General features: G+C 38.6%; 4 protein-coding genes and 1 long non-coding RNA gene across 10 annotated transcripts; 3 read left to right on the top strand and 2 right to left on the bottom strand.

The window, feature by feature from the left end:
* Positions 1–12,502: 12,502 nt before the first annotated feature.
* On the bottom strand, positions 12,503–46,866 carry jak1 (Janus kinase 1). The gene is made up of 25 exons (XM_041041184.1): positions 46,631–46,866; positions 38,666–38,877; positions 37,966–38,089; positions 34,291–34,444; positions 33,396–33,553; positions 32,171–32,439; positions 31,176–31,291; positions 30,618–30,800; positions 29,809–29,966; positions 29,291–29,405; positions 28,021–28,219; positions 25,654–25,763; positions 25,303–25,455; positions 25,040–25,127; positions 24,814–24,941; positions 24,513–24,651; positions 22,404–22,555; positions 22,049–22,199; positions 21,164–21,252; positions 20,488–20,680; positions 19,862–19,986; positions 19,132–19,304; positions 18,209–18,326; positions 17,542–17,652; positions 12,503–16,119 (listed from the first exon to the last, which is right to left on the bottom strand). Exons 2-25 carry the CDS (start codon positions 38,868–38,870, stop codon positions 16,009–16,011), a joined length of 3,522 nt encoding a protein of 1,173 aa, XP_040897118.1. The 5' UTR covers positions 38,871–38,877; positions 46,631–46,866; the 3' UTR covers positions 12,503–16,008.
* Positions 46,867–51,634: 4,768 nt separating this feature from the next.
* Positions 51,635–54,607, bottom strand: LOC121183892. Its single transcript, XR_005894237.1, has 2 exons — positions 54,145–54,607; positions 51,635–53,579 (listed from the first exon to the last, which is right to left on the bottom strand). It is a non-coding gene; the product is annotated as an uncharacterized LOC121183892 (long non-coding RNA).
* A 731-nt stretch (positions 54,608–55,338) lies between these two features.
* On the top strand, positions 55,339–62,851 carry ak4 (adenylate kinase 4). The gene is made up of 5 exons (XM_041040659.1): positions 55,339–55,862; positions 56,836–56,955; positions 58,872–59,044; positions 59,741–59,859; positions 60,649–62,851. The coding sequence occupies exons 1-5, from the start codon at positions 55,721–55,723 to the stop codon at positions 60,773–60,775; spliced, it is 681 nt and encodes a 226-aa protein (XP_040896593.1). The 5' UTR covers positions 55,339–55,720; the 3' UTR covers positions 60,776–62,851.
* Positions 62,852–68,429: 5,578 nt separating this feature from the next.
* dnajc6 (DnaJ (Hsp40) homolog, subfamily C, member 6) lies at positions 68,430–95,111 on the top strand. Of its 4 annotated transcripts, none has more exons than XM_041041243.1 (18): positions 68,430–68,637; positions 73,475–73,610; positions 79,155–79,204; positions 79,572–79,720; positions 80,782–80,904; positions 82,120–82,253; positions 83,276–83,470; positions 83,730–83,847; positions 84,367–84,446; positions 84,610–84,803; positions 86,739–87,116; positions 87,673–87,741; positions 88,731–88,832; positions 88,991–89,125; positions 89,207–89,542; positions 89,699–89,847; positions 90,290–90,466; positions 92,167–95,111. In XM_041041243.1, the coding sequence occupies exons 1-18, from the start codon at positions 68,430–68,432 to the stop codon at positions 92,266–92,268; spliced, it is 2,835 nt and encodes a 944-aa protein (XP_040897177.1). In that variant the 3' UTR covers positions 92,269–95,111. The 4 variants fall into 4 exon arrangements, with proteins under 4 accessions (XP_040897177.1, XP_040897176.1, XP_040897175.1 ...); XM_041041242.1 differs by having other exon boundaries at positions 88,988–89,125; XM_041041241.1 differs by having other exon boundaries at positions 87,673–87,816.
* Positions 95,112–100,165: 5,054 nt separating this feature from the next.
* Positions 100,166–140,393, top strand: lepr (leptin receptor). 3 transcript variants are annotated; one of them, XM_041039960.1, is made up of 21 exons: positions 100,166–100,283; positions 120,112–120,169; positions 121,080–121,132; positions 122,703–122,930; positions 124,756–124,885; positions 125,449–125,633; positions 127,950–128,098; positions 129,100–129,241; positions 131,525–131,685; positions 131,829–131,928; positions 132,263–132,362; positions 132,979–133,193; positions 133,605–133,759; positions 134,410–134,563; positions 134,752–134,834; positions 135,040–135,253; positions 136,914–137,120; positions 137,206–137,289; positions 137,396–137,489; positions 137,869–137,944; positions 138,254–140,393. In XM_041039960.1, the coding sequence occupies exons 2-21, from the start codon at positions 120,156–120,158 to the stop codon at positions 139,196–139,198; spliced, it is 3,489 nt and encodes a 1,162-aa protein (XP_040895894.1). In that variant the 5' UTR covers positions 100,166–100,283; positions 120,112–120,155; the 3' UTR covers positions 139,199–140,393. The 3 variants fall into 3 exon arrangements, with proteins under 3 accessions (XP_040895894.1, XP_040895895.1, XP_040895893.1); XM_041039961.1 differs by lacking the exon at positions 100,166–100,283 and adding an exon at positions 116,276–116,522 and having other exon boundaries at positions 122,703–122,927; XM_041039959.1 differs by lacking the exon at positions 100,166–100,283 and adding an exon at positions 116,276–116,522.
* The last annotated feature ends 2,290 nt before the right edge of the window (positions 140,394–142,683 follow it).

Raw genomic sequence — 142,683 nt, 5'->3', positions numbered from 1 at the left:
GGCCGAAAAAAACGCCTTACTATACTATGACGTTTTTTATGACATTTTGAGGTCAAAAAAATTTTTGACTTTTTTTGGCCGAAAAAAACGCCTTACTATACTATGACGTTTTTTATGACATTTTGAGGTCAAAAAAAATTTTGACTTTTTTTGGCCGAAAAAAACGCCTTACTATACTATGACGTTTTTTATGACATTTTGAGGTCAAAAAAAATTTTGACTTTTTTTGGCCCATTTTGACGCCTTACTATACTATGACGTTTTTTATGACATTTTGAGGTCAAAAAAAATTTTGACTTTTTTTGGCCGAAAAAAACGCCTTACTATACTATGACGTTTTTTATGACATTTTGAGGTCAAAAAAAATTTTGACTTTTTTTGGCCGAAAAAAACGCCTTACTATACTATGACGTTTTTTATGACATTTTAAGGTCAAAAAAAATTTTGACTTTTTTTGCCTGATTTTGAAGCCTTACTATACTATGACGTTTTTTATGACATTTTGAGGTCAAAAAAAATTTTGACTTTTTTTGGCCCATTTTGACGCCTTACTATACTATGACGTTTTTTATGACATTTTTTATGACATTTTGAGGTCAAAAAAAATTTTGACTTTTTTTGGCCGAAAAAAACGCCTTACTATACTATGACGTTTTTTATGACATTTTGAGGTCAAAAAAAATTTTGACTTTTTTTGGCCGAAAAAAACGCCTTACTATACTATGACGTTTTTTATGACATTTTGAGGTCAAAAAAAATTTTGACTTTTTTTGGCCGAAAAAAACGCCTTACTATACTATGACGTTTTTTATGACATTTTGAGGTCAAAAAAAATTTTGACTTTTTTTGGCCCATTTTGACGCCTTACTATACTATGACGTTTTTTATGACATTTTGAGGTCAAAAAAAATTTTGACTTTTTTTGGCCGAAAAAAACGCCTTACTATACTATGACGTTTTTTATATTTTGAGGTCAAAAAAAATTTTGACTTTTTTTGGCCGAAAAAAACGCCTTACTATACTATGACGTTTTTTATGACATTTTGAGGTCAAAAAAAATTTTGACTTTTTTTGGCCGAAAAAAAAGCCTTACTATACTATGACGTTTTTTATGACATTTTTTATGACAATTTGAGGTCAAAAAATTTTTTGACTTTTTTTGGCCGAAAAAAACGCCTTACTATACTATGACGTTTTTTATGACATTTTGAGGTCAAAAAAAATTTTGACTTTTTTTGGCCGAAAAAAACGCCTTACTATACTATGACGTTTTTTATGACATTTTGAGGTCAAAAAAAATTTTGACTTTTTTTGGCCCATTTTGACGCCTTACTATACTATGACGTTTTTTATGACATTTTGAGGTCAAAAAAATTTTTGACTTTTTTTGGTCGAAAAAAACGCCTTACTATACTATGACGTTTTTTATGACATTTTGAGGTCAAAAAAAATGTTGACTTTTTTTGGCCGAAAAAAACGCCTTACTATACGATGACGTTTTTTATGACATTTTGAGGTCAAAAAAAATGTTGACTTTTTTTGGCCGAAAAAAACGCCTTACTATACTATGACGTTTTTTATGACATTTTGAGGTCAAAAAAATTTTTTGACTTTTTTTGGCCCATTTTGACGCCTTACTATACTATGACGTTTTTTATGACATTTTGAGATCAAAAAATTTTTTGAATTTTTTTGGCTGAAAAAAACGCCTTACTATACTATGACGTTTTTTATGACATTTTGAGGTCAAAAAATTTTTTGACTTTTTTTGGCCGAAAAAAACGCCTTACTATACTATGACGTTTTTTATGACATTTTGAGGTCAAAAAAATTTTTGACTTTTTTTGGCTGATTTTGAAGCCTTACTATACTATGACGTTTTTTATGACATTTTGAGGTCAAAAAATTTTTTGACTTTTTTTGGCCCATTTTGACGCCTTACTATACTATGACGTTTTTTATGACATTTTGAGGTCAAAAAAAATTTTGACTTTTTTTGGCCGAAAAAAACACCTTACTATACTATGACGTTTTTTATGACATTTTGAGGTCAAAAAATTTTTTGAATTTTTTTGGCCGAAAAAAACGCCTTACTATACTATGACGTTTTTTATGACATTTTGAGGTCAAAAATTTTTTTGACTTATTTTGGCCCATTTTGATGCCTTACTATACTATGACGTTTTTTATGACATTTTGAGGTCAAAAAAAATGTTGACTTTTTTTGGCCGAAAAAAACGCCTTACTATACTATGACGTTTTTTATGACATTTTGAGGTCAAAAAAAATTGTGACTTTTTTTGGCCGAAAAAAACGCCTTACTATACTATGACGTTTTTTATGACATTTTGAGGTCAAAAAAAATTGTGACTTTTTTTGGCCGAAAAAAACGCCTTACTATACTATGACGTTTTTTATGACATTTTGAGGTCAAAAATTTTTTTGACTTTTTTTGACCGAAAAAAACGCCTTACTATACTATGACGTTTTTTATGACATTTTGAGGTAAAAAAAAATGTTGACTTTTTTTGGCCCATTTTGACGCCTTACTATACTATGACGTTTTTTATGACATTTTGAGGTCAAAAATTTTTTTGACTTTTTTTGGCCGAAAAAAACGCCTTACTATACTATGACGTTTTTTATGACATTTTGAGGTCAAAAAAAATTTTGACTTTTTTTGGCTGATTTTGACGCCTTACTATACTATGACGTTTTTTATGACATTTTGAGGTCAAAAAAAATTTTTGACTTTTTTTGGCCGAAAAAAACGCCTTACTATACTATGACGTTTTTTATGACATTTTGAGGTAAAAAAAAAATGTTGACTTTTTTTGGCCCATTTTGACGCCTTACTATACTATGACGTTTTTTATGACATTTTGAGATCAAAAAATTTTTTGAATTTTTTTGGTCGAAAAAAACGCCTTACTATACTATGACGTTTTTTATGACATTTTGAGGTAAAAAAAAAATGTTGACTTTTTTTGGCCCATTTTGACGCCTTACTATACTATGACGTTTTTTATGACATTTTGAGATCAAAAAATTTTTTGAATTTTTTTGGTCGAAAAAAACGCCTTACTATACTATGACGTTTTTTATGACATTTTGAGGTCAAAAAATTTTTTGACTTTTTTTGGCTGATTTTGAAGCCTTACTATACTATGACGTTTTTTATGACATTTTGAGGTCAAAAAAATTTTTGACTTTTTTTGGTCGAAAAAAACGCCTTACTATACTATGACGTTTTTTATGACATTTTGAGGTAAAAAAAAATGTTGACTTTTTTTGGCCGAAAAAAACGCCTTACTATACTATGACGTTTTTTATGACATTTTGAGGTCAAAAAAAATGTTGACTTTTTTTGGCCGAAAAAAACGCCTTACTATACTATGACGTTTTTTATGACATTTTGAGGTCAAAAAAATTTTTTGACTTTTTTTGGCTGATTTTGACGCCTTACTATACTATGACGTTTTTTATGACATTTTGAGGTCAAAAAAATTTTTGACTTTTTTTGGCCGAAAAAAACGCCTTACTATACTATGACGGTTTTTATGACATTTTGAGGTCAAAAAAATTTTTGACTTTTTTTGGCTGATTTTGACGCCTTACTATACTATGACGTTTTTTATGACATTTTGAGGTCAAAATTTTTTTTGACTTTTTTTGGCCCATTTTGACGCCTTACTATACTATGACGTTTTTTATGACATTTTGAGATCAAAAAATTTTTTGAATTTTTTTGGCCGAAAAAAACGCCTTACTATACTATGACGTTTTTTATGACATTTTGAGGTCAAAAAATTTTTTGACTTTTTTTGGCCGAAAAAAACGCCTTACTATACTATGACGTTTTTTATGACTTTTTGAGGTCAAAAATTTTTTTGACTTTTTTTGGCTGATTTTGAAGCCTTACTATACTATGACGTTTTTTATGACATTTTGAGGTCAAAAAAATTTTTGACTTTTTTTGGCCCATTTTGACGCCTTACTATACTATGACGTTTTTTATGACATTTTGAGGTCAAAAAAAATTTTGACTTTTTTTGGCCGAAAAAAACACCTTACTATACTATGACGTTTTTTATGACATTTTGAGGTCAAAAATTTTTTTGAATTTTTTTGGCCGAAAAAAACGCCTTACTATACTATGACGTTTTTTATGACATTTTGAGGTCAAAAATTTTTTTGACTTTTTTTGGCCGAAAAAAACGCCTTACTATACTATGACGTTTTTTATGACATTTTGAGGTCAAAAAAAATTTTGACTTTTTTTGGCTGATTTTGACGCCTTACTATACTATGACGTTTTTTATGACATTTTGAGGTCAAAAAAAATTTTGACTTTTTTTGGCCGAAAAAAACGCCTTACTATACTATGACGTTTTTTATGACATTTTGAGGTCAAAAAAAATTTTGACTTTTTTTGGCCCATTTTGACGCCTTACTATACTATGACGTTTTTTATGACATTTAGAGATCAAAAAAGTTTTTGAATTTTTTTGGCCGAAAAAAACGCCTTACTATACTATGACGTTTTTTATGACATTTTGAGGTCAAAAAATTTTTTTGACTTTTTTTGGCCGAAAAAAACGCCTTACTATACTATGACGTTTTTTATGACATTTTGAGGTCAAAAAAATTTTTGACTTTTTTTGGCTGATTTTGAAGCCTTACTATACTATGACGTTTTTTATGACATTTTGAGGTCAAAAAAATGTTTGACTTTTTTTGGCCCATTTTGACGCCTTACTATACTATGACGTTTTTTATGACATTTTGAGGTCAAAAAAAATTTTGACTTTTTTTGGCCGAAAAAAACGCCTTACTATACTATGACGTTTTTTATGACATTTTGAGGTCAAAAAATTTTTTGACTTTTTTTTGGCCGAAAAAAACGCCTTACTATACTATGACGTTTTTTATGACATTTTGAGGTCAAAAAAAATTTTGACTTTTTTTGGCCGAAAAAAACGCCTTACTATACTATGACGTTTTTTATGACATTTTGAGGTAAAAAATTTTTTTGACTTTTTTTGGATGATTTTGACGCCTTACTATACTATGACGTTTTTTATGACATTTTGAGGTCAAAAAAAATTTTGACTTTTTTTTGCTGATTTTGACGCCTTACTATACTATGACGTTTTTTATGACATTTTGAGGTAAAAAAAATTTTTGACTTTTTTTAGCTGATTTTGACGCCTTACTATACTATGACGTTTTTTATGACATTTTGAGGTCAAAAAAAATTTTGACTTTTTTTGGCCCATTTTGACGCCTTACTATACTTTGACGTTTTTTATGACATTTTTTATGACATTTTGAGGTCAAAAAAATTTTTGACTTTTTTTGGCCGAAAAAAACGCCTTACTATACTATGACGTTTTTTATGACATTCTGAGGTCAAAAAAATTTTTGACTTTTTTTGGCCGAAAAAAACGCCTTACTATACTATGACGTTTTTTATGACATTTTGAGGTCAAAAAAAATTTTGACTTTTTTTGGCCCATTTTGACGCCTTACTATACTATGACGTTTTTTATGACATTTTGAGGTCAAAAAAAATTTTGACTTTTTTTGGCCGAAAAAAACGCCTTACTATACTATGACGTTTTTTATGACATTTTGAGGTAAAAAAAAATGTTGACTTTTTTTGGCCGAAAAAAACGCCTTACTATACTATGACGTTTTTTATGACATTTTGAGGTCAAAAAAATTTTTGACTTTTTTTGGCCCATTTTGACACCTTACTATACTATGACGTTTTTTATGACATTTTGAGGTCAAAAAAAAATTTTGACTTTTTTTGGCTGATTTTGACGCCTTACTATACTATGACGTTTTTTATGACATTTTGAGGTCAAAAAAAATTTTGACTTTTTTTGGCCGAAAAAAACGCCTTACTATACTATGACGTTTTTTATGACATTTTGAGGTCAAAAAAAATTTTGACTTTTTTTGGCTGATTTTGACGCCTTACTATACTATGACGTTTTTTATGACATTTTGAGGTCAAAAATTTTTTTGACTTATTTTGGCCCATTTTGACGCCTTACTATACTATGACGTTTTTTATGACATTTTGAGGTCAAAAAAAATGTTGACTTTTTTTGGCCGAAAAAAACGCCTTACTATACTATGACGTTTTTTATGACATTTTGAGGTCAAAAAAAATTTTGACTTTTTTTGGCCGAAAAAAACGCCTTACTATACTATGACGTTTTTTATGACATTTTGAGGTCAAAAATTTTTTTGAATTTTTTTGACCGAAAAAAACGCCTTACTATACTATGACGTTTTTTATGACATTCTGAGGTCAAAAAAATTTTTGACTTTTGTTGGCCCATTTTGACGCCTTACTATACTATGACGTTTTTTATGACATTTTTTATCACATTTTGAGGTCAAAAAATTTTTTGATTTTTTTTGGCCGAAAAAAACGCCTTACTATACTATGACGTTTTTTATGACATTCTGAGGTCAAAAAAAATTTTGACTTTTGTTGGCCCATTTTGACGCCTTACTATACTATGACGTTTTTTATGACATTTTGAGGTCAAAAAAAATGTTGACTTTTTTTGGCCGAAAAAAACGCCTTACTATACTATGACGTTTTTTATGACATTTTGAGGTCAAAAAAAATTTTGACTTTTTTTGGCCGAAAAAAACGCCTTACTATACTATGACGTTTTTTATGACATTTTGAGGTCAAAAATTTTTTTGAATTTTTTTGACCGAAAAAAACGCCTTACTATACTATGACGTTTTTTATGACATTTTGAGGTCAAAAAAAATGTTGACTTTTTTTGGCCGAAAAAAACGCCTTACTATACTATGATGTTTTTATGACATTTTGAGGTCAAAAAATTTTTTGACTTTTTTTGGCCCATTTTGACGCCTTACTATACTATGACGTTTTTTATGACATTTTGAGGTCAAAAAAAATTTTGACTTTTTTTGGATGATTTTGACGCCTTACTATACTATGATGTTTTTTATGACATTTTGAGGTCAAAAAAAATTTTGACTTTTTTTGGCCGAAAAAAACGCCTTACTATACTATGACGTTTTTTATGACATTTTGAGGTAAAAAAATTTTTTGACTTTTTTTGGATGATTTTGACGCCTTACTATACTATGACGTTTTTTATGACATTTTGAGGTCAAAAAAAATTTTGACTTTTTTTGGCTGATTTTGACGCCTTACTATACTATGACGTTTTTTATGACATTTTGAGGTAAAAAAAATTTTTTGACTTTTTTTGGCTGATTTTGACGCCTTACTATACTATGACGTTTTTTATGACATTTTGAGGTCAAAAAAAATTTTGACTTTTTTTGGCCCATTTTGACGCCTTACTATACTTTGACGTTTTTTATGACATTTTTTATGACATTTTGAGGTCAAAAAAAATGTTGACTTTTTTTGGCCGAAAAAAACGCCTTACTATACTATGACGTTTTTTATGACATTTTGAGGTCAAAAAAAATTTTGACTTTTTTTGGCCCATTTTGACGCCTTACTATACTATGACGTTTTTTATGACATTTTGAGGTCAAAAAAAAATTTTGACTTTTTTTGGCTGATTTTGACGCCTTACTATACTATGACGTTTTTTATGACATTTTGAGGTCAAAAAAAATTTTGACTTTTTTTGGCCGAAAAAAACGCCTTACTATACTATGACGTTTTTTATGACATTTTGAGGTCAAAAAAAATTTTGACTTTTTTTGGCTGATTTTGACGCCTTACTATACTATGACGTTTTTTATGACATTTTGAGGTCAAAAAATTTTTTGACTTATTTTGGCCCATTTTGACGCCTTACTATACTATGACGTTTTTTATGACATTTTGAGGTCAAAAAAAATGTTGACTTTTTTTGGCCGAAAAAAACGCCTTACTATACTATGATGTTTTTTATGACATTTTGAGGTCAAAAAAAATTTTGACTTTTTTTGGCCGAAAAAAAAACGCCTTACTATACTATGACGTTTTTTATGACATTTTGAGGTCAAAAAAATTTTTGACTTTTTTTGGCTGATTTTGAAGCCTTACTATACTATGACGTTTTTTATGACATTTTGAGGTCAAAAATTTTTTTGACTTTTTTTGGCCCATTTTGACGCCTTACTATACTATGACGTTTTTTATGACATTTTTTATGACATTTTGAGGTCAAAAAAAGTTTTGACTTTTTTTGGCCGAAAAAAACGCCTTACTATACTATGACGTTTTTTAAGACATTCTGAGGTCAAAAAAAATTTTGACTTTTGTTGGCCCATTTTGACGCCTTACTATACTATGACGTTTTTTATGACATTTTGAAGTCAAAAAAAATTTTGACTTTTTTTGGCCGAAAAAAACTCCTTACTATACTATGATGTTTTTTAAGACATTTTGAGGTCAAAAAAAATTTTGACTTTTTTTGGCCGAAAAAAACGCCTTACTATACTATGACGTTTTTTATGACATTTTGAGGTCAAAAAAAATGTTGACTTTTTTTGGCCCATTTTGACGCCTTACTATACTATGACGTTTTTTATGACATTTTGAGGTCAAAAAAATTTTGACTTTTTTTGGCCGAAAAAAACGCCTTACTATACTATGACGTTTTTTATGACATTTTGAGGTCAAAAAAAATTTTGACTTTTTTTGGCCGAAAAAAACGCCTTACTATACTATGACGTTTTTTATGACATTTTGAGGTCAAAAAATTTTTTGACTTTTTTTGGCCGAAAAAAACGCCTTACTATACTATGACGTTTTTTATGACATTCTGAGGCCAAAAAATTTTTTGACTTTTTTTGGCCCATTTTGACGCCTTACTATACTATGACGTTTTTTATGACATTTTGAGGTCAAAAAAAATTTTGACTTTTTTTGGCCCATTTTGACGCCTTACTTTACTATGACGTTTTTTATGACATTTTGAGGTCAAAAAAAATTTTGACTTTTTTTGGCCGAAAAAAACGCCTTACTATACTATAACGTTTTTTATGACATTTTGAGGTCAAAAAATTTTTTGACTTTTTTTGGCCCATTTTGACGCCTTAGTATACTATGACGTTTTTTATGACATTTTCAGGTCAAAAAAAATTTTGACTTTTTTTGGCCGAAAAAAACGCCTTACTATACTATGACGTTTTTTATGACATTTTGAGGTCAAAAAATTTTTTGACTTTTTTTGGCCGAAAAAAACGCCTTACTATACTATGACGTTTTTAATGACATTTTGAGGCCAAAAATTTTTTTGACTTTTTTTGGCCGAAAAAAACGCCTTACTATACTATGACGTTTTTTTATGACATTTTGAGGTCAAAAAAAATTTTGACTTTTTTTGGCCGAATAAAACGCCTTACTATACTATGACGTTTTTTATGACATTTTGAGGTCAAAAAATTTTTTTACTTTTTTTGGCCGAAAAAAACGGCTTACTATACTATGACGTTTTTTAATGACATTTTGAGGTCAAAAAAATGTTGACTTTTTTTGGCCCATTTTGACGCCTTACTATACTATGACGTTTTTTATGACATTTTGAGGTCAAAAAAAATTTTGACTTTTTTTGGCCCATTTTGACGCCTTACTATACTATGACGTTTTTTATGACATTTTGAGGTCATACTAAAATTTGACTTTTTTTGCCGATTTTGACGCCTTACTATGACGTTTTGTTGACCTTTTTAGGTCATACTAAAATAAAAAATTTTTTGGCTGATTTTGACGCCTTACGGCCGTATGACATTTTTTATGACATTTTGAGGTCATACTAAAATGACTTTTTTTTGACATGTTTTATGACATTTTGAGGTCTTACTAAAAAATCACTTTTTTCCATATCTTGACACCTTAGTATACTATGACATGTTTTATGACATTTTGAGATCTTACTAAAAAATCACTTTTTTTGGCACATTGATCTTATGTTTGGTTGAACATGAAGAAGCTGCTCTGTCATATTTTCAATTCAGGTTGTTAAAAGCTCATCTTGCTCTCTATGCGATTACCTTCACTCTGCATTATCACCTCTTGTGATAATGCAGAGTGACAACAGCCACGGGTAGTTGTAGTTGTTCACGTCCATACTGTCCTGCAGCCTGGATTTCTGAAGAAAAGTATTTGATGTTTTGATTTACTTATGCAAGATGCATTTCTAAATCAAGTTTCCTGTGCCTTGCACTTTTAGAAAGGCATGACAGCCAGATATTGTGTGTACATGTCCTGCTGAAGCCAGAAATTGTTGATAAGCACATTTTTACATTCTCCCTGTAAGTGTTCAGACTCTGCCAAACAGTTGTAAATGTGCGTTTGCACAAAATAAGAAATTTCTGCTCAAAACATGTTTCACACTTTCAAATTGGACCCTGTCCACTCTCACACCTTGACCCGCTGATTGATTAAAGTTTATTGTTGTCACTGAATAGTTTTATTGTTTCTGAACTTTACTGAATTGCAAATAATGAGAGCTGAACTGGTGTTTACTTCTGGTGCTGGTGCTGTGTGTGCAGGAACCAGTAATTGTACCTCTGTGTGTGTGTGTTTCTGTGGGTGCAGCTCTCTAAAAATGTGCTCCTGGCAGGTAATGTGGGTAAGGAGAGACAGGGTGAAAGAAAGAGGAATGGAAAAACAACTCCAGCTGCCTTCAGCTGCTCAGCCTGCAGGCATTTTTATTTTTTATTTTTTGCCTTTCTGCTCGCTGTGTGTTGGTTATGTGTGCCAGACTTCTGCATGTTGCACGTAACTGTAGAGATGTCACACACAATCCAGCTCCAGCTGCATTATTGGAAATATCTCTCCTCTGCTCTGGTATAAGTATTAGATGGACTCTCGCAGACCATTTCACCCCTCTGTTCTCCACTGCTCTCCTAGGGTGATACAAATCTATATGAATATCTTAATAAGCTCATGTTTTCATGCGTAATATTGTCGCCTCCTCTTCAGTATCAACAGAAAAACCAATCAAAGTATGTACTTGTACCGCAGGCCAACTGACAAACACCATTCGTCCCCCACTGGTGAAGAGATCTGACAGCAGTCTAACTGTAGACGCTCAGATACAAACACGTAAGGTCACAGCTGGCAACGAGCCTGCAAACCTGTCAGTCATGGCATGTGCAAATGTGGCTTTGTTTGGAATAATCCCACTAAGTCTGCATCAATAATATTTCAAGGACAGTGTTGATAGTATTGTATATTTTTATTGTCAACAAATCCCTTCAAAAGACTGAATCCAGCACTGAGTTAGTCTGTCTTTTCTGACTAACAAAACTTTCTTTCCTTCTGAACGTATACATTTTAAAAAAACACCTCAAGATTATATCATTCCATTTTTACAAAAGGCTAAATAATCTCTTAACCAAAGCTGGGCACCATAATTTTCTAGCAAAGGTAACTCAAACAGGAGGAAATAGAGCACTATTTTCAGCTGCAGATTAATCTAAATTTGGTGTTAGTGAGTATTTACAACACCAGAACAATGTTTGTGGACTTGGCTTGAAATAAACTACAATGCCCAATGTTCAGATAAGGAAGAAGCATGTCCACCAGTGCAACAACATGGCTCACTGAGGTGTTTTTAATGGTTTTTGAACTAGAGAGCTTTATGGCACAGAGAAATGAGACATATCAGCCTTTGAATGCACAGCCAATATTTATCAGAATGAATTCATTATTGGTTTTGATCTTTTTGTTGTCTCTAAGAGAAATTTATATTGTCACTATTTTTTGCTTCTATCCTGTGTCTCTGGGTTACATGAATGGCACTTGAAATCTAGTTTATTATTATTATTATTATTATTATTAATAATAATAATAATAACTCTACCCTTTAATTAAATGAGATGACAATGTGGCCTTAACATGTGCCAGTCAGTCACACATCAGTATACACTGATTAAGTTTCTGTGATTGTAAACATTGGCTGTGTCCTTGTTCAGAGGCTGCTTCTTGTGAGGTCTGTAGTAACATGGAAAAGGCACAGTGGGATGGGAGAATCCCACAGTGCCCAGAAAAATGGGATTTCCTTTTACTTGAATTTGTAAGAAATAACGAGCATGTCTTTAGTGGCCCTCTGTATCCCCAAAACCACTGCACACTGAATTGTAACTGTATCTGTCCTTCTTCTCAAAATAATGCCATGAATAATCATCACTAATTAATTTATCACAGAAATCAACACCCACCCTTTCAACCACCCTTTAAAACATCACCAGATCTCCTTGGTACACTTGTGTGCAGTTTTCCAAGGTATTTTGCAGGAAGGTTGTTCCAAGCATCTTGGATATGTGATGAAAGTCACACTGACACTTTTTTTTCCTTGCAATTTTTTTTTTCTCTCATGGACAGCTGGTGCCATCCAGTCAGATTTTGTTTGTAAATACCTTGTTTTCACAGGTCATTCTGTACCTGTATCTGCGTTGCACTTCCCAAATGATCAGCTTTTCTTAAAGTTTTCTGCGTTGGGCAACATTTTTCATTGTGCATCTTTCTATGTCTGCTTCTGCTCTGCAAAGGACTACTTCGCCTACCCACAATACTGATGTGTTTCCTGAAAGCATCAATTTTATGTCATTCATCATTTTAAAAGTTCAATTTTTTTTTTTTTAAATGATGGATACATCATTTTGGAGTTGAACTGATGTTGCAATATTATCTTTAAAACTGCCTCCCACAGTTTGAGTATGATAGTATAAAATACAAGTAATTCTACGACTGTAGAAGAAATCATTTTTGATGTCTGTGAGTAGTTACCTACAGTCAAAGTATTCAAAGCCCTTCATTTTTTCCACATTTTGTAATGTTGCAGCCTTACGCTAAAATTGTTGAAATTAATTTTAATGGATCTGAATACTTTCTGAATGTACTGTTTGTAGAATCTCAGGCCCTTTTGTTCTACTTGGGAATGTTTAGTTGGACCTATGGAGAAATGGTTGCATCTCTGTTGCCACAAAGACGCAACGTCCTCATTGTGATTGTACACAAAGGGGACCCATTTCCCTGAAAACAACATTGCAAGAAGCCGGCATAGTCACACAAGCTGAGGGATGTCCTCGAATCTCTGAATCTCCCACAATGTTCAGGTGACCAAGATATCAAGATAAATTCTGTTGCTGAGTAAAGTGCAGCTTATTTTTCGGTCTTAGGTTTTTAATGGAACTCTGATATTGCCATGAAAATGCAGTCAGTTTTATTTTTACAGAACCTTTGTTTATATCAGAACAGAAACCCTTATTTGTACTCTGGTGTAGTTTAGTTGTGATTTTTTTGTTTTTGTTTGTAGGAATAACACAAACGTGGCTGAATCAAGGTTAAAATCCAGATTTTTCTGTTCTTATGTAAACAAAGCCTCCTGTAAGCGTCAGTGTGCTGCCATTAGACCAGTATGAATATTACTTATTTCAAAAGGTCGCTGGTGAGGCGGGACTTTGCAATAGTGAATGACAAGTCACACATGGTGTGTGTGGGTGTGTGTGTGTGTGTTGATCACAAAGCTTTGCAATACTGAAGTATATCTGATTTTCTGACACACTTTAATTTGCTGTGTTTACAGTTTTTGCTTTTAAAGTACGTGGATTTTTTTCTGACCTGACATATACTGTAGATTTAAAAATTTTATATCAGACTGACGTTGATATTGTTTTACTGTGAATAAGGTATTTCTAGAGCAATTTTAGCATGCCTACTTACAACTGTAATATATAGAACAAATTGTTGATAATAATGATATTGCATTTAGACTGACACAGACGGAACATGACAAACATTGATTTTATTTATTTTTTCATTGTGTATTTATGTATACTTTTACCTTCCATAATTCATACTTTTGTCTTATATTTTGAAAAATATATATATATATTTCTTTTCTCTTATTTTGAGCAGATGGAATTGTCTTTTACATTCCTAAATAAAATGTGGACTGAAGCACAACTTAGTCTCCACTGACGGTCCTTTAGTTTAGTTTTGGTTTTTTTCCGACATTCTGCCAACATTCACAGTAAGAGCCATTGAGTTGCATTAAACTGAATTGGATCATTTCCGAAGTTGTGATATGTGACTGAACAAGATTTCACAGCTACGCACTAATGAATTTGAAACAAAAAAACAAAAAACCCACTGCTAAAACCTTATGACACATACATAGATAAAATAGTTTTATAAATTTCCTGACATACTGGAGAATTAAAAAGGAAATTTTACAAACAAAATGCAGAAATATAACTGAATGACAGTAAAAGGAATATATTTTTCAGAAACAAATGCCATGTAAATAATCAGCAAAAAAAAAAAATCACTGATTAATCCCTCACTTCAAACCCTGTGAACCCCCGAGGTTCTTACACACACACACACACACACACACACACACACGCGCGCGCGAGCGCACACACACACACTTAAATGTGTATTTGTGGTCCTTACATATTTGAACAGAGATGTAATACTACAGAACAAATGTACTACTGTTTTACTGCCCTCTAGTGACTCTCACAGGTACTTCTCTTAATCTCTCCTTATCTACACAAGTGCTATATATAGGTGATTTAAGCATGATTCAAGATGCATAAAGGACTTTTTTCTTTTTAAATGTATGCCCACTTCACAGAGATTGAAAATATTAACCAAACGTCTTCAAACATTCGGTCTCCTAAATGTCAAGATTGGACATTGCATAATGTCCGAAAGATGTACTTTTCCCCTCTTTCTGAAAAATCTAATCTAGCTCTGGTGGATTGAAGAGGAAGAAACTATTAACAGCATAAACATCCAGTCATAAACTGTAAAAGAAAAACTAGATTTTCTGTTCTGGTACAAATGCAGCTACACAGAGAAAATATTCTTATTGTCTTGTCAGATTCATTTGTGGAATAATTTCTCAATATTGTTTACTAAATGTCCAAAAATGGTTAAAAATGCCTTAAAACTTAAGGTCTTCAAATTTTGTTAAACCAAGAGTCCAAACCCCAACAATACTCAAGTTACAAAGACACAGAATATAGAACCAATAAACGAAAGACTAAAATGACTTCAACCGATTATTAAAATAGTTTGATTAATTTTCAGTTGATTGACTAATTGACTGTTTAGACTGACGACAACAATATAGTGACAGGGACATTGCTGACTGATTGCTGGCTCTAATTTAATGCCAGTTCTCAATGACCACATCTGTATATCCTGAACAGAAAATCTAAACCTTTATCACAGATCACTGCATGGCTCTAAAAACTAAAAGAAAGAAAACCAGGTGATTTTCTCCCAAACAGAGGAGTCCATGAAACAAACAGCATGGCATATATCACTGAAAATCACATCTTCAGTATCTGTGTTAATGCCTGTGTCCCCGTTCATTCAAGCTCTTCTCAACCCCCCCCCCCCCCCCCAAATTCATCAGTAATTCACTCGATATCCATCACAAAGACCGTCACATGATTATTTACCTGTGTAAAAGTGTGTGTTAAAACAGTTCCTTTCTCTGCTTCCATCTTACCAGCCTCCATCAGTGAAAGAGATATTAGCCTTGAGTCCAAACAGCTATAAGGCCTCTGGAGCATATTACAATAAACAAGCAACAGGTGGACATGAGTTTCACACTTCCCGAACTGCAGACAGTTAGATGAGTGAGATACACTTGGAAGTCCTTTTGGAAGAGATAAGGTCACATTTAGCATTGGTTAATCCACAATACTCATAAAGTAACTGAGTGACAAATATCAAACCATCAAATACAAAATAAAAAATATGGCTGACTAAAATGATAGTTGATTAGGATTATATCATGTCATATCAGTCTTTATATCATGGTTGTGTAAGGGCTATATGTGAAGAAGCGTGGCTTTGTGTGAAGCTCTGACCCTTCAGGACCGTCTCTCAGTAAAATGAAGCTGCACAAGCAGATGCTGATCTGTGGCCCATTCTGCCGTTTACGTCTGTCTTCAAGTCTGCATGCACAGTTAACTGTACTCCCAGAGCCTCAAACAGCTGGAAGTTTTGTTTTATGAGTTGTTGTTTTGTTGTTGCTGCACGGTCAGCTCCTCGATCAGGCGCTTAAAGGTGATTCTCCTTTCAGGCAGCTGTTCCCAGCACTTGCGCATCAGCTCGTACACCTGGGAAACATGGATTATATTAGATCACAAGATTCTTTTCCTATAGGTGGCACATAGTAATGCTCAAACTTTTAAAGTAGGGATACGCGGATACCAGTATTCACGTTTTTTTCTCCGAAATTTAAAATCCATCTGTGGAATTCACATTTTTCCATACAGGTAACTTGAAGCCGAAGATTATTGTGGCTAAAAATTTGGCAGCATGACATGTAACTGACAGCAGAAGTGCTGAATTTTTCAACTTTTATAAAGAAACTAAAGTGGAAAATCAGGTTTGGCTGGTACCTGATCTGCTTATTAAGGTCAATGCAGGTACCAACATCCCTACTTTAAGTATAGTTCAAGCACATGAGATAAATGTTCTCAAATACTGTAAAACCACCGTACTATTGCCAGTATTACCAGCGATATTTAAAGTGCACTTCACCACGATTATCAGCATGACAAATGTGTGTTACAGTCAGATTTCTCCAGAAAGATGATTTCTTAAATGTCATGTAAACGAGAAACCTGGTTTCCGTGTTCAGAGTAGGGGATTAAGGGAAGTGAACATCACCAGCTAGATTTCTTCGGAAGAACTGTCACATGTAAAATTTTATAAAGAGCTTTTTACAAGGCAAAGTAACTGCTTTGCCTTGTTACCTTGTAGATCAAAGTGAGATAACTACATGTATCAATATGTTCTCATATTTAAAAGGATTCCAACCCAAGGCCGACTGAAACTGAAACTAACACAGAGTAGCCTCTAGAGGTCTAAGTAACTTCCACTGCTGCACATGTGACCATTTCATAAATTCAGACACAATTTACGCTGTCTTCTCACTGCTCCAACACACACCAAAAAAAAAAAAAAAAACCCATAAGTGAGGGAGCAGCACCTTCTATCCCTAAAACAATTCAAAACAGCCTCTAGAAGTAATAAGTCTGTTTCTGCCACTGAATATTTGACTGTATTACTGTATTTTAACATGTCCCTACTGAAACCATTGATGATGGTGACTGATGACCTTTAAAAAGCACGGTTACCAGACATCACCTTTAAGGCCTCAGATTTTGACAGCTGGTGAGGTAAACCCCATTAAGGCCAGGTTCACTGCCACAACAGAGTTTACCTCTCCACTGAACGCCGGTCAAAAAGTTTGCCAGTCAAATATTAAACTGGAAAACAATACACAGTGGATATGAAATGAGGAACATGAAGTAAACAAGCTTGAGTGACATTTAAATCGATTTTTTTCTTTGGCGCTGCTCAGGACAAATTTGACAAATTTGGCTTGTACAGCTTTCATTTCCTTGTGTTTTGCTTTGCTTTCATTTTGTAAATAAAGACAATTGTAAAGAACACATCTATTAAACAAACCCTGTGTCCATGTCATTTTGCTGTATTCAGTTTATGCTGGTTATAAGAAGACAGTTTCTTACATTCTCTGGACAGCCATCAGGACGTGGCAACCTCTTCCCTTCTTGCAACACCTTCACCAATCGAATGATGGTCATCTGACCATGAGATTTACCAATCATACCGAAGAAGAGCTGTGTGGGTGAGGAGAAGGACAGGTTATACAAGAAACAACATGTGACACTATTCAACACTGGTTCTATTTTTAAATATATGAGCGAAACTCCAGTGAAAATTATCTAAAGATTTTAATAAAGACACAACATAAACACAAAGTAATTCAGTGTTTGTGATCCAGCTGTAGCTTTCGTAACTTGCTGCCTTCCAGTTATGGTTACAGGTTAATCAGCATAACAGTGGCAGTTAAAAGCCTGATGTAAATGAAAGATCTTCGTGATAAACTAAGCTCTTAGTGTTGGCACAGGCTGTAGTTTGGACTCGGCTGCTGGTGGAGTCTGTCATCTGTCGCTCTGGCCAAAGACCGACACCATCTGCCACATACAAATGACTGCGTGCGTGCGTGTGTGTGTGTGTGTGTGCAATGCCGTGATAAATTCACTTCTCTATTCCTGCGAGACTAGTGCAGTATGTGTTATATGTGTTTTAATGTGTAATCAGTATCCAAGCTCCTACAATGCAGTAGGAATTAGAAGTATTCCTTGATTGCCTATGAGAGGCCTGCATACTGACCGTCATCGGGCTCTTGGAGGAGTCACAATAGGTGATGAGTTCGTACATCGTCACCCCAAAGGACCAAACATCTGAGGCAAGGTAGAACTTACAGAAAGTCAGACACTCTGGAGCATACCTGAAAAACAAAAACAGTAACTATAAGAGCAGGAACTCTTGCACATTCACATAACAATTTCCCTCTGAGGGATGAATAAAGTATCTATCTATCTATCTATCTATCTATCTACATTCTAAGCATTTGTGTCAATGTGACCTTGCTTTCCCTGTTTTTCTGTTAATATCTCATACAGTATACTAAATTTTTATTAGTAAGTTTAATATCTCATACAGTATATTAAACTTATATTAATAAGTTCAATTTAATAAACTTAAAATGACAGCTTTTATGCTTTTTTATTGATTTTTCATTTGTGGTTTAAGTTATCCATGTAGAATAAACTAAGAAATTGAGACCAAAGAGTGTATTTCCTTGTTTCTTACGATATGGGTACCTCAACTTTGTGGTAATATGCTGCCCACTATTTTTTTGGAGTATGAATTTGACAGTTACAGTTACAGCTCTTACACAAGGGGTCTTTAATGAAAAAATGATGGTCAAATTTTACTAAACACAAATTTTCTAAAAACAAGAAAATACTTGCATCATGGAAAACTCTCTCCAAACCAGTCAGTGAACCAAAGTTACAGTTTATTCTAAATATTTACTTTAAACTGTAATTTAAATAGAATAATTCATTTACTATCTGTCCGCAGTTAGTTGCTGTCTGATCCCTCCAATTTCAATTAGTAAGCCCTCCCCTTTTTATTCTCGTTTTCCTTTTACAAAGTCTCTCTTTGAACAATAAGATCTCAATGATCATGGTCAAATCTGAGACATTAAAATTTACATTTTTTTTTAACTCCCTTCCCCCTAGACTCACCAGAAAACTGGACTGTCATGGTCATCCTTGACAGTATAATATCCCTCGTTGTCCTTGATGCTCTTGGTGAGGCCGAAGTCTCCGATCTTCACTGTACCCTCGTTCTCCACCAGCACATTTCGGGCAGCCAGGTCTCGGTGGATGTAATTCCGAGATCCCAAATATTCCATTCCCTAAAAGAAAACAAATCAAAAGGGTCACTATCCACCTGATGCATCATCTGTCAATTAAAACACTCGCTACACATGCTGGTTCAGTGTTTGCTGATACTGTTCCCTGATACCTATAGTATTTGTTGAAATGCAAAACTTTTACATCAACAACACTCCCTCATAATTAAGTTTGATTTTTAAATGAGCTGTTTACCGAACATATTTACCAGATCATTTAGAGTTCAGTCCTCTTTTCTGAGGCGTTTGTAGCCAGTAAGCTATGAAACCAAACACACCATAAACTCACAACATCCATCTGAAGGTTCCTGTTCAATTTTATCTGCTCATACTGTTATCAAATCACGTGACCACTGTTTTGGAATGCAGCTCACCACCAGTATCTACACAGGACGTGTTGGAACTGTTCAAAACAGTTAGTGCTTGGGTTATTATTAACTGTAGCTACACATTAGTCAGGTGTTAAATGCTAAAGGTTGGCAGCTGGTGTTAAATGTCATTATAAGAAGCAGAAATGCCAGCAGGTCTGAGGAAACAGCTCTGAAGACAAACTGTGTTACCTTGCATATCTGGAGAGAGTAGCTAAGCAAGGTGCTGAGGCTGGTTTTGTTTTTGTTTCTGGGAAGATACTCCTTCAAACTGCCCAGTGGAAGATACTCCATAATCAGCTTAATGGCCTGACCACCTATAAACACACATTTGTACACAAGAGAGGTCAGCAACAGACAGTTAATCATGAGCAGAAATAGTGCTTTAATATATATATAGAGAAAATGTGTGTGTGTGTGTGTGTGTGTGTGTGCAAGCTTGTACAGCACAAATGAAAATGACAGTAAAAACTGGTTAATATTTTACTTGTAATTTACAAACACTGCAATAAAAAATGTCATTTCCAGCTTCCAGCTTCTTGGATCCCTGGAAAAATACACGTCAGTCACTGCAGTGTCTTCTTGGACACTTAAGAACTTTAGAAAACTACATTCCCCATAAAGTGACATCTACCCTTAAGCTACTCTAAAAGGAACATTCAAAATTTGTATGTGCAATAGAAATCAACAGTGTGTGTGAAACAGCGAAATAAAAAATACAGAACCTGCACTACATCTATGGAAATTTGTCTGCAATTGAATATATGTTAATGTCAATTTTTGTGTGCAATTCTGCTTGCACGCACTCTCGAGCTTACCTTCCTCTTGGCAGATGCCCTTGTATTTGACAATGTTGGCATGGTAGAGTGCCTTCAGGATGTCGATCTCACTTGAGAGGTTGTTGCTCTGCTCCTCCCGGTTCTCGGGCTTCAGTGACTTCACTGCCACCAGTTCGCCAGTTTTATCTCCCCGAGGATCATAGCGACACAGCTCCACCTTACCAAAATGGCCCTGCATGAGGAACATGAGAAATTTAGGTTTCTTGGACAATCATGAATGAGTTCTGCTCCATTTGTGGCACTTCTGTGTGGCACCAGCTGTTTCTTATCATTGCCTAAAGTCATTTGGTTTTGCGTCTGCTCTTTCTTATATTGGTTCTGTAGACAATACTGTCCACAGTATTCCCTACAGGTGGTTTTGAGACTTGAATCACAACAAGAATGCTAATACCCCTGGTTCTTTAAACTAGTAAGTTGAAGTGAACCATAAAATAAGTACCCATAATCACCAAAGTACTCCACAGTACAAAATGCACTAAAGGAAATTACAGATTTAATACAAACATTTACTAATGCATCTTAACTAAATGGCCAAGAAGTTTTATTTGTGCATTTGCAAATTGCCAGTTTGTTCATTCTTACAAAAGGTAATATCTGCTATCCAGAGATTTACACAGGAGTAATAAAAGAAGCACACACAGCAGGAGCAGTTTACCTCTCCCAGGTCTCTGATCTTCTTCAGGAATCTCTTTTCAAACACAGTTGGGTCCACTTCTGGTGTAGGCTGGGGTTGGATGGATGGGTCTGAGAAATTAAAAAAAGAAAAATACATAAACCTGCTTCAACATAAGCACGTTTGCATCATAGGAAGTCTATTGTGGTTGACAGTGTCAAAGTTTCCACCAGAAATTTCTGTGGTTATGTAACTGTTCTCTTGCTCTGGTTTTCACAGAAATGGCTACTTTTAGTATCACAACTCATTATTCAAGTAAAACTCATTCTGTATCACCATTATCAGTAATTAAAAAATATTTTATCTAATCATTTTGGTCACAACTTGTAAAAGACTGATTTTAATTAAGGTGATTTTGTACCGGTCCTTTTAATATAGGACAGTCAAGGGGGCTTTAGCTTTTGTGAGATTAACTGAAATATTCAATTCTCGCCAGCAGGTGGAAGAACAGAGTCTATTAAGTTGCCATGGGGCCCAGATGAGGGGCAGATCACTGATAATGAACCCAGTGAACTTCCTCATGAGCATCTGAGTTGAGAAAACAACTCTCTCTCTCTCTTTGCACTGCTTATGAGGCTGCTGCAAGGTGAGATACAAAACATGCAAAACATTCAGCTCATATTCCAACAGAAAACAACTGCCCTGAATTTCTGAACCTGTACCTGAACCTTGTTCTGCAGCATGCATTCGGTGATTGTTCAGTGGTATCTTAATGTCTTAAATTTCTGGATGTTGACACAATGGCAATAAAACTGCTGAAACTGCAGAGACAAGATGCTGCCACAGGTTTCCTTTCACATGTGCACTCCACCCAATTATATGTAAATACTGTACATGTATAGCACACACATTCCCATTCACACTTACTTTTTTCTTCTAGCTCTTCAATTTCTCTGACAATAGCCCTGAAGAAAGGTCTTTTCTTGGGGTCGTAGTTCATGCAGTCCGTCATCAGTTTAGCCAGCTCTACGCAGTCAGGGGTAGCCAGCTGGCACTCTGTTTCATAAAACCGCTCCTTCTGCTCAGCACAGAAACATATATATGAATGAGGAGGTGCATGCAAACAGAGTTTATGTGATCACTGATGTGTAATGTTATATAAATAAACAGTAAATAAACAGTAATGTTTAGGATCGGTAAATTTGAAACCAAAAGTGGGAATTAGTACAGATGTATGAATAATTCTATACAGTCACGTTTTGAGTTTCTGTGTGCCCCATACCTCTGTGAGTTTCTTGTCTTTGAGGGGGACTTCTCCATCATAGCAGATCTCCCACAGAGTGGTACCAAAACCCCACTTGTCAGCTGCGATACTCAGGGCAGACAAGCTCTTCACACACTCCGGAGCAATCCATGGGATACGATGTACACACTCTGGAAAGACCGAAAAAAGTCAACTTTAGCAAAAGAAGATCAATAAAGTACAGATGTGTTACAGTCCTGTAACATAAAAATAAAGTCTAAGGTGTTGTGAATTGTAATGATGTTTGACAGTACAAATGTTAAGATAAGTGATGACACACTCAAAGACTAATCTCGCCCTTTAAGATGTGATAACAGGAAAATTTCCACTGATATTGCCCTGTGTGTAATACTGTTTTAACCTTTTTAACAAGCGAACAAAAGTAGTAGACAAGTACTTGCTGACTTTCTTACACACAAATGGCAATTTGTGTAAGAGGCAAATTCAACAAACTCAAATACCACAATAACCCAAAAACACACTCAAGAGCCAGATATTTCTTTCAGGAGTTGGTGCAGACCAAAAAGAGAGCTAAAAGAGAGTGAACACTGGAATGACATTCATCATGTGGGTACAGACATAACTCTAAATGAATGATCATGTTGCTCTGTAACTTCTGAATGCTTAAAAAATACGCCACTGTCGTTTGTACACTTTGTTTCAGCTGCCCTCAAGTGGCCAAAAAAAAAACTGTAACTCCAAGTTTGAAAATAACAGTTCTTTGTTTGCTAATTTACTTTAAAGGGAAAAATATCAATTTGATCGCTTCTACCACATGCTGACAAAATCTCCATGCAAAACGCGCACGTAAAAGGGTGTGGCTGCATGGATTTCAGCCAACATGCCATTACCATGATCCACACACCAGGAACCGTAAAACACAGTGCAGATCTGACTGGGTGGCTGGGCGGGTATTTGGCTGAAAATGTTGACTGACAACCTCCAGTGCATCTAAAAAGCCCTGGCATCTGCTGGCTGATATAGATCACTGACTGTTAGAAAAGCTAACATCCACGGTTGGCTTTTTGTCTCCACAAATCCATAATATCACATTACGGGTGTACATTTTCAAGTGCGTGCAGCTCAAGATGGAACACAGCATGACTGACTGGGGGGAGGCAGGACAAGGAGCAAAGAGGGGAAGAGGCAGTGAAGAGGCTGAAAAGTGACAAAAATGGGAGTGGGAAAGGAGATAATTGAGTCTAAGGAGGGAAAAAGAGAGACAAAAAAAGAACAAAAAGAAAGAAAGTGATGAATAGATATGAAGGTTTGAGTAAAGCCATCAGAGATTGCTGGGAAGAAAGGAAAAGTGCTCCCAGTGGAGTTCTGAGCACTTTATTCACTACGTGTTCAATCAAATTTATGTAAGAGGACATCGATCTGTAACTGGAAGACTGGTTGATCAGCAAAGTAATGGAGACAGAGGAAGAAATGTTAAAGAGTTCTGGGAACCAAGAGCGAGGGAGGAGTATTCCCAAGAGTGCACAGAAATGGACATTTGCACAGAAACATTTCCAGTCTGTCCTGTGGTTTGCCGATGTATCTGAACAGCCACACTGCGTTATATCACAATACTTGTGGCTCCAATGGACTAACAGAAACATGACATGGCCATTTGAGGGGAACTGTGCAATCTGAGACATGTCCTTGTTGTGTTGTCTTCCCTGAACTTAGATCTAGCTTTTAAAAACCAAACTACAGTCTGAGAGGGAAATGTGCCCAGTGCAGTGTTATTGATCTTGTGACAAATATCACTTCTACCACTGGCGATCTGCGTGATCGGAAATGAGGGCACAGCGCGTTACCTTGAGGCAAAGTTTTCAATTATTTTTAATTGACCAATTTTGCATCTTTGGACATCAGGTTAGCTTTCAAAATCAATATGAATTTACTAACTAATCAGTTGTTTAAATTATTTCAGTTTAACTTCATTATATATATTGGGTGTGCTCTCATTTTAGTTTTACTTTCATTTACAGTTAAAGTTATTGTGTAATTTTCCATTGTAGCTCTTTTGCAACCATTTGGTTTCACTTTTAGAAACAGTGTGTGTGTCTGAGTGTGTGTGTACGTGTCTGTGTCAGTCACCCTCTCTGGTGAGCACTGTGATTGGTATTCCTGGGTCGCTGAGCTTGATGAAAGGTCCTGGTCCTCCTTTTTCCACTCCGTCTCTGGCCAGCAGGATGTTCTTAGCACACACAAAGCCATGGACCAGCTTTTTGTCCTCCTACAGACACACACAACAAAAAATGTCTTATTCCAAAATCAAAGGGCATATTTTCAGATTACGCTGAGGAAGTGGACCTAACATTTAACATTCTGGCTGCACACAGGACATAGTCAATTACATTCCTGTAATTTGTTTGTATGTATGAGTTTTCTCTCTTACCAAGTAGCTGAGAGCTGAGGCCAGCTGTTTGGCCACCTGGAACTTCCATGGTGTGTCGAGCTGACTCTGCTGCCTTCTCATAAACAGGTCCAGTGGTCCTAGTTGGACAAACTCCTCCACCATGATATCTTGTGACACAAAGACACACAAGAGTGTCAAAAAATTGAGACACAGTACCACATTCTCGTATATTTGTGCACATACACTCTTCTTAACATGTACTTACTCTCCAGGTGGCGGACACACACTCCATACAGAAGCACTATGTGTTTATGGGACACTTGTCGCATCATGCTGGCTGTTTCAAAGAAGGCCTGTGAACAGAAACGCAAAGATGACTCAACACATAGCACACTGCAAAAACTGTGGCAGAACTTAACAGAATTTAGGTTTTTGAAGAAGCTTCCTGCAAGCATCAGCCTAAAGTATAGATAGAAGATACAGAATGGATGTTTTCAAAGTCCTCATAGGATCAGGTGTGCGTCTTACCAAGGAGATGTCCCTGTGTCCAGAACCCAACACCTTCAGGACAACCTTGACCTCCTGGAAGGATGAGTAACCTGCATCTTCATCTTCCTCACTCTTCATCCTCAGTGTGCCCGAGTAGATGTTGGTTCTTGTTCCTCGGCCAAGGTGTTCCTCCTGGTTAACACAACATTGAGCAAGGAAAAGAGAGTTTTACATGCAGAATTCAAACTATGGCAACTATAAGAGTATCTACAGGATTTCTGCAGCCAAATTAAAAAGTTTTTACAACACACAGACACACACACGCCATTATCATAACTGTACTGCTATTATCATAACATTGCAGACAGACATGAAGTTGAGAAGGTGTACCTGTTCAATCTCCTCCTTGAGAATGCGATGGAAGCTGAGCTGACTCTCCTGCATGGGTGTCTGAGGGGCCGGAGCTCTATCTTTGGTGACCACGAGCAGGTTAGAAATCTCTGCAGGACAAACACAAACACACACTTTTAAAAGGCCCATAGTAGGGTTTTTATATGAACCTGTCCATACTGCAAAGTATATATTTACCATACTGCCGGTGATTTTCAAAAATAAGACACTGTTTTAGATTTGTCTCTGTCAACTTTTAGTCTGCAGAGACTAAAATACTGTTTTCGGTAGGCAATCCCTCACAGAGGATGTCACATCTGGTTGTATTGTTGTCAAGGTTGTGTTATTGCAACACTGTCAAAAGTTTCGAGTGATTTGAAAAGTCTGCGCCACATTCACACAACAATGAGCTCTGACAACAAGACAAGCAGAAATGATGTTCACAGTAAGGTAAACTTGTTGAGTGGAAGAATGCCATAAATGTATAGAAGCTCATATATTCAGCATGAAAGCAAAACTGTGTTTACATGTGGTAAAATAAGCACTCAACCATTACGTCAATGTGGCAATGATGTGAACAGCTATTCAAGTTGGGTTACCATACTGATTCAGTTTATTTTTTGTATATACAGAGCAATGTGTGGGAGGATAAAGCTAAAATATGTGTGTGCCTGTGACCGTACTATATGTGCATGTGGATCTGTGAGTGTGTGTTTGTCGGTGTCTAACGTTGTAACAAAACCAGCGCTCTGTGGTTTCAGGGGAAGAAAAAAAAAAATCTGCACGCCATCAATCTCACCTTACATTCACCATCAAAGAGTGTTAAGAGCACCGTTTCGTGACATGAAATCTGTGTTTTCATGCAAAAACCAAATACAACCTGCACCCACACCTACAATCGAATATTACATACTACTCTGCACCCACCTAATCCAGACCTTTATTATGTAGTCTGAGTTTAAGACTGGCCACCATGATCTTATTCAAACTTTGCTTATGTTAAAAACCCAAATTATAGAAACACAAGCACACAGACCGACCAGCCCTTAAACCATGCAGTCCTTCTTTCATTCATTTGCCATTATGTACTTAATATCATTTTCACAAGAGTTAAAAATCACACATAGACCCAAAACAACACTAGTAAAAGCACACTGCTTCTATCTCATTCTGGGGATCTGGACATACTGGTTATTATGTGTTATTGTTATAGCATAGATGTTGCATAACATCATGAATATTTTAACAGGGACAATAACACAGCATTCTTTTATCTTCCTCTAAAGCAGATATAGCCCAAACCATAAACCAAAACAGCCCTGTATATTATAATCAACACCACACAACCTCAAGCAAACAAAAACAGCACAACACATCCATGCAAGCATGCATTCATGGCTCCACCTTTCCCTGAGTTAAGTAAACATAAGAGTGCTAGTTTGGCTCCGGAAACCAACATTTACAACTCTCTTCCTCCCTGACACCATTTCACACAGATACACAGACACCCACATGTTGTTCCTTCCAGCACTACTTCAAATGCCCTCAGCCAGTGAGAGACACATATACACTCAAAGAGCACCTACACACTATGGTTTGTATATAGGGACAGCTTTGTTTCGCTGACCTCTATGAGTTCAAAGGTTCAAGTCAGTTGAACTTCTGACCCAACCCAACATCACAGCTAGGTGTGGTCTGCTGTACTTGTTATCATACCAAGCTGTGATGTAGCTTTGCACAAAGGAGTGCATAGTGAAGAGCTGTACTGCACAGAGTCAAGAAAGAGGATAAAAAGACTGCTAGATTTCAGAGCAAGCAAAATTTTACTGCTTGTTACTGTCATGATAGCTTTCACTTGAAGTGAATTTGTGTGCGGCATGGGTCCTTCTGTTTACAAATCTTTTTTCTAAGTGTTTTTTAAGATCTGTGCTTAGAAAATTTGTAGTACTATGTGCTTCTCTTCATTTGAGTAAGGCAAGGCAAGGCAAGGTTTATTTATATAGCACCATTCGCACACAAGGTAATTCATAGTGCTTTACAGATTACATTAAAATCATAGAATAAAAGCAAATCATATTACATTAAAATCATAAATAATAGAATAAAAGAAATATATTAAAACATTGGAGCAGAAAAAATAGAAAACAGTAAAATAATTAAATAAGAAGAGTGCAGTTAAGACAATTTAAGAGAATGCTTCAGTAAAAAGGTGTGTTTTCAGGCCTGACTTAAATAAGCTGAGTGTTTGGGCTGAATACCTTAGGTATTCCGGAAAGTACTGGACGAGTACTGGACGTTACTGTCTGTGCCTTTGAGTAGATCACCATGCCTCTCACTTTTCCTTGTCTGTGGCTGCATTTAGCTTACCTCTGGGTTGTGGGGGACAGCAGCGGAGCAGCTGGAACTGCAGGTTGTCGGTGCGAAGATTCTGGCCCTCCAGATGGTCCAGCAGCTCCCTGAGAGTGGACCGCAATGTGTCAGTGCCGTGCAGACAATAGCCTTCAGGGGCCACCTCAATCTGGAAGTTCTTATACTGGCGCACAGAACGAGAATCTCTCAGGTCAATCTGGTTGGAGAAAGAGAGAGACAGGGAGTAATGATAGAGGAGTTCAACAAAATGAAACAAAAAAACACTCATATACACAGGGGGAGATCAAAGGTGAAACTCAAGTGAAGAGAGCAGTTTAAGTTTAGGAGAGACACATGAGAAGATAGAAAAGTGGAAAATATAAAGATAAGAAAGTTGAGAAGAACAGAGTGAGAGCATGAAAATAAAAGTGAAACAGTGGCTATTTAGCTAACACCCACTGGGTCAGCTTTATGAATGTGAATGTTTATGTGAGTGTTTCCTCTCATGCTGACTCATAAAGCTGTAATGACTGTAGAGGTGTGTCTTAGTCTAAGAATCCTGTACTACATGTGTGATAAAACATACAGTTTGGTAATGACAGACTTTTTTCAGAATAGTTGCTCATTTTCTCAGTTCAAGCAATGCTGTTATGATGTATTTGTGTATTTGTGTATTGCTTTAAAACAGGTGGACATTAAATTTTCTTGAATGGCTTTTTGCAAACAGTCTGTAGATGATTGGCACTGAATTTCAGAGGAATCTGATAACCAGTCTCAGACTAGTTGATAAAACTAGGTATTTCAAACAGTATGAAAAGGCAGGAAGACTAACTTCCAAAAAGTCAAACTGATGATGCAAACTGATAAAAGCGTATCATAGGAAGAAGGACAAAATGGAATTGTGAATTTAGGAAGTAATCTCTGAGAAACAGGCTTAACAGTACAAGTCTTTTAATTTGGTGGTGAACATCTAATCCGCAACGTACTTGTATTAAACTTAGGGATCATCCACTGAATGTGGATCCATCCATGTTCAGTTTCACGAAAATCAGACAATGCACTGGTGAGACATAACATCTGACATTTTGATGAAGATTCATTGTCTGATCGAATTGAATCGATGTATTAAAATTTCTTTAAACAAATTAAAATCAGAGAATTCCTTATCAGTTTTGGGTTTCCTCCAGTTACTGAAATAATACGCAATTTGATTTTTTCAATTTAATGTTTGGTTTAGTGACCAGTGGTAATATTTCTATTTGTATGTACTCTGAAAACAACACACTACCTCAGTGCAGACCACAGTGATGATGATGTTGTGGTACTCAGTGCAGCTCCAGCGCAGGATGTAGGCTCCCTCCTCATTGCCGTCTTGACGCAGCTTGTGGATGGCATACTCCGTACTGGAGAAGGAAAGACACAATAAATGGGGGCAATAGAAGTAGCATCAAAAGTGGACAGAGAGGCCTTAAAAAATCTTCAATGGAAGATGACATGTTTGTTAATACTACTATTGCATTTTGGTGTCCAAATAAGGTTAAATAAGATTAAAAAAAAAAGGTGACAATAGCCTTTATCACAAAACCTTAATTTAGACTGACTTTAAAAAACAGTGTGTGATCTCTGTGTAGGGGGGAGGCAGGAGTCAGGCAGGGTGAAAGCAAATACAAATTAAGGTCAGTAACAGATGGTTTATGATGCGTGTGTCTAAAAAGACTGCTTGTGTTAAGCAACATAGTGTTTTTGTGAGGAAACAGAGACATGTTCAAACACACACATCCCACCAATTAAGCAGTTAGTACGAACCAGATGGGTCCGTGGCAGCCATTGCTGATGTTGTGCACCACTGAAGCAGGGGCCACCTCCTTGCACAGGTAGTGGTGGGCATCCACTGTAAGCCTGAAGTACCCATCCACAAGGGCTGCAAATGACAAAGCCTCAGCCCGAGAAGCCATTTGCAGCTCCTGAGAAGAGAAAAGACAGGGAAAGACAGCTTAAGAGATGGAGGGAGACAAGCTGTGATCAGAGTAACAACTATTATAAAGCCACAATACTCCAGAGGCCTTTCTGAAAGAGCAGTGATGTATTACAAAACTAAAATCCATTTTCAGATGAATCATGATATCATCATTAGTCATGGCTAATGGCATGTAGCAAGACACAGCTTTGCTTCAACATTATAAAGCCAAACAAATGCTCCCAATGGTCACATTAACTTGGAAAATAAGAAGAGGCAGTTGTAGGACTTGCTAAAACCAGGTATAAAGCGTGATCATATAATGACTGTGCTAAGACACATTACAATGGTATTTACTGCAGGTGACAACTAGGTTTTAGGCCACTGTAACAAAAAAAAAATCAAAACATTTAGAAAATGTTTGTGGAAGAATGATTGCAAATTCAGAAGAATTTGAATGAATGAATGAAGGAATGAAGAAACTGACAACTGATGCAGTTAAACCCCCATGCTGGAAAATGACAATTTACTGGTCAAAATAGACACGTGAAGTCACAACTAGGGTAAAGGTAAAAACAGACTTAGGTATAATTGACAATACAGAGGTTGACCCCAGATGAAACACGGTGCACTTTGATTTGTTTCATGTCGGTCTCACCATCTTCTTGTTGTCCTGTCTACAGATGGTGACCACTGCCTCTCTGATGACGGTGTGTGTAATCTCATGGAAGTCACAGAACACCACCCAGCCTTCGGTTGCCTCTTTCTTTCTGTCATTTTTCTGTTTCCCATCCTGTTTGTTCTTCTTTGACTTGCCCTTTTCTTTGGAGATCATGGATGTCTATTTTAAAAATAAACATAGCAGAAACACACATAAGTTATATAAGAAAATAAAACGAATACTTTCAAGTACTGTCAGCTATTGTCTTCTGAAAACACAGACTTAACCATCTAAAACTATAGGAAACAATTGCCAAGATAAATTGATTGTTCAGTCTATGAAATGTCAAAAAATATGATTAGTATAATCACAATAGTTGTAAATTATCTTTCTCTTGACTGACTACTTGTTTCAGCTCTACACGTTCAATAGAAAATTAGAGGGACTGTGCTCTACAGATAACAGGTATGATGTTTGTCTGCCAGTTGTCTCTAACAGTTTACCATTTTGAAACTAGAGGTCCCTTAGGTATTATTCAAACACTGTTTCACTCACTGTAGCAGGCTTCTTCCTCCAGGAAATGCCAGTGGTACCAATAACCAAAACTTGCATGTCGGGGCTTGTCTCCATGTTTTGACTCTGGCCCTCCCCTTGGATTTGGTTGTTGTTCACTGGAAGGAGAAATCAAACATTATATCACAGAAGTTACATTTAGAGCCAAAACATCTTAATGCTTCTGTTATAGACATTAGTTGCTTGGTATCCCAATATTGTTTCTGGACAATCTTGCAGGGTTTATGCAACAACGACTGAAATCAGGGAAATGTCTCATTGCTTATGGCTACTGTTTGTTTACAGTGAAAGAAAATCCTGATTTAAAGAGGCAATCCACCTCTGCAATAGTGCTTGAGAACTTCACACATTGGTAAGAATCATCCAGTGTCTGGTCTACTCTGTGATAAGTGGGTTAATGTGACATATAAACATCTTGTTCCTTTCACTTTTGATTTTCACCATCTGCACAAACTCACACAATGTTTTCCGTATATCTGGTGTGTCAACAAAGTTCAAACTTTTTTTTTTTTTTAACTGTGGCTGGGACCCCAAAGGTTCTCTGCATGTAAACACACCAAGCTAACCACTATCATATGACTACTATAATATAATGTAGCTTGTTAAAATGTTGCAATAGGACCATAAAAACAAACAAATTATTATCTCAGTTTTGTGGTAGAGCAGCAACTACATTTTGTTACATCATGTCTTTTATCAATCTGCTTCTCAACAGCAAACACTTTCAGCACTTTTCAACAGTTTTCTTCCAGTTATTACTGCATGGATTCCCAAAGTGATTACTTTGGTAAACAAATAATTCAGTGATCTATCTGCTAAGAGATCTATCTATCTATCTATCTTCTATCTCTTCTAATCTCCTGTAATTCTAGTAAAACTACATCTCAAATGGACACCCACACTAAGCTGTCATATGTGACAAAAACCTGGTACAGTGGCTGAGAACTTTAAATCATGGGCACTGCCTGACATCTTACCATGATAGCCTCCATTGCTGAGCTCTCCTTCCTGTGTAACACTGAGTGAGATGGGCTCAAACAGCTCGCTGCCCAGGCCGCTGGTCAGACCCTCCAGTGTGGCCAAGTACTTGATCTTCAGGTCGTACTGTGTGATGTTGCCGTCGTGGACTGTGCGTTGGTTGAATTCACTGAGGAATTTCTTGAAGACATTGTTGATGCGGATGCGTGTCAATATGTTGCGTTGCTTAATGTTGCGGTTCAGCGACTCTGGGATAAAGCGCTTGTAGCTGGTGGGATTGAGATAGAAAAACAGACAGAAATGTATGAACAACTGGCAGCACTTGCTTTCTATGCTTCATGCAAGTGTTTTAAAGGTGAGGAAAACTAATGTGTCCTATAACATCTCAGAAACTATGGATTCAAGAATAGTCATCAATTAAGATAAGATAGATAAGATAAGATAAGATAAGATAAGATAAGATAAGATAAGATAAGATAAGATAAGATAGATTGATCCCCAGAGGGAAATTAAGTTGTTAAAGCAGCATAACAAAAAACACAACATTGCACAAAGTACTACTGTAGTGGCACAAGAAACTAGAAAAATATAAAGTAAGTAAGAAACAAGCTAAAAGTTAAATATAGAATATACAGAATAACCACAAGGAATTAGAAAAATATAAAGTAAGTAACAAATAAAAATTAAATATAGAATATACATTATACATTATTATTAGTACATATTGTACTTTAGTGGTATGTACAACTGCTTTGGACAATATTCTGCATGTGCAGTTTTCCTAATATCTCCATTAATTGTTTATCTCTGTCCTGTTTTACTTTAAAAGCTGAACATTTCTGTTGCTGGAATTGGGCTAAAAATGGAAAGAGACACCTCGTTTGTTGACAAGTTAACTTTTGAGAATTTACCATGACCATAAATAAAGACAAGGCCTTTACTGCTGACTCTCTGATAGGAATTCTGAGGTTGCTCCAAAGAAAACAACAATCTGCTTTCCCAAGCATGTTGATAAAACCACAGGATGAAATTCACATTCAAGATAGTGTTGGTTTGTTCCATGCCCTGTGGAAGTGGAAATGCCTGTTTTTTGTGACAACATGTTCTTGTGAAGGCTGAGCAAAAGTTGGCAATGGACACTGACACTGACACTCTGCTTCCACACATGTTGAGAAGATGTATAATTTAAGCAAATGCCATATTGCATTTGTGTATGCGCATTACCTGACTTCGTGGGACGCAATGGGCACGGACATATACAGGAAATGGTGAGTGATGGCAAGCACAGCCATGCCCAGACACTCGTTCTCTATCTCATGTTGCTCTGCCTCTGACTGGGCCAACCTCAGTGGAACCACACCCTTCTGAAAGTCATGCTGGCCCTGAGCAACAGACATATTGACACATCGACATTGAGACACATCAGACACATATTACATAACACCTACAAAGAATTCCAAAGAAAATACAAAGAATTTTGAAATTGAGATTGTAACATATACTGTGTTATTTGGTTCTTTATACTGCACACAAATATTGTCAAGACGAAATTAAGAAGCAGGCTGCCACATTTTGTTTTCATAGCATTTACATAGCATTGTTCAGATGTGCATATTATGTTTTGAACACCTGACAGTTCAATGAAGTTGTTATTTGTTGTTTGGAACCATCAAATCCTTTTTGAGTTACAACTTTCAGGTGTCTTTCCTTATATTTTAATAAACTGAAAATTTAACTGACAACAGTAGCTCTAAATTAAATTAAAGGGTATGCTATCTATCGCTGAATTTAAATACACTTCCTGATATTGTCACATTTCCTCCCAGCTGCTGATGTTTTGAAACTCAACTGCAAATTGATGTTTGAACTTTCAGACAGACTGTACATATCGATGTCAGGCATATCGAAAGAAGTAATAATAAATACATAAATAATAAAAAAATGTTTTTGATGGAGTCAGATCTTTTTAGGTGGTCTGCCTAAATATGTTCTTCATATGGACAAAAATATGAGAGTAATGCATAAAACACACACATAATGTGAAGAGAGTCATTAGTGACTTGTTTAAATTGAAGACTTTTTTCGGAATAAATTATCTAAACCTAATGCAAGGACACACCTGGGCAAACAGGTAGTTGAGAGATGAAGCATCCAGAAGGGGCGTTCCCTCCGGCGTTTTCTGTGGGCTAAGTCCTCCTTTGAGTTTACTGATGCAGTGTCTCCAAACTGGAGACTCTCCTTCAGTGGTGCCATGCCAATTTTTGAAATAAAACCTGACAAGAGAGACATAGAAGACACGTCAACAGAATTAATACATGGTGTGTATGCTTGAAATTTTCACTGTTTCTCATTTAAATCGAACAAGTCTAAATTTTGATTGTTTAGCCGGAAATAAATGCCAAGGTATGCCTTGTGTATGCATTGACTGGATTTTGGCCTTTGATGAAAGAGATGCCTGCAAGAGGAAGTGTTCTATACCTCCTGTATTGTCTGTAGTCATTAAAGTGTAAAAAATGTCCCTGAATGAAAGCTAATGCCCATTAATCCTCATTTTAATTTTCATGCAAAGATTAGTTGGACTTTCAGCAATGGGCAACATCTAACTTTCCTTTTAGGCTTTGACCTATTTCCCAGTTTTCTCTGAAATTAAGCAAATTCTCAGCTAGCCTGTTTTTCAGAGAAAATATATGATCGTTGTCAGTCTAGCATCACAGACAGTCTACACCCTCCCCAGACCAACAGCAGAAAACAGGCAGTGCACAGGGAACCTGGTAATCCAAATCAGGAGAACATTTGAAAGACATGCAAAAAAGTACACAAAAGAGGACAAAAATGGAAAATAGCAGCAGATAAACATCAGCAATTGATGGCAGGACTGCTGAAATTTTACTGGCCAAAGGGAAACATTCAGCAAGTGTTCATGAAAATATGATACTTTTTGATACAGGTGGGACTTCTTAAGACAATGTTGTGTGATCAAATTTAAGCTGAAATTGTCTGGAATCTGACTTCTTTAAATCGGAGGCCCATCATAAACTGTATTTAGGACTATGCGAGGAGACCATTAGGACAAGGGAAAAAAATGCTAACCGCACACAGAAAGATCCGAGCTGACCAGAAGCCAGAACATTTTTGCTGCAACAAAGTTACATGTAGTGTCATCTTGCTGTCCCTTTTTTTTCCTTTTTAGGCCACAATAGCAGCATGGCTCTGAGGATGGTAACACTGGTCAGTCTGTCAGTCAGTAGACCACTTTTGTCCAGACTGAAATATTTCCCCAGAAGATATTTCACTTATCCAGCTAAATATCTCAACATTTGGATTGGCACGAAACAATCATAGCTCCCAGACGATGTATTGGTTAATGAAATTTCCATGAGCCTCAGATGTTATTTTTTCTTTAGTGCAATTTAGCAAATGAAAACCAGATATTAAACATGATAGATATTATACCTCTTAAACATCAGTCTGCTGTATTGTCTTTGTAAGAGCATTAGCATGCTGACAACAGTCATCAGCTAAAAGGACTGCTGTGCCTTAGTGCAGCCCCACAGATCATGGCTACTGACTCTTAGTCTTACTTTTTTCTCCCTTTTTTATTGACCTGATGACAATCCCTCCTGCTAAGGGATGACACTTTAATCCCTCTGTGTGTGGTGTTTATGTTGAACATTTGTTTATGCTAAAGATTGTGTGTATATCAAGATTGACCACAATACCCTGCTTGTTTGGAAGACTGCAAAACAGTACGCAAAGCAGGCAGCAGCCAGAAACACATACACACAAGCACACACAAATACACACATACACACCAGAGCACACTTGCTTTTCTCTCCACTAGCTATTGTCAGAGCAGATCAGAGAAAGAGGAAGTGCAACTGACACCACAGTAATGTGTTTTTTTCCTCTTTGCATGAAATGCTACCTAACCTGCAGGAAGGATTTTTTGAGGAGGGACTTAACTCACTTTAAATAATAAGTCATGTACAAATATGACACTGTTGGTCTGCCTCATTACAACTTTCCTTTCAGACTTGTCTCAACTTATAAAACCTATTTTTAGCCTCGAAAACCGGGATATAATGAGCAATTTAGCCTTGCATAATTGGGTCAAGTATGGAATCACTCTGCTCTTGGCAGCATTGTAAAGGGTGTAAGACTCACTGCTTTCTACTTCTATTCTAGTTGCCTGCTATGCCTATTCTGAGATATTGGTTTATGATAAAAGCTTCAAAACAACTCTCTCTGAAGTACTGCTAAACATCTTTAGTTGAATTCTGAAGTTGTTTCCCTTTCTCTTTCCTCTTACTAAGACAAAGCGAGAATCAAGATCTAACAAACCTGTGAGAACTTGTGTGCCTCAGCTTGCCAAGCCACCCAGTGCAATTTGACATAATGATCTTATCTGACCGGAGCTACTGCTGATTCACAACACATATTCATAATATTCATCTTGTTTGTTTTCAGCTAATGCTATGGTGATGTTATAATTCCCCTGCCAACAGCACCTCTAGAATTTTATACACCTGGCACTGACAAGAATACTGCATCTGTCTCAGCCTTACGTAATGTTTATAACCTTGTTATAGAAATCTAACAAATAATCTCTATTTTCTGGTTTTTCTGGTTACAAAACTTCTGGTTTTTCTGGTTAACAACATTTGGAAGATGTTATGGTCTAATTGATTTTTCTTGTAACGCATTTACCTATTCACAGAAAATGACAAACAGTTTTTAGACAAAATCTATTCAATATTTGCCATAGTCCATCTTCCACCATTTGTCATGGCACATGTCATGATGGCATCAAGATATACATGGTGTCGTGGTATCCACCTCAACATGGATTCAGCTTCAGCTGAAGAATACTGTGGCTTTACCAGGCCTGGTGGGATATGTAATGCCTCCAATACAGGCCTACAGGAAGCATCCAGATCCAAAACACACTGCAGCCACTTCAAGGTCAGATCTCATGCATTGGTCACTATGCCAAGCTCCTTAACCAAAGACGTGGTTTGGAATGTAGAGCAATGGGTAAATCAAAAGTTTTGCCTTCAGGTGCAGCTTCCTTAACAACCTGCCACAACGGTGGTACATTAATTTGCTTGTCGAACTCATGCTCTGGGATACCATCAATCATGAAAATTACTGCTGGATATTTGAACTCCGTCACTTCAGGAAGCAACACAAAGCAACTTACATTCACTCAGAAAAGAGCCCTTGAGGCTGTGTATTACAAGTCACAGAAAAATTACATCATCTCCGCAAAAAGTTGAGATGGAAACTAAACCAAAATACATTACCATACCAGGCAGACTTACTCTTGAACACTTTTAGTTTTTTGGAGATCATCCTCATGAACCTTTAGGTCTCCTGGCTGAACTATGGTGTGGCTTTTGAGTATGTTTATACTGCCCTATGGGGAGAACTCCAGACAAGGAAACAGTCCCGTCCCTATCCAGGAGTTTGGCCCCACAGCCTGTGCATTATAAAAAAAATGAGCTCAACAATATCTAATTTAGTGGTGGCTTTAAGGCTGATTGCTCTCCAAGGCACATGGTTTGCAATGGCACATAGCTCTACCCAGACTTGGCCAGGTTCCAGGAAGGACCCCTGGTATCTCTAGTCCAGACAAAGCTGCTCTTTCCTGAAGTGGACATTCAGTATAGGTCTTCAAATTGGTTAACTTAACATTTGAAGTGGTTGAAGCATTAAAAATCAGTTTATTTTAACTTAAGAAGTGATTTTCCAATGAAATTCCAATGTAGTCAACCTGCAGTGATGCCATTCTTACCTCATGCGATAGTGCAACTTGATACTGGTTTCGTCTGTGATCTTGAACTCGTAGTTAGGCGGGTACCATGTGCCAGTTGACTCATTGTACAGGGAAAATAGGTTTTGGCACAAGGGAGAGATCGCTGAGAAAGGGAAACGAGAAGAAGAGATCAATATTCAGACTAATTGCTAGATCAGGACCAGTGATTTGAAGCCCCTGTCCAAAGAAAGGATTTAGGACCAATGACAAACAATCTGCTTCTAAAACAAGATACATAGAAAGCTCTGCATGTTTCAACATATCATTGTTTATACTGCACATTTTTACCCTTTTAGAGAATGCTTGTAAATTTCTGATTATGTTAATCATCTGGGTTAATATGTGCTAAGATGAATGATTTGCATCTAAGTCCATATTATACCAGGCACTATCTTGTAATGGTGTATATGTGTGTGCCCATGTTAGAGTCCACCAGGAATAACACTGAACCATTACTACTGGTTAATAATAATATGTTTGATGGAAGGCCACTTAAGATTCAGGATCTAGGATGAAAACCTGGCCATAAATTCACTGGACACCTACTTGACATGGTATAATCATAGTAAAATCTACAACATATTCTTCAATACTTGCAACAAACACAAACTAGATAATAATAAAAAGCAAATCCTAAAATTCTTGACCCTGCTAGCTTGCCAGCATGTTAGTCACTCACAGCATTTCTTGGCAGCTTCCACACAGAGTTCCTCAACAGTGTAGCATCCTTTCAAGTACTCCTGCTGGTGCACCTCCGGTGTGTAAAAGTGGATCTCCAGGCCGCAAGTGGAAGAAGGAGAAGAAGAGAGTTGGGCCCTCTTGCTGGACCTCCTCATTTTCCCACAGAGTTGCCTGCTCAACTCCATCATCCACAGAGTTGACATTCAGACACTGGATACATGAAGTGAAAAAGAGAAAAGGGGGAAGTAGGAATGTTACATCTTTTGCTTTATGGTCACTGTTTTCAAATGCATCAACTTTTTAGTGATTATACTGTGTACCCCAGTTTTAAGGATTTAATTTATGAATAAATCTAAATTTTATAGTTTTCTTATTGCCACCCAATTCCACAAGAAGACCAACCAACAAGTATTTAGTCTGGATCTGTGGCTTGCAGGTAAGGGCCATTATTACTTAATTACTTATTGTTATTACTGTTACTGGCAATGTGCTGTACCAAAGTCATAGCCTTAAAACAACTGGGCAATGTAAGATTTTGTTTTATTTAGCAGTAGTTATTAGGTAAGAGTATAAAGGATTTAGAAGTATCATCTGCATATAGTTGAACAGAAGTAGAAGTGGACCTAGTATAGGGCTGGGCGATATGGACCAAAAGTCATATACCGATATCTTCAGACTGAATATCGATTTACGATATATATCCCGATATTTTTATCACAAAGTGAGAGCAAATGTTCAGTCAAAGTCAAAGCCAAATATGACATGTCACATGTCACGATTAATTTATTTAACCTCTATTTAACAATCAGTTTTTCAACAGAGACCTGGTCGAAATAGCAGCATAAAACACAAAGTAAAACACCAATAGCCAAGTGTAATATGTGACCGAAGCACTGCATCCTCAGCCACCCATTCAGCTCTGGAAGCGGTGCTGAGAGCTCCGGGTTAGCAGCTTGCTTGGATCAGATCAGATCAGAATCAGAAAAAACTTTAATTTTTGGAAATTTTTTGAAGTCACACGAGTTAGCAATGAATGCACTCGGGTGCTGAGTCTGTAACCGGGCTATTGCAGAGTGAATGACGTCACACGCGGTGTTTGGGTTTGCAGAGGGGGGAACATAAACTGCCACCATGATAACATGAGAAAACTCCCTGGGCAGATAATATGGACGAATTCCGACAGCACACAGTTCAACGTCCGGGCCACAGATGCGCTCCTTCACGGTGATGTGAGAGGGGTTACACCACCGATTATTCACCAGAACGGCAAGCCCTCCTCCTTTGCGCTTACCGCTCCTGACGCAGTCTCTGTCGGCACGGACCGTGTGGAAGCTCCTGATGGTAGCGTTATCATCAGGAACATCCTGGTGCAGCCATGTCTCCGTGAAGCACATCACACTACACTCACGATACTCCCTCTGACTCTGGGCCAGCGCCATCAGCTCGTCCATCTTATTTGCGAGGGACCTCACGTTCCCCATGATGATAGAGGGGAGACACGGCTTAATACTTCTCCTTTGATGTTTCAGAGCCTCCCTCTTCCTCCGTAACTTTTTGTTTCCTCTGCATCCCCGGTGTATCTTGCGCCAAATTTCAACAGTGATCTCATCTTGCCTTGTCAGTGAAAAAGCCGGCTTGAGGTCTAACAGCTGATCCCTGGTGTAAACAATGCGGGCCGTGTGGTGTTGTTGCGTCGCTACGCCGAAAAAAAGTAACGCAACGGCAAACAAAAGCCCCAAAAATCTCACAACCCACATGTCTCAGTGTGATGAAAAGAAAGTAATCCAACGTATTAAAGAAAAATAACGAAAAGTGCCTCAAAGATAAGAAAAGTAGAATAAAAGTGAAAGAAAATCGGGAGCTGCCGTAACATGCGACACGTAGTGACGCATGCGCACTGGATGGATCAAGGATCACAGCGCAAGTTTGAACTATATCGATATATACGATATGGCCTAATTTCATATCCCATTTAAAAATATATCGATATATCTTTTATATCGATATATCGCCCAGCCCTAACCTAGTATCACTTCTTTGTTGAGCAAATAAATTAGACTTAATCCCTTTAAGTACAACACGTTGTTTTCTATGAGAGTTAAATCATAAATGTGCTTTCTGAGATAGACCAACTGCATAAAGCTTATTAAGAGCAGGCAGTGAACAACTAAATCAAAAGCCTTCAGACTTCACGATCAAAGCAAATAGCCCCTCTAAGATTACCAGTATCAAATGCTGAAAACACATCCTTAGTAAGTTTTAAGAGAGCAGTATCTACTGAATGATTAGGTATAAATACTGTGATAACTAATTAAAGATTAAGAGTTTTCAAATTTTTCAGCAGCAGAACAGATTACTGATATAGTGTTATAAATACATGGATCAAGAATGTCATGGTCTTTGTAAAGTGGAGTAATGTGTGAATGTTTTCAGATAGCTGGTGACTCTCAGGTAAACAAGGACATGTTAAAGTCAGAAAGTGGGTACATAAGAATTTGAGAGGCAAATCTAATATATCAGGATTCAGTCCCATCATTTCCAGCATCACTGCTGAAACTTAGTTTTTTGCTAGTATTCAGAATTTCTGTCAGAAGAGTCAGGTATTAGATTAGAGCAAGCATAAGAAACATGACTTGGACAATACAAAGAGTCATATATATGTTGCCATTTATGTAAAGTTATTATCATGAAATTATTTTGATAGAACGTTCATCAGAATTAATGTATTCATGTTAGCCTCTCCCACCTTCGGGTTATAACTGAGACTTACTGAGGAAATGGGTGACCACTGTGTAGTTAACATAGCCAATCAAGTGTGTTTAAGGTGCCAGTGTGCTATAGTAAAGCAAAAGTATTGATTGTGTGGTGAGCTCTGACAAGCAACAGCAAAGCGACTCTGAGTTCAATGTTCATTTACCTGTTGAGTCATACTAAGACAGTGCAGAGCCCTAACACACAAAAGACAGAATACAGTGATGTTCAACTTAACTCATGCAGTGCAAGTAAAGTGACGTCAGCCTCTCAACTGAGAAGATGACATCAATACAGGAGATAGATCATTACCATGCAGGGTCTGCTTGCAACTGGATGAGTCTAATACCAATTCTATACCGGGTGTAAAGCACCATGTCAACAGCTGAACTGCAGCACAGCTGTGAGTCCTTCATCAATGTTTACACCGGACCTGTTCACCAACAGTGCTGCTTAGTACTCAATGGTGTGTTGACAGCACTTAGAGCTAAATACACAATTATCTAGTTCAGCGCACAGACAGGGAAAAAAAAACAATTACTTAAAGCCTGAAAAGACACCTGATGTCACAGATGTGCATGCGAATCCAAGTCACCATACAAACAATGCAGACAGCTGCAACTGTTCAGAGCAGAAACAATAAGCAGATTAATCCATTAGTTGCTTGACAAAATTAATTTAGATCTATTTTGATAATGGATTACTGTTACTGTTATTTCTCCCAGCTTCTCAACTGTGACATATTTCTTTGTCATAGGTAATAGTAAACTGACTGGCTTTGGGTTTATAAACTGCAGTAAATGAATGAATGGTAATTTTAATCCTAATTGTTAATAATACAGTCTATGAACTATACAACTGACTGTTCCTAAGCTCCACCTCTTCCCCCTCAATGTTCCAATCACAGCTGAGCAACATTTAAGACACATTCACCATAACCTAAATGCCTAAACACATTGGTATGATACTGAAGACAGTTAAAAGATATGTTGCATCCATATCTAGGGCCAAACAGTGATATACTGTGCATTTGACCGTATGAGCAGCATGTTTACCTCAACATCATCAGCTGGTTTTCTATGATAAACTAACAAAAAGAACAAACTGGTTTCTGACAAAGTAAACTTTCACTAGTCTTTGACAAAACCTACCTGTTGTGTCTCTGTAAATCAAACAAGCTACCTGAACTGCCCTGTTAGTAGTCTAGTTTTTGTACGTGAGTCTGACTTCAGAAGAGCATTATGTGTCGGTTACAGAGGGTGGATACATCGTTCTACTGGGTTCAGACACAAACATAATAACGGTTCACTGAGGAGCCTTTAAAATTCACCATTAAGCTACAGAAAAAAATGTCATGGATTGAATCCGTTCTTTAAACCAATGGAGTCAAAGAAGGCAACACCCTGATAACTACAATGACAAAGCATACCAGCAGAGCTATCAACAAACACTGATAATCACTGTATATCTATATATGTTGATCAATCCCGCAAGCAAATATACACAAACATAGAAAGAAGAGAAAAACTATGAAAGACAGAGGGAGAGCCATCCTGTGCACTGTGACCTTAATAACAGCAGTAGAGTGAGAGACAGTCTGTATTTGTTCATCCATTTTATCACTGTCATTTTATCACTATTTTGCTTGTCATAGCTCCTGTTAACTTCCCATTAAAGCTGTAACGGTAACATAACCATTGGTAAGCAAAGCAGCCATCCTTTCGACTGGACTCTCAGTCATTTCTCATCTGTCTCTCTTAGTACAGCTGAATTTCTTGAGAAAACACTTTCAATGAGTCATCTGTCTGCCTTTTACAGCAAGTGAGGTAACCGATCACTGTGTAGATTTCCCTCTATCTTCCTCTTTCTACCTAAACTCAACATAATACATCTGTCTCTTTTAGATATTATATAGTTAGTTGTACTATATTTAAATGTAAACATATCTTTCATAAAGTTCATGTCTTAATAAAGCTGTCTTTAATAAGTGGCATTGTTGAGACTGATCTGACACTAGCTAAACACTAAAGAAGCTACAGTTCTGCGATCATCAGACCATGTTTTTCGAAGGTCCAGCTGAAAGGGATGTTGACCCCCCCCACCCCCCACCCCCCACCCACTTTTTTTTTTTCAAAAAATGTAAAAAAAAAAATGGAGTATTTCTGAAAAACAAAAATGAAACTTTGCAGCAGCTAAAAATGTAACAAGTGATAGACAACTAATTAATTCAGGTGATGACAAAATTAAATCCACAAAGAAGACATAGACAAATACCGCTTCCACTTTCTTCTAAGGTTTTAAGCAAAAAGTACAAAATACTGTATTAGGGCTAATAAAGCAACAAAGCAATGAGCTCTTATGCATTACTTGCATCAATTTAGAGTTCCACTGCCTAAATCTAACGTAGCCCAGTTAAACAGTTGAGCTAAAAAAAAAAGTGACCGTAAGCATTGCGGGAATAAAGTGCAGTAGAAGAACAAGAAAGTGAAAATGAAATAGACTGAGCTTCTTCTTTCCCAATTTTACAATCAGAGTTAAAAGACAGGAATAGGTCAGGGCCACCACACTGGTAGTCAAATGGCCAACCTTGGGAGACAATGTACTAATGTACTCTACTATTTCTTTAATGTACTGTACTGTTTCTTATCTGTCTCTTAATTGTATGGTGTTTCTTTATTGCATCTCTCTATCTTATTACAGTGTCATAATGCTCACTAAGGCACACACCATGTATGGTTAAGGCAGTTTTATTCTGCTAAACAATCAACTGTGGTCTGTCATGGGTGAAATGGTTGCCTACATGCAAGTATTTTCAAGTCATAGTCATCTTTGTGTGATGATGTAGGCTCAAAACTGTTGCTCCCGGTCTGTCTGCCATTATTCAAGAAACAGTCAAATTTTGGTATCATCAAAAAGAGCTGTAGTTAATTAGTGCTGAAATACTGTAAAACTGGAGTGCATTGGTCATAAAGCATTCTGATCCTTGTCCACTGAATAATGGACTAGCTGAGAACTTGTTGTTAACTTGTTTTTTTGAGTGATACTAACAGTTTTATTGTTATTTTCCTCTTTAAGCTTATGTTTTGTGGACCTTCTTCATCACTTATTGTGATTGTTTGAAATATGGCGCTTCTGTTGGCTGCATTAGGTACAACACTGTTGCCAGTGTACATGCAGCACAAGGACATGCCCTAAAATACCTATCTACCTTAACAACAAGGAAGCATGAGTAAGTGCTTTGATAGTTGGGATTCAAACTTTCCACCACCATTTCAAGAGCTGATATACTCTACAGTACTAGCACTTTGAAGCCTAAAAGTTATCAATGAAATGGCTAGTGTAATGTGTAGTTTTAAAGTAAAGCATCATGGCACAGGCTTTCTCATTCCTTATTTGACACTTAATGACATTTTCTAAAGGCAAGAACATAGTCCTTCACTTTTTGTGGTAGGTCACTGCATTTCTGCAAAATATGCTACACTTTGTCTCACTTCCTCAAAGACACAGACCTGATGTGCCTGAAATGAAAACACAGTAGACAGACAATACACTGATCAACCATTAATGTCTCAAAGGTCACTTGGTTATTACGAGAAAAGATCAAGACAGTGGTAATCTAGTGGTTTTTGATGTTACTGTCATTGTGAATACCAAAAGGTGGGTCTATTCCCTTCTTCAACAGAATTCAACCTGTAAACTTAAAAACTGGAAAGATCAAACAACTGAATATGAACTTTGAACTTTGATAATCATCCCATACCTAAATACACTCAGCATTTCAGATTATTAATCCATATTTGCATAAATTCAATTAAATAGTCATTTCTGCTTCTCATTTAGTACTTCAAATGTCAATTCCTTTGACTAATTTTACATTTACCAAGGCCTGCCTTGGTAAAACTTTGTGTCCCCAAAACCTTGTGTTGCATGCGTGTGTGTATGAGTTTGTGTGTGTACTGGGCCCAGGAGGAAATACTTCCCTTTGTCCACCGCAAAAGGTGTGAAATCACTTAACCTTTGGTAGGATTTTCAAGACTTAGTACAATAGTAGCGTTACAGGTTGGGAGACATCTCATGGTTATTTTCACTGTTGATTAAGTCATGATCATTTGCCCAACAAACAGCCAATTGTTTAGCCTAAAAAAAGGCCAGATTTTTTTGTGAAAATTATGAAAAAGATTTATAAGTTCCCAGGGTCCAAGGTGATATTTTCTAAAGTCTTGTTTAGTCATACCAAAACTCTCAAAACAATAGATTTCACTTTTCTTTCATCAGCTATTTTGATGATTGATTAGTTGTCTTGAGTGATTTTTTTAAAGAAAATAAATGCCAAAATTCTCTGCTTTCAGCCTCTCAAATGTAAATATGCTGTTTTCCTTGATCTCTTCTGATAGAAAATAAAATTGTGAAATTGTGATTGATTGTTCATCATTTTCTTATTTTTGAAGACAACTGCCTAATCGATTAATCAAGTAAATAACTGGTAGATTAATCAGGAGTGAAAAGTCCTTATCCTCTGACCACAGGTACCCCGTTTCTCCTGTTCCCAGAGAGATAAAACTAAATGTAATTTCATATTATTTCACACCCTATAATGGCAATAAAAGAATGGACGCAGCTATCTACATACTTTCAAAAAAGATTTCAGTTTCTCCACTTTCATTTTTTCAGACAGTAGAGAGACTGTCTGAAAGGTGAACAAAATTATAATTCATTCCCTTAAAATATCCTTGAAACACAGAATGTTCTTCTGAATATTTTCATCCAGTATCTTTCTAGAGATGGTATCAAACTTTTTTATATACTGTAGGCCCCTGTTTGTGACAACGTTATTGTACTGGATTGCATCATATTGTAAGATCTACCTAATAGTTTGTCCTCGTCTCCTCACCGTAATTTCATATATTTCTAAATGTATTTTTTTTTAATTTAGATTAAGTTTTAATCACGCCGTAGGTCCGCCCAGCATCGATCTGCCTGTACTGAACATGGAGTCTCGTTGCTATCATGCCAAGTGGACTGGCGTTGGTTGATATTAGCTTCTTAGCCAGTTAGTTAACTCAGATGGCCAACGACAACAGCAGCTAGATGTTTCCACACTTGGCAACAACAGAGTAAAATGACAAACTTGCGGATGTGTTCAATGGACAAGAAGACATACAGTTTTTTTTTATTTTTGTTGAGAACATGTAATAAACGCTAATTTACTCACCTAGCAAGCTTAGCCAGACAGCTGGCAAGTTACTTCCGTTTCGTTTAGTACATTAGACGTTTCGACCAAGTTGGAGCTCCCTTTCTAGAAGGATTTAAAGTATCGCTTGTCCACTTTTTGATTCCAAAACCTTTGAAGAAAATATCCAGTATTTAGAAGGAAACAAATATGAGGTAAATCCACAGAATTTCTTCAAGCTTCAGAGCTTGCTCGGAGACACCGCTCTTGCTAACCCTTCCTGACAAGTAATGGCCCCTTCCCGAAAACAACGCAGCCACAGCTTGTAGAGCACGACCGCTGATTGGCTGTTGAGCCTGCCACTCAAGATGACGACATTAGCCTTCGTTGGACAGGCCAGACGCTGTAGGCAGAGGGTGACCAGTCACGCCAGCATGGTAAATTGCTGGTTTAATGCAGTTCTTATTCTGGTTCTCTTCCGTTCTGGAGGAATTATATACTGATATTAAGCCGTACAGAAACAGACACATCAGAAATGCTTTTAACTATGGTGTGTTTCTTTAAGTCTTCTATTCTTATACAGTGGGAAACAATCTTGCTGTGTCCAACATAAATACTTCATTGTTAATGAAGTTGAAGAAGAATCCTTCACGTTTTTACATCGGATTTACCCTGGAAAATAAGTGCTCGAAATATGTAATAAATATTATTTCTGTGATTTTTGTAATTCAGATAGAAAAAAAAACACATTTTCTTTTCTTTTGCTTTTTTTGCCCATTGTGTTTACTCTTTTTCATTTTGAATATATAAGCAGAGATGTGTCAGTTGAAAAAATGGGAACTAATGAGTGGACTGATCTAGGCTATTGATGTGATAGTGTATCTTGTGGTTCATGGGATGCAAGTGCATATTCTCTTTTTAATTTAGTTGCTGATCATAATGACTGATCATAAACTTCACATCCGCAGTTCCAAATGGTCTGGCTGCAAACTCCTTCTTTCATCGTTTTATTGTTGAACTCAAGCAGTATGGCACCTTAATTAAAGATGTGAAGAACAAAACAGCTAAGACTTTGAAAATTTTAAATAATTTTAATTAATCATCAAAATGGATTCCCCCGAGTTGTACAAGGTTGACACTTTTTATTGTTTGACAACTGTTGTGCCTCTTTGTTGTAAGTAAACAGTTTTAAAAAATAGACACTGTGTTGTCACAGCCCATGTGAAATGATAATCCATCTTTTTCGGGATGTACCTTTTGTCAGACTTTTTGGTATGACCATCAGAACTTATTCATGTATTTATTCCACTGAATTTAACTGAAAATACAATGTTATACTCACAGTATTATTATTATTTATTATTTGGTTGTTTGCAACTGCTTTTTAAATGATAACCATAAGCTCGCTGAGATTTGCAATGTTCCCCTTATGTCATATGTATTCATGTTGTGTTTCTGACCATTTTCAAAAATAGAAAAAAAATTAAAGCTGTGTAAACTACAGCTTTTTGTAATGAATTTTAAAATCTATTTATTCTTCTATTTATCTATTACATTTCTTGGTTGATGTACTGTTATTTGTGTGCTACACTGAGCATGCAATGCACTGTTACTGTTATTGAAATAGTAAACCTGTTGTAAGCTGTGTTTTGTAAATAAAGTTAAAAAAAAATTGAAAAGAAAAAGACATTGTTAGTGTCAATCAGTAGGAATCCTGCTAAGAAGCTAAGAATTCCAGTATTTTAAGAATGTGAATATGAACTTCATAACATGTTCTTTGTTTACATGACAACTGGGTAACTCCATCTGCTGATTGTGTGATATGATGAAATCTCCACAACTGCTGTTTCCAAGTCAAGAATAACTTTTCAATTTCAATAAAACTGTAAGTGTAATATTTGGATTATACAGGTTAAACAGGTTAGGGATTGTTACAGTTCACTGCTGTGCAGCCAGGAACACTAAGGGTGAAGACCCAAATGCAGAAACCCCAAGACGGATGGATGAGAAAATTAAAACTTCTTTTTATCAGCTCAAAATCAGTGGATAAAGTCCAGGGCCAGGAAACAGAATCCTGAACTAAAAATCCTCCAAAATGGAGAAAAAGCTTAAATTGATATTTAAGGTGAGCAAAGAGCAGCTTTCCCCCTTCAGCAGATCAAGATTTCAAACTCAAGGGCAAACATGCATTGTTCTCCTATATGAAGGTCGAACATCCAAGTAAAGTAACATTTTTCAGTGGAGGGGAACTTTAATCAAGGAAAGTCCCTGGGACTTAATGTGAATCAATATAAGTCAAATAAGGAATTTTCATTCCCATGGGCTTCATAGTTGTGCACACCTTAATCAATACAGCAACAAGGAGCATTATCACTCATCTTTGCCATTCTGTAGGTGACAAAAAATGGAGGTAGTTACTTTGAGGTCTTTGCTTGAGCTATCTAAAAGATCTTTGAGATTGTGTTTCCAAAGCTTGACAACATGTAGTCATTACCTATGTTTGTAGTTACCAGCGCAATGGCCCCACCTCTGGCAAATTTGCATAACTGTCCTTGATATGATTTGTTTACTGGAATTTATTACCACACTTTTAAGATATGTTGTCACAATTCATGTAATATGCCAGCTTCTGCTTTTTAAAGAGTTTTTTTTCAAATGAAGAGGAAATCAGGAATCTTGAACAAATAAGCCAAGGACATGAAAAAACATGTGACCAATTGTCTACTTAAAGCTGGTAATCAGCAAGTAAGCCTCTCTGAGTCACATCATCACAAAACAAATAACGGAGTTTCCCTGCTCACTGCAAACAAAAGATCAGACAAAGAGACAAGATGATTGTTTGTAGATCTTTTTTTCATATTTCACGCTTTCTAAATAATTATGTAAAGACTGTCACTGTGAAGGCTTGGGGAGAGAGTGTGGTGAGCCACACCCATTCTTTTCACTTGTGTTATGGGACTTGTCAGTCCAATTCTTCTTCTTCTTTTTGCACCAACAACACCACGTCAAATCCCTTGTATGTGTAACATACCTGGCAATAAAGTGTTTCTGTTTCTGTTTTTCTGTTCTGTTTCTGTAAATAGTAAACAAATATGTGTTTTACATAAAGATGATCATTAGTAAGGTTAAGGTCAGCTCCCTGAGCTGGTACATTCCAGTATAACCTGTTACTTACTGTGCTATAAAAAAAAAAAAAAGTTTAGGGTGAAAAGCAATACACATTTAGTAAATTATTTAAAAATAATTATAATGTAGTTGTACACAGCTATAAGAACATTTTAAGTGTTTCATTAAAAAAATTCATTAAAAAATATAGTGTGTTCTAAACAACTTATTGAATGTTTATATACTGCTTATGGATGCTGGATAGGGACACCTAAAGTAAAGTGTTATCAAGTTGGGTTTGCAGCAGTTATCAGCTGTAAGCCACTTGGTCTATTGTTCCTGCTCAGGGAATTGACAGGGACCTGTGGTGATAAAAGGGAAAATACTTTGTTCCTGCAACAGAAGAACGAGGATGTGTGAAGGTTTCTGTAAAACAAAAAAAAAAAGTGGGTGGTTCACTTTAAGGGAGGGACTTCCCATGCCACATCCCAGTTATTACTTATTGTCTTGCATTAAGTGTGAGAGAAATTCCCCACGATCATGGCCCCATGCAAGTAGAGTTTTGGATGTTTGCAAAAACAGAAGTTGAGAGTACTATCGTGAAACTGAGTGGTTCTGAAAGCCTGTTTTCATAAAAAAGCTATTTCAAGTTATATAAACTCCCTCAAGTTTTTTTTATTATCAAAAATATGCTTTACAACAAAGTACATTGCTATGAAGTGGTGAATCAGAAAAACATGTGATTGAAGGCAAGCTGAGCAGATTGAGGTTAGAATGAGACAAAAACAAAATAAGTATTATGACTCTTAGGGGATTTCCACAGCAGCTTCACTATGTACCCTATGAGTGAAACATGCTTAAGGACAGCTGCAGTGACCTGTGGCTTATCAAACATGACTCAAACAGCACATCTATTATTCAAAATAGTGTTCTGAAAAATGTTTCATTTTAGCGTATTGACATCACAGATCACAGTACAAGAATGTTTTGATCTGTAAAATTTGGATGCTGTATCTTTAAAGTTATCCAACAGTCACAAAAAACAACAATAACTCAGCAGTTTAAACTAAAATGGAGAGTACAGCTCTTATTGGTGCGAATCATATATACTGTAAGTGTTGTGGATCCCTTTCTACTGTTCTGTTTTATTGGAAAATGTCCACATTTACATGGTCATGGAAAAAAAAAGGAGTGGGTGTTTTTTGTGTGATCAAAACTGGATTCACCGAAACTGTTGTCTATATTTAACATGAATCATGACAAATGAGTAATACGCATTCACTATTAAGGTTTCAGACTCAAGTTACACAATTGCAGACTGTGCTATCTGTACCGAGAGCACAGAGCACATCTGTGATAGGGCTTTAGCTCCCTCTGTTGACAACAATGAGGAGGACCCATTCATGACTACCTTGCACCTCAGTCTTTAGACCACAATTCCCCAACAGGTATCTAATCCGACATATTTAAGTCAAATATTTAAGTGGCTTGGCTTCACTTGTTATTTATAGGAAGATAGAATTTATCTAGATATGCAAAGTTCTTCAGCATTGAAGTCATCAGGTTTCACTCTTTCATTCCCTGCTCAGACACACTGCGCAGGGAATGAATGTGGACAGTTTGTGAGGTTTACTTATGTGATTAGTTTTTGCTTAAATGCTAAATGAACCTTAATGGGCAATGTTATGGTGAGCCCTATGATAAAATATTGAATTAAACCTTAAAATTGATATCAGAAGGCACAGTTGTAACTCTGTTATTGTTTTGTCTCAGTCTCTCAGTAGTTGACCATTTTATGTCTGCAACCATCTGTATTTAAGATCCACTGAATTTTCAATACCAGAGACAAACAAACCTGTACATTTAAAATTCATTTTATTTCTTATAGTTAAGTAGAAGTTACATGAGTAATTAAGATAAAACTAAGTTGAAAGTTTTGAGTTTAATGTTCTTGCATTTACATACACAGTAACAGGTTATCAGATCTGTCATACCACCATTTTTTTTTTTTTTTGTTTTTAATCACATACTCACACTTGCCGACCTTCCTTCTGGTCCTCTGGCTCATTAGCTGAATGTGCCTCGATCCACTGCACTAGTGTCAAGTTGGCAGCCATCCTTCAGTTATCACAGTACTGTACCTTCGATGGGGACAGCATCAGCACTGTGATAACTGAACCAGGGCAGCCTGTCAAATCTAGCAGCCCATGGCTTCACTGCATTCATCATCCACCCAAAATATCCACGCTCTAGGTAAACATGTACAAAGATAACAAAGTTTTTCCTTTTGCATTTATGCAGCTCATTTAGTTGTAGCTCATGCAAAACATGTAAGTTGTATCTCCAACATTTCATTTGACTTAATACAGTAATACAGTAGCAAAAAAATATAATAGATGAATCTACAGAAAAATATAGCCATGTAACCTAATAATCCTTGATTTGAATGCATTAGTTTAAAAAAAAAAATATTCTTCCCACCAATGGTCACCAACAAGTTTTTTGCCCTCTTACCAAAGGATCTTAACCTTTAAAATTATATAAGAATTTGGGGAAATATAATAAGATCATTAGAAAAAAACTAATTAGCAAGAACAAAATCAGTGATATAGTTACAAAATATAAAAAATATTTCACAGTTTAATTAGGACTAATGAATATTAAGAGCATGTGAGAACTGGTGATCAATAAATTTATTTATTCTATCTTGCAAAAGACAGACTCTGTTGTCCATTTATGGTGAAAATGTATTTATGGATGTTGTTGATCCATGAATGCCTTTAACAGTCATTAACTACAATTACACGGCTATGTTGTAGACTCCTTTTTGGATTGATAAAAACAGTAACTACTTGTCTAATGCTATGAACCACATAGCAATCCACTTGACACAGATCTTTAATGTTGTAAAACAACAACTGATAATGACAATGACAATTATTTTCATAATCAATTAATCCGCCAATTAGTATTATCTTTTTTGATTAATCGATTAGTCTCTCAGACTATAAAATGTTAAAAAAATAAATAATTTACATTTTCTCAAAGTCAACTGTGATGTCTTTAATTTGCTTTTGTCCATCCAGAACCTACAGATATTCAATTTATTGTAATAAATATGACAAATGTCACATTTGAAAAGACGAAATCTGAAACAATTTTTCACAATTATTGCTTGAAAAATTACGGAAGGATTAATAAATTAAAGTCTCGAAATTTAGCCAATTAATTTTCTGTTGACCGAATAATCTGAGTCATAGCAGCTCTAATTCATACAACTTGTCCCTGTGTCTGAATGGTGGACAGTTAATAATGCACAACTCTGCACATGCAGCATTTGAACTTGGGTTCTCTGTGAACATTATTTAATTCTTGGAAATGAGAGAAAGATGCCTGCTTTTCAGCTTTATGTATTTCATCATGATGTCAATGTTTAGCGCTACTTTGCAGTCTCAATACAAAGGGCTTTTTTAAAAAATCATTATTTCTTTGTTTCCAGTCTGCTGGCGCACAGATGGCTCCTGCTTCATCTCATAAAACATTTTTCCCCTTCACCTCTTTCCTGCCAGGACTTGCAAGAGGCAAACTAGTTGCTTTTTCTAAAATTAATTTTTATTTTTTTGAAACTACTGTACATTATTCATACCAACCACAAGGCCGAGTGACGTCAGACTTGTTATGATCCTCCTCGCGGGCCCCGCCTCCCCCTCGGCGCGAGAACCCTCTCGAGCAGTCAGGTCGCGTCGCTGGCCGACGTAGCGGCTCCTCCTCCTCCTCGTCAGTCCGCCCTCCGCACTTCTTGTAAACAACTCCATTAGCCCCGCTGCACAGGGCACTGGCCAAAAATGTTCATGTCAGACGTGGACAGCAAAGCAACGTGCAATAACTAAACAGGGCAGAGGACAAACACATTGTCGCGTTTAAGTGCTGCGTTTGTTGCCACCAGGGACTGTACAAAGCGCCCCTGTGAAGAAAGCGCGTCCATATTACATAAACCTTCCATGAAAATAAGTGGGGAATGGTTCAAAACCTATTTTTATATTTAACAGTGAAGGTAAAAGACAGGCATACAGACCAATGGTCCTGATTCTAACACCAAGGGATAAAGACGAACGGCGAGAACAGAAATAAGCCGTGCTCATGCTTGTTGCTGTTTTTTACAAATAAAAGTTGACCAAATCTAATCAACACCGATATTTATGCCATTTCATAAAAACATGCACACGTACTTTAATTAATCTAAACATTACCTTTAAAAATCGACAAAAGGCAAAATACAAGTGCAATGTTCGTGTTGAATATTGTGCAGCCAAATGTTAACGCCCAGCATTGCATACACACCCCTTTTCTGGGCAAAAACAAACAGCATGCTGTAGGATCCAAATATAATCATTTATTCTTAATTACATTCAGTCCGCATTAAATATAGAACAAATATTAAGCTCACTTACCTGCAATTTTCCCGTTTAATTCCCCGTGTTTACATGAATATTTTTAATGACGCAGCAAGACCACACAGAGCAACGTGATTGTCGCCATTTTTTGTTGTTATTGAATTCTCCAAAGCCATGTGACAAAATGATCATGATTTTAAAAACAGGCTTCCGGGTGCGGAGACAAAAACTAGTTTCGCGAGGCTAAAAAAGGTTAATCTTCCGAGTTGTTTGTCTGATGGATTAGTCCGGTTACTCCACTGACTGAAGACTGAAGGCTGTGCGCAATGTTTGACAGCTCCGAGACGCTGCCGCCGCCGTATGGCTCGCAACAAGTACTCACTAGATTCCTCCCGTCCGCAAATGTTGCGCGGAATGACAGCGACTCATGTGCTTTTCTGCGCCTGCTGCCAGCAGTGCAAAACCGTAACAAATAATAACCCCATGAAACATGAGCAATAATTAAAGCTCTAGTCTGAGAGGAGTGCTGTCAACAAGTGGTGGAATCCAAGAATAGTCAACTTTTATATGTATACAAACACATACGCGCGCGCGCGCACACACACACACACACACACACACACACACACACACACACACACACACACACACACACACACACACACACTTACTAATTTATTTGTTGCAGAAACGAACGAGTCTCCAAATTTTAACTTTGGTAAATAATTACAAAAGTTAATCACTGGGGTGGTATTATTGTGCTAAATTCCATTGCAACCCAAATATCAATATTGTTATGGGATTAAGTGACGTTATAATTGACAGACAAGCCTTTTTCTGGCTTGTTATATATTAGTGGCATGACAGGTTTCTATTAAATCCCTGTAACATGCCTTAACATGTAGGAACATTTAATTTCATGGGAATCGTTGCAGTTGCAGATCAAAACAGCATTATAATAAGACTTAGCAAACAGACTGCAGTAGATAGATAGATAGACAGATAGATAGATAGATAGATAGATACATAGATAGATAGAGTTTCCTGTGACATCCACTTAAAATATGATCAGGATTATCACAGTTTCTCCTTTCTGAAGGACAACTATAGTCACTGACTTACATTAACAGGCTACATCCGTACATCAGTTGTATGTAAAAACTACAGTAACCAGTTTACCCCGCGAAGTTTGTGCAAATCAGTCATCCGCATTTTTTCTGGATGATGTGAGCAGAAAAATAGGGCGTTGTGGAGACTCCCTCATTCATTCGCAGAGAAAAGTCTCCGTTCTTAAGGACGCAGACGAGCTTCATGTATCTATAAGAGAGCTGAAAGAAAAAAGGAAAACGGCGTTTTGACTTGATCCGAGTCACAGAGCAGGATATCCCCAATGTGTGCAGAGAGCAGGGCTCTGCGTGAGGAGTCGCAGACGCCAGAGATAGGCTGAAATTTACATTGGCAAGACTAGTTTATAAGCCATTCTGGCTTTGGACCCGTTAGACCTTTCATGCGTGCAGCTGATAAGGAGTTTAATCAGAAGCTAATTTACTTCAGTCGCTCGTACAAAAACAGGAAAAACTAACACTGGTGAATCCCACAGCTTTTACAGTACCAGCCCTTTTTTGAGGAAGACATGGCTAAGTTATTCCGAGCTGCTATCATGGGTCCACCAGGATCAGGGAAAGGAACGATTTCCAAGAGGATTGCGCAAAGCTTTGGCCTGCAATATTTGTCCAGTGGTCACTACCTACGAGAGAGCATAGCGGCAAATACAGGTAGGATACATCTGCCCATGTATAGTAACCCTATAACGTCAATACTGTGCTGTCTCCAGGAAGAGCCAACCTGCAGGGAAAATCAAACGCGTCGCTTTCTATGTTGCATATGTAAATTTGACAGTTGTAGTGTTTTCTTCCTCTTAATATCACTGTATTTGTCACAAAAATGTAATTATATCTCAAAAGAGTTGGAGAATTTTAGGAATGAAACATATGTTATGTGTGAGATGTGAATTTTATGGCCCATAGTTGTTTCCTAGAAGCTCATTTGTCTGTAAACCTTCATCCTTCAATCCAGTCCCCAGAACACGAGACATTTGGATGACAGCAAACTCAATTTTTCTTTATCTGATTTCAATCTAGTGGAGATTTAACTTGAAGAAGGGTTCAGCGCCACAGTGAGTCAGTGTTACTTCAGTTAAAACACTCTATCGTGGTTTTTATTACAATTAGTTCTCCAAACCTAGACCTTGAACTATTGATTGTGTGTCTTTAAACTTCCTCTCCAACTGGATTTAATTTAATTCCCAGCATGTGCCAAGCTCATGTATACTGATAAAACTGATCTCAGTGCAGAGAGCCTAAGTAACAACATGTGTTGTTGGCAAACTGAAATGTTTCAGTAAAGTTGTGACTTGCTGGATAGTGTAACTAACCCCTTTTCCTTCTGAAATAAGTTGAAGGATTTACAATGGTGAGTTACAAAGGTGAGTTTGTTTAATTAATTCAGTGACATTGGAAGAATATTTATATAATCATCCACATCAGGCCCTAAAGTTAACTGTGTAATTTTCAATGAATAAAATATAGGTCACAGGCAGGAATTAGCGATGACAGTTGTATTCTTTATTTTTTATTTTTATCAAGGCTTGGATACAACCTCCCCAGTCCTGCCTCATTTTTTGATTTAAGAATCGGGGAGCAGATACAGATATGCCTTGTCTATCTTTACCTGTCTGTTGTGTATCAGAGGCAGGTGTGCTGGTGAAGACCTATGTAGAGAGAGGCATGCTGGTGCCTGACCATGTGATGACCAGACTGATGCTGCCCAGACTGGAACAACTGAGTGACCACAGCTGGCTGCTGGATGGTACGAAAAATTGTGTTTTTGTTATTTATCACAATGAGGGTGCATGGTCTGTACCTATTTTACTGATGCACCATGATAAACCAGCTTTACTGTAGACTCCATCCTCTGCCTTGATTGTTTGTAGTGAGGGAATATGTTCTTCATTATGCAGCGTCATGGCCAGTGGTTTGAAACTGCCAGCCACCCCTTAAATCTGATTGGCCACTCCAGGTGCCACCCCCTCCAAAATGCTTAGACTGATGTTGGAGGCAGGGCCATCAGGCAAGTGTTTTTTGGTCTCTGCGTTTACAGAAACATGGCCTCCAAAGTGACATATACACCGCCTTCTTCACTTGAGTCTGAGGAATAACTATGTGGAAATATATACCCTACATTATCTTACATCTGTGAGTAATTAGTACCCTGAGATACTGAGTCCAGTACCAGCAGGTTTATACATACTTCCTACCAGTTACTGAACTTATGGTAGCCATGGAGGAGTTAATGTACATCAGATTCAAACCAAAGATCGAAAGTTATCCCTCAAAAATCATTGCTGTTTACATCAGCTATCGGCCATTTTTGTATGTGGTACACAGCACTTCACATTTTTGCCATGCATATACAGATGTACAAGTACTGATTGGACATGGCCACACAAGTATGAAAATACTTGAGATCACAGTTAAATATTATCCACTATCTTCAAGAGAGATGCCAAACATTGATGAAACAAACTGGTTGGTGTTAAACTGGTTTAGACCTTGAAACATGATCAGCAAACAAACAATTTAGCAAGAGGAGAGGGAATGGAAATCAAGGTTACTCATACACGCATGCCTACATTTATCTCAGTTCATCATGTTTATCGTATGACTCTGAGAGGCTGTTATTAGTGTCAGCAAATTGATTTGCATGTCATTTTTCATGTATTTAAGTTTTCAGATGTACGTAGGTCCTATGCAACCAATCATCACAGAGACATCTACATGTACATATCCTCCCAAATCAGCTCTCTGCCTCTTGCCCTCTCGTAACCTTTGATTAGTGCCTTCATGTCACTCAGTTGTTGGTAACAAATGGGGGACAGCTCTGGCGATTAGAGAGATTCAATAGTTCTTTATTGACCAAACAAAGGAACATACAGAATAACGACTATTTTCCACTCTAATGCTTAAGGAAGCAATAAATGGTGGACAAGCCCAAATGCATGCATACATTACCAAACCATACTAAAGAAAAAAAAGGTTTTGTGGTTTTCAAGAGACACTACCCTTAAAACCTAAGAACATACATACAAACATGCAATATTCACCACAGAGATTATGGCAAAGTAATCTGATAATTATCCAATCACAAATATAATACATGTCATAACAAAAGTGGAGTAAGAGACTACAATGAACCGGCAGTTCTAGTTCTGCTTCTCTATGTTGAGTACTGTTGTTGGCCATTGCTATGACAATTTTTACAGACATTCATGGTGCCCAGAGGATGAATGTGACTGACGCTTATCCCCTGACTTTTCCTCTAGTGCCACCGTGATTTTGATATTTTTGTTTTTTTTGTAAAATATCTCAACAATTAATAAAAGGATTGCCATGAAATGTGGCACAGATATTTATGACTCCCAGAGAGTTTTTTTAAGTTCATACTTGTGCACAATCTTGTTATTATGTCAGATCAATTCAGTGGAAAAACTGGAAACAGCTTGAGCCTATGTTTTCTTTCTCTCGGCTACTCATATTAGCAAATATTTAAACAGGAAATAATTCTGTATGTGTAAGGCTGCGAAATGATGATCATTCTTGATCATCAGAACTGAAAAAAGGCACACGCATCACAGTCTTGAATGCAGCTGACACAAAACTAAAGGTTATATACCAACATGTTACTCTCATCACACATTCACCGTTCTCCCTCTGCTCTCTGTCTAGGTTTTCCTCGGACTCTGGCGCAGGCCCTGGCCTTGAACAATTTGTATCAGCTCGACTTGGTTATCAGCCTCAATATACCCTACGAGACTCTGAGAGAGAGACTGAGTGACCGCTGGATCCATCCAGCCAGCGGTAGAGTCTACAACATGGGCTTCAACCCACCACGAGTGCAGGTCCCAAAAGTCTAGATAGATCTGACAGCATGGTTACAGGGCTCAAAATATTTCACTTGATATTTAGAGTTTTTTTGTGACATTTTGTCCTTTCAGTTTGATCCCCTCACGATTTGTGTTGGTGTGTTTTGAAACTGGTAGAAATTTAATATCATGCTTTTGGTGCCCTGACAACAAATGCCTGCGGTACTGTTCGCAGTACCACTTGTTTTCTACTTGACTATGAGGCCACGTACCACCTCAGAGCATGGTTTTCATGGCTTCACCACAGGAAATTAGTCACTTAATTGAACTGTTTTGCAGTATTATTTGTTTATTGAATATTATTCAGAAAAGAAAGACAGGAAAAATGGAATTGAACCCCACCATGAGCTCCTGTGTGGCAGCTGAAATCAGGATATCACCATTAGATGATAGTATTTTAACATTCTTGCATAAAGCTTTGTGAGCTTGGATAAAATGAATATCACCCAGAAAGCTGTAAAGTACTGGATATCTTTATATAATATATGAGCTCCAAAAGATGCTGATTTAATATGATAAGGACTGTAGAAATGAGTGCTTCTTCGTGTTCAGCATTTTTATTTTACTGTGTTGTATTGTATTCCCCTCTGCTTTGAGGTTTTAGTGCATCGGCTGCATTGGCTTTACTTTTGTTGCATCGTTGCATGTGTGACCTTGTGTTGCCTTCGTCAGGGTAAGGATGACATCACTGGGGAGCCACTGATTCAGCATGATGATGACAAACCAGAAGCCCTGATGGCCAGACTGAGGCACTACAAGGATGTGGCCAAGCCTGTCATAGACTTATACAAGTCAGTAAATTCTTACAGTGAGCAGTCCTCAAATATCTTTAGCAGCGATTTTACTTTACAACTACATTTAAACCACTAAAACACAGACAGTATGGGCTTATCCTGTCTTGGAGATGTGACCGGTGATTATATGGTAAATATTCCTAAATAAAGTGCTGTTCAGTAAAATTATAACAGCAGGGGCCTAACAGCCCCCTGACATGTTAACCTAGCCTTGGAGATAGATAATCCATTAGTAAACATTAAACTGTGTCTAGTGTCTATAGCATTTACACCCCCCCAAAGTATCAAAGCACGGTTGTTATTACAGCAAATGGAGCATTCAGGTGCAGCACTGTACATAGAAAATTAAACCCAGATGTCAAATTAAACAAAACACTGACGTCATGAAATGGATCATGTGAATTTGTTAGTTTTCTCCATTTAAAATGTTTTTATTCAGCAGTCAGCTCTCAAGTATTAGACCTCTTGAGTCTCAAGGCTTCAATAGTATATTATTTTATCTGTTGAAATGAAACAAGCAGAGCTCTCCCTTTACTTGGATGGATTTAAGATGGTTGTCTGAAGTAATAACACTTCTGCAGATATTGGGTTAAATCTGTTGTTAAATCTGTAAATCTAATGATTTAGCTTTATATTTGTATTGTGATAGATCAAAATTGACAATGATGTAGGCACCAGATACTGAAAAACAAGAATAATGCATGGATTAAAAAAGAGTTTTGATCATTTTTAGAAACTGTAGCTACAAATTGCTTTCCTTCTTTTTTGTTCTGTGTCTTCACTCAGGTCACAGGGAGTCCTGCACTCATTTTCTGGTACAGAGACAGACCGGATTTGGCCTTACATCAACTCTCTCCTCAGCACCAAGATGCACGCACAGCCATCAGACGCCTGCCAAACCCAGACGCCCTGACAGTACTCTGACAGAAAAGACCACAGGGAAACATCCAGAGGCTGTCAGAGGAAGTGGGTTTATGTTTCTACATTCTGGCCATGGTGTCAGATTTCATCTTCCTCATTAATGGGGGGGGGGGGGGGTTAGAGAAATGGAATTGGACTCTGATCTAAACTGTACAAAGCCAACATGTTTGCGATTCAATCAGCAGTTGGTTTTTCAAATATAAGAGATTTATACTGTAGATTGTGTTAAATTCCACATTATCAGTGAAACGTCCAGATTCTTCAAGGCAATGTCAAAACTAATAACATTTGTAATTTTACATAAACACTCATTATCTAGCAATTCTTTACACATTTGATTTTTGTTGTTTCTGAAACTGAGGAGTTGCAATTTTACTGAGTAGAATACGCACAACAAAGTCATTTTTTATAAAGTTTGTTCTAACTGTAGCTTTAAGTTACTGATTAATTGAGAGCAATAGTGACACTGTATTATGTTGTATAAAACCAAAATCAGTCTCTTTTTTTTTCTCAGAAAACTGAAACTTTTGCAAGTCTGTGAGCAGTATATAATGCCAACAAGCCAGCTGTTACATATGTAAAACTATCCTGCAGAACCAGTTTATAATTCTTTGGCTTTATCAGCTCAGTATTTCTAGATTATGTCCATTAATTGCCTAAACAATGCACTGTGTAAACTTCTATTCTTTACCTATGTGCTGGAATGCTGCACAGTTGTATGCAAGTGTGCTTGGGCTGGTGCTGTACTGGTACACAAAGCCCTCACAGTCACTCTACAGCACACTCTGTGGCTGGGATGAAGACCAATGCACAGATTATAAAGTGCCTTCAATGTTGTTACATTCCTTTATATATACTATAAGGTTGGCTTGAAATTTTGATCTTATCATATCATGACATTATTGTTAGAACGTAATGTTTGTGCAGTGTGTGTTCAATTTTGAAAAAACTGCTGGATTAGTAAGTAATGGGTCACGTTTATGATTCTCACAAGGTCATATTTGTAAAGGTCTTATATTTCAGATTGTTTGAATGTATAAATCATTGTTGCAGGGTGAAAAATTTGTAAAATGAATAACTTTTTCAGTTTTGTATTTTTCTAAATGATTATTTAAGACTCATAATAATTACTTACAATACAGAATAGCTAATGATCCATTATTTGAAGTTAAAAATGATCAACCACGTTAAAGATAATGCACAAAATAGCACAAAATGTGAGTTTCCATTTTACAATAACACAAGCACACTAGTAACCAACATGTGCAATAAAGATCAGTGGATAAGTTTGAATTGCTGAATTGTTTTCCAACTCTGTCAATGCTGGCCCTGCAGATCTGAAAATTTCACCTTCATTCAGTTTATAAATAGAAACATACACTAATTCAGTGTTTGGCCATAGGTTACACAGCACATGCAACAAAAAAAAGAAAGAAAAAGAAGCCATTTCCTTTATGAGGATAAAACTGCCCTGTCAGTGTGTTTTTCAATCAGAGAAGACTTTTTTTCAATCTAGTCTCATTTGTAGTTTCAAGTATTTTTTAATGGTGATTTGTTGTTTGTTTTTATTTTCCTTAGCTGGGGTCCGAGGGTCATGGGTGTTGGGTGTTGTACAGATTGTAAAGCCCTTTGGGACAATTTTAAGTTGACTTGACTATCATACTGCAGAAGGAAGACCAAAGAAGAAAAAATCACTGACTCTTTCACTGATTCAAATTTGTTGCTTGGGTGACAACTGGATAAGATGTGTATGCAAAGTGCCAGCAGTGTGCCTGTCCTTCTCTCAGTGTCTTCGGCAGCAATCGTCTGTAATTGTTTGTTTGATAAAGTAGAAACATGAATATAGAGTCTGTAGAAAGCAACTGATTTACACTTTGGTTTTTGTTGTGGGGCTCAGCTTGCTCAATCTGTGTTGCTGAATGAATGGGTGTGGTGTGAGTGTTGAGTTGTACATGACCGTGCCCCACTGCTGTTGTGTAACACCACAGTGGATTTTTTTCTTCCTTATTTTTATACCATGCTGTCCAAACAAATTACATCCCAAGAATAATAAAACTATTTTCTCATGGCTGCCTTCACTGTCTTTGTATATGATTAGTTGTTAAGAAACACACTGTACCTGTTGTACATGCATGCACCTGTGTTGTTAATCCACTGTCTGAAGAAGAGCTAAAGTTTTGTGTTATATTATTTCACACTGATTTGGTTATAATAGGTACAGGCATGATTTGTCTGTACAGTAGATGCTTTAACATTTATTTCTCGGTTAAAACATATTGTAAGAAAGTGGGTAGTACAATCACAAAAAACAAAACAAAACATGAACTTCGCGATGATTTATTTATAGATATGTACGTGTGTTTTAGAGTTTTACAGCTCAAAAAAATCTGGATATACACTACTCTATGACTAAGACAGGCTTTGGGCTTCTTTCTTTTCCAGCAAATGTAAAAATAATGGGGAAAAAAAACTTTGCTCCTCCCGTCTGTGCTCCTTGATCTTTCATATCACGCGAGAAAAACAGGAAGCAGCAGGACGGTGTGCAAACTCGACACAACACAAAAGCTATGGTGCTATTCGCTCTGAAAACACACGCGTGCATGCACGCACGTACATAGGAATACTATCTGCATCTCCTCCTTTCTTGTCTAATCCTCTCAGATCTGTAAATAAGCCCCATGTGCATTAGAGCCTGGGTGGAACTCCTGCTCGACTGTCACGGATTACAGTCTGATCGGCTGTTTACCTTTGACAGAAGGTGCAGAGCACTATGTGTGCATGCATGAACCATGAAACCATGATTAAGACTCAGATGAGGAACAGTATTCTCACCTGCATAACACGTTGACCATTGTCATAGCGTGTGCAAAACCTAAAATGCTGCACAGAGCTGGTGTTTTTTTTTTCATCGCCTCATGATCATTGCTGTTATGGGGACCTCTGCTGTAGGAACGCGGTGCTCTGCCGTCTTGTGGCCTCAAAAATTACCTACTGCATCTTCACAACAATTAATTTAATTTAATTTTATTTAATTTTATTTTATTTTTTTGGTGTATTTCACCGGTATTGATTTCTCGGTTACTACTGTCCCCCTTTTGCGAGTAAAGAGATTTCCCATTGCAAATTCACGAGGACATTAAGCCATTCCATTTCTGAAGTCCATTCCAGGTTTTATCGGGCTGGTTCAGCCACACTGAGAACTCAGGCAAGATGCGCTGAGTGGCGCAGTTGCTGCTGTACCGATCCGTGAACATCCACACTCCCTTCAACTGGCTGGTTTAAGCTCATCCACATCTTCTACAGATCTACCACTCGTCCTCGCGCTCCCTTGTTTGTAGCTCATAAGCCAAAATGTGATTGATGCCGTGGCCCGGTGCTGCCTCAGTAAATTCACCCACAGGTTAACTGGGGACTACCGGGGAATCCTTGAGGGACAGTGTGTCTCACAGGACGTTTAACGCTTTGACCTTTGGTTGGCAGCGAATGACAAATCAAAGGTCGACGTCTGTGAGCGGAGCTGGGGTTCAAAGCGCACCTCCACCACGGCACAAGACTGCGCTCCCGGGAGAATGGTAGAAAGCGCCCTGCAAGGTAAAGTCATCTTCGGGGATTGTATATTTTTACTCATCTGATGTGATTCAAGGGACGTGTTTTATGGGCTGTCTTGCATCCGAAACTAGGCTGAGCAGAAGATGATCTGACCATGATCTGTGTGTGGATGTTACGTAATATCAGGCTACCTCTGGAAATTCTGACCACTTCCCCCCCACCATAGTGCATCTCTGCTCGGTGGACTGAGAGGTTATCATCACCGTGCACTTGTTCCAAGAGGAAATATTAATTTTTTTCTCAATTGTGAGACACATTCATCTAAAATCACATACTTGTCTCTGTGCCCAGGCCTCTGCTTGAAGATGCGCACGCGAGCTTCATGAATGACATCATTTGGGTTATTTTTGACAGGGGTGTCTTTTCCCCCCTTTTTTCTTATTTTAAGCATGATTAATGACATTTTTAAAAATGATTTCTGCGTGAGAGTAATGATTACTGTTGCTTTGTCCTAACGATAAATGACAAGAACGAGTGTGAAGGTTGCCACTTTGATTTCAGTTGGATTTTTCTGTCAGCTGATGATATTCCGGTAACGGCATTTCAGGACACCTTTAAAGGCGCACGGCACTTCACGGGCCGAATTTCAAAAGGCCAGGTCGGTAGAGGTATTTAAAAGACATGACCCCAGTTATCACGGTATTAGTTGACTGAGAGGTCTGCTCTATCGATCTTCATCATCATTATTATCAGCATCCCCGTCTTCATCATCCAGGGCTGGCTTTTTGTTGAGAGGACAGCTCCTCTCTTGTGTTGACCAATGGCGCTCAGTTACATCACCACCGTCGTCACGCACATCACGTGAGCAGCTTAACACAGCTTGGTGGGGTTTCATGTTCAGATCATTGGCCACGGAGTCACCTTTTGCTCCAGAGTGACGGAGGTCTTATTCATCCATGAGGATCTAGTGACACCCGATTTAATGCGCTTGATTTTGCTGTTAAAGATGTAGCACGTAGTAATTACAATGCTTCTGTTTATGGTGCAATAAAAACAGAAGGCGCACCAGGGGTTTAAGTGACTTTTACGGCTAAGCGCAAGGACTTAGAATGAGTAAACAGATCCGGGGCATTCAACAGAGTAGATGCTGTTGATGAAAACTGTGATCCCGCAGGTTTCAGTCCTTAAAGCAGGCCACCAGCTAGTTCTGAGGCTCTGACAAACCAGAATAGTATGAATGCCCTTAATGAAGATGATCAAGTTTCAGTTTTTACTACCCAGGACAAGAATCCTCAAATTACAGGGTCAAAAGTTTTGCAGACTCAGCCACAGATTCAAGTCCACTGTCTGTTTTGTCAAGTGAGTCCTGCAGCTGATCCAGCAGATTCCTGGATTCTACTTTAACTGTTATGGGGATAATCATTAATCCTCAGCCTATCCTTGAGGATAATGGTAAAAACCAATGATAACAGTGATATAGCTTTCTGTAAAGATACAAAGCCATGGTTAGTATCACATTACAGGAGAGTCATAAAACAGGAAAAATGGCACTGTGGACTGCATTTAGAGGCTTTTCAGGAATTCTTAAAAGAGAGATGTAAATAAAAATGACCAGAAGCTCTCTTGCTGTGTAATCCCAAACCCTCAATACAGAATATCCAGTGTGCATGTGAGCCAGGTTTGTGAACAGGTCTTTGGTTTGTTTTGTATATAAGAACTATTAGGAAACCTGTGTTGCAGTGTCACTGAAAACAGTTCGGGTCACAAAATTAGGTGCTACACTACCTTTATACACTGCATTTACTTGTTGTTTTGAGCCAGTTGCCCATATTTATGCAGTGGTTGCCCCACATCCATAAGAATTAAACTAACTGACATAGGCCAAAAATATTTTTCTATAATCTTTTTTGAGAATAGTCTTTTATAAGTCCAATGTTGCTCAAGTTGAAAGGATTTTTCCCCCAATATTCTCTCTTTTTAACAGCTGGAACTAGAGAATGTTTTGTGTTTCTGCTTGAAAAATGACTGAAGCGATTCACTGAATAACAAAATAGCTAATACATCAAATATTTGGTTGATGGATTTAACAATTATAGTTCTAATCATTTCAGCTCTAATTGCTTTTTTGATTGGGTTTGGCTTTAACGAGTCTTTGTATATACAGTATAACCTTCAGTAAAGCAGGTAATCTCACTGAAATCACAATCTCTTTTGCAAACAAGACCAGAGAGAGAAAGAAAAACAAACATATTTATACAAATATTAGTAGGCATGGTTAGGAACAAGACAGGAAGCTCCGCTGCAACAATGGAGCAGCAGCCAGTTACGTCCGGTTATGGCGGGTCCATCATTCCTCCCTTCTGGACATTCCGTTCCCGCTGTTCTTTGAGCTCCCGTCTGCTCTCCGAAAAGAGTTTCCCAGGCTCATGTCCTCTTTTCAGAACCATGCAGGGTTTCCGTTGCCAGGGGACTAGGCCAAGGAAGGAAGCATGCCATCAGTGGTCAGTGTTTTGTCCTGCTTGGCCTCTGGGTCACAGCATAAAAATTGAAGCTAAAAATGACAAATTTGGACCTGAAATTACAAATGATTTGGATTTTAATGATGTTACTAAGAGCCTGGTAACATCAAAGGCTGCTATCAGTCAGGTACACAGTAAGAAAATTACCTTAGATGTAGAGTGAGCTTCCTTTTCTATACTCCTCTTATTTTAATCTCATATTATGTTTAGGCCAGGGATCCTCATTCATTTTCAGTGCAGGTGTCAAATGAGACACTTGATTCCCCTTAGGCCTTGAATCAGAATTTGCTCCTTATCTATGCTAAAGAAAGCAGGTCATACTGTAGCAGGAGGGGCTTTTTAAATTAACTCAAGAGCCCCCTGTATTTATACGCACTTATATGCTATTTAAATAGACTGTGCTGAATGTCTCATACTTCGTAACCCAATTTATCATTTGTACCTCATGACTATGTGCACTAATTCTTATTGCAGACATCACCTATCATACAGTATGACTACAATGCATCTGTCTTTCAGTAAAAAGCTTTCCCTGTCTTATATTGTATATGTAAAATGAATATCATTATGTTTTTCATATATGGTGGGACAAAACAAGCAACATAAAAACTTGCACTATGGGGGATTATGGTGGGCATTCCTTATAGTTTTGTAACATTTCATAGACAAAACAATTAATCAGCAAATCAATCGATAAAGAAAATAATAACCGACAAAATTCTTCAAATGTTGGAATATGTTAATATTCAGTGAAAAGACAGATACAATGCAGGTTGAAACATTTTCCATACACCCAAAATAGAAACTTTGACACTGGCCACAAATTGGGATCCTGCTCATTCTACGTAGTCATTGACATTTGAACAAATTTAACAGCACATAGCTTCACAAAGACAAATTATATAGATTACAGTGTGTCTGATGTGCTGTATTTTAAGGCAGGTTTAACTTGGTATCACTTATATTCCCATAATTTACTGAGTTATAGTTTGTTGTGATCAGATCCATTTTTGATTTTATGGTATGCTGTAATATTTCTATAGAAGCTTATTCCTTGTATTTTTTATTTTTACTTGAAAATATCGTGTTTTTTATGCCTATTAGATTATTATACTCATGTTCGTATCTTATGATTCCAGTATGTGAATAATAGATGCAGCAATAACATTAGAGGGCTGTGTGTTGGGGTGGATTTCCCTTTTACTCAGTCGGGGACTACAGCGACAGCAGCAACAGCAGCAGCGTCGTAGTAAAATGCGGTGCTGAGGAAAAGAGCAGGCGATAAAAACAGAAAGGGAGAGAGAGAGAGAGAGAGAGGAAGAGAGAGAGAAAGATTGACAGAGAGAGAAAGAGAGAGAGGGGGAGAAACCACCCAGAGTATTTCTTTCCATAGAAAACAGAGGAGACCGGTCGTCCTCTCCTCCCCGGACATGTGGTGCACCCAGCAGCCGCAGCAGCAGCAGCAGCAGTAGCAGCACAGGCAGTAGCAGCGGCTGTGGCGGCGGCGACGGCGCGGTGCAGCCTACCACGTCTTTGGGGCTTCTTTTGTCCTTAATTTCTCTCTTGTGTCCTTCGGTAATGAGCTTGCTGGGGGCCTACAAGAAAAAGACCAGTTACGATGGCTATGAATCTTTGCAGTTGGTCGATAGCGGCGGAGATAGCCTCGGTATCGGAAGAGGGAGCAGCAGCAGCGGCAGCGGCGCACTCGGAGGCTCCATAGCGGCCACCCTTGGACCGAAGGCAGGCCCGCTGAGAGAGGAGGACTGCAGCACCATGGACAGCTCAGGTAAGAGTCCCTACCGCCACCGGCAACTTGGATGGCGATTGTACGCTGCTGGGGAGAGTGTTTGAGTAAGATGAGATGACTTTACACAATATAAACGCGGCCTCTGTCTGTCCTGCTGGAGAGTTAGCAGTGGTCAGCACAATGGCTAACAATACTGAAAGTATGCAATGATGCTGTGCACCTACTGGAATCCACTCCAGGGCTCCCAGTAGTTCCCAGACACATCCTGAATGGAGCCATTGGGCTATTAAATGCAGAACAAATATGAAGCCACATTCGTACCCTATTAACTTTTTCAGAAGGGGTTTAAATGTGAAATAATATCACCATCCATCAACTGTACTAGCATTCTCATAAGTTAACAGATAATATAAGATAACTTGCACTGGTTGTAAGCAGCAGGAGAACAAAATACTCTCAGTTTAGAAGTTAATTGGCCATGAATGATGCATTAGTCGTCTAATGTGTTGAATTAAAGCAAAAAAAAAAAAAAAAAATATGATCTTTAATGTCAAAGGTGCCTTTAACTGGTCCTTTGGTTGAATTCACAGTAACTACAGGTGAAGCTTGTGCCTGTCTTTGCCCTGTGTTCACCTCATTGCAGTGCTCTATGGAGCCAGCCAGCCTCCAGGGAAGAGCATTTGTGTGAAACAAAAGAAGCTGGATGAGGAAGGTGGGAGGGTCAACCAGGAAAGGGGATTGGGGTTGGGGATGTGGGTGGAGAAGGTGGGGGGCTCCAGTGTCAGATGTCTGTCTGGCCTGCCAGGATGGTCTTTTTGATGTACACGTGCACCCGTCTCTGTCTGTGTGTCTGTGTGTATCCATCTGTTCCATTCACAAAAAAATAGATTTGAGGGGTAAAGGTTGGCACTCTAGAAGGAGGGAGAACCCATTCAAACAAGCCATTGATCTTTCTGGCAAAGCCTAGAGCTCTCTGTGCTGTTAATGTACTGCTCTCTCTTTCTGTGAGTGGCTGGGCTCTCTGCGGCTGTATTACCTGATAGAGTCTGTATCAGAGCCTCCCCTGGTGTCTGTATTAGCAGGGTTTGTCACTGTAGCTGGCTCACCAGCATGCACACTCCCACATCCATCTGGTTACTGACACAGACACACATAGAGTGGCTAATAGACCAACGGGGAAGCTAGCAGGCCGATTCGCACAGACATGCAGAGAAATAGATACAAGATAAAACAGACAAGAGACGGACAAGTCAAATTGTCAGCTGTGATAAAAGTTTGATGGATTCAGTTTGTTATACAGGCCTCGGCATGACCTGACTGCAGTCTTACATGTGTTAAATACAAAACAAAAACAAAACTGTAATCACTGGGGGTAAAGAAATGTATGAGCTTGTTTGGACACTACAAGTTCACGATAGCACTTCAAGGATAGCTAATATATTGATGGGATTTGAATCATAGATCAGACTGATTAAGTCCCCTCTTTTGTAAGTTATAATGTTTAGGTTGCACATCTAATTTAAAAAATCAGGACATATAAGCCTTGTAATTCACATAAAGAGTGTAGGATCCTAGTCGAATACAGGTATTTGTTGGCTTCGGAGTGTTTTAAAACTAGGCCAAGCACTTTAAATCGGTGTGAAACCTTTTGAACATACAGAAGTAGTTTCACGATTATAAAAAAAGAATTTCAGACCTTTTATACAAAATTGTATTTGACTATTTAACTGTTAGTTTGCACCTACAGTTTGTTACAGCTTCTACCAATGTGCCATACGTTCAGCAGCCTATAATAGCTTTATTCCCATTCAAAGCAGTGTAATACTCCTCTGGTTAAGCCGTATAGTAGATGATTAATCATACACTGCTTGTCTCATCAGCAGCACCTATAATTAAGCAGATTAGATTCGTGGTTGATGCTGCAGTCATTCAGGTCCAGGACACAATAAGGCCTTGCCCAGTGTAGCAGCAGTGAGATTGCGTGTAGTCCAGTGTGTTTTCCTGTCAGTCTTCATTGTTGTGCATATGCACCTATTTGTATCATTCGCACCAAGCTGGATACTGAGGGAGAAAGGTTTTGGGCTGTAAGAGGAGGGAAGCATATTCAGACTGCCCACTGATCCCTCTGGACATAACCAGAACTGTCTTTCTCTTTTCCTTACCTCTCTCTCTCTTTCTCCCTCTCCATCTGTTTCTATTGGTGGACTTGGTGAAAGCTATAGGAGGCGGTTGAGGAGGGAGGAGGGCTGAGCTATTGGCCTTGTCCTGTCTCCATGGAGCAGCTCTGTGTTTGGAGATTTCTTTAAAGCACGTTTGTTCCTTCATCATCACAGCTGCCTCTCTACCTGTGCAGGTATCAGACGTGATTGGCAGATCTAGGCTGAGCTCGCTTAGCTCATAATTTCAAGGTAGAGCAGGATTCAGGTTTTCCAAACACATGCTGTCATGCTCACTGACTGAGAAATCGGCACTGTAAGGAGGTTAAAAATAGACCAAAACTTACTGGTAAGATTACAGTGTTGTCCCGAAGAAGGCAAGGGGAGCCTTTCAGTTTATATTCCACACTACAGACGTGCTCAGTAGGGCTTTTATATCAATGCAATAGTTCTACATTTTGATAATTATGCTGACTTACTTTCTTGCTGAGAGTTAGATGAGAAGATTGATACCACTTTCTTGTCTGAACACCAAATGTGAAGCTACCATCAGAAGCAACTAGTGAATGTATTTCCCCAACTTTGACTCTAAATAAAGGTTGAATAATTTGTATATGGCAGTAGCCAAAGATACAGGCAACAAACAAAATGAATTAGAGGTTCAGTGATCCGGTTCTATTATAAAATATATTAGTTGTTAAAAAAAGACAAGGAGCGTGTTTTTCTGGAGGGAATTTAGCTGCATGTTATACTCTTTCATTTTCTCTTACCAAGTGTCGACACCCTTTGCTGTACAGGTAAATAAAGCTGAAATGCCTAAAACACATGCAACAATTTCACTTCAAAAAGCTGAGGACAGTACATCTGAGCAGGGCAGTTTCATGAGATGTAAAAAAAAACGATGCCTGCTGTCAGCTAAAGGTTGCAAGGTTTAAAGGGTCAGATGTGAAAATGTCAGTGGTGCACTATGCTTTAATTATTTCTTCTTCCTTTTGCCTTTGTGGTAAAGTCATGTAAAAATGTTTTGTCAAAATCTATATATATATATATATATATATATATATATATATATATATATAAAAAACTAAAACTGTGTGTAAGTGTGCGTTCAGTAAAAGCGTTTTCTGTAATTCAGGTGGCCAAACCTGATCTAACACTAGTAATCTTGATTACTACAGGCTGATTGCCACAGGCGAAGTCCCATCAGAGTTTTGAAAATTTATGCGACTCATTCAACATGAGCTCATCAAGCAGGAGCTTTATTCCTCTGAAGAAAAATAAATCCTGGTCGCCATTTCAGGCCTTTGCAGTCAGACATGAAAAGTCTAAATTTGGAACTTAGTGAAGAATTGTCTCAAATATAACACATGGTGAGGGAGGGCAGGATGAAGCGAGAAAGAGAGAGGAGAGGAGGGATCAAGAATAGACAAGTAAGGCATGTGATGGAGTAAGGAGATGAAGAAAAAGAAAGAGTGGAAGCAGTTGCTCTCTGAACACACAGGAAACTTTATCTCAGCAGCCAGCCTATCTGTCTAGACAGATTCCCTCTGAGACAGTGTGTGTAATGTCTTTGTAAGTATGTGTCTAAGCATGAAAATCTGCTGTTAAATTGGGTCTAGAATGTGTCCCTCCACTGAACCACAAATGTTATCTAGAAAAAGAAAAAATCTGACAAATCTCAGAAGATTTTCGCAGGTGAAAAAAAGGTTACTATGGGGATTATGAGCGGGAGCACAGTAAGTGAAGAGATAATAAGGATCTCATCCTTATTGGCTATATTTTTTTACTTTTCCAACTTTTTAGCTTTCTTCTTGTGTCATACTTGCTTTTAAATATTAATCTATTTATTAGTTTATTAGTTAGTTATAGTGAAATTACTTCTCTGATTCAGGTCTCCATCATGAGAACCACTGATTCAGAGAACCAGTTGACCGGTTTCAGATGATAAGGAGGACTTGGTCTGTCCTGTGGACAAGAGTGCAAGAAGTTTTTGATGAACCCAAGTGCTTAAATGAGATTCTAGACTCTGAAAATCCCTGTTGTGGGTGATTTTCTGCTGCATCATGTTTAATGTTTGTAGATTTGTCAGCACTGCCAAGTGATGCTGGTTGGTGTGTACAGATGTATGAAGGGGAGAGAGAAAGAAAGAGAGAGAAAGAGAGAGGAAATCTCAGATCACCGGAGGGGTGCTGACTCAGATATGACACTTGAGTTTCTTCCAACACTTGCTTACTCTTTGCAGTGTACACACACACACACACACACACACACACACACACACACACACTGGCACACAGAGGACAATACACAGATGGTATACATTTTCTTTTAAGTGTCTTGTCTCTTTTGTTCCTGTCCATCATCCTTTCACACCTACACACGTTTGTTGTGTTGTCCAGTGACTCATTTGTGCATCACTGAAGTCAAACTGAAATCTCTAAGCTCAAGTTTAGAATTGAAGCATCACATATGTTCAATAAGCAGAGGTCTAACATTTTTAAATTTTTTAAATTTTAAAATGTAATGTAATTCTTATGTTGAACTAGAATGACTACCCTGCCTCGCCTCTTTAACCTTTTTTTTCCCAAATTTGAAGAAAGGCCCTGAGTCTGTACAGACATGGATGTAAAGTGCAACTTGATTGGTTGGCAGAAGCATACAACTGTGAGGCAGGAATTCTAGTTTCCCTCTGGATTCTGATTGGCTGATATCATTCCCAGATATGGATGCCAGTTATGGTGGAGGACTGTTGGACATGGTGAAGGGAGGAGCCGGGAAGTTCTTCAGCAACTTTAAGGACAACCTGAAGGACACACTGAAGGACACCTCTAACAAGGTTATGCATCAGGTTGCCACGTAAGTGACTGCTATATTCATACTTGTACTGTAGCAAGGTGTTGTTACTGTTTTAAATGGAATCTGGTTATGAGCTCCATCCTCTCACTCTGTCCCTCTGTTTTTCTATGTATATTATATATTCAGCAGACATTCTTTGCATCTGAAATGCCTAAAACTGTAGTAATTGCACACTCTGTAGGTGCCTGTAGTAAAAAGATTTTAATGGCTGTGACTATTATTTTGAGGACCCATTATTAAAATAGTTGCTTTTGCACATGTTCACCTCATTAATATCAAATGTTACGATCACATTAGTTAAGTGACTGTTATTTTAGTAGTTGATTACAAAGTAGGATTCCAACAGCTTTAGCAGTGAAACAGAGCTGTGTGGATGGAGGGAGGAAAGGGAGGTAGCAGAGTCTGGCACTGCTCGGCCGTCCCAGTGTTTGTGCACAGGCATCTGCACAGGGCAGCACAAAGGGGCCTCTGTGCTGTCAGAGAAACACACACACACACACACACACACACACACACACACACACACACACACACACACACACACACACACACACACACAGTTCTTCTCACTATTGACTCAGCAAATTTGATCGTGATTATTCCTCTCTTGTGTCTCCCCTCCTCTGCTAGTCACATCTTGGCAAACTCTCCTGTCCTGTCATTCCCTCATGTTTTCAGCCGCCTCTTGCCTCTCCTTTGGGCTCCACCTCTCCTCCTCTCTGCCGCTCTCCTCTCCTCTCTTTGCTGTCTATCGCACCTCTCCTTGCTGAATTATTCATGGCAGTTCATTGTGCCAAATGGCCAGTGCACTGCTGATACAGAAGGATTCATTTCATCAGGGCTCTGTGTGTGGAGTTGTGTCTTTGTGTGGACTGCATATATGTGTTTGAGTGGGTGGTTGGAATAATGGGGTGGTGGGAGGCAGGCTACCGTGGCAACTGCCTGAAAGCCTCAGAAAGGGAAGGTAGATGGGCAGAGGTACAATAATATGGTGCATTTTAGTATACAGTGTCAACAGTAACTTTCCTGCTGCGGTCTGACACACTTCAGAGATGTGTTGTTGCAAGAATAACATTTAATAACTTTATTTAGAGAACACATTGAGTGATTGACCAAAGATTAGATGTACTTTGTAATTTATTATCCTTTTAGATAAATTAGCATCTTGGGAATTGAGTTATACCACTCACTATCTAATATAGTAGATCTACAGAGCAGTTCCAAGCATGATGGTGGGATTATATAGATATAGTATCATAATCCTGTTTTATGACCGTCAGAAGTTTGCCTGTGTTGTGTCTGTGAGGGTGACAGCAGTTGATTAGCAGGATATAATAAAGAGCTGCAGGACACTGGTGTTTATAGGAAATATCTGTGTATTTCACAAAAGGTGGCCTGTTCTCTTTCACCCTGCAAAAAAGGCAATTCAACAAAGTCATAATATCATTTTAGGTTAGCAGAATCTCATTTTTCTTATAAATAATGTTGTCAAGCACCATTTGCTCGAGATTGTTAAAGCACTTTTCAAGGTAACAGCTCTTGATAGCCTTTGATAAGATATTCAGTCTTTTTTTTTCTCCTGCTAGAACTGACAAGAAACCAAAGTATCTGTAACTTGGATGGGATTGTTGTCACGCTCACATCCCACACATCTATTAGGAGAAAACAAGATGGCTTTGCTTATTTCAACAATCAGACCAGTCTAAAAACTAGTCAAGACAAAAACACTGTAAATATCTTTTTTTCCTTTTTTTCTTTTGTTGAATGGGTTAAAACTGCTCTCATCATTTTTTTTATGTTAACAACAGGTCAAATTACAATGTGTAATCTGTGTCAGAGACACCAGTGAAAAGTTTAAACAATTCACCTTTATTAAAAGGTCATGCAGGCAGGAACATGTAAGGACTTGGCGAGAGGCAAAGTCAGGAATTAGGCAGTGGTTGGTAACAGGCAGGAACAGCAGACAAAGGGCAAAGCCCAGTAACATGCAGGAGGTCAAAAACAGGGCATGGCACAATGTGCCCAATATGCAAAGCACAGGTGGAATGGACCGTAGATACTATACTAGGGAGCTAATGAGGGAATGGGGAATCATGTGACTGGAAAGGCGGGAAGGGCTGAGGTTACTGCAGGGCAGGTGGGAGTGACAGGGTTGACAGACAGTGAAAATGGAAAAGGCGAGCAGAGAATGAAAACATAACTGAATGAACTGTGACAATTCAACTTGGCAGTTTCCTTCAGCTCCCAGGAACATTTTGTCGTCTTTGGCAACTCATTGTTTTGGCTTCTCGAGCTTCAGGTGATTTTCGTTTACCTAACTGGCATAAATTTCTCTAGAATTACACATTGTTCTTCTTTGACATAGAAAGGGATTTTTTGTAGCTTGAAGGTTTTCTCAGTTAGCAGCATTTATGCCGGAGGTAGAGTATGTGTGACTTCTTAAAGAGAAGAGAAAGTTTCATACAAGGTTATTGACTGCAACTGTTGGAACACTTCAGAAGAAATTCCCCAGAGCGTGCTTGATTTAAGGCAACCCCCTGCGAGCACGAACACGTCGTTAACCAGGCCCTCTTTTAACACGCCAACTAGACTTGATTGGTTCCTCTTTCCCTCTGTCTCATCTGTATTCACAGAAAAGGGCTGTTGCTGAATTATTTAAAACAGCCCGCTTGTTTGTTTACCTGGCTGAAGAGAAATTTTACGGGGAAACCAATCTGGAAACAACAGTGTGTTCCTCTGTCTGTAAGAAACACAACAGCGATGGATGGCTAATCTGGTTTTGTGAAAGGCACAGTGTCCTTGGTCTGTACCCAGACTGCCTCCCCCAACCTCCCCACCCAGTCAGACTCTCTTTCTCTCTCTCCTTTCTGCTTTGTCTCTTTCTTTCTCTCTTTCATTGGTTTCCATCCATCCTCTCTCGCTTATTTTCTCACTTGTCCCCGTTTCATTTGCACTTCTCTCTGTCTCTCTGTGTTATTCAGAGTAAACAAGTCAGGAGAACTGTGATGAAAGGATTCAGGATCAACTAGAAAAAATCTGGTTCAGTGCGTTCAGTTTTGGCAGCATTTTTGTCAAGAGTGAAAAAAACTTTAATCAGGCCCTGAGGTCAGTGGGTTGCAGTGCAACCATTAGATGGCCAGTGCCCTTCTGTTACCTCTTATATTCGTTTATTCCCTTCTTTAAACGATTCATTATGCAGCAGATATGCTATAAGAATACTGTTGAAAAAGAGCAAAGGTTTTAAAATAGCGTTGGTGCTGAGTATCTGCACGTGTGTTTTTGTTGTCTCACTGTGTGAGAGTAGACATGTATAGGTGCGTGTTTATGCAGCGAGCTGAAGACACTTCCTGTAAGAGCTGAAGGCAGCAGTTGGCCTTTGACGTTTTTACTGGGAAGCAGTTGTGAAACTTTGAAAACAGTATCAGACAACTCATTAAATAGCAGTGATTACAAATGAGAAAAAAGATGAGATACCATAAACAACAGTTAGACCAAAGGCATTGTAAAATAAATATGTACAGTAACAAGAACGTATTGTACGTATTTCCTAAAAAAATACATACATTATTTTATTATTTGATAATTCAAAAGAGATTGGTCATAATTTAGGAATCTCAAACTCTCTGATCTTATATATTCCATTCAATAATGAAGAGAAATCAGAAATAAAAATGTAAGACTCATTTACAACTGCATTTCACCTGTCATTCACATTCCATCCATCCATCCATCCATCCATTTCCTGCTGCAATGTTTTCCAGTTTGTCTTGGAGGATCCTGAGGTGTAATAAATATTGCTGTTTACTGTATGTGATCCTACTTCTGAGAGTTGATGTTTTTAAACCAAGGTAGCCAAGCTAGACAAGAAGTCTAGGATAAAATTCTGTTGGTAAATTAGAATTCTATTTTATTTTACATGTCTACATCGTATCAAACACATTGAATGTACACAGCAAAAGGAGAAAAATTCTCCAGTGGCCGCTTTTCCCTTCTTGTGTCCTTCCCCTCATTTCAGTCTGTACCACACCTTGCAGTACATTTTAATTGGCTGCAATTCTATCCACAGAGGTCAGGAAGACTGCTTATTTGTATACTGCATAACTATTGGCCATGAACATTTAAACCTGACACTTGACCTGCTATCTATTGCTTTAGCTGTGCCATATTAAGTAAGGTTATCTTTTACTGGCTCTTTTGGGGGGAAATGGTGCATACCATATTTTTGCATCCTGTGAAACAGAAGCAGTCTGCTTTTCACAGTCTGGGATATACACACAGAATTGGCTCAAAATAGAAGTGTGGTCCAATTACTTCATTATAGGGGACTTACAGACACAACAGCAGTCTCCTCCCACCTTTCTCTCTGATGGATTTAACTCAGGTTGTTTGTCTGCTGTGTTAGCAGTTGTCAGCAGTTTCAAGGCTAGAACGCATAACACTGAAAAAGTGTAACAAATTATTATTATTATTATTATTTTAATTCAAGAGGAAGCACAATATCCAAATATCCAAACACATGTTGCTATTTGTATTTAGAAGTGAAGATAATCCGAAGACACACTTAGCCTGCTCCCACTTGAAAGCATTCTAATTGTGTAGCACTGCATTACATAACCAGGTCTGGGATTGCATCAGGGGCATATGGCACCCTTCTGTGACCACACAGAGATGACTGGCTCAGATCAGCTCTGCTTGGGGTATTTTCACAGTAAGCAACAAGTCAACTCAATTTAATACACATTAGCCTACTAATGTGGTTTGCATGATAATTGCAGTGCAGTGGCTACTTGAGCCATTTGCTGCTATTGAGTAAAGACTTTTTTTTTTAAATAGCCCTTCAAATCAACTCTTCAATTACAAGATGTAAAACAAATTGTGTGTTATCTATTAAAACAAATCCCACCCCGACCACAAACCTCACCCTGCACCTGCTTTGTAGTGTTTCATTAATACAGCTTTCCATCTCCTCCATGATGCAGCAGTAGTGGACTACTTGTATGTGTGTGCACTGCAGCTGTTCTCAAAGTTGAAGAAAAAGAAAAATCCATATGGAATGGCTAAATTTGGCAGTGAGGCAATGCTGCTCAACTGAAGGAATCAAATATGGTATTCCTTTGATCCTGGGCAGTTCAGCCTGGTGTGGTGAGCCTGACGAAGAGAACTTCCCCACAGCCAGACACATGGAAGCGTCTGCTCTAAAGCCTGTTGAGTCTAATTACTTGGATATGCAGGATATGCAGGACATGCAGTCCGATGCCCTGACAGTGATTTCATGATTTGACATTTTTCAAGAGTAGTGCTTCTTCTGACCATCCTTATTGAATGCTTAAATTGTCTGAAAACTATACACAAATGTGTCTGTTGTATTGGATACAGTAAAATAATGGTATATCTGTAATAATATCCAAAGTTTGTTTCTGTGAAAAATTCAAATTTTAAAAAGCTGTTTTGGGGATCACTGGACTTTTTCATTGTGTGTTTTAAGAACTGCATAAAAAACCCTTGTTAAAATTAATCATTTAAGGTTTATTTTTTTTGTTTCAGGTACACTAAAGGGGAGCTGGACATTGCCTACATCACCTCACGGATCATAGGTAAACACATGGGGGGTCATTTATAATTCTAACACTGTAATAAAATGTAAACACAAATACCTGCTCCCTCAGCTTTCCCTCTGGCCTCCTCTCTCATCCTCAAATTGCTTACAGCGATCGTGTCCTTTAGAGGACATAGTCAGCTGTACAAATTGTCGCTTGAGGGCTCCTATCCCATCATGCTTTGTGTGCAGCCACTGATAGTCATGCTAGAATGTGGACATATGTGTGACCCACCACCCATATTTCAGTTCACCTTTTTACAGACCTGTGTAAGCCTGCTTTACACATTGTGTGTGTAACATTTGTGTCATCTGTCAATGAGACTCTTTAAAATACCTCCACCGACAGACTTTTTTTTTTTCAGTTATGACCTATCCAGCAGAGTCAGTGCAGATTGGGTATCAGAACCATGTGGAGGACATCCGCTCCTTTCTCGACAGTCGTCACGCTGACCACTATACTGTTTTCAACCTATCACAGCGCAACTACCGCGGAGCCAAATTCTCCAACAGGGTGAGTGTGACTCTGACTCATGAAGCTACAGATCAAGCTGTTACAGATTTATTAGTTTGCACTTAGTTGTTAGTGGTTGCTGCACCATTTTCACTCCCTGGATTATTACAACACTAGTGTGAGATATGAGGACTTATTTTCAGCTTGATGGCTATATTTGATCTTCCAGCCTTTTAAGTGGTGACTGTTGCAATATGTGCTCATAAACTATGGAAGTACTCAAAGTAAAGCCTCTAATTAGATTTACCCAATCAGGTCTATCATTGCTATTATTGCTCCCACATAGTAACAGCCTTTTATGCTTTCAAGTTATACTTTGATTTTATTATACAGCCCTGTAGCAACCAAGCCCCCCAAAAAATCTTCCACTGAAGAAGGTTTAATGTGCTAAATTGAATTAAACTCTGAGCTTTTGGTTGCTACAGCAAAATTAGGGAGTTTATTTTCACATAAATAAATATTTTGTTGCTAGTAAAAAACCCCGATACCATTCAGAAAATAAAATTCTGTCTTATTCCATCTTTACGGTTATGTCATGGACATGACTCAAGCACAGGGTCCTTGTGTCATACCATTCAACACCTTTGCACAGCTGGATTTGGATTCAAATGAAGGCACATGTGGGATCTCTGTCGATGAAAGACTGCCACCCTTCGGCAGAAACATCTAAGGAATCTGAGGAGTCAAGCTGTGGAGTTAACATGGCTAAGATGGCCCCCTGTCTGCTTGTGGAAGTCGCTGTATCTCTAGCAGATGACTCATCATGCTGTTTGTTGTGTTGCTCTGCTGCTGCAGTGCTGTTGCTAACCTCCACCTCTCTTCTCTCCGCCCCTCCTGATTTTTATCTTGACATATATCTTCTTCATCTGCTCTACCAATTCTTCTTTTGCTTTCTCATCTTCTTTCTCTTGCTTCTCTCCTCTGTCTCTCGGCCTTTCTTTGGTCTTTTTGTATTTCCATCTCATTTGCTCTCTGCCTCCTCTTTGCCCTTTTCTCTGCTTATGTTTCTCTGTCTATCATTCTTCCTCCCCCTCTTATTTCCTGTACTAACTCCTTTCCAGGTTTCCGAGTGTAATTGGCCTTCTCGCCAGGCTCCCAGCCTCCACAACCTGTTTGCTGTGTGTAAGAACATGCACAATTGGCTCAAACAGAATCCCAAGAATGTATGTGTCATCACCTGCTCGGTAAGAAAACGGATCAAATGCCTTCATCACATTCATCCCCACCCTCAATTTTTCATTGATTGTCTATTCTGATCAGTTTAGAATATGAAAGTGAAATTAGTATGAATCAATCGTAGTATGAATTATTTATAATTGTGTGTAGGACAAAGTCTCTACTTAGGTGTATTGAAACATGTGTCACTGCGGAAAATATCATGCTTATGCAGTCCAATGTTCATCCTGATAGGTTACCTTAGTGAGTATCCAGCTTGTGCACAGTTTTGTACTGAAAAGAGAATTGGACCTTCTTGATAAAGTAGAAGAGAGAAGCACGGATGTGGCCTCCAAGGCTAAAATTCAGTTAAATTGTGATGTATCCTTGAGTCTCCTATTTAGGTGTCTGTGCTTGATAAAAGAGAGTTAAAAGAGTGAAAGTAAGTAAAGAAGTCTTCCTTCCCAAAATGCAAGTGTCTTGCTTGACAGAGATCAGTTTGGGAAACTCAACAAAATTTCCTTAGTGACCAGCTGCACTTTTTAGTACACCTACAATGACACATTAAAGCTTTGGTATTGTCAGGGATATTTCAAGCCCAGCTAAAACCCTAAATACTCTGCAATTCAAATGTGCACTACAACCACCACTGAAATATTCAGTGAAACACTCTGTCTGTTCTAATTCAGTGATGGCAATACTGTACACCAGCATGTGGCAGAGAGTGTTATTGCCAAGTCACTGTGGTTTGGCTGTGGCTTGGCAAACTGTTGCGTTTTGCATAATCTTCAACAAACAGTTCCTTTCTAAAAACTGTGTTTTCTCAGCTTCAGTTCACAAGAATGTTTTTGTCTCCCTGTAACCTGAAATGAACTACAGTAAATTTATAACACTGAATGTATTCAGTGAGCTACTACTGTTTTAGTTACCTACTTGTGCAAATGAGTTTAACATCAGATTAGCTGTCCTTAAACTTTTATGATTTATAGACTTCCTCGAACTAGGTAGCTTTTGGTTGCTTTAACAGTTTATCTTTAAGTCAGAGGTAAAGTGCAGATCTACAACAATCATTCATAAAGTTTGAGTCGCTGTTCAGTGGTGTGATCCATCCATGTTCGCTCTACTGCCATTGCAGCAAAACTAAGATGTAAATGGAAGCGGTGTAGGGGTAAACAAAACATGCATGTCAGGCCAGACCAACAATTTATAAGATTTCTGACTGTCTCCTTTGTTTTCTTTTTTAGGATGGTCGTGCTCCTTCGGGCGTTTTGGTCTGTGCCATGTTCTGCTTCTGCCACCTCTTCAACAACCCAGTTCCTGCCATGCAGCTTCTCAGCGCCAAGAGACCAGGTTCCGGCCTCTGGCCTTCACACCGCAGGTTTGCATCCTCTGGCATTTGTGAGAGAGAAAGAATGAGAGAGAATAGAGGGGAAGTGAGAGGAAGAAAAGAAAGGAAAGTGGCATTGTAATTGCTGAGGCTGGCGACACTGAAATTTAGCTTGCGGCCTCTTTGTATTACCTCTTACACATCCACTTTTCTTTCCTCTGCTGTTAAATCACTCTGTAAACCTAGTAAAGCTGCCAGAATTGACAGGAGAGCCAAATTAAAGTCAGACAGAAAGTGAGAGGAAAATGAGATGTCAGTATTTTAAGAGCAGACGGTAGATGAAGAAACCTTGTACCTAAGAAACATGGTCAAAATTATGCTTTCCATCGAGACTGAATATTATCCAGTTTCCACGAAAGAAATCAGATCAGTGGGTTTCGACCTTTAGCCATGTCTACAAATTGTCTACAATTTTGGAAGGAAGTGCATTTTTTAGATTCTGGCACAGCAGCATAATTTCAGACCATTTGCAGTTTAGGTGACAGGCTACTAAAAACTGGTAGAAACATGTAGAAGCCAAACAGTACAACCAGCAGTCACTGGTTTCTGCAGCCTAAGCAAGAATCTTGGCCTGCAGAACTGGCATGCATTCAAGGATGGACATTTTATTACCCTTACAGCCAGCAGTGGTATTATTTATCAGTCCATGTTAATGCAAGAATTTTCTCACGAGTAAGAGGTTTAGTGCAAGTTGACTCAGAGTAAATGGAAATTGCAGCAATAATATCATTCTGGACAAAGCTCAATGTCCTTAAATTGATTTGGCTGCACTTATCAGGGTGTTTCACTGCTCTGTAACTGCTCGGTGCTTGTGCTTGTTGGCTTGATACAGCATTTGATGCTGTGGAGTATAATGAGCCTCCACTGTATGTATTATAATAATGGATACTGACTTATGATAACAAGAACAGAACAAAAAAAACTGTTGAAATGTAGGTGTAATACAAATGTAAGGATAAATAGGACACCGAGAAAAGAAGTTATGATTTTGACTTTCCTTGTCCCCCATGCAGGTACATAGGTTATGTGTGTAGCATGGTATCAGAGAAGCCCAGTCTACCCCACTCCAAGCCCTTGGTGATCAAGGCCCTCACCATTAGCCCGGTCCCCTGCTTCAACAAGCAGAGGAGCGGCTGTCGGCCCTTCTGTGACGTCCTCATCGGAGAGACAAAGATCTTCACCACTGCACAGGAGTATGAGAGGATGAGGTAGTGACTTGATACTGATGCTCAAAGTAATCCAGTATAAGATATATGTGTGACTGCATGGTCAAGGAGCGAAAAACAAATGATGATTTTTTTTCCTACCCAATCTGCACTCTCCCTTTTCCCTCTCTCCTCACTTCATAACCTTCAATTATTCTTACCCAATAACCACCACGTTTGTTCTCCCCTTATGTGCCCTCAATCACCCCCCAACCCCTTTCCCTTCTTCCTGCTATCTCTCCATGCCCTGCCCTCCCCCCAGAGAGCACAGAGTCCAAGAGGGGAAGGTGGTGTTCCCTCTGGGTGTAAGTGTGCAAGGAGATGTCGTGGTTTCTGTCTACCACATGAGGTCGACCATTGGAGGTCGTCTGCAGGCCAAGGTACATTTTATGTACTGCACTATGCCAAATCCTTCGAGCCTTTGTAAGGGATAAAGTCAACATCAACAGTGACAGAGCTGGCATGATCATATTGGCCGAAGCTGTCTCAGGATGTGGCTGCAAGTTATTTGAATATTCGTGCATCTTCAGTCCAAGCACAACCCACAGAATGTCAGGAGGAAAGAATAAGCAAAGGTTTTTAATTTCCTGACATGCTTAGTTTAGGAAATATGTGGTTTTCCACCAACATAGAGTGAGAGATGTCACTGTATACACAATTAACAGTAAAATGAAGATGTTTCTTTTTTTTTTTCACAACTTGGATCTAGTTTTGGTCACCGTTTGTTGTGGTTATCGCATCTATGTGCTGATACATTGATTTAAAGTTTTACTGTTTCAAAATTTCCCTTGTAGTTTTTAATTGTAAATTTTAATGCACATGCAACTAAAGCTTTGACAGCTAGGACGTAGCTCCCAAAAATCTAAGTGACTTACTTACATTTGTCTTGCTTTTGTTAGGTGTCTAACACACAGATCTTCCAGATCCAGTTCCACACTGGCTTCATTGCTCCTGGAACCACCATGTTAAAGTTTAACAAGTAAGAATATTTCTTCTGTATAGCAGGAGAGCAAACCCTGATCCCTTTACAATTATCCCTCAATACTGATTTTCAGTTATGTTTTAAAACAACACGCACTCATAACCTCTCACTGTCACACACATGCATTTTCTTTTATCATACACCTTATTTCTCCTCTCAGACCAGAACTTGATGCGTGTGACTCTCCTGAGAAGTATCCCCAGCTGTTTCACGTGATACTGGATGTGGAGGTAGAGGGGGTGGACAAGCAAAAAGACCTGACGCCACCATGGGAGCAGTTCCCCTGTAAAGACCTCAGCCCCAATGTGCTTTTCTCCTGCCATCAGGAACATCAGGACGCACTGGCTATTGCTGGTACTGTAGGGAGGGGTACACTGGGTACATGACAGAGTGTACATAAAGCTTGAGGTGGGAAGCTCTATGCGGAAGACTCACACACTTCCACTGCCATACTGCCTACTAAAATTTGAACCCCTTGTCACTTTGCTTGTTATTTAAACAAATATAAAACAACAATGATATTGTTAATAATCAATGACAACATCTCTCATGATTCTGACACAGACTGACGCCTCATTGAAGCTGTAGTTGTTGGAAGGTCATTGTTAGGTTAAAATTAAAATGGCGTTTTTCAGCTCAAAACCTCAATGATAAAATAAAATAAAAAAGAAAATAAGTTTGCAGAACACCATACCATGATAGTCAGTGATTTCTAAAACATCTTTTATGTATAATTTTGTAGATTACATTATTTTGTGCTTCTTTTTATACACATTTGGATATTTTCTTCACTTGCTTTTTCTGAGTTTCCAACGTGAATAAGATGTAAATTTAAAATTGGTAACATTAACTGTTGCTGGTATTACAGTATTCTGTAACAGCTAACGTCAAGTGTTTAGCCTTACTTAAAACTAATCATAATCCTAAATTAACCCTAAACCCAAGTACTAAACCTAGACTAACTCCATCGTACACTTCTTTGTACCCCTTTGCCAGAATGAGGGCCAGACAAAGTCATTTGTGAAACAGTACAAAAATCACACTGGTTCTCACAAGGACAGAGAAACAAGTGAACGATAATGTAGGCACACACACACAGACTCACACACACAAATCCATTATGCATGTACACACTCATGTACACGCTCATGCTCAGATTTACATGCACAAATGTGTAAAATGGTGCACAGCTGCAAAATATCACGGATTAGCTAGGATGATAGAGAGTCTGCAAAAACACACTTACAGACATTAATATGTAGATACACAAACAAACTAATGTGACTCTCATTTTTGTTCCTACAAGATGAGATGGAAGGCTTGGATCTGGAGGGTAAGATAGTAGAGGAAACAGATCTGTTAGAGAAACTGCACAGGACAGTGACATTAGTTAACCCAGGCTTGGTTCAATTCAATCATACTATCCCCTAATGAGTGTAAGCATGAGAGGATTTTATTAAAACATCGACAAATAAATACCGACAAATAAATCCCATTTTACTGGAAAATCACTTGGCTGTTTCCATTTATGAGCTGTAATGATTGAATTGAAATAAATCCCATACTTGTTATGCAGTGATATATCATTTTGGTAGAAAAGTTTATGCTTGCCTCTGGCATAAATATCAGACCTCTTGGGACCTGAATAAATTACTACAAGACTCTTAAGTAAATCCCTCAACACAAGTGCTACAGCAGAAGGCACGTGTATTTTGTCTCTCTGTATCCAGTGAAGTGTTTTTGAAAAATATTTGTGGATATGGAGAACTGGGAAATCAAAACACATAATCCTACTCATGATACCTAAAGGAAAACAGTGCCACCATAAGTATTACAAATTGCTCTACCAAAGTGAAATATTGCTGTGAATGAGTACTAGCTAAGTACATGGTTTATAGCCATACTGTACATCCTGTACTTTCCTTAAAAGCATACTGTCTTTTATCGATTGGATTCTTGTAAATAGAGATTAACTTTGTTGTTTTAGACAATTTCTTCTCCAATTATCTTAAAGCAGCTACCAACTATTGGCAGACTGCAAAGTGTGCAACACACAGTATTAAGAATAGCTGATGCTTGTAGCAGCGTTGACCCACTGTACATAGTTGCCCATTACCTCCTACTGCTCTGTGTTTCTGTCTGCCTCCTACCCAGTTAATGCCATGTCCTCTTTGTTATCCCCTTCACTCGCTGCCTTTTCCACTTTGTACGACTCTTCTCACGTTCACACACCTCTGTCTCTTTCTTTCTCTATCTCTTTCCATCTGTTTCTGTCTCACTGTCCTACAGAGCCCAGCCGGCCCCACGGAGGTCCAGACGGTCGGGTGCATGGCGAGGAGAGTGAGCCCTCTGACGATGAGATGCTCTCTCTCTCCAGCCAGCGAAGCAATGCTAGCACAGCCCCCCAAAAACCCGACCCCCCTGCTCCAACCCCTGCAGCTCCTACACCTGCTGAAGAAGTGGATCTTCTTGGGCTGGATGGGGAGGACATCAACCGCCCATGCCCCTCATCTCAGCCCCCGTCTACTGCAGCCGCAGCCACTGATCTTCTAGGGGATCTGTTTGGAGCACCACCTCAGCCAGCCAGTGGGCCTTCATCCACCCAGTCCACACCACATAAAGTAGTCCCCAGCACTGCCTCGCCATGTCCCTCCCCTGCACCACCAGGTGAGATAACAGGCTTGAAGGTACATTATATGTGGCTGTACCTCCACATCAGCTTAAGTTATCATAGTTTTTCAAACTTATATGGTTATTATCTGTTCAGGCATGAATATAAATAAAAAATGAATCTGTACTCTTAATAAAAAAAAAGTATAGCACTTTCAAAAAGTGCTCCAAGAGCTATCACATTAATTCTTTTTTAGAATTAATTTTCTTACTAAAGGCAAAATAGTAGTCCTTAAGGAAGGAAGCAGCATATAGTTAGGAAGAATCTATAATTTAGGATGTTTCACAATAAAATAAGGACTTGCAGTTACTAGAACAAATAAATACGTCTTGTGAAATAAAAATGTTAGACAAAAATGTAGTTAATATTTTGGCATGAGGACAACCAGCTAGTATGATTTAAAATATAATTATACATGTAATTTCAAAGGCACTACATATTCTGTAATTCAATAGTAGAGAAAACAAAATAAAATAACTTTAAAAAAAATCTTTTGTCATGGTATTTTATAGAATAAGACATTAACAATGGTGGGTATCTTGTGTCCCTCAGCGTTTGATCCCTTTGGGACGGGTCCCATGCCTAAATCTCAGGACATGATGGGTTCATTCCTTGGACCAGGTAACGTGGGGCAGCCAGACCCCTTCCTGCATGCTGCTCGCTCTCCATCACCCACCCTGCAGCCTACAAGCCTGGGTAAGGCATGCTTCTGCTGCTCTGCTGCACACTGTGTCACAGCATTGTTGATGTAATAAAGACATTTCAAGAGTCTGCCCCAGATCAGGGTAAGGCATGTTTTACAGTATCTGCAAGTCTGCAGCCACTCATTAACACATAAACATGCATTGTGAAAAATTGCATTCGAACGTGGCTTTATTTAGATTCAGTGGACTGCACTGTTTTTAATATCTGTTTCTTTTTTCTAAGCTTTGCTCTACTAATTGCTTACTCAGACATCAGCTTTGCAAGAGATAGCCTTTTATTTAAACTGCTGCTGTGTGTTGTATGTATGAGTTTGCATGATGTATAATGAGTATTTGCAGCACCTCTAATTGCTCCTGCATAGAGACTATAGAGACTTGATATTTTGCCCCCAGCACGAGTCATTCCCCATCATTCACCTGAACTCTGCCTAAACCCAATATTTTAACTTCAGTTAGGGCAGGAAAATTCTGCTACTATAGATTTAGACTTAACACCTTTCACATAGTAGTGTGTCTGTAATGAAGTGAGACCATGACAATATTATTAGTGTACATTTAATCAGTGTAAAATTAACAGTAACATCAAATGTGTACTATTGACCTGAACCCAACCTGGACTTATAGTACGGACCTTAAAACAGGTCTGGACCTGGTCTGAGCCTAACAGGTTTGATAAATTTAAAGAGGAGTTTGCAAACCTTCATTTCAACATGTACAAGTACATGACCTGTGGCCTTTATAACACTTTTCAAGAACTAGCTACTAGATCCATTTAGACATCCAACAGCCCCCTAACAACGCCTCTCACAAGGCTCAAACTTGTTATTATGTTCTCTGGCTGTGTGGGCTCATGTCTCTCATTGACTGTGTGCTCTGTGTGTGACAAACCTTTATGTGCTTGAATAGGCCGGAGTTCCCCCGTCCCGCCTACCACCCCAACCGTCAACATTCAGCAGCAAAATGCCATGGGAGGATGGGACTGGAACAGACCAGCTGCCACAAGCACAGGTACTGCCAAGCACACAAACGCACACATACAAGTACACAAATGTACACAGCATAGACATCTAATCGTTTAATGTGGGAAATCAACTGTTTGTGGTTTATCCTATGTATCAGTATGAGTTTCCCTCTCCTGCATTACTATTTGTTTATTCATTAAGCAGGAGGCTTTGGTATGGGCAGTCGGTCAGCCACTACCAGCCCCACGGGCTCAGTCCACAGCACCCCCACCCACCAAACCAAGCCAAACACCCTGGACCCATTTGCTGACTTAGGCAACCTTGGGGGAAGCCTTGGAGGTCAGTCAGTAGAAATTTACCCAAGTATTTGCCATTTTCACCTCCATCTGTATGCCATAATCTGCATGTCCTTTTCCACAGGAGGTTCTGGCTTCTCCAGCAAACCCACCACCCCTACTGGAACAACCCCTTCCTTCCCTCCCATGGGCTCCCCATCACGGCCTCCTCCATCTCCCCAGCATGCAGGAGGGTGGCAGCCTCACGCAGGAGCCAGCTTCCCTTCTTGGCAGCCAGGTGCTGGAGGCAGTGGAGGATGGCAACCCCAAGGACAGGGCCCCACCCCGCAGCCAAAGCCCAGCCCCAGCCACACCTCCATGCCTCACACGTCGCCCCAGAACAGACCCAACTACAACGTTAGCTTCTCTGCAATGGGAGGAGGCTCGCCCAGTGCAGGGGGTAAAGCACAGGCTGCCATGGGTGAGCAACAATTTTACTGTTGCCTGCAAGCAGTAGTGCCATATTTGAAAGTTGGTTGTTCACAGTACATTGCATCCATAATTGTGAGGGATTATAAGTGACTGGGCTTAAAAACAGAATCCCTTCTGTCTTTCTGTTTGTACTTCTCTCTACCAGGTTCTAAGCCCAAGGCCTCAGATGCCAACTTTGATGACCTGCTGTCTGGTCAGGGCTTTGCAGGGACCAAAGAGAAGAAAGGACCCAGGACAATAGCGGAGATGAGGAAGGAGGAGATGGCCAAAGAGATGGACCCTGAGAAACTAAAGGCAGGCGCTACTCATTTACATATACATACAAAAGACATCATGAGTTTTGTTCTTTGCTTTCAAAATATCTTTGAGAAACAGAACAAGGTCCCATGACTCTTGCATTTGTACATCTGGGGAGAGTTTCTGTCTGACATTAGTTCAGAGGGTTTTTGTTATCTGTTTATCCAGTTTGGTACAATAGAAGCAATTCAGTGATTCCCAAAAGTAGGATAGTGTACTCAAAAACCTTTGGCTGTTAAAGCCTTTCTGTTTATTTCAGAATTAATTGGGCAACAAATGTAGGTCTTCCATAACCAAACTTTGGTTTCTCTAATTACTCCTTTAAAAACATTCCACCAGAGCCAAAACAACATGAAAGCAGTTCCTCTAATAATTGTTCCAAATCTGGTCATCAACAGCTAATGGCTCCCCTTCTCTCCGTCTCCTGTTTGTGACCCAGATTCTGGACTGGATCGAGGGGAAGGAGCGTAACATCCGTGCCCTGCTGTCCACCATGCATACCGTGCTGTGGGAGGGAGAGACGCGCTGGAAGCCTGTGGGCATGGCTGACCTGGTTACTCCAGAACAGGTTAAAAAGGTCTACCGCAAAGCAGTCCTGGTCGTCCACCCAGATAAGGTGAGAGAGAGAATGTCTGGTGGACTTAGACCTAAAAAAGTGAGGATACGTAGACAGAAAAAACACAAGACTTCTCTGGCCCTACATCTAACAAGTTCTCTTTTATAAAGACAAAAATGGAGGCGCAGTCCAAAGTTTTCACAGCTCATCAGTTGACACAATAAATCACAGAAACAATATTCAGTAAGTGAGTTGTCATAACAGGATATTGAAACTGAACAGCAAAAAGAGGTTAGATCCAATTATTCAGCAAGTATGAACTTAAAGCTGCTGAAAACTTGTTTTCAGATTTTAAAGCAGCTCTAATCAGTACTTTTATGTACTTCCCCTCAGGTCTGCAGAGTGTTTCAGCATCTTTCCGCTTAGTGTTTTGGTTTCCTGGCCTGCAACTTTACTGTTTTGGTTCACTCTGTACTCATCAGCCTCAGCGTCTTTTCAGCTAAGTAAAAACTCTGATAAAGTCAGTGTAGACTGCCTGTGCAGCACAAATCAGCAGGCAGACAAAGAAATCAATGAGCTGGTGAATATAGTGGAGCATCAAAACAGCTAAAGAGCCAGAAATGTCTACAATAAGGGCTAAAGTAAGAGTGAACATTAGACTTACATTAATCATCTGGATACAAACACAACTCTGTTTCTCTGTATTTGCTCTATGTGTAAATACTGTAGGCTACTGTTTGCCGGTAAGTCCATCAAATCAGCTGTGTAAGGCAGAGGTGTCCAAACTGTTCCACAAAGGGCCATGTGGCTGCAGGTTTTTGTTCTAACCAATCAGCAGAACACCAGACTTGACTCATTTAATCAACTGATCTCAGTCTTCAGACAGTTGATTGGTCAATGTGTGTGCTCTTGATTGGTTGGAACAAAAACTTGCAGCCACACGGCTCTTTGTGGAACAGTTTGGACACCTCTGGTGTAAGTGATGTGTCAGTGTCGTGTTTACAGATTTGTTTCTGCTGTCCCCATGTGGCCAAAATCAGCCAGTGTGTTTCATCAGGACTGTGAGAATGAAAAAAATAAAAACTATAAAAAATTATAAAAAATAAAAAAGACAGTCCAATTCTCCTACAGGTCTCTCACCGTCATTCTGAAGATATCAAGGGAACGGCTGAGGAATGAGGAGTATGGGAACAGGTTTCAGGGTTTTGAGACATCTGTAGCAGTTTGCATGTCCTCCAGAACAATTAAGAGATCTCATTTTGGAGACACTTGGGCAATCAGGATAAGAATAGGACTGAGACAATGGAATATGCATCAGGTGGCAGGTGTCACAATCAAAGGCAAGCAAGGCCTTCTGTAGCTGTGTAAGGCATTACACCACAGACATAACAACTGGAATTAGGATGTATGTGGTTGGCTACTTGCCATGCCATAGTAAGAAAAATATTGATATCGTCTGCTCTTATATTTGGGGCTTTCGTGACCTGTGGAGCTCCTATGATGGACTGTTGCAGTGGAAGTACAGTAATGCAACCACAAAGTCTTTGCAGTTAGACTCTAGAACAGTTTTGTGAAAGTGCTTGCTTTATGTAGAGTTACAAAGCATCAGTGCCATCACCTTGAATCTGGAACAAAATGACTCACAGCAATTAACCAAATCTCTTATGGGTTGATACTGCAGCTCTTGAATTTTGAGAGCATGTTCCAGCTTTAAGATTTCTATACATGGTCCAATCTGTTATGTCTCTCTTCTTTCACAGGCAACAGGACAACCATATGAACAATATGCCAAGATGATTTTCATGGAACTAAATGACGCCTGGTCAGAATTTGAAAGCCAAGGACAAAAACCCCTCTACTGAATAAAGAGTGAGAGGGAACGAACGCAGATTCTGTCATCTGATCCTAAAAATGTGTCACCATCTCTGGTCAACATACTACAGCCACACCCCTCAGCATCTGCCTTTATACCTGTGCTTTGACCTGCACTTCTATTCTTTCCACACAAACATAAAACCGCCAGTTGGTCTGCAAAGATGACAAAAGACTACAGAACTACAGTGCTCAGACTAACAGTGTAACTGAACAAATGACCCCCTGTAGCTCTAATGTACCTACCTACTGTGTGTATGTGGTGCAGCAATGTCCTTCTTTGTTGAGTGTCCTTAGCCCTGAACCAAACCACCAATCAAAGCAGAGTCACAGAGGACGACCAGGAAAAGAGAGAAACGTTTGATTCTGAGCAGACAGATCAAAATAGATGAAGGACACACAAGATAAGAGAAAAACACATCAGGGAGTAAACTGAACAAGCATTTCACAGGCTGCTCTAACTAGAGATTCAGAGCACTAGATTGTCTGTAAGGCACAACAACCATTTATCCACAAGACATTTTTGACATGCTTGGGAAGTAGATTTTGCTTTGTAGTTTGTGTGACATTTGGATCCATAATCAATTCTGTCATATCAAATCCAGTTTGTCATGCAATTGAATGTTCCTAGGAATAAGAAAAAAAGCAGTAGCATCACGTTACTGTATGTATTTTACTGGCTGAAGTGAAACTGAATTGAAACCAAATGTATTTTCTATACAAAATAGGGTATTTGGAGGTACAAATTATTATCTATTTAATTTAGAAAATATTATGGCAGTGAAAAGGGGGAATTAAGGCATTACTGTTATCACTGCTTTTGACAGTAACTCTGATAACAGGTTGGCTTCCATCCCCTTCAGCCTGAAAATGTACGGATAATTCAAAATGAAAAAAAGTTAAAGATGGATTTTTACAATAAAAACACAGAAAGCTGCGAAATTTTTAATTCCCTACTTAATATGTATATGACAGATAAAACATAATAATGTTGTACTGTAGGAGAGCTGCTTATCATTGGTGTGTCTGATGTAATCAAGCCTTGTGCATTTCCATATTTGCAGGAAACTGGGGATCGGGTATTTTAGCGTTAGCACATGTACAGTTCCATACATGAAGCACCTTGTGGCCTCATGCACACTCACTCATACAGCAACATATTTTTGAAAAGGAGCTATGTGAAAGCACAAACGGACTATTTGCTCAGTGCAGCTTTGAAGAAAAGCCATTGTTATTTATTTATTAGTTCATTTTGTTCATCTACATTTTGTTTTGTCGTTGTCGTGAGCTGCACGTCATCAGGTAACTTATGTGAATGAAAAGTTCAGGATTTTGGGCCAGTAAGTTTAACTCATACCATAAACTGTTGACAAGCTAGCAAAACAGGGGAATCGTGTGTCAGACTACATCACAATTTTTTTTTTTTTTTTGTGCGTGTCTGTAGTATCTTTTCTAAACTACAGATCGTCTCTAGGTTTCTGCTGGTCCCATAAACTCCCTGCAATGCAATAAAAGGTATGGGTTCATTTTACTGACAGATAATTCTGTAAAAAGGTGATATGTGAACTGTGTCGGAGTGATGTGTGAATCAGTGTGCTCTACTATATCTCACTGCTTCACATCTTTTACACAAATCACTCTGTGTTGGTTGACATTACCAGTTTTATCAAAACAATGATTTGCAGCCAGTGCAAAATGTTCTTTTTCCTTTAATTACTTAATTACTTGATTTATTCTGTTTACATTTGAGAGACATTTCTGTCACGGCACTGACACTTAATAATACAGATATCATTTCATATCAACAGTAAGGCACAACACACATGGCTCAAAGTATCAACCTTTTTTTCAGGAGTTGTTCATGGTGCAGGTGCTGTCTGTAATAGTTTAAATCCAGAACAGATGTGAATCTCTTTCCACATAATTTAGTTAATATTCTGTCTCTTGATTTCTTTTAGGGGTTTGAGGTTTTCATAGAAAACTAATCTGATCCTATAACATCTTCATGTTTGGGCTTTGTGATATTGGCAGAGCTCTAGTAAAGATGTTTTATTCTGTTTGACCCTTGTTATCAGTAAATCATAAATGGGTTTAAAATCCATCTGCCCTCATGCAGATTGAGCTGAATATGTTCCTTTACATATTCATGAATCTTCTAAGTTCTTTACATCAATATTGTTTTCATGTTCTCTCTGGTTTGAAGATTTAGATGAAGAAGAAGATGGTTTTCTGATTGTCTTTAATTCTTTTCAGCCATCATAATATCTTTTCCCTTCACTGGAATTCATTCTTTCCCAGTTTGTTCATCTGCTTTGAGGATGCTGACTGTATACTGACCACTTAAAAAAAAAAAAAGAGTCTGACTACATGAAGCGCTGTTTCTTGAACTGGTGTAGGACCCAGAATGGATCAAATATCAGGAGAAAAATTGTGTCTTGACTGAAATGGGTGCCCTGACAGTGGATTTCAGGCTGCAAGTACTGAACTCTGATCTTGAGGCTACTGCTTTTTTTGGTGACTTACCAGACACAGGAAGTGTGTAGTATGTGCTTCTGTGCTCTATTTACACTGAGGATCTACATGTGAAATAACCCTCATACGCTCCCTTGCTGACTGAATTCTCTATCTGCAATCTTACGGCTATATTAAAAGGCTAACCTCTATATTGTAGTCAATGGATGTGTGTTGTTTGAAATTGTGGTATGTATGAAAGTGATCAGATTTGGATATAGACTACTGTATGTTATGTGTTTGCCTGTCTGCTGTTCAAGTATTACTAAATTGTGTAAATATTCTGTTCATGTGTTTCTTTTCGGTTCTGTTTACCGTTACAGGATGTACATAATGATCAAGTGCAGTGCACAAAAATAAATAGTGAACAGAAAACAGAAGGGATGAGCAGCAATCATCATTTTTTTTTTGTCTTTTTGTTTGCTCAATACAGTTCATTTTTATTTCATTTATTAGCTGCACAGAGTTGGCCTTGGTGGGTTTAACAGAGGAGGCAGCCTGGGAATCCTCAGTCCTCCTCTGTCTCCTAATAAATGTTACAGATGCAGTTGTCCTTGTGAACACTAGGGGACAGCAGAATACAACACAGTAAGCTACACTGTTACTGTGTTATATGACACGTGCTGGTCGACTATTGAAAGAATAACTATACTCATAACCTGACATAGAAGAAACTTACTGCTTCTACTTTAGCAGAGGTACAGAGGTGTTATCATTAATAATTACTTAAAGTATCAAACTAAATGTCATTATGGCTCCTGTGACTGATTCTGTATTTTACATTATTAGTATGTCACTGGTGCATCAGTGATTTAGTATATAAATTACTGAAGCTGGTGAAGGTAGTTTTCACTATATATACATTTAGGCATTTTAGTCTACTAGTTCCCTGAGAGTCAGACCCCCTGTAGAGGGTCACAAAGCAATATGAGGGTTGTGAGATGATAGGAAAAAAAAGTTTCTTTTTTTTCCACATAAATTTGTATTCAAATTTTGCACTTTTTGGACTTTTTCTTAAATAGTAATCATAATAATAATAATTAAAAATATAATAATAATAATAATGTCCTGCATGGGTGGAAAACATGTCATGCCTATCACTGAGAATGCACAAATGCTCATTTCCCTCATTCCCTCATGCTCATTTGTGACAACCTTTTCATTTCAGAAGATGCTAAACAAATAGTGATTTCATCAGATGATCACTTTGAGCTTGTGGTGGTGCAGGATTTCTGCACTGCATTTTAATTATTACAGACTATAACAATGTGTTGCCTTACAATGCAGCTGTTCACTACTCATGCTAAACTCCTCTCATATGTGACCAGTTAGGGGGCTGATAAGTTTTCCCTTTGGGCCCAGATCCGGGAAAAACAGGACTGCTGTGTCAGTGTTTGACTATCCAGAAGGAAATTTAGGGTAATTGAAAATAACCCCCTCAATCAGTGATTCATTGTAAAATAAGGTTACTGCTGCACTCTTCAGTTTTTCCCTCCTCTAACTCGCTCTGCTGACAGTGCTTACGTACTTCCTGAGAGAGACTCAGGGCTGATGGATGTAGGCCATTAACATATGCTGATGTTTTTTTTTTTGTTTTTTTTTTTTACCATTAATAACAAGTCTCATCTAGATGTCAAGCTGTTACATACACACAGAGTTTCAAATAAACTTGATGTGGCATATCATCTTGATGTATGTAGAATATTCTGGGGAGTCACCTCAAAGGTTAAAAGGTGCTGCTAGTAATTCTGGATTAAATGAAATTAAAAAGAGCATGATAATGGTGAAACTGTATGAAAAAAACAATAACTCCTAAAATGAATTATAGAAGTTGCCTCAGTATGTTACATTTGGAGGAGTGGGTCTGACCATATGTGAAGCTGACCACATAAGGACACAGGACAATAAAAGCATGCAAGCTTCCTTTTCACACTGATGTCCTCGATTAGATTGATTTGAAGCAAAGCTAAAGGCTGACATGCTGTTCTTGAAGAGGCAGTGTTAAACCATGCCTTCAGTTAATTCAAGGTTTACCTGGAAAGGGTGGCCCTTTCTTTCACAAAACGGCAGATGATATTTAACCAAGAGCACGTTGTTTTTATGCATCAAGACTGTTGACCCAGAGAAACTGTAAAGTTGTGAAGGTGGAAACTGAATAAAAAATGCCTCTCACTCTGCCAGCCACTACTGTCAATTTACCCATGAAAACACTTAACCCCTGAGTGGTCCAGTGTGGACCTGATTAAAGACCTCCTGATGCAATGTCCTGCTACTGACTGTGCTACTGTGTTCCTGTGAAACTGGATATGTCAATGCATTTACTCTGCTCAAGTCAACATAATTAAACATGTCTTCTAAAAGAGCTAACTTTGGAGCTGTTGAATGAGCACACACTGTACTGTTGTTATCTTAAAGTCAGCTGACCGGCTGGGAAATGTTCTTGTCTCCAGAGATGCTTCTCGTCAAGTCTGGGAACTCTTTAGTAACAGAAAAAAAAAAGAAATAGCATGCTTTCACATGGCCTCTCCAGTGAATGGTCATTAAAAGAGATACTGTGCCCTTAGATTTGATGATGGGAAGTGTGTTTGTGTCTGTTTTATTGTATGCCAGGATTTGAGTATAAGTTTTACTGGTGACTGTCAGAACAGTTTATCACAGCTTAGCCTGCATACACTTAGGTTATAATGTTCACAACAGCAGTTTATGTTTATATTATTTAGTCTACCCTCCTGTGGACATTGGCTAATTTGCATGAAATGCAAAGTACAGTACAGTAAAGAGGAACTTTTCTCTCCGTAGTGCCAAAGCTCAATATAAAACATAATGTTTAGAAGGAACCGACACTTTGGAAAAAGCAGGACAGCAGCCTATTTTAAAATCCATTGCTTCTGTTTTTTTTCTGCTGCCAATATAATTCTAATTATGGTCATCATCATGAGACAGGCAAGTTGAGTCCATAACATGTATTCTTAAGTGCCAGTGGCATTGTAGTTTTGTTGTCCATGACCTGTGCTCTCTGCTGTACTAATAATCACTCAAGTGCAGCACCATTGCCCAGTCATTAAAATGCAGCCACTGCAGACTCAGAAATGCCCGTGCAGATATACTCATTTCATTCTCAAGGCTCTTTGTTAGTGGGTTTCTGATAATGTGAGTGACTGAAAATAAGCTAATGTTTGAGCAGGAATACTGAGGGTCAGTGTGGGTTGTTGACCACCAAAACAAATCATGTTTTGGGGAGCATTTCCATTGGTTATCATAAACCAAAGACATGCATTTTATGTCTCTAGTACCTCTGGAGATAAATGGTTTCATTATCATAGCCGTACGTGAAAATAGTTTCATTAATGTTGCTTTCTTTGTGCTGAGTCACCCACCTACAGTACATATTTCCTCGCAATACACTTCCCTTTGCCATTTTAATACTGTTAAACATGCCTAATACAGAAATGTGCTCTGATTTCCCAATCATAAAATATTATCTAAACTTTCATCACAACATGCACTGACTTGATGGAGGGAAACAATTTCGTACATGTCCCATGTGATGCAATAAGAATGAAGGAAACTGCTGTTGTGGTATGTGTGTTTGTGTGTGTGTTCGCAAGAATAGGAGCGCACATTTGGCATGTCAAGACACTGAGATATTGCTGCCCGGGTGCAAAGATTTCACACAGGAAACAGAGACAGAACATTTTATTTAGTTTCAATCTTATTTTTTGCATTCCCTGCTCTATTGCCCCTTTAATGAGCTTTATCTTACTGTCAAAGGAAGCCTGATGATTACTGCACAGGAACTTGATCATCGTAAAAACCTGCCATAAAAAAGGTATGTTCAAATGTGCAGTCATTTTAGATTTTGCATATAAGATCATACCTCAGAAAGATCAAGCCATTATAGCAGCAGAAGTCATGATTTTAGACTGATGTTTGCAAACCACTTCAGGTGTCATGCAGGTCAACTTTCTTGTTCTGCTGTGGTCAGCAGACTTTTCTTATCTTACTGGCAGGTTAAAAATAGCAGCCTCCCCTTTGGCCCTGCCGCTTTACAGCCATGGGTTACATGTAACTGCAGCTGTGATGGAAACTAACAATGGCACTGTAATAATAACTTTTACAGGCATTTAAAAGCTGTTTTTAAAATAGTGCAACTGTTGTCGGGGTTTGTTGCTATATGCCTCTGGAGCTATACTTTGCTGACTCTTCTTTGGGATCGATCTAATTATCACTTTGACTCCAAGAGAGTCACCTTTTGTAGTAGTTGCTGCCACAGCTGGTGTCTTTCTGGGCAGCATAATGTAAGTTTAATCTTGAGTTTTGATTCATCGCTTTTGCACAATTAAACCTGATATTCTGGCCTATTGGGGACAGTGCAAAAAGCTCTGTCCTACCTGAATTCAAATATTCACCAGGTTAAATGTTCACTCTCTTTTAGCTCTGTTTGATCTCCACCAACTCCAACTCTTTAGCTGCAAAGCTATTCACCAGTTGTGTCTCTCAGCTATTTGGTGCTGAGAAGATAGTGTACACTGTTGTTTTGTTTTTTTCTGAAAAGAGCTGCCTGCTGTATCTGGAAAATAATTTAATGAACCAAAACAGTGAAATTGTGTGTCTGAAAATCAAAACAATGAGCTGAAAATGCTCTGTAGACGTGAGGGGTTCATCATTGTGAATGACCCCTTTCACATTACACATAATCATTTGATGCAATGTGTTAAATATAAAAATATTGATTATAGCAGCTTTATCGTTCATGTCTGTAGGGCCCTCCACGTTAAACAAGCAGGGTTTATTTTTGTATTTGGAATGAAATGACCACCTGTTATAGAGTTTCCCCCCCATCTCACTAATAAAGTGTGGTTGTGTCCCAGAGTTTGTTTTTTGACCTGGTCAGGATCAATGTGGGTCAGGGAGGGTGCTGTTGTAAATGGTTGTGACATTGCAACTCAAAGGCAGCTCTTGGAAGGAGTGCGTCAGAGGAATTATGGGATCAAATATCATTTGTCACATACTATGCACACACACACAGAGGGGAAAATTTGAGGCGTCCTCTGACAGAAGGTAGGCTTGTCACTGACCTCTTGTTTTCTCTAAGGCTCTGTGTAATCTCTTTGTTCCCACAGCTACAAATATACACCTCCAGTCCATGTATATGCACACAAAAATAGAGATGGATTTTATCCAGAAAAATCTAATCCCCACGCCATCTGCACTTGCAGTGCTCACACACCTGTAGTATCACAGTAGAGTAGTGCAAACACATGCATGCACATCCTGGCCTGTGTATGCTGTTGTGAGTGATTGGTGTGTATTTTGACACCATGTATCAGAAATAGCCCCTCATGCCTAGAGACACACTGCTCCACATAAAGATGTCCGCCCGTGGGACTTCAAAATATCAGCTCCTATTCCGCTTCTACAAATGTTCAGGATATCAGCTGGAACTTCACTTTTCATGTCATACTTCTGGAAATCTGCAGGTGCAAGGCAGCTGGTGAGTAAGTTTTCATAGCATAACAATATTTCATAAGACATTCAACAAAAGCTGTGAGATGAATGGCCCCCCTACACAAGCTGCCCAGGATGACTCAAACCTAAACTGACAATTAAAACATTGCCAGTTTTCTAATTGTTTTGATCCTGAGTCACTGGAGTTGTTCTGGTGTTGCTGTTTGTTTGTGAGAAGAAATAACAGGCAAACATTGCAGACTCAACTTTGTATGTTTCGTCAGTCTATTTCTTCTGTCACCTTGAAACAGCAATATTCCCTCGCTCAGTTTCTCTGTCTTTCTGCTTCCCTTCTTCTTATCAATAATCAGAAACTCTTTGCAATGATAAAATGTTGTATCTCTGCACCTTTCTACCTTCAAATTGCTCCACCACCTCCATGTTTTTTCCTTTAAATTTTGATGAGGCAGTACGCAGAGATCATAACACTGGTATTCTTTTTTTCTGTAGTCATAAATCGAAGCTGAGGAGGACATGGTTGTCGGGGGAATCTTTCTTTTTTTATGATTCTTTTGTTTGTGGATGATTTAACTAAGAAGCCCATATCATATGCCATATGTATATAGGAAAAGTATTACATTTTGGGATGCTCACTGTGACTCCAAGAGTGGGATAAGGAGGTCTCTCATGTGTTGTGTTGTATGAAGTAAGTATGAAGCTGGAGTCAGGACATGTTTACCTTAGTCTAGCATAAGACTAGAAACAGGGGTGAAGCAACTCCCCGGGCTTTCTCCAAAGTTTAAAAATAGGCCTACCAACACTTCTAAAGAGACACGACAGAGAAATGACAGCAGTAGGCTTTTAAGTGTCCTAAAACTGCATGTTTACGTTCAGGAAACAAAGCCCTTTAGCAACGGAAGCAAAGGAGGAAGTTAGGTGATGTTGTTAAAGAATAATAAAGTGTACGTGGAGAGGAAGTCAAGTTTAATCAAAACATCATTCACACATCAGACAGAATCAGGCTAAGCTAACTGCCTGCTGGCTCTAACTTCACATTTGATAGACAGGTATGAGGGTGAGATTGATCTTCTCATCTGACTCTAGCAAATAGGAGCATTACCAATGCTGTATATTTTCTTATAGTAAATTTGGCAATTATTTAGATGTCCATTTTTTTCCACAACAGTGAAAACAGCCCTTATGTTCAGACTAGTTTCTGAGGCTTCACTAAAAAAAAAACAGCGAGCTGAGATCAGGTGCTCAGACGCACATTCAGACAAGCCTCAGGCAAAAACCAACCAGACTATCTTCGATTGACAGTCCAGTACTAGATTCTCAGAGACTGAGACTCCTATTTTTCAATCTATGTCAGAGCTAACATCAATGGTTGTTTTGGAGGAGGCATTTAGCTGCCTATTTGACCATTTGGTTTATTTAAACTAGGAGAGCAAAAGGTGAGATTATGGTCACAGAGGTCTCCATGGTGATGAGGGGCTTTTGTGCTGTGCTGTTGGCTCAGGTGGACCTTAAGGGCTGAATTTACACAGGAGCTAAAGTGTAAATGATTATTTAGCCTTGTGCTTTGCCAGATGATCTTCATTTTCACTCTTAAAGCAGGGCTGTATTTACCAGTAAAGATACTGAGGTACAAAGGGTGAGTGATAAGTTTATGGACTACTGTAGAAGGAATCAATTTAAGAAAACCTAGCACCCTAATACCACAAAAGTTATTAAAGTTATTGACTTCAAACTTTCTGCATTTTTCACTCAAAGAGTTGAACTTTGCTTGCATGTAATGAGAGCTGTATATCTCAGCTCCTTCTACCTCAGGCCACAAACCTATAAATCACACAAACTTATTGATTGAATAACCTAAGGGGGCAGTTCACATTCTGCAGGGAAAATTCAGATATACTGTGTGTGTGTGTGTATATATATATATATATATATATATATATATATAATCCTTTAACTATATTTCTTTTAGGGATAACCAAACATCAGACTTTAAACACAACTGGACTTCAATAAAGGATGCAGAATTCTCCTTACACTGGGAAATGAAACAGTAATCTACTTCACTTGCCTATTTCCTTATAATTTTCTTGTTCCGTGTAATTTGATTTAGAGTTATGTTGTTTGAGTTTATAAGCAATTCATTTCCAGAAGATATTCCTTGAAATAAATGCTCCATTTACTGAATCAAGCGTTCTGAATCACTGAAGCTAGAATATAATTGAATGGCCAACTTAATCTATAAAAAGAAAATCATTTAAAATGTTTAAAAACTTTCTGTTTTAATGTGTATGTGGGGGGTGTTGACCCTGCCAGATACTGATTTGCAAATTGGTCTTTATTCTTTCAATTTCACTGTAAATCCTGAATGTAAAAAAGCTTTTATCAATAAGAGGGTCCATCCATCCATCCACTTGCTTATTGCTATTTATAGCTGGAGCTTATCCCAGCATGCACTGGGCTAACACAGAGATGCACAAAAACACTGACAGTCACATTTGCACATCTAAACATTCTTCTTTAGGCTTCATGTCCTTGGATTGACTGCACTTTACATCAATCAGCAGATCTCATGTAATACCACAGCGGCTGAGGGTTCAGGGTTTTAGGTATTACAGAGACTTTTCAACTTTATCGGATTCTAACATTGCAGGAGTCCCCACAGGTCTTACATATAAGTTAGATAGCCATACCCAATTGTTTTGTCTTTTTGTGCATTATGCTGATTTCCTCGCTGATGGTCAGTCTGGCTGCATCACCAGCTTGGATCCACACTATCAACAGGGCCGAGCAGCTCATCATGACCAAAATGTTGTGGAGCCATGGGTCTGTCAACAAACTAGTTTGCCTCACTTGTTGTTTTGTAGTTTGTGATAATAATAATAATGCTTTTAGCTGTACAGCAGTGAAAACATTCCAGGAAGACTTGCACACTTATTAGAAAATATCCACATCCCTGACTTCCTGTGAAATGAAATTCTCCATTTTGGTTCATTTGGTGGGTTCACTCCTCTCCACTTTTTCCATTTTCTGTTATTATCGCTGTTCTCTTTATTATTCAGCTCTTCATTTATAATCCATATACAAGCACTCACTCACCATTCCTGTTTATCTCACACTAATTCACCCTCATTTCCTATTTAGGTGGATTTTTGTGATGTGCTGTGTTTTGTTTTTTGTGACAACCTTTTGTTTTTATTAAAGAACATGAAGACACAGACAAATGCACACATGGGCATGTGTTTATACACGCACAAACGTAGGCACAGGTTTCTGACTGAGTGCTAGATCTATTGAGATTGCTGGAAAGGTCAGCCTGCACTAATGTGGCTGGAACAGAAAGCTGAAAAAAACAGAGCAGTTTCAGAAACATAAGATGAACTATGTGCAGTCATTTTGCTTATTAAATCCCACTTTTGAGACTTTCCTCCCATGGAAAATGACCCCACAGTTTGTGCAAGCATCTTATCATGCCCTGTAGTTTGTTAAACGACATCTAGTGGCCATGTGAGAGAGCATCAGTCTTTTCAGAAAATGCCCCAAAATGACAATATTTATGTTCAAATGACAAAATCCTCTTGTGGCCAAAGTAATTAAGATGGGAGCAAGGGAAGAAGTCACGTGATGCTGTTAAAGAATGATAAAGTCTGCCAGGAGAAGTCAGGTTGAATCAGAACATTGGAGTCTGCTATTCATTTCCTTTTTCAAACTGACAGCCAACGTTATTTTAAAAGTACGACCAAGATCGTTCCCTAAAGAGTTTTAGCAGTTTATCTGTGGCTGACTGGAAATGAACAACTCAAACTATGTTTCCTGTGAAAGCTTCTCAATGGAAAATAAACAAAACAGTATGTATTATTCTATGGCCCCATCCAAGGTGGGGTTTTAATCAAAAAGAGCCGACTGGAGTGCTTTCATTCAGAAAAACACTGAAAAAAAAACCCCAAAACGTTGCTTTAGGGTACACAAACGGTTCTTACCAACCAGGCTTTATGACTTCAGAGCTTTCATTTAGAACCAACAAAAGCACTTGAATGGCTCAAGGTGCCAGACTGATGTTCTCTCCACTGCCGAGAGGATGCTGTAAGACATTAAGAAGCAGGGTATGACTCAAAGAGTGAGCCGGCTGGATGTTATTGCCTGCTGCTTGACTGATGCAGACTGCTTTAGTCTGAGTGGGTGCTGAATGAAAAGATCATAGCATGCACTGACACAAGTGAGTGGTGGGGGGTGTTATGGGAATCATGTAGAAATGTGAGAGTCACAGGGGTTTGGAAACCCCACGCGTTGCTCCTGTGTTAGTATGAAACCAAACTCCTGAATCTCTGCATCCTTCTGAACTCCTCAGTGTATCACGGTCAATCATGATTCATCTAAGACATTGCATAAACAATCTTCCAACCATTTAGGTTTGGACCAGTGAAGTGTTTGAAAGGCTGATGCCAGCATCAATTATTTAAAAAAAGAATTGTTTGCTGCTAATTTAGCAGGTATTAAATAACCCCTTTTAAATACAAAACCATTCCACAAAAGAAAAACTCTTACATTTGTGACAACACATTTAGTCTAAGGCTTTCCAGCAACAACACTCCTCACTTCACAAGTGCAAGCGACGTCACAGCTTCCTTGGTAAAAAGCCTCTAAGGAAGTCTTGATTTCCTTGTTGCATAAGATAACTAGATCAGTCCCAGCTGTATCTGAAGACACCTTACTTGTGAGTTTTTAGTGAATGTATGAGGCCACTGCGTGTGATACAGTTTTCTGTTAGAAAGCTGAAAGAGATAAAACAATTTCTGTTCCATGTAGGATGTTACTGATAATTTAAAAACAGGAAATGAACACTTTTGATTGCGTTCGAAAAATTCCATCACACTACTACAATGAAATTTCTGTTTCTCTGAGAAAAACATCCTCATCAAAAGAGCTAAGAAGGAATAATTTGTTAAATTTGCTCACAATTTCCTCTAAAACCCAGTTTGTCTTTAAAGAAGTCACAAAATTAAATCAAGGTGACGGCAGTACAAGCACAGCCATAATCTGTCACCAGATGACAGTCCCCCACGCAACTCCCTCGCTGTTACTTTATTGTACTGGCTGAAAGGGGATGGCTCACTAGGTTTTAGATAATAAAATCTGATGACGCACAAGCTTGGCATTGGGACACCTCAGCACTTTCTCCCTTTCAGCCTTTCTCTCTAATTCTTTCCATATTTGTTTTCTGCCTGGGAAGAAGTATTCCCTTATAATCTTACTAGTCTCTCAAAGGAGAGGTTGAGAGGGAAGCTATGTGAGTGCACATCATCTACTTGGTGTGGAACAAGTGACAGAACAGTTGGCTGTATGAGTGTGTCTGTGTACAGAAACAAGGTGGAGATTGTATCCCAGGGAGTTGCAGTGATTGTGGTTTTATGAGTGACTCCATTGTGTTTTGATGATGCATTTATGGCAGAGCAGGGAAGAAGCACACAGTCAATATGGTGTTTCATCACATCATCGCGCACTCACTGCTGCTGGAGGCTGGTGTGGGTTTATGTCAGCGTGTGCGTAAGATGCTGAGAAGAGAGAGAGCGAGGTGGAAAGAAAAGAAACAAAAAAGGACCATAAGATGAATAAGAAATGCTCATCTCACCCTGGGCTCTTTGCTTTGGTCTCTGATGTTCAGAAGTATCCCACAAATCTTTAAAACACGCCTTAAGCCTCGGTGGTGGCACTACCAGATGTTATCTACTCACATCTGGCATCAATACAAGTTGCTCACATATTGTATTGTGCACACAAAAACCCCAACAACACAGAACTTTGTGTTTTCCAGGCCAGTGTTTGTGCCAGCTGATGAGTATTTTCACTAATAAGACCCATTAAATCTATTAGTTGTGGCTTTCTCATTAACTCCTGTGAGACCAGAGGGTTGCACAACGAGACTGTTTTTGTTCACTCACATGTCTGTACATCTATCTTTGTGAGGGCACTCACTGACACAATGCACTTCCCAGCCTCTTACCTCAACCTGAACCATCAAAAGTGAATGCCTAACCCTAACCTAAACCCAAATCTGACCTCAACCCTAAAACCAAGTCTTAACTCTCACTCTTTTAGGGTGTGTCAGAAAGTGAGGACAGGACAAAATGTCCTCAGTTTACCTTACCAACAGTTGACTGTCATACTACATCACTACCAAAAGTGAAATTTTGCCAAAATTTAAATGTTGTTTTGCCAAATGTCGGTTTGCACACTTTACCTTGACTCACACTTCTTTTTTTGTCTGCTTCCCTGACATTTTCCTCATCAGTCTCTTCTCCCACAGGCCTTGATATCTGGCAGGTGCTGTGTCTTCTGCACAGCTCTGTTTTCTGTTAATTCAATAGACAGACACTGAACAGTGGAACAATACTGCATCACCTCATGAAAATATGTGAAATTAGCAGAAATTCTTGAAACGCACAGATATATTCCAAGGAAGAGATTTTTCCCACCAGGAAATAGACATAAATTTGACACAAAAATAGTCCAGTGGAAATATGTGGTGGTGTGGGTGGAAATCAAGAAGCTACAGTTACCTTTTGACAGTTGACCCATTGTGCATAAACACATTCTCTCCTTTAAGTTTTTATATTTGGATAACATATATTTGGTTTTCAATTTTTTTTTGTATTCATTACCAAATATCAACCATAACATAAACATCAAAACATACTCCAATCCCTAATGGCAACTCTGTTATGTGCCTAAAGCTGGCACTTCCTCTAATGGCAGCTAGATGCTGGCTGCGGCTCAGATGATAGCTCCTGAGTGCACAATTTGAGCTCGACCTTTGGCATTTCCTCCAGAATTGTTTCTTTCTTCGGGAAAAAATGTCCATAAAAAGTCCAAATAGCACAAAATAAGTCAAGTAGAAGAATCATCACAATTGTTTGTCTTGTAGCTCACTTGCCACTAGATGCTGTGAACTACATGTACTCTGATAGCACAAAAGTTACTGCGATACTGGGAGTTCATAAATAACTGTTCACAATTACTTGTGTGGAACCTTTTTTCAGAGCGTTAGGTAAGAAGATGAATACTCATATCAGGTCTGTCCAAAACACATGCAGGTAGAACCAGGAAACAATTAGTTTAGCAGAACTCATGACAAATGCAGAGTTAGGTTGTATTTCAGCAGGAGTAGCTTTGGAGGGGACATGTGATACAGCTGTACTCTGGAAAAGACATCACTCTCAAACTTTGTCAGCACACACTGCTTATATGATGATGACCTTAAGTCTTGATATAAACAAGCATGTACTGACCAAAGCTGAAATCAGACTGAAGCTCTTAGTGATTACGTGCTTTTGAAAAACAAAGGGTGAAGTAAGAAAGCTTTTGGGAAAAGGGCAGAGGTGTTAGTCTGCCTTGTTTTCTTCATGTTTTCCTTTGCAGATCTCAGTCTGAACACTTCTTTCAGTGTGACTGAAGCAGCAGAATTTCTCAGTAACAAGGATATTCATAATGCGACCCTGGGCATACTGCCAATGAAAATAAGGATGTCCAGTACATAGACTTTCCACAAACATGAAAACACAGAGCTTTATGATACAAAATTTGAATGGGAAACGCAACAAGAAAACCAGATGCGTCAAATCGGAAAATAGCAAACACAAAGACAATTTTGCATGTTCAGAATGATCAGGGCAGATAGGGTAATAACTTCCAATAAATTCCAGTAAACATGGATTGAAACTCTCAGTGTAACAATAACTGAGCTTCAAGAGCTGCCAGGACTTCTTTTCTTTTGGGATCAGTGTCACATCTGTCAGTATTAGGTTTTGGCAAAGAAAACGATTAACTTGTACAAACTGTACTTTCTTGTCAGAAAAAAGTAAAACAAATGTACACCCCTCCAAATAAAAAAAAAACAAAACAAAAAAAACAAACAAAACAAAACAACATTCACATCTACTTATTGGCTCTAACTAGCTACTTCAACGTTGCTTCACTGGCCCTACACACAGTACTTTCACCTTTCTCTCTCACTGGCCACTTCCATGGAATTGTCCCAAAAGGTTGACAAACTCCCGAGAATGACCTACTTTGAATTTTCAGACAGCAGTAGGCCAAGTCTTAAAGGGACACACCACCAAACTTACACAAATCTGTCCATTTGCCATAGGAAGACCTAATCAAGTTACATTTTAAGCTCTGTTTCTGAACGCAAGACACATGGGGTGAGATAAATCAAGGGAGTTTGGCTGGTGTCTGTAAGTTGAGATGGAGGGCTGACAGTTGGAATGAGCCAGGTCTGATGGCTGAGCAGGGCAGGCTTGGGAGAATGTCTGGACATTTCAGAATGGAGCAGGCAGAACCAGTAGGCAGAGTGGAAATCCTCTAGCAGATGACTGGCTTGGCAGAGAGTATGGCATGATAACTGACAAATAGGTAGATCGGGTGAGCCTGAGGCACAGGAATGGGAAAACTGCATGAGGAAAACTACTTGTAACATTAGGTGAGCTGGCTGACTGTTATACCACTAAGGTAAAGTGGGGAAGAATGGAGTGCAGGACCTGTCTTTAAATACAGCAGATTTCAGGTAGTGTTGATGAGATGATTATCTGCAGGTGTGCAGGAGAACTGGCAGGAAAGGGAAACTGGGTCATTGTGCCCACACAGGAGGACACACACACACACACATGCACACGCGAGCACACACACACACACACACGCACGCACGCACGCACACACACACACACACAGTTAGAGAGACAAACGGGACAAACAAAAAACACAAAGCAGGGGATATGCAGCAGAAACACAAGGGGTGAGGGAGATTTATCAGGTCTCACAACTAACTAACTAACTAACTAATCATAATGGTGTCTCCAAAATTATTTCGGATGCTTCTTAGCAGCTAGATATTCATAACAGTAAGTCTGTTTCACAAACTAGTAATGAGGAGTTCGAAAAACACGGGTATTTACATATCTGCTATAAGACACCACTGAGTTGCATTATAGGATGTGTAGGATTGAGTGTTGTTGGAAGTTGACGTGTACTAGGAACTGAAATCCAGGATATATGGCCTCTGGACAAGTCTCCTAACTTTAAGGAAATTAAATGCTAAATCTCTGGAGTGTTCCTTTCAGAGAATAACTGAAACCAGTGCCAATGGTTAACTAGCAGAGGTGGGACCAAGTCATTGTTTTGCAAGTCCCAAGTAAGTCTCAAGTCTTGGCCCTCAAGTCCCGAGTCAAGTCCCAAGTCAAGACAGGCAAGTCCCGAGTCAAGTCCAAAGTCAAGATTGACAAGTCTCAAGTCAAGTCCAAAGTCCTAACCTTTGAGTTTCAAGTCCTTTCGAGTCCTTTTAACCACACAGCAATAATATATTATGTAAGAGGTAAGCATATTAAACAGATGTCAGAACATCCCTTATAGCAACACATGAACTGTATTGAAACTACTCTTAATTACTCATATTATTAATATCAATCTTAACATTGTGTGATAATATATTTTGTATTTTAGTGTGTTACGTTGCAGCACGTAGACCAGCAACTCACGTGTGCAAGCTAACTTGTTTTTTCGTCAATGGACTGCTAGAGAGTAAGAGCAACGAGCAGTATAACTTTGTTTTCCTGTCGGAAAAATCCGTCTGACAGCAAGCTAAAACGGTACACATATTCTTAATATAGCGCACATTTAAAGTGACCTTGATTTTATTAGGTTTGCCTCTTTGTAGGTGGCTAAAATATGCGTTGCTGCTAACCGCCGTCTACTGTGTGATACCTTGACTAATGTTATGTATAAGTACCTCAACCATAGCCCTGTTAAAAAAATACTTAACAAAGGTATGAATAAGGGAGTGAACTCGCAGTAGACGCAACAAATTACCGTGTTTGCAATGATTTAGCTACACAGCAAAGAAAAATTAGCTACTTAGCCAATAAATGTAAGCTTTCATTCAGAACTTACCTTTCTTTGTGCAACTTCAGATGTCGAACGAAGTTCGAGCCACATGTTTTGCATACTGCAATTCGTTTTTTATTGACCACCTCGTAGTTTTTATACCCGAACGAAACTATCTTTGGTATCATTTTTTCCAGCTAGCGCGCTGTTTGACAGTCCGTCTTCATTGGTTGTCCTGCAATTTGATTGGATGGATGCTGTCGGATCAAAACAACGTTGATCTAATTTGATTGGATGTTGTGCCAACAGCACATACACACACAGACGAACACATACAAAGAAAGATACAGAGCGTTCCTTAATAACATCCTTTTTAATCTTTGGGTTTTTGAGGAAAGTAGCAAGTCTTGTCGAGTCAAAAGGCTCAAGTCCAAGTGAAGTCACAAGTCATTGATGTTAAAGTCCAAGTCGAGTTGCAAGTCTCTTTACATTTTGTCAAGTCGAGTCTAAAGTCATCAAATTAATGACTCGAGTCTGACTCGAGTCCAAGTCATGTGACTCGAGTCCACACCTCTGTTAACTAGGTATTCCTCTCTCCAACAATGGCTCTTAGTCTGCACTTATTTCCCACCTTATTTTATCTATTTTACAGAAAAGCATTAAAGCGATAGTGAGATGAGATTCCCAGCTTATTATGTACAATCAGGTTTCACTGCATTCTTCTGTGGTCAGAGAAATTTAATCTGCATGGGAAACACATGCCCCCGTCTGTGGGACCATGCTGCAGCAGGCAGAATCATATATGCATTTAAAATAAAAAGGTGACATCATTCTCTTCAGAGACATCATCCCAACCAGTTTGCTAGCATGACATCATCTCCTCGGTAAGCAGCCCCTCTGTGAGGATTTTTTTTTTTTTTCTGGAAAAGTGATGAATTATTCATGACTGGCTTTCCCTGTCTGAGGCAGCCAGCTGTTTTACACTGCAGGACACAGGGGCCTGTCTGTTAGACAGATTCGACTCATAGTGTTAATACAGTGTAAAGCCCTTAACACAGCAGTGATGATACTGTAGCTCTGCTGTCGAATCATGCCCCTGAGCAGTGATGACATGGGATTAATGATGAACTGATATCACCGTTAGCACAGCACTTTGCTGCTCTTTCAGAGACAGGACTTCAAGATCAAAGCAAGATTAAATATGTGTGTGTGCTTTTCTTATACTTCATAGTCATCAGTTCATTTCATTAAGTATAGCCATGTTGATAATTTAAGTTCAAAGGTAGCAGGTACAGGAGCAAAACAGGTTACAGGATGACATGAGCACAACAACATGCAGAACATGAATGATGCAACGAGCTTGTAAATGAGTAGGAAAAGATGATTGGTATATAAACTGTGAGGTGATCTGGGAATGGGAATCAGGACTGGGTGATTAGGGAATGAGAGACAGGTGAGCAGGTGGGTGTGGGCAGTCAGGTGACTGAGAAAATGAGGAAAGTGAAGGGATGGAGAGATGGTTGATTGTCATGATACTTAAAACCCACTGAAAGCATGTTGCTGAAACCCACAGCCTATCTGTGAATGATTTGCAGAAATCAGATTCATGTGGGTGTCTTCTTCCTTCTCTGGCTCTAGTCCTACTTTATCACTAAACATTGCAAGTAAGGTAATATTTGAAAAAACAAAACAAAACAAAAAAACAAAAAAAAACAAAAACAAACCCCTCCCCAAAATTACCTCAAAGGCTAAACATCAGAGGAGCTGACAGACTGGATCATCGTGGCATCCTGCATTAAACAAAAACAATGAAAGGGATTAACAGGAGGACGTTGCTTGCTTGCTTCCGTGCTGGTAACAATAGAGAATGTTGAGAACAGTCCAATTTTATTTATTTATTAATGCTCATTTTCTTTTCTTTCTTTTTTTTGGACCACAAAAACATCTTTATGTGAGGTTTTCATGTACCAAGAGGATGATGTCATTCTTGCACACGGGCTGGAATGACTTCATCGGAGAGGATGATGTCATCTCTTCATCTTGAATGCATACCGTAGGTGAGGCTGCTGCGACAGCGTGTTTCCCTTCCCTGTGCTGCATCACTGACCCTTACATTTTAACCCAATTTCATATTCTGTGCTGTGGCTGTGAATCTCCCATTTCTGTGTTACTTCACTGCTGTGCTGCAAAAAAAGAATGGGAAATATTTGCAGAATTAAGGTCAAATGGAGGTGCCTTAGAGATCACAGTGTTTTACTACGACAGCGTGTTAGTGTTTTCTTAAGTCTTTTTAAAAAAAATATTAATTCAAAGTATGTTTTCTTTATGAGTAATGTTGACTGTGAGAGTGAGTAAATGTCTGTCTGCATGTTTTTTCCACTATTAAAAATTTCCATCATTGCCATTCAAAAGGTATTTTGCTGTTATTTTCATCAGTACATTTTATGTTTTGTTATTTGTGAAGATGATTTCAAATCCACAAAAAAGAAAAAGAAAAAGGATTGCCTTTCCAACAAGTTTATCATCTAAGCTTAGATTATAAATTTAGAAATTCAAAAAGACCTTTGTCATAGTATGGGCATTTTGTACAAAGGGGATAAATGTGCAAATGCATGTATCTTTTTTCATTTGATGATTTAAAGAGAATCATAAATAAGGAGACCTTTCTTCATTAGTTACTTATTCATTCAGTTAGCAGGTGTCACACAAAGCATCTGACACTGGCACATCTTTGATATCACAATTCGTCTGACAATGACATCCTCTAATCGCAAAAGCAAAAGATAAATGTGACAGGAAACAAAACAAAAACCCAAATAACCTTTGTCTTCTGTCTTCCTTACTACCGCTCTCTGCTGCTGTGAAGGGATTTTAGATGTGTGTGAAACCAGACGCTGCTAATCCCCAGTAGTCACTGCAGCATACAGTGACAGAGCGATGCCATTCTGCTGACAATAATGAGCCAAATTCACATCTATAAAGATCAGTGGGCTGCGAAAGTGAGGGGAGGTGCCTCCATCATGACGCAAATCAAGGAAATCCATTTGCAAATGAATCTCCTCTCCTTCACACAGGCAAATCTATGCAAACACACAATGACACATCCTTTCTACGTCATAAAGTTTGATAGTGGCTGCAGGCACTATCTCACTCTGACGCCCACACACACGAGAACCTGTTCTGCTATACTTGTAAGGGCATTGCACTGGCTCATCTCTCTGGAGGCTTACCCTAACTTTAAGCACAACTGCCCCATGCCTAAGCCTTAATATAATTCCAACCTGGGCAGCGTAATGGCTTTTGTGGTTTGCACTGTTGCCAAAAAGCTAGAAGGTTCTGGATCAAAATGCACCACCCAGCAGTGTCCTTTGTGGAATATGCATGTTTTCCTCATGTCAGCCTGGGGTTCTTCCAGATGCTCCAGTTTCCTCTCATAGTCTGAAGGCATGCAGGCTAGATGATCTGGAAACTCTAAATTTCCCATAGTTGTGTGAATCTCATTGTCAGTCCATATACTTTAGGCTTGTTATGGACTGGCAACCTTTGCAGGTTGTATGCCTATGTAAAAATGGATGGATGGAAATTAATACTTCTGGCCTTAACCCTAAAATAAAAGCTGTGGCCCAATTCCATACCACATCCAGTACTGAGTGTGGTGTATTTTAGTATGCAAACTGGCTGTTCTGAGCTTACTTCATTTGCCACTCTACAGACTAAGTGAAATTATATAATGCAAAACCTGTTTAGAATTACCATGTAGTATGGATTTGGGACAGGGCTTGTGTGAAGTCATAAAATGAATGGTTAACCATATGGCGACCTGAGTTTTGCCCTGACAGTGAGGGAATTACAAACATACTAAAACTTACTGGCATGATTATACATGAAAACACACATGTGTACAGTATTCAAATATTGCCCTCAGAAAACCATCAAGCACAACTCCTGTGATGAAAGTTGTGGGATTGTAAACTGACACCTCAACTCAATTAGGATTCACACCTACAAACAAACCAGCTATTAGCTTTGTCAGCTTGATGTTCACGCATTCTAACAACAACCACCATATACCATACAGCTCCCACATAAACTGGTGATAGACAGCCAGTGATTTACTGTTGTGATTATATTACATCTTATCTAATTATTTAGCAGGAAATGGGAAACAAGCATTTGTAAATTTGATGATTCTTTCTTGTTAAATAAATTGATAATGTTTTGGGGTTCATTTATAGACTAATAATAGTTGGTTACAACTGTAAATACACAGTATCCCACGCTTAGAATTAATTTGGACATAACATCCTCAGAGATTTTTTTCATCTTTGTATTTATTACTTTTTCTAAAATGCAGTTGAAATTAAAAATTCTGCCAGAACAATGCATTCAATGCTGTTTTCAGGGTCAACACCACAAATAAATATCAAACCTGTGTGAAACACTGATAAGCTTTGGGCACACATGAGCCCAAAGCTTATCAGTGTATGTATGTATCTGTCCTGGTCTCTTTGAATGTCCACCACTGGACAACAGCAACAATACCTGTGTTTTCCATTGCCATGGTCCCAGTTTTTCCTCAACTAAGTCAGTACTCTTTCACATCTGTCTCTGCTTGGCTCTGTTCACCATCTGCAATTTAAAGGTATAATGTGGGGTACAGTAGTGGAGGAATGTATGGACACCAGGCAGTTGCACAGTAATAAAGAATGTTTTGTATTTTCAACTGGTGCAACATGGAAATTGAAAGTGTTGGGAAACATTGGTCTGATGTATAAATATAACAGAAATTTAACGCCACATCAGCCAGGACAACAAAATCATTCACTATTCACTGTATGGTACAGTCTTCTATGCAGAATTCCTTGTCTAGTTAATACAGACACAGACATATTTTCCAATTCAAAGAACAGATCATTCACCGGACTGTCTGTTTGCATTTGGAAAAGTAAGTTGACTTAATGGTGTGGCCAAGGATCCACATCTGGTATGGAGACTTTTTTCCAGGATTAAAACAAACAGCTTTTTAGCTTTTTTTTTTTTTTTTAAGTTGAATGTCAGCAGTAGCCTGCATCACTCAGCTGTCTGCAGCTCTGTTTGTCCTGCACACCACTGCAATCTGCTGACTCCTGTTTCATACGAATACAACGGCTGTCTGTATGACATTTGGAACACAACCGTGAGGCCCAACAGACAGTGGCATTTCTGTGTTTCTCTAGAAGTCAGTACATTTTCCAAGCAGAAGGGAGTGAAATACAGAGGAAGACAGAGACGTTGGGGAACTTAAAGCACTTAGCATCATGCTGATGTGCATGTTGCCAGCAGTGCTCTTATCATCACATGCACTTGTTGATAAGTGGGAGGGGCAATCCCCAAAACTATTGTAAGAGGAAAGATAAGTTTGCAGTACATTTCCTTTAATCCATTTTTACAATGAGAAATATGTTTTGTTTATTTTGCACCTTTAAATCACCTTGGGATGCAACTGCCTTTCTGTCTTTCTGTGTGACACTGCACCAGAGAGCGGGATATAAAGAAGATGAATGGAATGATATTCAAACCTTAACCTTAAAACTAAGTCTAGACCTAAAATAAATGGCTAACCTTGTGAGGACTGGATTTTTGTACACAAACCAAACTCAATTAAAAATGCAAACAAACAAACAAACAAATAAGAATGAATGCTTTAGTAGGATAAGTATTATGTTATTTTACATCATTGCTGCATGCTGCATTACTGTGTAATCAGCATTTTAATCTAACAACGCCTCCTATTTCATTGCTTGATTATATGACTTTCTGCAAATATAAAATCTGAATCTTTTAAGTTAGAAAAAGTACATTTCTATTTTAATTGTAGTGGAGTAGAAGCACGAGTATCATATATTAAAGATACTCAAGTACCTCAAATAAGGTAATTAAGTAAATATTTTTATTTATTTTTTCGTTAGTCTCCACCACTACAGGTGGCTTTTGTTTTTATTTCCCGACCAAATGATTGTCGAACATGGTCATATAATGGCCATCATGAGTAGTAGGATTTCCGGAGGTGTTCCTGAATGCACCACAACGGGCAGGTCGCTGTTGTGACTGTCAGAGCCTCTCCCTCGTCTCCCTGCTCTCATTGCTTCAGCCCCCAAGTCTGATTTCTTTACACCGGGAGGCTCTGCTGGGCTTTACGTCAAAGAAACGGCGGCAGCGTGTGTTAGAGGAGAGACGTTTTTCTTGGGGAAATCCTCATCAGCGTTGTCGCTCTCAGTTTCAGCCATGGACAGTTCACTCTGACAAAGACGCACTGATCTTCGGTCAGGATTTAAACTTAGAATACCTGTTTGAACTCTGACTTGGACAAGAGGAAACCTGGACACAAAACCAGCAGAGACCCCCCGTGAGTGATGTAAGGACATAGTTTCATTATTACTTATTCTCACTTTTAACGTTTCTAATTACGTCCTTCGACTTTTAATCGTGGTTGCGACCTTTCAGACTCTGCTTTCCCACAGAGGTGTGAAATTACTCAGCCGCTAAAGTCAAACTGAGAGCTCGAATGGTTTTCACCTTTTCAGTGTTTTTCTCTTTTGATATTTACCCTTTATTAACGATATCACTGTACACTGTATACTGTACCACTGTCTGATGATGAGTTTACACGAACCTTTTAGACATTTTTATTCTGCTGAGCTTTTCTCATGTTCAACTTTTTTTTTTTTTGGATGGTACAGTCTACCTACCTACTCTTTAGAGTGCATTATTTTCTCTTGCTCGTGTTGCACTTTTCATCAAGGTGAAAGTTGCCAGGAAATAAATGGCCATTTTAAATGACCGATTGTCAACACATGTGACATTAATGGTGCTTGTCTAGAGTTAGAAAAGAGAACAACTTGTCAGAAATGCGTTGCTGCTGCTCCCCCTGCTGAGGCTGATGTTGAGGGGGGGAGGGGGGGAGACAAGTCCCGGCGCGCCTCCATTCATAGCAGCTCTAGACTGGCAGGGAGTGAGTCAGAGCAGGATGAATAGTTGGCTACATGGAGTCCTTCAGAGGGGCAGAGCTTCCCTTGCATGTGGAAAATAGTTTCAGATGGTGGTGTCTTGATCCTGCCTAATTGTTTCCAAAGAAGATGAGGAGATAGAAGTCCCACAGCAGCACACACTAACACTGCTGATCCCTAAATGTGTCATGGGTTGCACAGTTTTTCTGGTGCAGTGTGCAGCCTGGAGATAATGAGCATCAAAGTTTCAGCATCTCAGCCGTCAGATCTGTGAGTGCAGTCTAGTCTTATAACACAACAACTGTAAGATACAACAAAAATATAAACATATAAACATTTACAACCACTTTTTTTTTTTTTTTCAATTTTAGGGTACTGGCTACTTGCCTGCATGTCTTTGAATGTTTAGCTTCTGTTACTCTCCCCAAAGTAAAACAAAGTGACTACATGAACACATTTTTGTAGTAATCCACTGACGAGATATTATGAGCGTGGGCAGGACCCTTTGCTCTCATTCAACCCTTCAGTCTTGTTGTTTTATCACATCTTGGTGGTTGATCTCACATCCTGGTTAAGCCTATCCCTGAAACAACCAGCTGGCTAAGTTATGACAGTTTTGTTGAATTAAGTGGTAGTAAGCTGTGTAAGTACTTGCACCCATGAGAGTGGAGTAGTCACTGGAGCTGGTTATTTTCTAGGTTAATCAGTTAATTATTGAAAACCCAATCAACCCAAAGATATTCAGATTACTCTCACACAAAACAAAGACAAGCATCAGATTCTTACATCTGAGGAGCTGAAACAAGGAAATGTTTGGCCTTTGTCAATCGATTACCCAGCTAATCACTGCATATGAATAAATATATAAATAGTTTGCTAAAACCAACCACCGACTGTGGTTATGGTTTGCAGTAAATCTTCACCCAATACCAAACCTCAGTAACACGAAAGTGACATTTCTGTAATTTTTGGTTGAATCTTACTAATCTCTACAGGCTTTGAAATTTTGTGATAGTATTTATACTGTGACGGTTATCCTGTTAATATCTCTGATTAAAAGATACCTCTGTAGGCAGCGTTGCAAATCGGTGCTTTGTCATTACTGCGTGGCACAATTGTGTGTGTATATATATATAAATTTTTATTTTTTATTTATTTATTTTTTCCCATCAATGTGAAAATGTACCTTGTCAGGTATTAAATTGAATGGATTAGCCCAAAATAGAAATCCCGTCTGGTTAATTTATGCATGAACAGTTTCTAAATAGATTTTTCAGAACATGTTTTATATTATAATATATCTTGATATCACATATGATCGGGTAATTCTTATCTTGAGTCTTTATATTTTTGATTTTCTGTATATTCTGGGTGCCTGAATCTGTCACTTTGCTGCTGTGACGGATGCAGTTTCCCCATTGTGGGACTAATAAAGGTGTATCTTATCTTATCTTATCAAAAATAACATTTACTATGATAGGGGATTTTTTTTGTAATGTATTAGTCATTCAGAGAACTCACTGAATCATTGGTTTGGATAATACAGGCTGAAAGGTTTTTGGAAGGGACTAAGGATTCTGCATGTCTCTAACATGCAAATGAAACTGGGTGCTAAAACTTTCATCACAACTTGAGGCCAGTACTGTCATTTTTCTCTTGATCATTCACTGAGACAGCAAAAAGCAAAATTTGTACACTTCTACAATATAAATATCAGTTATATGTAGTCAGTTTCGAGAACCAAGCAACGGGTGCCAGAACTGATCACATTAGTAACATGTTCTACATTTAGAACACCAAAAACCTCAGAACATTTAAAGATTCACACTACGTAGGGAAAAAAAGACTGAACCTTGCAGTTTTGGGTTTTTCAGTTTATCTGTAACCGAAGTTAAGGTTTCTGTTCCAGTTAATGCAGAAACTGAAATTTATCCTTCAGTGCACGTAGATAAGTGACAACACTCCGCTCAGGAACTACTGATGTTAGTCAGCATGCTTTGATGTGCACACCTGAAGGCGATGATGTGGTGTTGTGTACATTATAGCATTAACATGGCAACAGATTTGTTCAGTGCCCAGTGTTGTCTTTATGTGTTATTTTGTCCAACAGCCTCTTTGCTCTTGTGATGCTGTTTTACATCCTAAGCTTAATTAATTAGGTGCCTCATACAAAAACATGGTACGCATTGAGAGATTCTATTACACATTGACAAGTTTTAGTACACATTTACAGATTGATTTTCAAATGATCACCTTATTACACATACACACACACAGGAACACACAGTTCCTGACATGAACACCCAGACACACTCCAGTTTGTCCATGGTGTTGTTTTTCACTGCCTCCTGTGTGTTTGCCTTGGTCTAGCATATCAATGAATTAATAGATGTGGTCACTGTATTAATTTATTGCCTCAGTGCTCGTGTTTGGCATCAAAACAAGCAGAGGAGAGCTTTGTAATGAACTGTGGTGACAATCAAAAAAAGTGTTAATTATAGAAGAAATATTTGAAGAACAATAATTAGACCTTTATGGTCAAAAATGTCCAGAAGAAAAAACATGAAAATATAATAGCATCTTGTTATCTAACTGGGTGTTAGATAATGTGATGACCTCTAGAGAAAATAAAGAGGTGATTACATTTCTTCCATGTGCTGCGTGGCACACGCTTTTCTCATGAATGAAAAAATCGGGAGAGTGGGAGGTGCTCCTATCAGTGAGAGACCTGTCTCTCAGGATGTTCCTGAGAAATCCTCTGCTGTTTTTTTCACCGTGCCTTGAAGAATTGCCTCTGTGTTCTGTCAGGTTCTACCTCTGCCATGAATTTTCAGGGTTTTTTTTGTATTTATGCCCTATTTATGTCTAATCAGGACACAGGTCTTCAGTCCTGTTTGAGTGTAAATTGTCTTCCTTGCAGCACTGCTTCAAATCCTTATGTATAATCTCCTGAACCTTTCAGAACCTTCTCTGTTTCTCTTCTCTCTCTCCCCTCAGTGAGATTCACCCCAGTCAAAGACCAACTAGGCCATGCTCACACAATGACCACTACAATGTAAGTGTTGCGCTATATAGACTAATCTACCATTACTGAGGTGGCATTATCGAATTGAATTCAGTGACTGTGAAAACATGGATGTTTGGATCATGATGGGTTGTTTCCCCGCCTGCAAGTGAAGTTCTCATCCTCAAAACACTAGTGAAACTGGTTGTGTCTTGGGTTTGGGGTGAAAAATAAACGCTAACATTTTCCAGCCTCCAAAGGATGGATTGCAAAGTGTTTTTCAGAATTTGCATATATTGTTTATGTAAATGTAGCTGGTTCTGCAGGGTCAAACTGGACTTGTTTCTTCTGAAAAGCTGCATAAAATTGTGGAGTACACCAGACAAAAATCAGCTTCTTAGCACTGGACCGCTGAAAAGCCGTTACTCAGAACTGCTGACCAATGTCCTCTGTCACAGTGTTTCATAAGAAAGACTCTGTATCAGATGAGTCATTTCATCTGTAGAGAAGTTGGTCCACCAGTTCTTCCACTGTTCTCTGTAGTTGTGTCCAACCCAAGTTTCCTGGCATTTGTTTCATTGGCATTCAAGTGTGCATCTCTCACTGCTTTCTGATAATACGTCTTCTTTTGTAATCATATCAGATCTAGAGATAATGTTTCATTCTTGTATGTCATCAAGCATAGACTGTTGTAATTCCTCATGCCTAACCTGCTCCAGTTGGATTTAGAGATGTTTAATGACATTGCAAAAGTCCCTCATTTACACCTGCAATGTGTTTGTACAGCACTATTAAATCAACTGCTACTTGCTTTGATCTGTATTGTTAAGCTTTTGCTCTATGTACAGCTGCGCTCATGGTTTTATTTTCTATTTAATTCTCTCTTTATCTCATCTCCCTCCTGTTTTACGTTCTCTCTGTCCATGAGTCCATTGCTTATATCCTCTTTGTCCCTCTACAGGGTTCGGTCTGTAATGTTGACAGTCCTGATTCATATTTTCCTGGTGTCCCTTGGTGAGTTCTACCACCAACACATTAGATGTGACCTCTGGGTTCGCAGTTTGTCTTTCTCTAGCTTGTATTAGTTTTGTGTAAACAGATAGGCTTACTTTAGAATGAAAATAATTATTATTCTTTTTTTGGTATTTATTTCTTATTTGTTATTTTTGTACTTACCAAGCATTGGCTAAGATAAAATCCTACGATCAGGCAGTTACAGCCAACGTCAAATAACTCAAATAAGAATAAAAAACACTTTAGTACTACAAAGAATCATATGAAGATCATTAAAGAACCATACTTTGTGGTTCTTTGTAGAACCACAAAGCCTTTGTAGAACCATTTAAGTACCATGGTTTTCTGTGAGAATGTGTAATGTAATTTTTTTTCACAGATAACATAATCTTCTATGGTGTAGTCTCTTGCCAGTCCCTGACAATAGACATCTTACAAAGGACAAAAAGCTTTTCACAAAGAATATATCAATATATGCTTCTTCCATTATAAATTCTGTAGGAAGCTCACAGATTGACCTTGGTCTTTGGTTACTTCTCAAAAAAACCTTAATAGATATCTAAACTTTGCAACGGTCAAACGGTCAAAAAAAGTTTTCTCATAGAAGTTTATTACTACTGGACAATGATAATACAATTCAAATGAATGAAGAATCATCTTCACTTATTTGATTTGATGTTTTATACCACAGTTCTCTGAGATTTGTAAAGACATGATATAACTTTGTAGGTGGGCATGGTGGTAATTAAATCCTGAAGATCCCTGTTGATTTTTTGTTACTTATTGGCAGTAGTTTCTATTTGGAACTGACATTTCTATTTAAGTAGTACGCAGGTTTTGAAGAAATAACACTGGTCACGATGTGTAAGTCAATATAATCTCCTGATACACTGGACACCACAGCTTCATACCATTGTTGACACTTGTTTCCTTGAGATTTATAGTGTTATAGTGGGCAGATTTCCCCTGTGTATGGTTCATTTGGTTTCAGCTGCCAAAATGAAAACCACTTTTCTTTGACAGCACAGTATGTTATCCACTGCCAGCTGTTAGGCCGACATGATGACTTTCACCTGGGCTCAAATCAATAACATGTCAGGTGTTCACTCACAGGGTCTTTGTGCTCCTCTCATGTTCTTTTTTTTTGTTTTTCTCTGAGACACAGCTTGCCATGATAACCAGTAGCTGTTACCTCACTTAAAAAAAAAAAAAATTACAGAAACAAACAAAACCCTGAATAACACCAAATAAACTCTGCCTCAACCTAACTTAATAGTCTTTGGTCCTTTACTCCATAAATTAATATAGTGTTAATGAGTTATGTTTGATATAGAATGAAAATGTATAATTTGCCCATAGAGGGAAATATTTTTAACAATTTGGGCAAAAATGTATTTTATTTAACATCAATACAGGTTTTGTCAAAAAAGAAAAACACCACATTATCATTATGTCCTTATATGTGCATTTATTTTGTATACTTTTGTTGTATTACACATTTATTAGCTCAATTTTATATTATAACCTTATCGTCAGATTTTTCTTATAATCTTTGACTCTATGTGAGCAGGTGCTCAGTGTCTGGAACCTGAGGTGGGAGCCTCTCTCCAGGCAGGTGCCCTGGACCTCCCATGGCAGGATGAGCTGTGCTGTGACTCACCTTCAACCCACCTTAATGAGGAGGGAGGCGGCATGGATACACCGGAGACAAACCGCTCTGAATCAAACCTCCCACACCATCCCCACTGCAGCTTCAGGAGGTCGACAACCACACCACATCCTCATGAGCCTTCAGGTGGTAAGAGTTGACGCAACACTGCTAAATAAAAAGGTTTCTTAACTGATGATCAATTTATATACAAGTGCTTTTGAGAAACATTTCCTATGGTTGGAAATGTAAGATCTAGGCTTGAGATTAGAAATGTGGATCGAGGCTTGTCGAGGCTTATTGGTCTCTTTCCCAGGTTGATAAGGTTCTGCTGAAAGAGAGCCTCTGAAGGAAGTGATGTATTTCACACCATGTCTCTATTTTTAACCTACTTAGTATCAGACTTTTCTAGCCAGTTTTCGACAGCCACTTAACACATGTAGAAAAAGTTCCATCTTATGACTTTTTCTTCTGCTGCAACAACAGACTGTAAAATACCAAACTTAGGCCACTTGCTCTGCTCAGCACCAAACATCACGAGCCGGGCTGGCTGACAATTATCAGGACTTCAACAGGCATCTTGGTTTATGCATTACCTTCATGCACTACACTACATATTACACTACATCCTGCACTGGCACTGGATGTTGACATTGGATATAAACAGTGAGCTGCCACAAACAGCATAGGATATTAGGATATTGAGTTAGCTTTACACACTGCTAGGGTAGTGGTGGGTTCTACAATTTAAACGTACCCTGTGGAGTTTTTGACCACTGGTAGTGCTACAGAGTGGTATTGTGATGTGGTACACAGTCCTACTGACGGTTTGGTGCTATTCTATGTTTGACTTGAGAGAAAACTTAAAGGACAAACATTGATCTCTGCTTGAAGGGAACATAGACATAGCTGTGTGTCTTTACTAGAAACATTAAAGTGAGACACTTGCGATCCAAAGTAGCAACAGCATGGCTGTATGATGTGGCTCATGCTCATCAGTACAAACAGTGGGGTTAGTGTGACACAGACTTATTATTTGCCTGGAGCAGCATCACTTGTCACTGACAGAGATGCCCCAAAAGATCAGCCTGACAGGCTCATTACACGTTAATGGATTTTTTATCTAGTGTCCCTTCCAGTCTCCGCTCAAGGTGGGCGACCATGTGAGTCTTGTGCTGCGATCACTTCACATAGTCTGGCTCAGGAGGATTCCCTCTCGCTTTTATCAGTCATCACAACAAAATCAAAGCAACTGTTCTCACTTGTGCCACTTTTCTGAGAAATGTACTGCTGTTTTATTGCAAGGAGAGAAAATAAGAGGGTCATTAAGTTTAAAAAGCAAATGGGGGCCAGTTCAAGTAAGTCATAATTCTAAAAAGCTCTGTTGATATCGTCAGCGTGGAGGTGAAGATGGAGGTGAGGCAATATTGTGACATCGGGGAGGTGAGGAGGATTTGTTATGTTGCATCGATCTGTGAGGCAGTGTGATGCATCCAAATCAATGGTGATTAGCCAAGACCTTCCAGCATTATGTCTATGCAGTGATAATTAAACAGAGCGGTTAAAGGCCTTTGCTGTGCCTCCTGAGTGCTTTATGTGGCCGTTTGACAATCAAGAGTGTGATTCAGTTCGGTGTTACGCACACAAACCAAGATCCACAGGGTATGTTAACAATTCATCATCATCATCAAATCATTTTTCTCATTCCTGTTTTCATCACACCTATTTTGTTCACATCTTTTGTTTCTTTTAGCACCAAAAGTCCCCAAAACAGCTGCACCAAATACCATTTACCATTAACCTCACAGCATTATTGTGTTTTTATAGTAAAACAGTATTTCACTCAGAGGCTTATTTCTCAGAATATTAATCCAGGCTGCTTACGCAGAAGCCTTCATTCACACTTAACCTGGTGTATGACATCTGGGGATGGTGCTGATGGAACCACTAACATGAAATTGTGATTACTTGTCAGGCACCTGTTTGGACATACTGTGCAGAATTGATGAAAACTGGGAAAAATTAACTTGTGATCTTCAGTCTCACGGCCAACCATCAGCCACCCTGGATGCTGGTCTTATGTCGGTCAGCTTACAGCGTCTGTTGTGAGTATGAAGCTGAACACTCTTATTGTTTCATTAATGTTTTCCAGAGTGTACATAAGCCGGTGTGTGTGTGAGTCTAGTGTGTACCTTTCCTGACTGCTCAGTGGGGGGTTAAGCATGTGTGCTTACTTTGTTAAGCAGTAGGGAAACTCTGTGATATCATACTGGCTCCAGGCTCTTATTGTGATGGGGATAAAGAGACCAGTTCCCCTCTGATCTAACACACACTTGATAAAAGATACCAGACACGTTACAGCTCTTACGTGTTGTACAGCATCAACTGTTGTGGAATGTTTTCTATAAAAGTAAAAGCAATTTAACAAAATGCTTTCACCTCATGGTGCATTTATTAGCTGTTCTGGAGCTTTTGATCGTATCACACATCGTCATCAGCAGATAAAACTGCTCAGATGTCAAGGAGTTGTTAATATTCAAACTTTCTTTTTTTTCTGAGCGCTGTAAGGACTTTTCCTCCATGCTAATGAGGATAAAGTGAGATGGAGAAAAGCTCCATAATGACAGAGAAAAGAGTGTGACAGAAGTGTTTCTCCATCCACTTCCAGGTCCCAGGATTCACAGGTGAACAGTGGGAATAGTGTGTCTGATAATCCTGTTGTCTGTGAAGGGGAGGATTCCTTCACGTGTTCAGTTTCTCTTCACTGTACAACAAGCTTTGTCACCGTGGTAACTGTCAGCATCTCCAACGCCATAACTCCGCCGGTCCAGCTCAGAATTCCTGCCCGGCCTGGTAAGAACGTGTTTTTTTTTTTTTTTTTTTGGTCTGATAGCTAATATACATTCTTGTACTGTAAAGTCATTAGGTGTGAGCACGCTTTTTTGAACTAGAATGAAGGTTTGAAGGATAGCACATTACAGTAAGTCATAAAGAGCAAATTCCCAGAATTCACTTTTTTCAAAGTGTTTCGATTACTGTCAGCAATGTGCTAAGAATAAATTGAGCCATGTATGAAGCTGATGCAGAGCTCCCTAATGTTCAACATTTACCAGAGTCCAGCTTCAAAGTGATGAATCTGGACAGATAAGAAGAAAGAGTTTTATTTAGTCGTGACTGGAGTTTTATTTAGCCATGATTGGAATACAGTTAAAAGCAGCTGTGCCATGATCTCACCTGTGCGTGCATGTGTGTGTGCTTTCAGCCACATCTAAGATGTGAGATCTCCACAGTGACAGATAAGGACTTTCCATGGTGTGTTTGTCTGTTTGCACAGACCTCTTTGGTTAAACTTTGGTTAAAGAGCAGAAACTGAGTAGTAACCATATCTTGTCTAGGTTTTTATTTTTTTTTTCCACTTTGCAGTTTTATCCTTTTCTTCCTGTCAAGGTTACACTGCCATTAGTAAAATCTTCATCCTTCTAAATGAGCTTTTTCTGCTCTTGAAACAAAGCTTTCATATGTTTTTCATAGAATCAGATCAGTCAGTGCTGTCATTGGTGGTCCTGGATGTTTTTAGCACTCTAGGTGAACTGTAGCAGTGGAAAGTAATTAAGTATGTTTACTCCTTTTGAGGTATTTGTACTTTACTTTTAGTGGGATATTGCTTGTTTTACTGAAGTACTGAAGTTGTTTGCCCACATGTGCACAAATATCTGTATATGAATAGAGAGTGGTTGTGTTCTGGTGATAGAAGAGCAAAGACGAGGGGGCAGTCACAATATCAATATCCTAGAGCCCAAGGTTATGTCAACAAATTTCTTATTTTTTTTCTGACCAACTGTCAAAAACCCCAAATATAAAATGTATTGTAATATAAGGCCATTGCTCACATTTGAGAGGCTGAAACCATCAAAGGATTTGCATATATTCTTGAAAAATGGCAAATGGTTATTATCAAAATAGTTGTTGATTTTATTTTATATCTGGCGACTTATCAATTTATTTTTATTATCCTGTTTATTCTTAAACCACGTAAACAAAACAAGATAATGACTCTAATAGCAAGGAGTGAGAGGGAAATGAGAAACGTTTTTTTGTTTCCTCATGCATCGCTGGCAGCTGCCATTGTGTGTTGCATAGTTGGATGGCACTTGTGAAAGTACTAACTGTTGCTCCAACTTCAGTTAGATGTGTAAATTTGCCTTTCCGAGGGAACATTTCTTCTTGGCCCTAATGTGAGAGGAGTCTGGAAAATAAATTGTTGACCTATTACTCATAATGATGAGTAATCTCTACTCTCCCAGTAGGCATCTTTGTGGTTTTAAGAGACTCAATTATCTCAGACTGTTTGTTATAACTCCGATGGTTGAACTGGGACATCTTTGTTAACCGGACTGCTACACCCGTCTCACTTCAGATAAATGACAGTTAATACTGGCACCATGCCTCTGAGATCCACCTGAAATCGTCATTCAGTATCAGTATGTGGCTTTATGTACTGTACAGGAAATTTTAAATTCCCAGCTATGTGCTTTGATCCAAAATTCATTCTCTGACATTTAGGTGTATAATCTTCATATATGTAAAGACCAAAAGGTGAAGTGAATTTGCTGTTTATGCCAATCAGTTGCCAAGAAATTGAATTATATGCTGTCTACATTTTTCATTATCTCTACACTCAAGGTGTGATTGAGTCATTCATTAAATATTGATGATCCTGGCATGAGGACTAGAAGAGTATTGAGCTTTGCTGTATCAAGATGACCATAATTACACCAAAAGCCTATAATTTAAATTTAAAGTGCTGTTGTGTCATGTGTTCTCAAAGAAAGTAAATTATTAGCCCAGGTATAAACACTGACAGATAACATACAGTAGGATTTAATGAGTGACCTTAAGAATGCTGAGAGGACTAAAATCCTACACAGATCTCAGAGTTGTACTTTAATGAACCATAGGGAAAATATAATCCTCTAATTCTATTTACACTTATAGTAATAATCCACAGGATTCTGTAACCTTTAATAATGAAAACTGAAATTAGAGCAGGATCAAAGGGATTTTCATGATTGTAAGTAATTTCTCTTTTGTATATTGATTCTGTTGTGGAACAAACAGAACTGTTTATTTGTGCCTATTTTCCTTAGATGTTTCTTTCTTCTTCTACAGTGAAACCGAGTCCTCCAGCCAACCTTTCACATATTCAGACCATCGAGGCAGAGCTGATTTTGCACTGGGAGGACTCATCAGACTTTGATACTGGCCAGCTGAGATATGAGGTCCGATACTCCTTTAACACCACTCATCCAGACTGGCAGGTAAATGCTAACCTGTTAAATGCCTGTAAAATGTCATTTTTAGTGCAGACATTGTGCTTCACATATTCATTTGGTTCCAGGCAGCAAATCTCACATACTATTGTAGATTGCAAAGAAAGCCTTGATGTCAGGTGCAAATTATGCTTCAAACGATAAAGTGATGAATCGGTGGGGCCGATATAACAGGAAATATTTGCTTATTGGAAATAATACAGTACCATTCTATATGTCGGCCGATAAAAGTGAAACAGTGTCTAAGTGTTACGTAGTTTTAGAGAGCACCGACAAATTTTATTTTTAATAGTAAAATGTCCTGCACAGAACATGTCTTGGTCACAGTTTTTAAAAAAACAAACAAAAAAAAGAATTTAACATAATTGTGTTTAAAGAAAGAGAATATGAGTATAACTCAACTTGCATCTACTAGATTCTTTACAGTACAGTGGGCCCTTTACAACATCAGAAACACAGACTATATTTGCCTCTCCTTGCAACAGTTCTGCTTTTATGCAGCACAGATTTCCACTAAGAAGAAGAAGGGTTTATTCAGTGTGATTTGCTCACCTTGAGTTGGGCTTTTAATAGCCCCAGAGTGTTCTTAGCATTCAACAGTGCACTTCACATTCAGCAGTGGATCAGAAGCTCCACAATTTACACTACAGACCTATAACACTCCTATAGATAATTAAATAAAGTATCCTTTCGGTCACTCCTTTTGTAAAAGGCTTTCAAGGAGTCCCAAAGGTCATTTTTTTAAGCAACGTATGATTTACACCAAAAACGGACAAGGAACATGGCTAGAATTAACAGGTGTCTACACACACACACTGTTCAATTATGGCTGTAGGCTAGTTTTGTGTTTTGGTAACAGTTACATTTGATGAGACAGCAGCAGCCACAGTCATGTCTTGATGACAGATTTTGAGTCAGTCATCATTCTCAGACAAACACACCCTATCCTCAACTTAGTTGTGTGCTTGTGTGCTTTCCTCTGCCTCCAGGTGGTGTCTGCACCTGGAGAACCCAGGCTGTCTCTAAATCTGAAGCCCAGACAAAACTATACCATCCAGGTTCGCTGCTCAAGCCTGGATGAGCCTCCGCTGTGGAGCGACTGGAGTGAAAGTCATCACATCTACCTGGACAGTAAGAACCATTCCAACTGTTTATATAGAGACAGATAAATATACCAAATAAAAGACAAATAAAAATCATACAGAATGGCTGATTTTTATTTGAAGTTAATTTGTTCTTTGTACTCCTACACTCTGGCCAAGCTGCAAGGTTTTTGAAAATCTGTGCAGGGGGTCTGGGGCCCTGGGGATTTGGAGGGGGTTCATTAATTTTAGCAGTAAATAACTTATAGAAATAGTGTTGGCTTTTTGTTTTTTCATAAAATGTCTTGACAACTGTAAAATGGTATAAAATGTCATTCTGAAGCTCATGGTGCCCAGAGGATAGATCCTAATGATTTTCCATATAGTGCCATCATCTTGTCAGTTTGCTCAGCTCAATACAATATATTGATCAGTTTATTTTCACAACCTGCAGCGGATTACTTTTGATTACCTTCATCAATAAAACCCAATCAAAGAAATACACCGTTCTTTGCTTTGCTCTTTTAGTCAGTAAGCCAGTGAAATGCATTATTTTGTTGTCATGCTGCTATGCAACAGGGAAATGTTTGATTTACATTGTGATTGAGTGACAGAGTGAGGTTTGTAGCACTGAGTAGACTCAGGCACTGACGTGAGCCACAGCAGTGGCTTTTGTGATAACATTTTATGGGTGGTTTTGGTGATGTTACTGAGCAGTTGCTGATAAAAGTAAATTTATGGATTACCCACTGGTAAACAAAAACATTTTACAGTCTGTTTTACAGTCTGTCAAAATTTACAGTAAAACTAATTATACTTCTTTTGCTAGTCAGTCTGCCCTAAATATTGCATATTGGTTCCTCTGCTTACATATTAGAATAATATTTTGTTCCAAATAATTTAGTTGACAAAACATAAAGGTGAAATATAATCAGTAAGACAGAAAAGCTAAATTTACCTCTTATCTTTATTATTTTGCTGAATGAAATATGAAAGCGCCACAAAACTGAATGATGTGAGAGGTAATTGAAGTTTTTGATGGCCCTAAAATTGGGGGCTAAAAATATACAGTTCTACTGTCTTGCAAGTAACATGGAAGGCTCATTTTAAACTTACCCTTACTGCAATTCAGCTCTCATTTTCTTCGAGAGGTCCTGCAGATGAGGATTGATCCCTGACTGATGTAGAGTCAAACGCTGACCTCAATTATCTCTCAGGTAGATTTATGTCATTGCTAAACTATTAAAAACGAGTCAAGCTCATTAGTCTGAGACGTTAATGAAGAACTCATTTCAGTATGGCCAGCGTCAAGAGACTCTGAATCAGAGGTCGTTCTCCCGGTTAGCGACAAATCATACAGTTTGACACTACAGGCATGAACATATGGAAAATGTCACGGGCGATGAATCTGTTCACAGAGCTGAACGTGAAGCGGCCATCCATGTGCAGATTTTGTAACAGTAGTTTTTAAAATGATGAAACTGAGAATTGAAATATGAGACTGAGAATTGTTTGCACGCCCTAAATGGGCCTTTTCACACTATCGTTGTCCATTGGATGTTGTTTTGTGCTCCGTAACATCAAGCTGCTAATTAAAATGTTAACATCAGCTGAAGGCTTTAAACAGCTTAACATACTAGGAGGAGGAGGTGTGTACCTGCTTTTAGAAATGCATGTATATGTATTCTGTGTCTGTGTGTCTGTGTGTCTGTGTGTGTCATGAGGTTAAAAGTCTGTGAGACTCATCAGCTCTGAGGTATTATACCAAATCGAGTTACAGATTTGATGACAGGCTCAGTCAAGTTTTTTTCACAAAGGTTTTGGCAAAATAAAATAAGGATTCTCAAAACTTAAAACAGAAGTATTCACAAAGGTTGAACAATGATAAGACAAAATGAAACTGTCTTTCAGTATCTAAAAGTTTTCTTTTGTTGAGATCTTCATCTGTTTTGCTGATGAGTCATGTTCTTTTTTTTTCTGGGGGGGGGGGTTGGTGGGCTATATCTGAAGGGGTGATTAGATAACAACCCTCACACTCCAAAAACGTGACATAAAAGTTTTATTCAAAAATCCCTGAAAAAGTTTTTTTTCTTTTGTAAAAATTCACATTGAAATTTTGAGTGAATGAGAATGACTCAGCTGTTTGTTTGACTGAGGGTTTTTTTGTTTTCGTCTCCTTTATTGCTTTTGGCATTCATTTAGCTTTGTCCTTTGCTACAAAAAGTCCTGAAAAATGAGCTTTTAATGATGAAAATTATGAAAGGAGTAAGCGTGAGAGAGTTGCTGGTTGTTGTTTTTAAAAATGAATGATTCTTTTTCTTTGTGTGTACAGCGGTGAGCTACATCCCTGAGAAAGTGGTGGCACGACCGGGGGAGAACGTAACAGTGTATTGTGTGTTCAACGACCACAGCATCAACGCCAGCACGGCCATGTGGATGCTCAACTTCCAACAGCCGCTCCATCGCAGCCAGTACCACCCAGTCAACCAATGGGTAGGAAAAAAACTGTCCTTCTAGGGCTTTGTGTGCTTCTGGGAACATTTCCAAAAAGCTGAATGACTTCCTTGTGTATTTTTAGAAAAGTACAGTCCACATAATTAAGTTCATAGATCTGACTTTTCCTGTATCCAAACTAGGTCAGCCAGATCACTGTGCGTCCTTCAGAGACTCGGATGTATGACCTCCTGCAGTGTACTCAGGAGTGGACCATCCCTTACAGCCAGATCTATGTAGAGGGTGAGCATTGTTGTGCCAATGATATCAAAGCTAAATCACGGTTTACCACTACTGTCACATGTCCAAAGAAAGAGAGACAAATAACATGACGTGCAGTTTCAGAAATGGATGAATAATTTCTGTCTTAAAAACCGCTTCTAATGTTTTAAAGTTGCCAGAAATCTGTGTTCCTTTTTTGTCTCATTTCCTGCTACAGTGGACAAAGACAGGAAAGAGAGTGGCGACATGTGACAGTACAACAATGTGAACTTAAGTAATCCCAGTGCTGAGGCTATCATGGGTGAAGTTTCTTTTTATTTTTGCTAAACCTAAACATTTCTCTTGTGTGTTTCAGGAGCTTCCATTGATATAAACTGTGAAACCAACGGTGACATCGATGCTATGGACTGCAGCTGGAAGAACACACAGTGGACTAAACCCATATTTCAATACAGGTAAAGCATTTTACAGGGCTAAACCCTCGTGGGAGATAACGTGCATCTAAATGTCTTTACAGGCTGTGGCATTGTTTATGAAACCTTACATCAACACAAAGAACGCAGTGTGCTGAAAACCTGGAAGTTACTGAACACGGTGTACCAGACAACACCCTTGAAATACTTTCTAACCCCACACAGCGTGAAGTGATATCAGGAAGTTTCTTTTGGCAGTAAACTATAAGTCTGTCATCAGTACGTCTGACCAAAGAGCAATAGAAAGTCTCTCCATTCAAAAAAAATATGAGTCCAAACCACAAAAATGAAGACTGACTGACAGAATGATGTCATGTTTTTTTTTCATAGCTCATGTAACTAACTGATGTACTGCAGCTCTATTGAACTGAATTCTTTACTCCAGTTCCTCTGTGTCTCACCAACCTACTGGCAGCATACTGGAGCATACTGGTAGCTTGATACTAAAAAAAATATCCAGCTGAAATAAACTATCCCTCTGTAGCAGGGCATCTGATATACTTGGTTTTACCAATCAAAATTGTATGAAGGCACACAACTGAGGATAGCATGACAAAAATGTTGAAATCTTTATCCTAATTTTTTTTTTTCATGCCAGATGGGCTGACCTGCCATGCGATGTGATGGAAGAGAGGGAGAGAGTGGGTGAGAAAGTGGGTGAGATGGGGCCTGCTTGCCTGCAAGTCAGATCCAGGAAGAAAACCTGCACCATCCAGCCTCTGAGGATGAACTGCTACAAGCTGTGGCTGGAGGTGCCGTCCAGGCTGGGTCCTATCAAGTCCAAGGCCGTCTACCTGTCACCCATAGATCACGGTGAGGATGATGGATTCTCATGTAAAAAAAAAAAAAAAAAAAACACAGACAGGAAGTAGTATTTAACAATCCTAACAACACCATGTCTTATCAGGGGTTTTTAGCATATTGGTTTTGTTGAAGCAGTAATACTATATATCAGCCATATTACAATATTGAGTGTTGTATTGAGTGGAGGAAAAGAGACAGGTTGAATATGGCAGAGAAAGAAATGTGATAGAAATGTAATTATGACTTCTTGTTTCACATATCGCGATGTGTCTTCTCTTATTTTACTGCTGTTGATGCAAGATATTATAAGATACAATTTTTGGGCTATAAAAATATTTAAATATCAGATTTAAGTGTTTACAGGTGAGCTCTGTAGAAACTCAAACTCTCTCATCTTTTCCCCTGCCATTTCCCCTGCAGTGAAACCCCACACACCCACTAATGTGAAGGCAGAGACCCGGAGCAGTGGGGTCCTGAGGGTCACTTGGGAGCCACCGTCCCTGCCAGTCGAGGGGCTTCAGTGTCAGTTTCACTACTACTCGCCGTCCACGGTGAGAGCCCAGCCAGAGTGGAAGGTGAGTCACAACACAGCAACTGGCTTTGATTGAAAGTTTGGCCTGATGCTATGGTTGGCTTCTTCAAAACAAATTATCAAACATCTTCAGAATCTCAATTAGTTTGTAATTATTTGGTAATAAGCAAACAGGATGATTGCCAAAGCGCATTTCCACTTCCACTTTCTGCTGCTCATTTGTGGTTATCTTATTCTGAAAGCAGGATCAGGTCGACCTTAGATTATATTTTGAAAGTGTCTCTCTGCCTCTAAGAAATCTTTTGATCTAACAAGCTAATATGTTTCTAACAAACATATTAGAAGCCACAAGGGTCCAGGACAAATATAAACAAGTCTTATATTTCCTTAAATGGGACAGATGCTTTGGCATGGACTCAGCTGGTCAGTTTGACATGAGTTGATGTCAACTGTGTAAGACCTAATTCCTGTCTCCTGATTAAAAAATTCTCTGGAAAATTGGATACACACTATCAATAGCCTCCACTCTTCAAAATGATGAGAAAGACGAGGAAATCATTTTCTCTTTTCTTGGATCAAGTGGATAGATAGATGAAGCATATGTAGACTCCACAGATCAGATATTTTCCATTTCATTTTCCCAAATGATCTTTAAGAAACTCTCTAAGAAACAAAATGTCATGTGTTCTGCAGGTCCAGAGTCCAGTGCGGGTCCCTTGGGCAGAAGTTGTGGTGCCGGACATGTGCCGGGTGTACGTCGTGCAAGTGCGCTGCATGCACACCAACGGCACCGGCTACTGGAGCGAGTGGAGTGACTCTGTCTACTCCAGTCCACAAAATAGCAGAGGTAATTTCCCTCCTCAACAAAATTTCAAATGACCCTAACCTTTTAAGACAATGACAACCTTTAAAACATATCTAACCTTCTGATTTTAGCTCTAATGGAAAATGGCATACCATCACCTCCATCACTAATGAGAAGCAGAGAGGTAGAAACTGCAGTGTGATAGTGTAACTTGTTGGTTTCCTCCTCAGCTCCTGAGCGTGGCCCTGATTTCTGGAGAATTCTTCAAGGTGATCCATACCGAAACCAGACGAATGTCACACTGCTGTTTGAGGTACACAAACAAAATTACACATTAACAAGCTTATAGTTTGAGGTTAAGTATTGTCTGTGTGACCAAAGCCTGATATATCTTATTAGTCTGTGCCATAGAGCTGAATTGTTGTCACTAACTAGGTAACATGTTCCTTCACCACTGTGAAAATGGGCACTGTAGTTTACTTTGAGTCAGTGTTTAAACGTTATGCTTTGTTCCCCAGGATCTCCCAAAATCGGGGCAGTCCTACTGTGTGGATGGATTTATTGTTCAGCACCAGTCCCTGAGTGGCACTGTGGTGAGTGACAGGATTGAGCTGGTGTCCTCCTACAGCTTTGAGTGGAACCAGGAGCTCCAAACTGTGACTGTGGAAGCCTACAATAGTCTGGGGAGCTCCACTAACAACATCAACATGACGCTGGAGAGGCAGCCCAAACGTAAGTAAGAATTGATCTGAGAAAACAACCCAGCATCTGTCTAAAACCATAAAAACAAGATCTACAATGATAACTAACACGTTAAGATTCTAAAATACTTCAAAACATCTGCAGCCAGAAGAGTGCTGAAGGTTTCTGCAGCAACTCTATAACATGCTCTTATTTTTTAGTAAAGACTGTAGCTGTGAGGGTTTGCAGTTCTTTTGCACTGTGAAAATGCACATGTCTGCAAAAGAGAGATTAAAATCAGACAGAGAGTTCTTTTGACTTTGATCAGTGCAAACAGATTCATGTTAATGGTTTACATTCACAGACACAGGTGCAAATGTACTGGAAGGAGAACAAGGTGGTTAGCATTGCCCACAAAACTGCTGAAAAACATGCATACGCTGAGAGTTTCCAGTAATCATGCTTGTTTCTTTCCAAACTGTTTGAAAGATGGCAGCCCAAAAAAAGGGAATTTATTACATTTTTTTTTCCTCTCAGTTATTTATTTCTCGGAAACACAAGTTTGGCTGGCCATTTTTAAGGTTGTTAAGCGGAAATCTTGTCATGCATTAGACCTTTTCAGCAGATTTTTCTTGTCTTTTAATTTGCCAGTATGACCTGTTTACTTCTGCCGTGCCTTATTACACATGACAGAAAAATGCATGTCAAAGCTGGTGACAGTAACAGCCATCCACTTAAGCATTACACTTAAAATGTGTGTCTCTGGGGATCCCATAAAAGGCTGGGTTTAGGCCCTGCAGCCATTAGCAGCATTCCAGTAGATGTAATGAGGTTCATTTTTTTTAATGAACCTCATTGTGTAATATGTAGAAATATGTGTAATATGTTTGTGTCTCTGTCGTATTACTCATGATTCAGAGAAGGCCACTTTCATTAAACTACTAACTGGCAGAATCTAAATGGTTTTCCATGAAGATGGCCAGTTTTTGTCACGTGTTTTCCAGAGACAGCTGTTTGTTAGACATTTTCCCATTAGCATTCTGACAAAATTTGTTTTTCAGTTTTATTAGCAGGTAAACTAGCAGCTGGCTAAATTGGCCAAACAACAGACGCTGGCATAGCAAATGATTCACATAATTTTCATACTCAGGAAACCGTTCAGTAACCTCATGTGCCCTGTCTTGAATGATCTGCTTTTGTTTTTGTTGTTGTTCAGGGTTTTCATTTAATTTGTCACCTGGTTTGATGAGTATGTAAATTTAGTGGATTAATTCACCCTACTAAGTATTTATCAGCAGTATATACACATTTAATGAATGATTTATAACACAATATAAGGTGGCAGTACACAGCTAAGGACGACACGTAGTGCTTATTAATGTACAATATAAGTCAACAATTATAACTTTTCATATGAAGACATACTTTACATTATTAAAACTGTGTTTTGCTATATTAGAAGTTATAGTTAAAAAACCAAAGGAGGACTTTAAGTAATGTGTTACCTATGAAAGTAATTCATAATAAAAGTCACCAGATCTCAACCCAAATGAACTGAAATCACTCTAGCAGGTTTCTAGAGTATCCTAGCCATATTTTTTTTTACTATTTCTTTATTTTGGGTTCCCTTTTATTTGTTGAGCATGTGTATGTGGAACTCGGACCCCAAGAGTTCAAGTCACCTGAGAGCGTTGTTCTTTCCTATCTATAGGCCGTTGTGTGCATTCGTTCCGCGTGCTGGTTATCAACAGCACCTGTGTGTCTCTTTCCTGGAGCCTTCTGGACAACAGCTCTGTGCCTCTGTTCATGGTGGTCCAGTGGTTTCCACAGAGGCAACAGGAGTCTGATCATCACAAAGTCCAGAGTGGAGAAACATGGGCCAGACTTCCCTACACTGACCGTCCCATCTATCTAAGAGGTAACGTGCTCTCTTCTCTTTCTGACCTTGTAGAGGTGCAAATATACTGTCTCTCTAACCTCTAACCTTATTTATCATCTCATAGGTGATTTCTTTGGCTCTGAGGAATATGGCTTCTACCTGTACCCTGTGTTTGCTGAGGGAGAAGGGGAGCCAGCGTACACGATGGGTATGACTGAAATTAATAGGTTTTCTGGTCGTTGTAGCAGTGTCATGTTCATCATCAAACGTGTTTAGCACTTTCACATCATTATTACTGTTTCCTCCTGTTACAGCCACCAGAGGAGACCCTGCAGCCTACATGATGCTGATGATCATCTCCTTCCTTTCAATCGTCCTGTTTGTCACTCTGATCCTCTCCCAAAACCAGTAAGAGCTCCCATTCAGCTAAAAGCAATTAAAGTTAAATTCCTCAAATTTCAGAAGGCTGTTGAGTATTAATGCAATATGTTATCTTGCAAGAGAAAGATATTTATATTTAATCTTGTTCACTGGTAGCAATACCACTTTACCCTGACACCTGCACAAAATGATAAATGATGTTAATCTCTGGGGTGCAGTGTAATTTAAGGAGCAGAGACACTGATCATGAAAAATTAGAGAGTGTGGCATTTAACAGGTCACAGGGGTGTAATTGCTCTTGATGTTAGTTAATAGGAGGAGAAATCAGGCAAAAGGGAAAGGTGGTGGTAGGGGGAGTGATCGAACAGTACACCAAACCTAAATGCCTGCTGTGTTTCATTTCCAGGATGAAAAAGTTTATGTGGAAGGATGTACCCAACCCCAACAAGTGCTCGTGGGCAAAAGGACTAGACTTCAAAAAGGTAAAAACAAGAGAGAGAGAGAGAGAGACAGAGAGAGATTGCACTTTACCTTTTTTGGTCATTTTTGACTGAGTTTAAAGATAAAGTTAAAAAGTTAAAAGAATAGTTCAACATTATGAGAAATATGGCAGTTTGCTTTCTTGCCGAGAGATTAGAAGATGAATACCACGTTATGAAGCTACGGTCAGGAGTCAGTAAGCTTGGCGTAAATACTGGAAACAAGGGGAAACAACTAGTATGGCTCTGTATGGTAAAAAAAAATATCTGCAGTGTTTTCTCATGTTCATCTGTTTTTGTATTTCTTTCTAGGCGGACACCTTTGACCCCCTGTTCCAACCCCCAGAAGGCCTTCCATCCTGGCCACTGCTGCTGCCCTCTGAGAAAATCTCCAAAGTTGTCATAGTTGACAAAGTTGACCTCTCAGCTCTGACCACAACCCTGGTCCAAACCCCACTATTGTCCCTGAATAGAGACCCAGCCACTGCCTTAGCAATCTCCCTTCCTTCAGGGTTTGACTCAGAGGTTGACCAAACCCGGTTCACAGAGAGTGAAGTGCTGATGGGTGGAGCTTCTTCCTTAGCTCTTAACTTGGATGCTTTAGCAAGTTCACACTCAAGTATAGATGAGTTACAGCCAGTCGATCCCCCTGCAGACCAGCCACCAGGTAGCACAGACAGCTCTGCCCAGTCTTCAGTCACATATGCCACTGTGCTGCTCTCTAATCCAAAGCAGGAGCAACAGCCCATTCATCTCCACTACAAGGATGGAAGTGGCAGCAGCTCCAGTGACGAGGGCAATTTCTCTGCCAACAACTCTGACATTTCAGGATCTTTCCCAGGTGGTCTGTGTGATCTGGACAGCTGCCGGGGTGGGGACATGGACGACCCGCGGCGCTCCTGCTCCTACAACTCTGTGGAGGAACTTTCCGAAACATCGGAGCAGGAAGATGAAGGGGAGGTGAGAGATGAGAAGGACTTGTATTATCTAGGAATGGACTATCCAGCGGAGGATGAGGAGAGTGAAGAAGATGAGGAACACAGAGAAGAGGAGACAAAAACTGAGCTGCTGAAAAATGTAGTTTTGAACAGAGAAGACTGTTCTGTGGAGTCACACCCTCTGCTCGGTCTCGAGGACTCGAGCGAGCCCACGGAGCTGCTGTCAGTGTCCACGTGTGGTTTTTCACCGTTGTACCTGCCTCAGTTCAGAACTGTTCCATGCACAAGGCAACTACAAGACAGCAAACCCCAGGTGTGACCCTCAAACGAACTGCATGGAAATGAAAATGTGCACCATTAAATCCGTTGTGTTGTGAATTGTGTCATGATTCAGCATTTACCAAAGCGGATTTTCATCGGTTCCTTCAGACATAGTGAGGTGTGGAGCTGGAAAATGTGAAAATACCTCGACTTATGTGTGACTGCAAATTGATATTAATCAACGCTGCTATTGTGGTCTGTTGGAAAAGACATCAGGAGGGCACAAGTCTCATTCACAGGCATTTATTTCTTTCTTTATGGGGCTTTAAAACCCCAAATCTACTGTGCCACACTTCTCCTCTGCAATTGTGCAGTATTGGTTTTTGATGCAAGAGTGAGTGCTGAGAAAAATGAGCTCACCTGTTTTCAGTGGAGGTTAGGCTAGTGGAACAATGTACAGCTGATGGTCAAAGAGAGCAGCAAGCAGACTGTACAAGCAGTATATTGGTCATCAGGAAGGGAGTGATTTGGGAGGGAGGCATCTTGTGGCTTCAAACATCCTATACATGCAGAATATTTCACAGGTGGGCATACATTAAATGCATATGAAAATATGTAGGAAATGCCATGTGTGCCTACATTCACTCATCTGCTCCTATCGTAATGTGGAAAGCATATCTTTCATTCTCTGCTGAATTCTTTCAGCTGCATTTTAAGCGAAACATGAAAGAGGTTCAAAGAGAATAAATAAACGCACAGGGCAGCGAGAGATAAAAGGACCATAGTCTGAGCGGTTTGGGCTTTCTCAAAGCACGTGTGACTGTGAAGTGAGGGCAAAATTTGGGTGTCACTTCAGAGCTGGTGGTGTGACTAAATAAAACCAGATGATAATGACAGCAATTGTAGTCAGTGAGTAACTGCAGGTGATTTATGAGCGCAGAATTTACCGCATTCAATGGCAGCTTGCACATCAACATCTGCATTGACTTACTCACCCACCAACCCAAAGAATGTCTACTTGTACTTTGTGCTGTAATGTATTAGAGACTCTGTTACAGTATGTGGAAAACGTGATATCTATTTTTTCTGTGTTTGGTCATTAACATAAACACCTACTGTCTGGTGTAAATTGAAGACAAAAGAATGTATATTTGAAACCAGAGGAAACTATTGGAATTATCGTTGACAAATTGTTATTGTATATGAAGATCTTTTGTCTGTTTTTCTCTGTGAAAATAAAGTATTTATTGTGATTGTGTCTGGTTTGTGTAACTGAGATCAGTACCATCACTGAAACCTGCAGAAGAGCAAAGTTCAGGCACTCGCACCAAGACGAGCAGGGGTATTTGGGGTTTTAATAGAAATATTATACTGGTTTTATGCTTTGTTCGTAACAACTGAAAGATCTTCATTAGGCTTTCAAATAAAGAGACAACACCTGGTCTCACCTCTTATACACGCATTCAGGAGTGTGTCCTAAACAGGTGGAAGAAAATGAGTTGTGCAGAGATTATTTCCTCAAGATTTCACAAATCAAACAACTGTCTGATCCTTTTTTTGGTTTGTTTTTTAGCTGTGTCCTCTTGACTCTTACGTAATTGCTGATATGCTGATATGTGTTAGGGGTGTGGACTGTTGCATGTTTCACCAGAAAGAGACTTTTTTGGATTTTGGAAGTTGATGCAACATTATGTCCACGCCTAAATGAAGAAATGGATGTCATACCTTTTTTTGTGTGAACACATTTTTTGTTTGGAACATCCTTTATTTTGATCAACAACCATGTTTGTTCTTATTTGATTTTTTTTCCTTCCATTCTTTGGTTTGGAAAACCTTGGGGAAGTAATCCCTGAATGACACTTATTATCTGCCATCTGTTGTCTCAATTAGGACACACCTCTGAATGAGTGTATAAGAGGCCAGGCCAGGTATTGTCTGTTTCCTCTTCATTTGAAACCCTGATGACACTTCATTAAACTGGTCACAAGCCATGACAGAACCATAGGACAACAGGAATGAACCTCCGACACACAACATTTGCTTTACACATTCATGTAAAATGTTTTACAGTATGTTAACTTCAATCTGCACATGCTCACATAGCATCATCACCAAGTGGAAAAGTATCTAAATACATAGACAAAGGCATGCATACATGCGATGTGCACATATCACCTAAACTGCACTAATATTCTGTCACCTTGTGGTTGCAAGTAACAAATACATCAAAATGATGCCAGACTCCTCAACAAGTCACATGGTGTCTTCAACAGTGATTGCTGTGCCCTCGTAAGCTGCAGCAAATCAGTTACGTTCCACCAGAGGTCACTGTTGACTAAGTCTAACACTTACTATCTCTCAGCATGTGTGGTGTGTGGAAAGCAGATTCCACAATGACTGCGCTCTGGTGTAATTTCGAAAAGTGTCACATCTGCCTCATTTTGTTTTTAAAGCCAGAAAGAAAATTATTGACTGATAAAGGAGGCCAGTTCACCATAATCTTGACTTTGCTGATACATCAGTTATATGCAAATTATTAAATCACCATGTTATAATTAAGTCACAATAAAACTGAAAATTAAAAACTTTAAGGGCTAAGGCAGGATGAAGGTCACAGACTGGCAGCAGTTAAAAAAAAAAACAAAACAAAAAAAAAATAAAATAAAAATAAAAATAAAAACAAACCCAGTGTTTTTGGAGCTTGACCCATACTAGGGACTAAAAGTAGGGATATCTTGTCCTCTGCTGTATCAAACTGGACAATGTCTAAGTTCAATACTAAACCACTGGAGTCCTTGATTGTACACAGGCTTCAGCTATAGTGTTGCAGCAGATCAGCTTGCTTTGACAGACTATTCACACTGTACTGAACTATACAGCTAATCAGGAGGCGATAACAGACCGAAACTTAAGCCTGAAAATGTCGGCAATGCTGGCAATCTGTCTGTAATGTGTGTTACTGAGATGTATTCGCATTTAACAGCCACAAGGAGATCAAAACCACTGATGGAGCCTGGCAAGCTGGTTATTTCAGTGATGTCAGTGAAGCTGTAGCTGTATCCTTAAAGGCCCTCTCTGCTTCATCTCTTGTATTTGCCATAGAAGGACATGATGGTGCAGAGAGCTGCTAGCTTTGGCAAAGAGAGGTTGAAAGCACTGGGGCCTGACGCCATGCTAGGTTCAGATATGGTAATAGAGAGAAACGCATTAGAGAGAAGGTGAACTTGTGTTTATGGTTATGGATATAGTTTGGGAGCTCAGGATTATATCTTCTGAACTGTTCTGAAGGAGCTACTGTAAGGTGACTTCAAGGATCCCAGGCTGAAAGCCATCAGACACAAACGTTTCAAATTAAGATGCAGACAAAATTACATCCCAGTCATGATCAAAAAGATCCACAATCAGAGCCAAGCTTTTAGTGTGATGCCATGTCTAGTCAAGTGACCCAGTTTCCCTCAAGAAGCCCCCCCACCCCCCGGCAGCAGACCTCAGTACCTGTTCCTGATCTGAAAACCAGAAGCTTAACAAGAGGCTGTGAGATAA

Source organism: Toxotes jaculatrix, chromosome 6 (assembly GCF_017976425.1).
Source record: "Toxotes jaculatrix isolate fToxJac2 chromosome 6, fToxJac2.pri, whole genome shotgun sequence".
Lineage (NCBI taxonomy): Eukaryota > Metazoa > Chordata > Actinopteri > Toxotidae > Toxotes > Toxotes jaculatrix.
This window is presented reverse-complemented; position numbering and strand designations above follow the sequence as displayed.

What these genes read in the sequence shown, in the direction of transcription:
- jak1 (XM_041041184.1), bottom strand. Translation starts at nt 38,870, where the DNA reads ATGTCAACTCTGTGGATGATGGAGTTGAGCAGGCAACTCTGTGGGAAA. An exon ending in AAGTTGCACTATCGCATGAG is followed by an intron (nt 34,445 to 37,965) that starts GTAAGAATGGCA and finishes CTCTCTTGTCAG; the next exon opens with GTTTTATTTCAAAAATTGGC. An exon ending in GGGCATCTGCCAAGAGGAAG is followed by an intron (nt 19,987 to 20,487) that starts GTAAGCTCGAGA and finishes GTGTGTTTATAG; the next exon opens with GTGGTCAGGCCATTAAGCTG.
- ak4 (XM_041040659.1), top strand. Translation starts at nt 55,721, where the DNA reads ATGGCTAAGTTATTCCGAGCTGCTATCATGGGTCCACCAGGATCAGGG. An exon ending in CCACAGCTGGCTGCTGGATG is followed by an intron (nt 56,956 to 58,871) that starts GTACGAAAAATT and finishes CTCTCTGTCTAG; the next exon opens with GTTTTCCTCGGACTCTGGCG. An exon ending in CCTGTCATAGACTTATACAA is followed by an intron (nt 59,860 to 60,648) that starts GTCAGTAAATTC and finishes GTCTTCACTCAG; the next exon opens with GTCACAGGGAGTCCTGCACT.
- dnajc6 (XM_041041240.1), top strand. Translation starts at nt 68,430, where the DNA reads ATGAGCTTGCTGGGGGCCTACAAGAAAAAGACCAGTTACGATGGCTAT. An exon ending in CAGCACCATGGACAGCTCAG is followed by an intron (nt 68,638 to 73,474) that starts GTAAGAGTCCCT and finishes TATCATTCCCAG; the next exon opens with ATATGGATGCCAGTTATGGT. An exon ending in CCTGCAGCCTACAAGCCTGG is followed by an intron (nt 87,817 to 88,730) that starts GTAAGGCATGCT and finishes GTGCTTGAATAG; the next exon opens with GCCGGAGTTCCCCCGTCCCG.
- lepr (XM_041039960.1), top strand. An exon ending in CCACTCATCCAGACTGGCAG is followed by an intron (nt 128,099 to 129,099) that starts GTAAATGCTAAC and finishes CTCTGCCTCCAG; the next exon opens with GTGGTGTCTGCACCTGGAGA. An exon ending in GAGCCCAGCCAGAGTGGAAG is followed by an intron (nt 133,760 to 134,409) that starts GTGAGTCACAAC and finishes TGTGTTCTGCAG; the next exon opens with GTCCAGAGTCCAGTGCGGGT.